The 131,574-nt window shown below is 37.9% G+C and overlaps 5 protein-coding genes across 6 annotated transcripts; 3 read left to right on the top strand and 2 right to left on the bottom strand.

Annotated features, from left to right (window-relative positions):
- The first annotated feature begins 9,030 nt into the window (after positions 1 to 9,030).
- slc46a2 (solute carrier family 46 member 2) lies at positions 9,031 to 29,127 on the top strand. 2 transcript variants are annotated; one of them, XM_088911564.1, is made up of 5 exons: positions 9,031 to 9,142; positions 9,415 to 10,455; positions 18,907 to 18,990; positions 27,006 to 27,162; positions 28,213 to 29,127. In XM_088911564.1, the coding sequence occupies exons 2-5, from the start codon at positions 9,450 to 9,452 to the stop codon at positions 28,265 to 28,267; spliced, it is 1,302 nt and encodes a 433-aa protein (XP_088767690.1). In that variant the 5' UTR covers positions 9,031 to 9,142; positions 9,415 to 9,449; the 3' UTR covers positions 28,268 to 29,127. The 2 variants fall into 2 exon arrangements, with proteins under 2 accessions (XP_088767690.1, XP_088767689.1); XM_088911563.1 differs by lacking the exons at positions 9,031 to 9,142; positions 9,415 to 10,455 and adding an exon at positions 16,196 to 17,270.
- Positions 29,128 to 42,441: 13,314 nt separating this feature from the next.
- snx30 (sorting nexin family member 30) lies at positions 42,442 to 67,129 on the bottom strand. Its single transcript, XM_088911851.1, has 9 exons — positions 66,866 to 67,129; positions 55,511 to 55,699; positions 53,442 to 53,552; positions 51,834 to 51,992; positions 50,549 to 50,744; positions 47,865 to 48,064; positions 46,003 to 46,089; positions 45,602 to 45,754; positions 42,442 to 42,820 (listed from the first exon to the last, which is right to left on the bottom strand). Exons 1-9 carry the CDS (start codon positions 67,001 to 67,003, stop codon positions 42,749 to 42,751), a joined length of 1,305 nt encoding a protein of 434 aa, XP_088767977.1. The 5' UTR covers positions 67,004 to 67,129; the 3' UTR covers positions 42,442 to 42,748.
- Positions 67,130 to 68,413: 1,284 nt separating this feature from the next.
- Positions 68,414 to 82,391, top strand: inip (ints3 and nabp interacting protein). Its single transcript, XM_088911910.1, has 5 exons — positions 68,414 to 68,451; positions 71,749 to 71,793; positions 78,939 to 79,035; positions 79,711 to 79,801; positions 81,136 to 82,391. The coding sequence occupies exons 2-5, from the start codon at positions 71,769 to 71,771 to the stop codon at positions 81,229 to 81,231; spliced, it is 309 nt and encodes a 102-aa protein (XP_088768036.1). The 5' UTR covers positions 68,414 to 68,451; positions 71,749 to 71,768; the 3' UTR covers positions 81,232 to 82,391.
- Positions 82,392 to 84,879: 2,488 nt separating this feature from the next.
- LOC148837430 (uncharacterized) lies at positions 84,880 to 89,067 on the top strand. Its single transcript, XM_088912189.1, has 5 exons — positions 84,880 to 84,984; positions 86,649 to 86,696; positions 87,215 to 87,268; positions 87,991 to 88,068; positions 88,549 to 89,067. The coding sequence occupies exons 1-5, from the start codon at positions 84,933 to 84,935 to the stop codon at positions 88,647 to 88,649; spliced, it is 333 nt and encodes a 110-aa protein (XP_088768315.1). The 5' UTR covers positions 84,880 to 84,932; the 3' UTR covers positions 88,650 to 89,067.
- A 12,026-nt stretch (positions 89,068 to 101,093) lies between these two features.
- Positions 101,094 to 112,032, bottom strand: kiaa1958 (KIAA1958 ortholog). Its single transcript, XM_088910199.1, has 2 exons — positions 110,847 to 112,032; positions 101,094 to 105,936 (listed from the first exon to the last, which is right to left on the bottom strand). Exons 1-2 carry the CDS (start codon positions 112,030 to 112,032, stop codon positions 104,891 to 104,893), a joined length of 2,232 nt encoding a protein of 743 aa, XP_088766325.1. The 3' UTR covers positions 101,094 to 104,890.
- Positions 112,033 to 131,574: the final 19,542 nt, after the last annotated feature.

Here is a 131,574-nt window from a genome sequence, read left to right as displayed (position 1 = left end):
ATTGTGCCAAGCAGAACAGTTCTCGGAAGAGGATGTTCATTTAGCAGGATGCATAGCTATTTCATGTTATGGGGTTTGGGTGGGTTACTCTGAACAGACCACCTTGCTATCACTAGAACATACTAATAATTTGCAGAAAGAGAAACAGCTCAGTACAGAGTGCTCTAACCTAGCAGAATTTCTCACATTGGTAGATTTGATTACACACATGAGAATAAGAAAACATGTTTTTCAGGGATGACAAAAGACAGAAAAATGGCCTAAGACCTTTCAATTATTTTTATTCAGTATCTAAAAATATTACAGCTCAGACATCTGAACTTTGAGCAGGAGACTTGTCATACAGTATTGGAACAATACATCTGAGCACTTGTGCAAAAACATTACTTGCCAATTTATAATGAGTTAACAGTTTTGTGCTACACAATAAACTTGGACTATTATTAATAAATCACATTTTATTCATAAATTATACTCCTAAACAAAAAACAATCAAACTACTTAAAGAATGAAGAATACCAAAATGTTTAGGAATTATTTTGGATAATTATGGCAGGTTTCTCTAAAGTTGTTGTCATATAGCCACATTACCAAGTTAAACTGAAATTAAACACACACAGTATTTTAATGTTGGCCTTGTAATTTCTAAACTGGTGTTATTATGCTGTTTCTTGTAGCGAATTCAGAATCCTTATGTAGATTATTGCAACCAGTATATTACACTTACTTAAGAAACATACAATATGGAAAGCAGTAGGTGAAAATATATCTTAAAGTATTACATTCAATATTGCCTCACTTTGTAAAATGAGAGTTTTGTGGCCTTTAACAAACATCTTGTGATATTCTTTTAAATCTATAAAAGTCTCTTTCAACTCTCCCATATTCATGAAAATGAAGCACTCTTTAAAACTCCAGCATTACAGTTTTGTGTTTACAATGCAATGTACTGTATTTAACTTTCAAGGCAGACCTTGTCTTGTGGATAGGGCTTAGTTTCTCATTTTATGATCGTAAACTACAGCATGTACAGTAGGTTCCCCTCCATAAAATATTTTTCTCACTGACAGGGACAAATATATTATAATTATAAATATTATTGAGTCAATAAATTATGATTTTGTGCATGTTTGTTGAGTACCTGAAATATCAGTTCAGGATCACTCAATCTTTTTACTAATATTTTTGAAAGCTGGAAAATGTTATATCAAATTACTAGATATGAAGTAAAAAATAGATGTGGTAATTGTTGAACTCAATTGATAGGTCCTGTTGAACTCTCAGGACTTATTCATCTTCAAGGAAGCCTCAGAATAAAGAAACCCTTGACCAACAACTGAAGAGTGAGATTATATCAAACTAGGAAGGGTGTCACCTTTCCAAACCCTGCTTTGGATACTATAAAAAGAATGGAATACAACTTAAAGAAAATGGATTACAGTTTCGCACACACTTGTTTTGGGGTTTTCTGTTGTCAGAATGGAAAGTCTGAATTGAGAGTTCTTCGGATACACCGGATTCAAATGAAAAGAAACAAACTGCATTGGATTGATTGCATGACCCACAAGGAGCCCCTGAAGCTGCAATCTCCAATGGCATTTAAAGGAAAATTGTGTTTTTGATTCTTTCTGTTTTTACAGTATGTGCATTTGTGAGCAGCATTCCAAAGGACACTGCTCATTTAAGCAACACAAAGGCAACTTTGATGTAATTGTATTTTCTGGATTAGTAGGGTAAATGCATTTTTATGACTTTTTTGAAAAAAAGTTTTTTTTTTCAATTTGCAGCAAAAAACATAATTTCGAAGTGGACTAAAACGCCATACATTATTGAACATGATTCCAATTACCAAAACAACAACATGAATTAATGGCAAAATCATGTTTTTTAAAGTAAACTGTAAACGCTAATTTCTAGATGAGAAATGGTGATGAATTGGCTTACATGTTTTTTTTGGGGAGAATTTTTCATGTTTCAGAAATTGCATTTATATGGCAAATGATCATTAGATATAGAGTTATTGAGATTCAATGTCATAATCCAGGGGTCTTCAACTATTTCTTTTCAAATATTTATTTTAAACTATTCCCAGTTGAAAAACCTTTTAAAACAAAACCCACTTAAATAAGGACTTTACACAGAAAACTGAAGCCTATAGGTTTGATTAATATTGCTTATACTACAGACAGACAGTGCCGGATTTCCCATTAGGCGCTGTAGGCACAGTGCCTACAGCCTATGAAATTTTTAGGGCCTACGAAGGAGGGAAACACAGTGACTAGCAAAAAACAAGCTGAAACAACATGCTTGCGATCGACTCTAGATGCTCCAAAACAATAATCATGCGCTATCTATCGGCTGTTCTAGAATCTAGAAGTATCGAAGTGATGGTCGCTCGACTCGCTCCATCAATCACATGGTTTAGCATTAGAATAGTTAAAAGTGCATCATGTCAATCGACATAATTCAACTGGCGTTTACCCCTCTTTTTGCACATTTCAAAGTGAAAGTGCCTAGGGCCTACGAACACCAAAATCCAGCCCTGAATACAAAAATTAAAAACCTGTACTACAGGCCATTTGAGCATCTTTCACCATTGTCAGAACAGATCTGCTGTAAGAACGTGTTGATTTTCTGTACAGTAAGGAATGAACACAAAAGTGAAAGGTTTACTTTCTTAAGTCCCTCTGGTCTGTCTCTGATTAACCCTATGGGTCCCAGTACCGCTGCTTGAGAAACCATTTACTTCAATGTTATGTGTTTAAATCATAAGTAAGTCCAGCAGTGCTGCTGAAATGACCATAGCCATTACGCTTAAAATGTATTCTAAATCACTTTACCAGGGAGGTTATAATATTTCTTGTGTTTATTGTAGGCTGTTGCAGAGTGATAAATGTAAAGTAGTGTAATGATGGAATAAGATTTGATTTTGAAGGATTTTTTTAGATATAAAGCTTGATCTTGGTTGTTATAAGGTAAAGAGGTTCAGAAAGTAAAGTGAAACACTTTAAAAAGGATGTATTTCATAATAATGTTTTGGAGCAACGTGATTTTTTCTCTTGGCAAGGATTAGATTTTTTTTTAATATATGCACATTTGAGTTGAAGTATTATTTTGTCATAGAAGCTTTTTTATATGTTATGACACAATACATAGAAACCAAATATAATGTGATATTTCTATTAGTGATACAATAACATTACAATGGCCTTCATAGTCTTATTAAATTTTTGTTGTGTAAAAAGATTAATTTACTGTAAATGGCACAAATATAAAGATATTGCCTGATTGTGTGGTCACTATATATCGTACAGTATGTTTTTAAAATGCAGAAGAATGGTTTTTAGTAGTTGGGTGTGGATTTGATTTTGAACGTATTTTTAATTATAGTAAGGGAAGCTTTGTAGTTCAGAAACAAAATACAGTGTAAAAATGGCACTGGGAACTTTTTTAAAAATGGGGTACAGTTTGGTTTATATGGAAACTAAGATAAACTCCAGTCTAGTTTGTGAAAGCAGTTGTATGTGTTGAACTATTGCAATGGATTTTTTAGTTGTATTTTGTCTGCATTTTCAAAGGGGTTTATGAAGTTGTTTTTTAAAGGAAATCTGCTACCTTTGCAGTATAATATACATTTATAGAGATAATTGGAAATCTGTGTGGTTTATAGCAGTATTAAGTTAAAACTGTTGAATGAATGATTTAAGCAGTGCAGATATTATTTGTCTGAGATTAGCAGCAGTATTTTATATTTCCAATGAAGTGATTATATACAGAAGAACTATAGATTTAGTGTGGTCTGTCCAAGAAACCCAGCTCATTCACAATGCTTAACATTTCTAGAGCTTGTTGCCTAATCCATTAAGAATATTCTCAGTCTTTATTGTTTAAATACCTGTCCTGCTGTCCTGTTATTGTATAATAATAATAGTAATTAAACTGTGTGAAACAATGTATAAACAAAAAAACAAACACTTTTCAGGTGTGTCCGGTCAGAATGAAAAGCTCATGAAAGGACTGCAAAAGTTATTTTTAAGACTAATTTCCAGTGTCTTCCTTTTTGAAAGATTGAATATTTGGAAATAGGAACAGGACTAAAAACTTGAACTAATGACTTTGACTGAATGGTACTGTACTTGGTTTGGGTGTACGGTGACACTGATATTATAATTTACATGCAGTTGCAGAACTTCAGTATATTACAAATATTAATGTCATTATTCTGCTACTTCCCCACTAGAGACAATAATTCGCTGCAGCCACAAATTGCAGATATACCTTTGCACCACATCCGCGGTAATCCAGAAATCACAGGCCACTTTGTCGGTAAATGTAGAGAAAAGCTTCCCCTTAAACAAGACGTCAGTGACCGTGGATTTGGGTCTAGAAATTGACATCATTTGAAGCTGAATGCTCTGTGCCATTCAGTTTTGTAAAAAAAAAACCCATAGTGCTTTCTTGTGTGAATGGCCCTTGCACTAGTTTTGCTAACGCTGAGCTGTGCAGATACTTACCTTTTCAGTACCTCATGTGCATGCTGTAGTGAAAAAACTAGAATATATCAAATGTATACAGTATAAGAGCTACAGAGGGAATTGAAAATAGGAAGATTGTTGCTCACGCAACTTTGTCTCCCATGGAGTAAAAAACCTGTATTCTTTGTTGACTGAATTTTGTGTATGTATTGTAATCAAAAAATAACAAAAAAAACACTATTTGGTGAATTGTTAAGCTTTTTATTTTCATGATAATAATTATAATCATCATAAGCATTACTGTAACTCAGAAGGCACAAGCATTTAAAGTGCCACCATCCCCTGGGTGAGATGTACAGGAGATGCTGTCATGCCACAACAGTAGAAATCATTGGGAGGTAACCAAATGAATTAAACTGAATGCTCTTAGCACTGTGGGGTGGCTGTGAAAAGCAATCAAATTAACGTTAAGCATCCTTAACCACTTATTGTATGTTAATATTCTGCTTCTTTTGTTTTTATAGGAAATGTAAGGCTCGCAATTACACAAGTATATAATTATTTTCTCATTAAAATTGAATTGTGTGTTGTTGTTTTTTTTTGTGTATTTTCTATGTTGCCTATACTGTATCTATGTCTTGTTTTGGATCTCTCAAGCTCCTAAAGTTGGTGGGGTGTGGTAAAGTGAGATAATCTTAGATGAACTGATTATTCTGAGAAAAGTGTGGGAACATGAGTTAGTTTTGTACTCTCTGATCAATACCTCCTTTTCTTTCATTCTTTATGTAAGAATTGATCAAATTCTGAACTTTAATGAATATGGAATATGGAGTATTACTCAAAATGTGTGATAAAATGTGTTTCTAGCACAGGGTTCCAAGAACTTCAGTCGACGTAAATCTTTATACAGAGCTATGAGTAGCTGTTTTTTTTTGTATACTCTCCTAATATCACAGAGGATAAGATTAAAACACCTCAGAATTAAGTTATTTGATCAGAGAAGGAAGAATGCAAAAAAAAATCAGTAATTGCTGCTCAACATTGATTGGATGATGTCTTGATTGGATAGGGACAGTCAACAAGATAAACAAGAATTAGTAGCTGTACTAATGATCTTTTCAGTTTTATTGATGAGGAAATATACTGCCTTTTATCTTTTTCACTCCTTCCACAACCTCCCGATTTTCAAGACCTGTATCATTAAGTAGTTCTCCATGTAATATTTCTCAGGTCTGGTGCTATTACATTTCAATGCTCATTAATGTGTTAAATGTTAAGTGTTTGGCTCCTCCATTGCCTGTAACCGTTCATAAAATGTTTAAGTGATTGACTTATGCATCAATTGCAAGTTAATAATAATTGCTTACACTCATATAGCACTTTTCTGTACCCTCCACCACCACTAATCCAGCCACACCTGGATGATGGGACAGCAGCCACAGTGCGCCAGAACACTCACTACACACAACTATTAGTGGGGAGGAGAACAGAGTGATGAAGCCAATTCATAGATGGGGATTATTAGGAGGCCATAACTGGTAAAGGCCAGGGGGAAATTTGGCCAGGACTCCAGAGTAACACCCCTACTCTTTTCGAGAAACACTCTGGGATTTTTAATGACCACAGAGAGTCAGGACCTCGGTTTTGCGTATGTCTCATCCAAAGGACAGCACCTTTTTACAGTGTAGTGTCCCCATCACTATACTGGGGCATTAGGACCCACACAGACCACAGGGTGAGTCCCCCCTGCTGGCCCCACTAACACCTCTTCCAGCAGCAACCTTAATTTTTCCCAGGAGGTCTCCCATCCAGATACTGACCAGGTTCACACCTGCTGAGTTTCAGTGGGTTGTTAGTCATGAGTTGCAGGGTGGTACTGCTGCTGCCAAGCTCCAAACCTAGAGCCCGATGGCAACTTTCCATTAGATGGACAAGAAATCTTGGTCAATCAGAGGCTGCTTTTACACGACACATATTGAATTTGCATTCAAACATTTTGTTTTCATCGTAATGACAATATTAATAAACTGTAGAGGGAGATTCAAAATGCACATATTTTGTTTCTGAAATAGTCATGTGGTTACTACTGTACATGTCACTGAAGCAATTTCTCAATTTGGTTTACACCAGGTTAAGACTAAAATCCAGGTAGTGGTAGTACTATTCAAAAAGAGTATAAAGAGTATAAAATATTACACTTGACTGTGACAGACTAAGAAATTAACTTCAACTTAAATTAACTTTAAATATACCAATTTTGGCCTTTGTTGTCAATTAATCAAACTCTACAATAAGAAGTTATAATTGTAATAATGACAATGCTCTTCACTGTGTACAGAGTGCTACTAAAACCAAGTGGTATTGTACTGTATGTCTTTCACCAACAGACAGCAAGTCATTCTACTTCCTGTGATGTGTTCTCCGGGACACACACTGGTGTATAGGAATTACAGAATTACAGAATGCTCTGCGTACAAGAGAAAGAAATAATGCAAGAATTAAACAATTAATATGTTTATTCCATGCTGAAAAGAGAAGAAAGGAAACACAACATTTCAGCTGTGGAGCCTTCTTCAGGTATAAAGGCGGCTCCACAGCCGAAACGTTATGTTTTCTTTCTTCTCTTTTCACCATGGAATAAACCTTTACTTGTTCCTTTGCAGCTGACGCAGCTACCCACCTGAACTATGCAAGAATTAATATTAGTACAGTACATTAGGTGGGTAGCTGCGTCAGCATGCATACAGTAGGCTGCAAGGGAACAAGTACTGTAATAGGTTTATTCCATGCTGAAAAGATAAGAAAGAAAACCCAACGTTTCGTGGAGCCTTCTTCAGGTGTGAGAGTGTGTCAGGTGTGCTCACACCTGAAGAAGGCTCCACAGCCGAAACGTTGTGTTTTCTTTCTTCTCTTTTCAGCATGGAATAATCCTATTACCTGTTCCTTAGTACAGTATATGCCAGTATACTGGTGTATACCACAGTACAGGATACTGCATACATAAAATATTGAGATATTTGCTTTATAAAGCATTTGGCTTTCGTGCAGATACTTCACAGTGCCAAGAAAAGGTCTCAAGCCAAAGAGCACCTGGACAATCTGCAAGACTACTGGAAAAAATGTTCTCTAGGCAGAGAAGTCAAAAACCGAACTCTTGGGCACAATGAGAAATATTTCGTGTGGTGAAAACCAAACACTGCCTTTCAGCAGAAGACTGAGTCTTCTTCAGGATGAATTAGGTTGAAGTGTATTTAAAACGGAGAAGAGGAGGCACTTATTTAACCAGAGGGCTGTAGGAGTACAAAACAAGCTACTAAGTCTCCAGGAGGAGATTGAATTCTGACTCGGAAAAATAATATGTAGTTAGTCACTATGCCCACAAGAGGGGGTAACAACCTACTTATTACAAGAGGTTACAGGAGCAGCACACGGAGAGCTAAACCGCCAGACGGTCAGGTACAATCCCAAAAGGACTCAGTCCCTTCCTAGGGGGGCTAGCAGTCACAATATCTGTCGCCATTCAAAGTAGGGTCACAAAACAACCCAATTTACATTCTACAATAATGAAAATGGAACAGTACAGCAACAATTCAATCCTGTCTGTCTCCAGTCGAGGAACCCGGAATTGAGAAAACATGATTACAGTACTTCTTCATTACACAAGCACTCATAGAAATGTTTGCAGCCAGCAGCAGAGTGGCGCAGCGGAAGCGTGCTGGGCCCATAACCCAGAGGTCGATGGATCGAAACCATCCTCTGCTAAGTGCGTTTCTTTAAATTGCCCCCGGGTATGAATAAAAGTATTATGAATTTTTAAGGCACGGTTCTAAAGGGTTAAGTTTTTACCATAACACGGTACCCTTTAGGATCATTATGAAAACGTTATGAAATGACTACCACCCTTCTGCAGTAAAAGTACAGTAAGTCTCGTTTTACTGTTGCAGATCATCAATCAATGACAACTGCTACTGTACATGTTTACAGAGAGACCCACATTCACTTGGCTTCCGTCTCCTGTTCAACAGATTCAATCTGCTGAAACTGAATTCAGTCTAAAATTAGAAGTTCTGGTTATTAGGACAATGCTGCGTTCGGGAATCCTTTTGGTTTATAGCGGGTCACTAATAGATTTTATCCTACATTTTAGGTTTCTTAATATTTCATGTAATCAATTGAAATGCACGTGCAACGCTACACTCTTTAGTGTGATAGCAGTGTATCGTCAAGCAAAATTTACAGTCCTGTGTATGCCCGTATCATTTATACATGCTTTATTTTATACAGACGAGGACATTGGGGATTAAATAAAAAAGGTTAAATAAACTTCCCCATTCCATTTCACTGTAAATATGTAGCTCTGCCAGTAATTCGCATTTCATCAGATGAACCAGAAGAAAATGCCATGCATCTATTCGTATCCCCTTTTCAAAACAAAAAAAGGAGAAGTATTAGATTAAGAAACCGAAGACTGCTGCCGTACTAAAAAAAAACAAACAGGCTTTAGTTTCGATCCGTGACATCTTTTAAGACCACGGTAACAACAAGCTTCTTCTGATGGGGACCAGGAAGTGTGTCTGAGCTCTGGTCCGAGGACGAATACGAACTCTTGATCACGACATCACCAGCTTCATGTTGTATTGTAGAAGAAAGTAGAGCTACTGGATTGGGTACTGTTTTTTTTAATCATTACGTGGGCGGGTGTCGTCCATTATAAAGGGGGAAAAAGCCATGTGAAAATATTTACGGAAAGAAATGGTAATAGTTTTGAAATAGGTCACTACCAAAAAAAGTAGCTCGCAGCTGCACTGAAAGAACCTGTTTCTCGCTCAGTCCGGTTCTTGATTTTTTGCTTACAGTGAGTGTACTGTTCTTTAACAGTTTTAACTTTTTCTAATTTATAAGTAGAAACTTCTAATTTCAAACATTTCTTTTTTGTCAGCTGAACTGAACTTCTGCAAGGCTGACTGGTTCAAAATGGAATGTGCGGCATTGTTTAGGACATACATTGAACCTGTTGTGCTCGCAGCTCAGCTTGGAAGTGCATTTTATGACACTGGCTTGCAAATTGTGGTGAAGGAAAGCTATAACCGAAAAACGTCAATAAACTCCACAAACCCCGGGGACGATTTGCAAAAAGCAATATCTAATTTTTACATGATCTACAGCATGATATCGAGCTTTGTTCCTTTCCTCCCAGCTTTTTTCCTGGCAAGGCTTGGAGACAAGAGGTGTAGGAAGATACCCATCGGCGTGCCGTTACTGGGTTACTTTCTCTCCAGAGCCCTCCTGCTCCTCGTTGTCCTGGCTGAGTTACCCATTGAGGTGATGTTTGGGGGAGCAGTGCTATATGGACTGTGCGGTGGTTTTTCATCTTACTGGGCTGGCGTCATGGCACTTGCGTCCTCACGCTCAAGCGAAGAACGGCGATCCCTCCAACTGATCAGAATCGAGCTGGTTTATGGAATAGCAGGATTCGTTGGCAGCTTGTGCTCAGGACACATCCTGTCTTTTTCACAAGCAGTCCTGGTGGGAGCAAGTGTGTTCCTCTATTTGTCTTGCATCATATACATTGTATTCGTTCTAAAAGTTACCGCACAACTCGGCTCTCTTGTAGACAGGAACAAGAGCGAAGAAGAGCAGAGTGGACCATTGGAAAGTGCAGGCCTGTGCAGCCTATGCGCCTATGGCAAGACTAACATTGTGCTGCTGTTCGTCAGTGCCCTCCTGTACGATGTGTCGGTTGGCGGTGCAATGGAAATTTTGATCTCGTTTGTAATGAAGGCGCCTTTGGAGTGGGGTGCGAAAGAGGTGGGGTATGGGAATGCCGCCGGCTTTGTCATCTTCATCACCAGCTTTCTGGGAGTCTGGGTTTTCTCCAGGTGTTTAAGGGACACCACCATGATCATCATCGGGATGTTGTCATTTGCCAGCGGAATTTACGTCATGGCCTTTGTGACAAAGACGTACCTGTTCTATATAGGTAAGATTTCTTTACTGTTTTACTATATTATACAAAATTATATGAAAAATAAAAAAATCCTTTCTCTTTCTCCCTGGGCCCTCTATCCTCTGTCTCCACGTATTAATCATTAATTTTGCCTCTTTTACACTACCTTTTTCAACTCCCACTTCCCCTTTGTCACAGCTCTTTTTGACCTCCCTGCCTTTGTCTCTTACATCCCCATACACCTGAAAAAAGCTCCAAAAAGTTGTTTTTATTTTTTTGTTTTCCAGAATTGAGTTAATCTGTTCTTGTTACTGTATTATAAACCTGTGTTGCGGACATTTGCACAACTTTACCGACCCTTTAGTTTGATTCAGTTGTATTATGATTGCTATGAACAGAGTAAAACGTCAAGATCTATACAAAATAGACGGAAAATGGCATGAATTGGCCTGTATTGATGTAGACAAGATAGAGTGAGGTGAGATAACCATGTGAGAACTCCAATCATTTTGCAGAGAGTAGCATACAGGTACCATAGGAAAAATATACATATAAAATGGTACACAGTGAGCTGAAGATTTATCAATCAAACATTTCCAAATGGCCATGAAATGTTCTCATTTGTAACTATTTAATGTTCACTGGGAATAACATGCTTATCGAAAAGGTTTGTTGAGTCTTTTAGTAAATTTGGCTTAACCTACTTGACTGATGGTCAACCTCCTGGCTGTAGCACCCCTATGCAGAGCGAGAAGTGACCAAGTGGTTACTAGAAAGGTGAAGATGGGGTGGAATAGGGATGCAAAAGGACTGGAGACACTGGATTGGAAACTGACTGCAGAGTCAGACGGATTGAATTTAGCCGTTGTCTTTGTTCCTGAACTTTAATTTGAGAATCCATTTCAGGCTGCTTATTTTTCTGACTGCTATTGTGCACATGTGATGTTAACAAAGTTAATGTTAATAAAGCACAACAATACTGTCTGCTAAAGACATTATTTTGCCTTCCTTCTACCAAATGAGTTCCAAGAATAATGGGTCAATCTAAGGGGTCATAATACATTTGCTTTGTATTTCTATGATATTATAAAATCTTTTACAGATATACAGTGTACATCATCTAGAAGAAAATGTTTTTACAATGGGAGATTCTGTAAACAGTATAGTTGGTGTATTAAGTAGTCATTGCATGGAACAAAAAACTATCAATATCAGTATACTTTTTTATTATTAAACTGATACACAAAATACAAAGCCAAGGTCTAATGGATTTAATATAAGATTCTAAACATACAGTGGTGTGAAAAAGTGTTGACAAAATGAAGACTTTGGAGTGGCCTAGTCAAAGTCCTGACCTGAATCTGATTGAGATGTTGTGGCATGACCTTAAAAAAGCGGTTAAGGCTCGAAAAACCCTCCAATGTGGCTGAATTACAACAATTCTGCAAAGATGAGTGGGCCAAAATTCCTCCACAGCGCTGTAAAAGACTCATTGGCAGTTATCACAAACGCTTGATTGCAGTTGTTGCTGCTAAGGGTGGCCCAACCAGTTATTAGGTTTAGGGGGCAATCACTTTTTCACACAGGGCCATGTAGGTTTGGATTTTTTTTTTCCCTTAGTAATAAAAACCTTCATTTAAAAACTGCATTTTGTGTTTACTTGTGTTATCTTTGTCTAATATTTCAATTTGTTTGATGATCTGAAACATTTCAGTGTGACAAACATGCAAAAAAATAAGAAATCAGGAAGGGGGCAAACACTTTTTCACACCACTGTAGATATCCAACAAAAGCACGTAACGTGTGACCAACATACAAAGCATGGAATCAGGTTTTCAGCACAAAATGTGAGACACTATCAAAACCATTACAAAATGAGTATCTGAAATGTACTCCGTGGCCATTAACACAATGTTGACAGCTATGACACCTCTGGATCAGGGGTGTGTGAGCCTGGTCCTGGAGGGCCAGTGTGTCTGCAGATTGTCATTCTCACTCAGCTTGTTAAGAGCTCGTATTCATTATTGGCTTAATGGAACCAATTTAACAGCTTCTCCCAGCTCTTCATGAACATATCTTGAACATATCTTAAAGACCTGCAGACACACTGGTCCAACTGGACCAGATTTACCCTATTCCCTATTTTCTGTTTAATTGCAAAGGTTGGTCATGGCTATCTCATGTTGATGGTGTCACGCCCCACACTCTCCCTCGCAAATGCCGCTCCATTCCTGTCACGCCCCACACTCTCCCTCGCAAACGGCTTTGCATTCCCAAACCCACTGTTTCACAATCTCGTTCCTTATTGAAACCATCACATTTCCACATGTACCAGATTCCACAAATTCTCACTCCTGAACCAATTATCCAACCACATCCCTTTCCTTTCAGTATTTAAAGTTCCCTCACACACCAACCCATGCTCACTATTGAGAAGCCTCCAGTAGAATTCTCTTGTGTGTGTTTCTAAGCCTTTTTGACTGATCTCCTGGTACCAAATCTTTGCTCCTGCCTCTTGACCATGCCTTTTGGATTTTGTTTTTGGATTGTCTTTTGGATTTCTCTTGTTACTGGACTCATTGCCTTCCTACTTGATCTAGCCCCTGGATTTCGTCTTTTGGATTGTCCCTGTGCTACTCTGCATTCTGCGGGATTCATGGTTGTGCATAAGGATCCTCCTATTCTACCAGTTGGTTTCCTGACAGATGGTATTAGTATGTTGGTCCCATGGATGTTCCTGTTAGATTCAGGTCAGGCAAAGAACTTGGGAATAGCAAGGACTTGGCGTTTTTTCTAATTGAACCATTCTAATCCTAGCTTTTAAGTGTGGTTTAGGATTATGGAAAATGATGTAAAATTGAGTCTTTTAGTTTTCAGGAATCTGACAACCGGTTTTCTTAGGGACTTCATCAAAGGATGGTTGAGCAATGAGGTTGCCCCAATCTGCACCAGAGATGTACTTGTTTTTAAGGAGATTCCTCTCCATGTCATGATACTTCCACCACCCCAATGGTTGGCATGAACAATGAGATAGCATAATTCTCACCTTAATGTCTCTACACATTGTCCTCCATCAGGTTTATTAAGGGCAAAATGTCATTGTCTAGTAAATACAACACTTTTCTGCTGCTATCTTAGATGTTCTCCAGCTGTCAGCATGGGTACCCATAAATGACTTTAGAGATTATGTATCATTTTCAAGAAAACAGCAGACAGTATGGATTATTTCTTCCTGGAACTTCTCATGTGGCTGCCATTGCTACAGTGTCTGAAAACAATTGTGCTGATGGATTGGGCTGAAGTAGTGGTCTGTCCCAGGAAACAGAACGGGTTTCCTGGTTTCTCTGGACTAGTCAGTGATTGCTGAACAGTATTCTCATCCTCAAGGCAACTTCTGTCACACACATCTTCAGTTTCCTTATTAATTTTACAAATTGACCAAATAATGAACACCTGGTCTCTTTGTGATCAATTGAGTTTAATGTTTTCTTATTGCAGAGGTCAATAACTCTCAGTCAACAAACCATATCTGCACAATATTTAAATTGTAAACAGTTATATATGTGCTTAATATTGATGTAAAACTGAGGCTAGGTTACTTGCATGTGGTGTTTCATAATAGTTTCTTGTTCTAGGACCCAGTCATGCTTTACCTATTTTCCTGCTTTCCTTTGATTCTTCCTTTCTGAAGTAGGATGTGACCACCATCGTGGCGCCAATAATTGTTTGGCTCCCCCAATCACACAGACAGGTGGCCTTAATTGTGGCAGCAATAGCAGTAGTATTACTGTACACATAAAAAAACATAGCAGAAGTATAACAACAAACACTGTAAACTGACCAAATAAAACCAATAGCAAAATAAAACTATGCATTAAAAGCTGTAGTACAATGACCGGTTTTTAAGAACATTTAAAAAATGTCTGCAAATGTAGATTTTCTTATGGAGCTGGGGAAAATCTCCCAGTTATTCTCCCTGGGGTAGGGTAAGAGAACCTGAATCATCTCAGATTAAGTGTTGGACTATACTCATCCAACAAATCCTTAAGGTAACCACAAGCCATACTGTATCATTCACAGCCTTACAGTATTACTCTAGATTGTATACGAAATCAATGCAGTTTGCAAAGAATAGGATTTATACACGTTTTAGACATCAGTACAAACACTTCAGATTTTTGGATATTCTGAAGTCTGTTTCGTACCTTGGCATATACCCCTGTATACTGTATATGCCATTACACTTATCAAGACCTCCCTACCCCAGAAGGCCAAGCCTTATTTAATTTATTTTTTTATTTCATTATTTAAGCTGCAGTCACCTTATAAAGAAACAGGGAATTTCCTCTTTATTACTTGGTTAAGTACTATGTGTATTTCAAACCAACATCAGGAAGCTCTTCTTTACACAAGTTGATATTGGAGTTCAGACAAAGCTACCTACAGCTGATACCCTGGTTTATTTAAAGAAACGTCTCAATTAACTATTAACTACCAAACAGGCTACTGTATATGGACCGAATGGCTTCCTGTCATCTGTAACATTTGTAATGTTCTTATGTTAACTATTATTATGGTGGTGACAGACTGATACAAGGCTTTACAATGTGAAACGATGTCGCTGTTTGTTGGTGATGTTCTGTAATGCTAAGTAGAATGGTTTGATGAAAGTGTAGGATATACTTTAATATAGACCTAATACAGCCCAGGACGTGAAGCAAAAACCAGTGGCAGATGAAATGTGAATAATAAGGTGAAGGTTCATAATAATGTACACTTGAAACTCATGATATTATAGTTTTCAAATAAAATATTCTAGCATTTCCCTACCAGGGTCCCACCTTGCAGTTTACTGTACAGGTGGAAGGCAGAGAAAAAGATCTCGGGATGTACTGCACAGGTACAGTGTGAATAGATGGTTTTCGAGGAGGTAACAGAATGTGGCCAGAGAGAAGATAGTTTAGAGATATGAATGGCTGGTGACAGGAAGGTTTATTAAGCCCAAAGACAGAAGGGTAAACTACAGTAGCTATTTAACACAGCCATAAGTAAAACACAAGTGTATAACACATGTATACACTTGAATTAAATAGATTATAAGACCATAAATGCATAGGCAATGCGTTGTAGATTTCAAGTATTATTACATTTGTTTCTGAAACTTATAAGAAGTTAAAAATTGAACAAGGATTTTTACAATAGCACAACTGAACTAACCCTTACAATAGATTTAAGTACAGCACAGTACCAAAGACATTATTATCAGGTAAGAGGTATGAGTCATGATAAAAAAAAAGATGGAGTACAAAACATCTGGTTTCTTTTAAAACTGCCTTCGTATTTCCTGTATTTTTTTTTTTTGCTGAGTTTTAAAGTTGTATTCATGTTTCCTGGATTTTGAACTGTTAAACTTTGGAATTTGTGATTCTCTACTCTGAAGACAAAGGAGCACCGAATAACAACGGAGAACGTAATAGTTTAAAAAACGACCTCCTGATAATTCGTGATTACTAGTCCTTAGTGGAAAATGTTCCTTTCTTAAAGCGGCAAACGTTGTTTTTGTGAAGTATACTGTTATATCGGCACAGAGAAATAATGTGGTTACAGTACATTTTTTGCATGCTGCAGCCTGTGCCATTTTTTGTGTAACGTTTTCTGTGAAAGCATGCTTTCATTCTTCAAACTAGTCTGTGTTTGTGGTATTGAATTTTAAATTCAAATTTTAAAACCCCTTTCAAAGTTCGTAAATTACCAATTGAAAAGCACAGAAAAAATGCAGTGGTCCATTATCCGTGAATTCCTTGAGCCCGTTATTATCGCTGCTCAGGTTGCCAGTTCGTTCTTCGACACCGGTTTACTGATGGTAGTGAAAGAACATTACAACGTGTCGAACAGCAGTACCTCTCTGTTTGCCGAACATTATAAAAACCCCGATGACGATCAGCAAAGGGCAGTAACCAATTTCTACATGATCTACAACATTATTACGGGATTTACACCTTTTCTCCCAGCTCTTTTTCTGGCTAGGCTTGGTGATAAATGGAGCCAAAAGATTCCCATCTGCGTGTCTTTGCTAGGATATGTGATCTCCAGAGCTCTCTCTCTCCTCATTGTCCTGCTTGAGCTGCCCATCGAAGTGATGTTTGGGGCAGCTGTTGTTTATAACTTGTGTGGAGGCTTTTCTGCATACTGGGGTGGACTCATGGCTCTTGCATCAGCACATTCCACTGAAGAAAAAAGGTCCGTCTACTTTGGAAGAATTGAAATGGCTTATGGAATTTCTGGGCTTTTTGGCAGCATGGCCTCTGGCCACCTCTTCCAAAATTTGGCCTTTGCACAAAAGAAGGGGGCTTTGTTGTTTGAGCTGAGTGTTTCCCTTTACTTATTTAGCTTCATCTACAGTTTTTTTGTGTTAAAAGTCCCATCTGTTGAGAGGAGACAGTCACCTTTGACTGCTGAACAAACTTCCATCAATCACAGCGTTCCTAGTAGACATGGTGAAGAAAACAGTTGTGAGACAGAAGTCACTGAAGTGGTGAACCAAAACTCTTTTGATAAGATTAACATTGGACTTCTGTTTACTGCCGGAATATTGTACGATATGTGTTCCTGGGGCATCACAGATATTTTGAACTCCTTTGTCCTCAAGGAGCCCTTAAACTGGGATGCCACACAGGTTGGTTATGGGAATGCTGCCTACTCTGCTGTTTTCATCACCAGTTTCCTGGGAGTCCTGCTTTTCTCGAGGTGCTTAAGTGATACCACCATTATAATCATAGGGATGGTGTCATTTGCCACTGGTATACTGGTCATGGCATTTGTGACAAAAACATTCATGTTCTATATAGGTAAGATAATTTAATGTGTTAACCCGATATGTGTACTTCTCTGTAGTGTGATTCTGTCGGGAAGAGGATAAATCACATTTAGGAGATAAAAAATGTGATTTATGCTTCAGGGATGCTCAAGCTCCCATAACCATGTATCAGATCTCTGTTATACTGATTGTAGTAATGGGAAATACAGCAGGTGCAATGTGGAACATAAAAAGACAACAGCAGGCTGATTATGAGAATTTGGTCCAAAAAATCTTCAAGCAGATCTGCAAATCCATAGCAAAGAAGGGAATATTTTTTTTAAAGGACACAAATGAGTTTCTTTTCTTCTGTCTTAGGGTGTTCTGTTGTTCATTTAGTTTAAACATTTTTGTGTTATTTAATTGTAAGGAGCACAGTCCTGAATATGAATATGAATATGATATAATTATTTGTTTTGTTTTTTTTTTGTTGATTGAAGTATGGTCCAAGTATAGAACAAATTTAACAAAAATGCAAGAAGAGGTGTGTGCAAGAGATATATTTAGTGAAAGTAAGTTATGGTTGCAATTTTAAATGGCTGGGTGAAATTGGCTTTATCTGTTGTAATCCTTCCCAACTTCAGATGAGAACTTTCTTATTTTTTCTGACTCCGTTGTATTTTTTTAAAAATGGGAAAAGGCATGTATTCTGTTCAGTGTTGCATAATTCAGTGGTCTCTTATGACAAAATGTGTTTGAATTAATGTTTGCTTTTCTGTGGTTTCTGAGTTCTTGAAAATCTGCTATTAAAATTCTCCCAATGTCTAGACTTTCAAAAAAAGCATCTTTTAAATAGAATCCTAAAAGACAGCAAGGAAATTATGTAGATACAGTATAGCTTTGCGTCTCATTTCAGTACTCAGAGCCATTCGTTATGCTTTAACATCTGTTAATGTTTGCTTTATTTTACTAGCTCTGAGCAGCATGGCAACACAGTGCCTAGCATTAGCATTAACCTTCCAGCATGTCTTTGGACTGTGGGAGGAAACTAGAGCTCCCATCCAAAACCCAAGCAAACATGAGCAAAACATGCAAACTCCACACAGATAGCACCCCAGGTCCAGAATTGAACCTCAGCCCCCAGCACTGTGAAACAGCAATGCAAACCACTGTGCCACGTTGCTCCCATGAACTGAATGCACTTGCATTCTTAGTTTCCCTGCCTGGCTTTTCATTGATCTTTTCTTTCACGTTTTTCTTACATTTGTAATGCACTTTAACACATCTTCCAGTTGATTTCTCTGCAACTGCTACTGATTGGCCAGTGATTCTAATATAAAAAGCAGGTTTCTGCTCTTTATTTTCTGTGTTTTTTGCTAGTCAACCTCCCGTTAGCTCTGAAATTAAACAGATTACATTGTAGGTTTAGTGATTTATTCTATTTAGACAGTAATTGATTATTTTTAAGTTGACTTCGGATTTCTTGCTATTTATAAATATGTTTAATATGTATTTCACAGAAACATTTGGTGAACAATGTTTTAAAATTGTGAGGGCGCACAGGTGAATTCTTTGGAATGATCAGAAAGAAAGGTTCATTGAATGAAGTATTTGGGTCAATGCATTTTACAGCATGGCAAGGGAACTCTTCTGGCATTTACAGTCTGTGTTCTTTTTATTTATTACAGCTCGTGCTTTGAATCTGTTTGCTTTGATTCCAATGCCCACCATCCGCTCATTGCTGTCAAAGCAAGTCCCAGGATCCTCATATGGTAAGACTCCTTCACTAGGATTTGGGTACCACATGGAAAGTGGATATACAGTAGTCAGAGGAACAAGTAATAGGTTTATTCCATGCTGAAAAAAAGAAGAAAGAGAACACAACGTTTCGGCCGTGGAGCCTTCTTCAGGTGTGAGAGAGACAGGGCAGTAGGCAAAGGTAAAGTAGCGGGAGAACAAAGGTTGGGAGGGAGGAGGAGTGAGAGGCGGGAGCAGGGGACAGAAAGAGAGGCCAATCAAGAGGTGTGAAGTCAGAATGGGTGCAGAGAGGTGTGAAATGAAACTTCCAATGAATGGAGAAAATTTAAAAGAACAGTAGTCTGTCGTTAAGGGAAGGGAGAAGGTGTGATCCTAGCTGCAGAATAATTTTAGTTTCGGTGGTCTTTCTGATGTATGAGTTTGGAAAACCGTCTTTGAGAACACAGACGGAGAGATTAGAGTGGTCGTGGCCGTCAGAGGTGAAATGAGAAACAATGGGCTTGGAGAGATCTTTAATCTTTACAGCCCTGACGTGTTCTCTGAAACGGTCTCCGAGTCTCCTTCCTGTTTCTCCAATGTAGATGGCTGGGCATTTACTGCAAGAGATACAGTAAACAAGGTTGCTGGAGGTACAAGATGCTGTCTGGGTGATCCGGAATTGTCCTGAGGGGCCTTGAATGAGTGTGGTGGTGGCTGTGTATTTGCAGGTGATACAGCGAGCTCTGTTGCAAGGGAAAGTGCCTGGTGTGGATGGTTGTTGAGGGCGGTCAAGGGAGCTGTGAACAAGGAGGTTACGCAGATTAGGTGGTCGGCGATATGAGATAATAGGGCGATCAGAAAAGAGGGCCCCAATGGAGGGATCATCCTGTAGGATGGAAAAGTTGTGGTTAATGGTCCTGGGGATAGGAAGTGTGTTAGGGTGGTAAGGAAGCACCAGAGGAATGCGGTTGTTACGGCGGGAGTTCCTGATCGGGTTGATGGTCCGGGGGGTGTTTTTGGCTCGGGCAAGGGCCCTGTCAATCACACTGCTGGGGTATCCTCTGTTGATGAAAAATGAGTACATTTCGAGGGCTTGGTTCTCGAAGTCGATGTCGTCGCTGCATAATCGTCGTAACCTAAGGAACTGTGAAAAAGGAAGAGAGTTTTTAGTGTGGTTGGGGTGAAATGAGCTGTACAGGAGGTAGCTGTGTGAATCCGTGGGTTTGTAATAAACTGAAGTGGACAGTCGGGGGTAGTTGATAGACAAGTGGATGTCTAGAAACGGAAGAGTAGTGGAAGATATGTTAATCGTATATTTGAGGGACGGGTGGAAGTTGGTGAAATGGTGCAGGAAGAACTCAAGCTGATCGTTGGAGCATGTGGCGGCACCGACGCAGTCATCAGTATATCGTTTGTAGAGGTCAGGGACATAGCCAGTGTAGGCAGCGAAGAAGCGTTCTTCTACCCAGCCGACAAAAATGTTGGCATAGCTGGGTCTCATTCTGGTGCCCATGGCAACTCCACTGACCTGTTGGTAAAAAAGATTATTGAAAGAGAATGCGTTCAATGTGAGGACCAATTCTGCAAGGCGTACCAGGGTGTGGGTGGGTGGATCAAGCACTGTGCGTTTGTCCAGCATGTGCTTGAGTGCTGTAAGGCCTGTAAGGAGTGCTGTAAGGCCGCAGATTAGGTGGTCGTCATATCGCCGACCACCTAATCTGCGTAACCTCCTTGTTCACAGCTCCCTTGACCGCCCTCAACAACCATCCACACCAGGCACTTTCCCTTGCAACAGAGCTCGCTGTATCACCTGCAAATACACAGCCACCACCACACTCATTCAAGGCCCCTCAGGACAATTCCGGATCACCCAGACAGCATCTTGTACCTCCAGCAACCTTGTTTACTGTATCTCTTGCAGTAAATGCCCAGCCATCTACATTGGAGAAACAGGAAGGAGACTCGGAGACCGTTTCAGAGAACACGTCAGGGCTGTAAAGATTAAAGATCTCTCCAAGCCCATTGTTTCTCATTTCACCTCTGACGGCCACGACCACTCTAATCTCTCCGTCTGTGTTCTCAAAGACGGTTTTCCAAACTCATACATCAGAAAGACCACCGAAACTAAAATTATTCTGCAGCTAGGATCACACCTTCTCCCTTCCCTTAACGACAGACTACTGTTCTTTTAAATTTTCTCCATTCATTGGAAGTTTCATTTCACACCTCTCTGCACCCATTCTGACTTCACACCTCTTGATTGGCCTCTCTTTCTGTCCCCTGCTCCCGCCTCTCACTCCTCCTCCCTCCCAACCTTTGTTCTCCCGCTACTTTACCTTTGCCTACTGCCCTGTCTCTCTCACACCTGAAGAAGGCTCCACGGCCGAAACGTTGTGTTCTCTTTCTTCTTTTTTTCAGCATGGAATAAACCTATTACTTGTTCCTTTGCAGCCTACGCATGCTGACGCAGCTACCCACCTGAACTACTACCACAGTAGTCAGATACTACTATGACAGAAGGCTTGAGATACAGACCTTAAATCTGAAATTGTCATAAGAAATTATAACTAAAAATGTTTTGGGTAGTGCATGAATGATGATTTAACCTCTGTGCATAATACCTTTTCAGGCTGTATTGACAAACAGCATTACAGTGAGGAAGCTTAATAAATTACTGCATGTGTTGTTTGCACGCCATATTAAAGCACTGGGGAAGAACTAAGCACAAAATTAAAATTTGATACTAATTAAAACCATTCTTTCTAGACCTTTGAAATTGTTTAATTGTCAATATTCTAAAAGCTTTAGAAAATAACACATACTGTATTTATATGAAACCCACATAAAATTAGTTGTATGATGCACGTCTGACTGGGTTCCATAGGCAGACAATTTTTAAAAATGTAGCATTTGCCTTTATGCATTTCATCAGTTTCTTAAAATATTTCTTTCTTTATGGAAAGTAATTTTTAAATTTAAATGTGATAAGTTCTTGGTTTGTTTGTTTCCTTGTTTTGTGATTAAACCGTGTTAGACTGTAAAATGTTTTGAAATTCCAAGGGTTAATAAAGTTGATGTCTTTTACTTCCTAGCCAACTATATCTGGAGAAGTGTCAGTAATAAATGTGGGTCATTGTTGAGCTGTGCCTGGGAAAGACTGTAGTTCTGTTCTATTCTATCATTCCTGCTCTTCCAGGATAATGGCTCTTTTAGTACTGGGGCTTTCCCTTTGATGTCATCCATTGGCATACTCGGAAAAAAATCCAAAATTGTGAAAGACAGGCAGTATTATTATTATTATGATTCAGGAACTTCAGGAACATTTTATTTGGATGCTGCTGCATAATGGCTTCATAATTTCTTCATAACTGCTAAACAAGATGTCATAATGAGATACACAATGCTTTATGGGGGCATGCACAAATAACATAATCTGTGTCATGACATTTGAATTAACATCACATCATACCGAGCGCTGTACTATAACAGATCCATTATGCAGCAGCATTCAAATCGAAAGTTACCGCAACTTCATAGAAAAGTAGCATTATATGGTTTAAATAAACACAATGCGTTAAATTTCTGTAACTGATTCCCCTTACAGGCTCCTCTTTCTTGAATACCATAAGACAAGCAACAATCTGAACTACACTGATTTCATAAAGAGTGAGTACAGGCAGTTGCACCTGTTCAAACAGAGCAAGTCTTAGAACAATCGCTATTTAAAATCAGTGAAGAAATGTATTGTCGTCAGGTGCTATTTCCATAAACATGAACAAAATCACAGATTCCAAAATATAAAAAAAACACTTCAATGATATGCATACAGGTGTAGACATCAAGTCTAGTGCATATAAAGACTGCACCTGCACAACAATCATGTCATTAGTTTTTTTTATTTCTTTTAATCGTTAGTTACATAGCCAGATTCCTAAAGAGCAAGGAGTCAAACACTGATAATGTCCTTAGGAAATGCATAATCATGCAACCATTCTGTGAAGACAAATTAAAACAAAATTGCATTCAGGTACCTTAAACATAAGAGGAGCTTTTATAGCTTTCTATCTATAAAGCATATTTTTTTCTGAACAATACTTTTATTGGTTTTATTTTAATCTGTCGCACTAAATTTCCCAATTCTTATGAAAATATTTTTAAGACTTGAATCTGTGACAGATGAGATCGAGCATGCTGGGAATGATCTGTCTATAGGCTGGTACTCACATTCCTTTATGGGTTTCATTTGTACTGTTAATCTCATTTAATATAACCCTTATGGTTCCTTGCAGTTGTTTTTTACATACTGTATTCCCACAGACATTCAGCTGCATTTGGTGCTACTATGTAATGCATGGTACACACCACTATCTTGTTTTAAAAAAAACTTCAGAGAACATTGAATTTTAAACAACCGAGAGCTTGTTGTTTATATGGAACTCTAATACTGAGCCGCCATAAACCCTAGCTCATGATGCTTGCATTTCAAAATTGACTAGTCTTTCAATAAACAGTGAGAATTGATCAGCATAAGGAATTGTGATATAACACCCTTTAAAACATGGGGTTTTGTGTGACATTATTCCATATCTTCACACTGGTCAGTAATTTTTAGCATTTCTTTTTATCAGGTCAAAGCATCTTGGCACATTGCTCGGATGGTAAAAATGTTGTTTTTCTGCTTGTGCATTCCTCTTTTTTGGGCTGGTCTCCAACTCCTTCCCATACTTAAGTTCTCTCAACTTACTGTAGTCTGCTTCTAAGAATTCAGTACAAAGAAGTGAGTTCACTTGCTTACTGCAGTTGACTACCCAGAACTCAGGTATGTTAGAAATTCTGTCATGGGCTGGAACACAATTCCCTGCACGCAGTTTTCTCTCCTTCAGTCTTTTCCGGTAAGCTGATTGTGCAATTGAAGCATCTGACCTGTTTTTCAGCTGCAAAAAAGGAGAGTCCCCAGGAGGAGAGAAACTGGATGTGTGTTCTTCCCCTCCGGGGAGTGCCTTAGTTTTGGCTTTGGCATGCTGATTCTACTTTTATGCTTCCTGAAAGCAAAAAATGAAAAAGTTAGGCCAGTGAGACTGTATGTGGGTTTTTAAAATGGTCAAAATATTGTCTTTGCCCCTTCAAACAAGTAGAGCCTCAGACTTCATATGATTAATTTTCCTGGAAGGAATGCCTAAGCTTAAAATTTAATAATATCATATCACTATTTGGAAATAAGTATACACAATTCAATGAGATAGCTGTTTAATTTGTAGATGGTCAGTTTTCTGAATTTTAGTGAGGTTAGTTTGCCTTCCTAAAATTTGCCTGATGCATTTTTTTAATCAAGTTCCTGATACAGGTTTTTTAAGCATTAATTTTATTTGCAAGGGAAGAGACTCTAAAACGTATAATCTCAATGTTAATTTTAAAAAGAAACGTCTAATTTACCTTTAGATGATGAGCACATTAATATAAACACTATAATTAGTGTTGTACTTTGTGTACTAGTAATATTTCTTGTTTAAACACCAAAAACTTGGAGCAGTAAATACAAAGGAGCAATAAAAAGTTCTTATTTATTGCATTTGTAACTCAGTGTCAAAATCAAATCAAAATCTCCCATAACACCAGTTTAATGTTTTTTTCGTCCATTTAATACATTAAACCTTTGCATTTCATTTACTGTTATCTGTGTTTTAGTGACTAAAATCACCAGGGAAGTCTGTTTGTTACGGATGTTTAGATGATTATCTCAGTCTGCATTTTGATCAGCTCAAATCAGGAAAGTTCTTAATACTATGAATATAACTGGAATTTCACAATATTGTTGGTGGGAACAGAATGACATTAGTTCCTGTAGTCAGCCATTTTGAACTGAATAAGTCACATATCAAATGTGAGTATGGTATGCACAAAGGTTTTTTATTTTATACAGTACCTCTGTCCTTTAATGCCAAACCTTTTTTTACAAAGACTACAGAATTGTAACTGCTTAGATATCAAGTTAAAAATAATGATAGTACAGAGAGAAACCATATCCATTGTTCTGTTGTTTCTAAGTACAACTTATACTTTAAAAAAAATAGGGAGGGAAAATAAAATTCACTTTTTCTTTAGACAGAAGACCATTTTGTCCAATCAAGCACATCATATTTGTTTTCCAGAATAGTTTTTAGTAGGAAACAATGAGACATCTGGTAGGTACAGGTTCTCTGCACTCAGTTGTTGAATGCTTATATGAGTGAAACCTGTTGAGTTCTTTAAAAAACATAGAAATCAGAGCTTAAAAATTCAATTGTCCCATTCAGTAAAGAGAAATTTTACACAATGGAATCGTATATATTGTTTTTGTAACTGAGTTCCTGAATGTGCCTTATCAAAAGAAAGATACAGTATATTCCTTATTCCATCCTCATCTCATTGCACTGTGCTCTCTCATTGCAGTATCACAGCACACCCTGCTGGGAGAATGTGGTCGGGACTGGGCATAGAGTATCAGCAAACTGATGTTATATCTCTGTGACCTTGTATTAACCCTTCTAATCTGACCTCAGGCTCCCAGTTGAGCTGTTTTCCACACTCCTTGTTGAGGTTTCCTTGAGTGACCCTTCAGAACACAAGAAAGCAGGCAACCTCATTATTAAATATATTAATGTAAAGTTCCCATCAGTATTCTACAGTGAGTTGCAATTCTATTCCATTTTTCTTTTGACCATTTTTCTTAAATACAGATCACTCATTCTATTTTGTCATTTTCCTCCAGTGAGAAAAAAGAGTGCTAAACACTGTTGTATCTTATATACAACATTGTATATACTTTATACATTCACGAAGACCTGGTCTATAACACCGAAAAGAAATGTTTTTGTAAATAAAAAGAAAACACAGACCTAAATTTCTAAGGGAGTTTTCCTTTTACATGTAAGTATTGTTCCATGACATATGTTATAATTTTAAAGCACTAAAAGGACGTCCAAACCAAGTGTCAGAGTACCATGGTTTTGTTTTTGCAGGTTTGACTAAAACATTTTTGAGCTGGGAAGCGTTTGCAACGTTTGCCTGGTATGGCAGTTTGAATCTAGGTCAAGCACACACTGTAAGCTTCGCTTACATAGTGTCATGAAGCGTCTTTCAGGACCCTTTGCAGACAGCACAATCCGGAAGGGAGTGAGAAAACACGGGGAAAAGGGACCAGGATAGGGGCTGGAAGAATAACGGGGCGTGTCCAAGGTGTGCTGGTGCTCGGGGGGGTGTGTGCCCAGGGCAAACAAGTCCAAGGGTGTCCGTTAGAATATCCTGGGAAAGCCAATGTCCAAAACCGGGTGATCCATTTTGACACAGACGAACGAAGTTAAAAGCCGGAGTGGGATCCGGCGAAGGGTTGGGGGAAATAAAAGGGGGGTTATGGGGCCAGGCGCTCCTAGTTCCGGAACCAGATGGTCAGGATGCCGTTGTGAAGCCTATGCCGTCGGGTCGCTACTGGAGTTGTGGGTAGGCGGGCTTCAAGGCGCCCATCTTCTAAAGCTGAGCCCAGATTGGCAGGAATGTCTGGATTTTATAGGATGGGGGCAGGAACTGGAGGCAGATGCAGGAGATGGAGAAATAACGAGGAAAGGCTGGAGCGTCCTTAAGAGGAGGGGTTTACGATCGTGACATTTAGAGAATTTCAAAAGAACAAATTCTTATTTTATATCTCGTTATATCTTTTGTTACATAAAAACAAGAAAGGTTTATGAGACTCCTAGTATAGCCCAGTAACATCTGAGCTCACATTACAGTTTTGAAGTATGGTTTTTGAAATTCTTCTAAATGAATTTTTAGAAGCATGCACTGTAAAAGTAGCACCCTGACTCAAAAAGTTGTCTAAATATATTTTATATATATATTTTTTTTAATGTAGAAGCCATCAAAAAAGGCAGTGCAATAGGAAGCCAGTGGAAAAACTAGGTGACAGTGTAAAACTCAAAACAAGATGTTCAGGTTAGATCATTGACTTGAAAGCTATGCTTTTGGAGAATACGTTAGGAATGTCTGTTAATGTAGCTATACCTTCTTTTTTCCAAAGGCAAAATTATGATCTTGCTGCAGCTGTCATTCACCCTTGCTGGTGTGGCCTACTCACCTATTTTTACGAAGATTTACCAAGCTACCCTGGACTGGTTTGCTGGATTTGTCTTCACCTTGTCCAGTATTCTCACCTGCCTGGCCATTATCCCCATATGGTAAGAAGGGTCTCTGCTCTTATAAGGGTGTGGAATTTACTGCCAGAATAAATTCTACAAGAACAACTGTTCATGTAATGAAGAAACTATTATGTTCAGATTTTACTAATGGCATGAGATTTGAATTAAGAATGTAGACTACAATGCTCCTTAAATTGAAGCTCCATTACTAAAATACAGTGCCTTGAGAAAGTATTCACGCCCTCCTTCCCGAACGATATTGTTGTGTTATGACCAGAATTAGAATTGTTAATGTATTAAAATGATTTTCCCCTTGATTCACACAATATATGCGACAATTTAAAGGGGCAAATATTTTTATTGAGCAGTACATATTTATGGAAAATGAAAAACAGAAATATCTGATTTACAGAAGTAATCGCCTCTCTGAGTCAATACTTTGTAGAAGCACCTTTTGCAGCAATTACAGCTTTGTGTCATCTTGGATATGTCTGTATCAGCTTTGCACATCTGGATGTGGGGATTTTTCCATTGATTGAGGCTAAACACATACAGTAAATTCAGGTGGGTAGCTGCGTCAGCATGCGTAGGCTGCAAAGGAACAAGTAATAGGTTTATTCCATGCTGAAAAGAGAAGAGAGAAAACACAACGTTTCGGCTGTCTGAAGGCTGAAGGTGTCCACCAGGTGTCAGTAGGTGTCTACCAGGTGTCGTCCTGGTAGACCTTCTGCTGTGACATGCACTGATGGACCTTATGTGGACAGGTGCAATTCTTCTGAAATAATTGTACTGACTGGACTGTTCAGGAGTAATTACACAAGGAACGTAGGTGCACCTGGGCTCAATTTGGAGTGTCACAGTCAAGAAAAGGTTTCCAGAACTCTCATTCCACTTTCACATTATATATTTATTTGTATAGCTCGGCACCTTGATTTCTTATGTTTGTTTTACAACATAGAGTATATTTTCACAACGTAAAGTTAACCAACTCATTCCATCCTGGAAAAAAAAGCATTTTCAGAATCGAAACTTTCAGACATGTTATTATCATTCTTCTGTTTCATGTCGACATTTTTTTCTTTTTTGTAGCATCGTAGGATGGAGGACCACCAGGCAGGAAGGATATGAAAGGATACCAAGTTAATGAAGGAATGAAACCTCACCCTTCATTAGATTGAGTTACTTCTTCTAGGCCTTTTTATATTACTGTCTTCAGTGGTTGTGTGCTGGAATGTTCACTATTTACATTTTACCTCACTGAGCTTATTCTTATAACCTGTCTCAGTGTATCTCTCCATAGTAACAGCCTGAATTCTCTTCAGGCTTTATTAATGAAACACTAGTTTTAAGGAACGTTCTCAGTATAATTGTAGAATCTTTTTATCAAAGTTCACTTTTCATGGAGAAAAAGTTTTTGGCAAAACTGGTAATACCTGTAATGCTGCCAGTATTGGCAGAAGTTTAGTATTCAAGTATATAACACAGAAAAAAAAAAACATAGGGTAACAGATCTCAGAAGCTTCTGATTTCTCTCTGCACTTTTACTGATGTCTTACATAAGTTGTATTAAACTTTTGACTTAGCAGTGTCTTCACAAGAAGGTCTTCTTAGTAAAATAAGCAAAACAAAATATACCATTATTTTGACTTTTCAAACTTGAAAACTTGAAACTTGCTCAACCTTGGCAGGGTTAATAAAAATACAATAATACAATAACAATAATTTTATTGTTAATACATACATCTATTTTCTTATTATTTATTGAATTGGTTACATTATGGGCTGTTCTATTTTTATTAAATACTATAATGAATTCAAATATATTCAAAGAGGATCAACCTCATCGCAGGGTCTAAATGACATACATTTTGGTTAGTTGGGTAATGTAAATGTGTCTGTAGATAAAACAGGTTTTTTGACTTTAGAAAAAGAAGTGCATAGGGCTCATATGTCTCTGTTTTTTCTTGTCTATATTAGCTAATTAAAAGTGGAGGGATTCCGGGATTTGCGCTGCCTGGTTGTTTCATTGGACTCAGATTAACACTAAGAGCTTAATCGCTGTTTTCCCAAAGTAAAAGCCTGTGTTCCCATGACAAGGTGTGTTAAAAGGTAATTTGGAGAATACATTAGGGTCTTGACATTCGCGAAGGTTCAGTACAGAGTACCATGACGAATAACCAAATACACACATACAATAACCAAGTCCACTACTACACCATTGTGCAATGTACTGCGATAACAGTGTATACAGTATAATATGTACCGTATGGTTAAAACACTTCTAACTGACATCTAACACAAAGTAACTGACCCTTGATAATTAAAGACCAAATGAGTAGACCGGTGGGAGTGGCAATTTACAGTACTAGACTCCCATAGTGAAGGATTGTTTTAGTCCAGTTGATCACATTTCAGCTATAAGACCTAAATGAGGGCAGTTCTGAAACGTACTATATAGTACACGATTGATACAAATTACAATCCCCACTGAGATTTAAGAGCTGAAACAAATTTCAAAATATTTCTTTGTCTATAAACCTCTCTACAGCAAAAACCAGAAATCAAAAGGGACCTTAAGGACAGGGACTGAGGATCATTGCTCTGAATGTTCTACACAATAGTGCAAAAAATGTGGGAGGGAGGCAAAAAACAGAACTTGCTAAACAAAAGTAAACAATGGTAATCACACTACCACCCTAAACAGTATACAGTATCTGTTTATGATTAGTTATGAACATTTTTCCCCATTAGTACTGCAGAAAGTTGTACAGCAACAAAAAAAAGACTTCAATAAAACTGATGAGACAAGTCAGACCTTAATAACATAAATCAACTGGGCCAAGGAACAAGTAATGGCACAGCAAGACTTCAAAGTTGCCACCATTTTATATCTACACAAAGGTAAGGGTGATTTAATTATTGTGATTAAAAAGAGAAGTGCTCTCGGCAGAGCACTATGTCACATATTTGAAACACCACAGCCAGCAGTAAGGATTCACATCAATCTACCAAGCCCATTCCCATAACAACATGATCAGGCAGACAATCTATCCCACCAGCATGTAATTAAACTACCACTTACCTCGTTACCTTGTTGACAGTACTTCCCTTCTGTGTCTTAGCGATTCGTTCCTAAGTCCTGGTGATCCTTTCCTAGTGCTTACTTTGCTTCCCTGGCATTGTTTACCATCTGTATTGTTAACCATGTCTTTGGATCCCCCTTGTGCTTTGTTTATGTGTCCTCGTGTTTGACCCGGACTGTCACGACCTTGTCTAGATTCTCTTGCGTGCTAAAAACTACTCATTTCGCCTGGCTTCACTCCTGAATTTCTCTTCGTGTCCTATGCCTTGTCTTTCGAACTTGAAACCCTGTTCGCGCAACTACAGCTTTGAACTTTGCTACACTGGCTTTTGTCTTTCATTGACCTGCTTGCACTCAACAGCCTGCTTGTTTGTCTGCCTGCATTTGGATTCAGCCTCAGAATGCTGTGCTCCATCAGTTCAGTGCTGCAATATCTGCACCTGTATTGCATATGAATTTGACAAGAGCCTCACACGCGAAAGCACTTTTAGTGAATAACAGCTTGCGGTGAAAATGCAGCCATATTAAACATGACTGTGCAGAATTTCACATTTGTGATCTCCAGTGATTTCCTGCATGGCTCTGTGAAACCATGAAGGACTATACATTGACAATGAGGGCTGTAGCAGCTTTTCATTTTCTCATTCCACATTAACTTAAAAGGATATTCATTCTAATTATTCCCATTGAAGAATATCTCATGTCCTCTAATTGGTAGAGTATAGCATGTGAATTTATTTAATGTCATGTTAAAAATGAATTAAGCACTTATCAATGCATATAACAAAGTATGCTATACAGTACTAGGTCCTAGTCAGCAGTGGTCCTAATCAGAATACATTGCTGGGATCACTGCTTCTCTTAATTTATATAAATTTATACAGTTAACAGACTAGTAATTTTTGAAGATGATCAAAATTAACAAATATTTTGATACAATTCAACATATATGAAAGATGTAGTGTAATGTAGAAAAGTATAGGATGTTGCACACAAATAGTAAAACCAAATTCAAATTAGATTTAGATTAGGCATGGATTGGGTCTTCTTTTGGCTGCGATTTTGAAAATATAGGTGCTGAAATCCCTGTTGCTTGCAATGGAATTTAAATAGTTTCACTATAGGGCCCATTAAAAATAAATCAGTAAACATACTGATAAGTTTTCAAAATGTGCAAAAAAAAAGGGACACATGTAGGAAGACCACACACACACGAGCATAATAAATACACAGATTTTAAATACATTCATTTTTTATTGGTCCAATATTTAAAATCGATTGAGGTAAATGTAATTGCATCAAAAATATCAAAACAACATCAATTTACAAGCTATTTCTCAAACTAGCAGAATCAACACCAATAAAGTGTTCAGAATCTGAATTTCATAGTAAACAATACATAATGCAAACAATGTAAAGGTGAAAAAAAAGAAAAAATAGCATTAGGTTTGGCTTTATACTGTATTTATTTCATATGTAAATAAAACATAGGCTTTTTAGAATTTAGTTAAGGCCAGTCCTTCAGGAGCATATCCAATGTGATACTTTCAGAAGTCCAAATGCTGGTGTGAGTAAAAAAAGAACTGGAGTCTTCTACTGAACAAAAAATCTTCAAGGACATTTGACAACTGCCCTTAATAACTCAGTATTATCCACTGTGTAGGAGTGTAGTGAATAAATTTGCTTTCTTGAGCACAAATTCAAAACTAAATTTTAACACATGAAAAATAGTTAAAAGGCTAAATATGTGCACAAGATGTTTTCCACAGGTGCATCTGACCCAGAGAATGAAGAGAAAACATTTATATTGAGAATCATTAAACTAAAGAAATTCTTAAATCATGTTGCGTTTCTGCAGTATTGGCTGGGAAGGAAACCTATTATTTCTTAGATCCACTTCTCCATCATAGGACTAGCCTGTTAAAATGGAATTTAAAATCTCCCCTTGACTGATCAGGTAATCAAATGGCTAAATGAAAGCTCCCAAAATACACTTGATGGCAGCCCTATACAACACCTGATGCAGATGCAGGAATGCTGTACTGTCCTGTAACTCACAAACTGCAACCTTATAACGCTTTAGTGAAATCACCAGAGGTCACTGCCTTGTATGGCGATTTTTAGTAAGCAAAACTTTAGTATTTTCAATATCTTATTTTCACATAAATTACTACAAAAGACATTTATTGTATCTTACAGGTACTTCATTAAGTTCATTCCAATATATTTAAAACATGCTACAAAATCTTTAGAAATGCAAAGTAATTCTAAATATAGGATGAACTGTAAAAAAAATAAACATTTGTAGCTGCCTGAATTACATCCAGTACTTACATATTCATGGAAAAATCTGAGGCTACACTGTCTTTAATGGGTGACACATGTCTGGTGTTGCTCCAGGCTATAATGGGACTGTACAACTAACTCTAAAATACTTTTAGAAAAGCAATGGAGTGATAAAAAAACAACAGTATAACACTATACTTAAAAAGTATGAATTTTCTTGATGTGAAAATGGGCACATCACATATTACATTGTAAATACTAAGGACAAATAAAGTTACTTACAATACAAGATGAAGTTACATTTTTATACAGTAATACATGAAACCTGTAAATCATATTTGTTAACAATTGAATTGATCATGATCACTTTCAGCCCACCGTAATATAGGCATGCAGATAAATCAATCGTGAGAGCTATAATTGTGACCCTTTAGTATCAGTCTTCTTTGAGTCAGGATCACGTTACTTTAAAGGGTAGCAGAAAACCACAAAATAAACAGATTCTAGCCAAGATGACCACTAGGAAGAGAGCAGCAGTTTATGGCAGCCTTTAACTTACAAGAGATGTATTTTTTCTATCCAAAGGAACCTGCCATTAAGAAACAATTTTGTCATTTGTGATGTGGCTAAATTTTAGTTTAATATATTAAAATACAGAATTCTCTTAAAACCAGGAGGGATCCAAACACCAGAATAAGACAGAAACAGGCTCTTCAGTTGTTTTATAGAATGAACTCAGGCTAGTCTGGTTCTTATTTCCAAGCACACTGCAGCAAAACGAACATCTCCAGCTCTTCAACTGCAAATTGAACAACGAGAACCAAGCTTGTGAACATGCTCGATATACAGTCATGACTCGATCATTTCATGCTGTATGTGTGGATAGGATGTATATTCCAACAAGTAGAGATATAGCTGTGACCAAAACATATTCATTCCATTATGTAGCCTGCTTCACCTTTATCTTGCAATATGTTGACAGATGATTTTGTTTTTAACTCATGAAATCAATTTATGCATGACTTAATTTAGAACAAATGCCCTCTTATTAGAATGTTAATTAAGTCTACATCTGAATAGTACTCAACACTTTTATTACTAAAACAGTCACACAAGAGTTTTGTCACTTTAATTTGAAACTGCTCATACTATTACAGTGTAACCATCTGGAAAGAAAAACAAAATCCTTTTAAATATGTTCCTGGATGTCAACATAATATAAGCATAATCCGATGGCACAAAAAAAAGTTAGGAGAATGACAGTACATTCTTCATTTAGACTTTGCCTTGACTAGCACTAAGAAGCCAAAGAATACACTATTTTAAAAAGAATTTAAACAATTGTTGATTCCAAAAATTCTGGTTTATCTTATCTCATAATTGTTTGACATTTCTATTCCCTAATACTACAACATTTACCTGATGCACACACCATAACTGGATCTGATTTTTAATGACCTATAAAATGCTCCCTTCTTTAGAATATAGGCTGATCTCATTAGTGCATCCCAGTAGTGTAGATGTTTGAGCAACGTCATAAAGGAGATCAAATTTTTCCTTAAGATTCTGTCTTTCATGTGTGCACTTAAAGCCATAACAGCTTAAAATATGTGGTTTAGAACTCTAAGAAATTCATGAGTAAAGCAACACAAAGTGAAACAAATTGCTCATGACTAAAATATTACTTAAAGTGCATTTAGTTTTAATTCCATAGGAAATTATATGTTACCTCAGATTAACTAGGTAATGTAGCATTCTTCACTACTTGGTAATAGAAAAGAAGAGATCAGATGGCCACTGCAATTAAAACTGTTACATTGAAATTGTGAATATATATTGTAAAGTGTTAGTACCATTACAGCTTATGCAGAAGGAAAGGCTTTAGGAGACTAACACATTGAAGAAACAGTATTAACTACATTGGCCGTCTGCTCTTTTTCAAAATCTCTACTGCCAAGAGACAAAGAATGTTACCTAGTTAATATCCAAATAAAAATAACTGTAAATCAAAAACAGACGTCCCCATAAGTTTTTTAATCCATGAATTGTACTTTTTGTACTATATGTTCACTTGTTCACTGAAGACATTTTGGGAGCGTGTGTACTCAATTTTTTTGGCATTAGCTGAAAAACCTTTAAGGAAAAAATCTCAAATTGCCCTGGACAGAGGGTTGAGTTCTATACTGTAAAAAGTCTTTACAGCTTGTTTTATATCTCTTGGGCACCAGAACTAGTAATGCTCAAGATATCGATGAACGTGAAAAAACATTAGTTATATAGCTGCAGCAGACATTTTATGTTGCCCTTTTTAATATACAACAGATGTACAGCACACCCTACTTCTGAACAACACAAGCTCACATGGTTTATTGTGAAATTCCCTCTGAAAGGTCCCTGAAAACCAGTAGTGAAAGTCGCTGCATAAGCACATTTCACAGGATGCAAAAATAGGGAAGATCTTCACAAGTATGCAGCTACAAAAAAACATGAATACACCAGGGCTCTGAAACAGCAATTAGATAGGAGAAATATCAGTATTCTGTAGTGTTAATTTTAACACTAAATTAATCTTTAGCTATGTAGGCTCAAACATAAAATCAATATCTATGTTCTTGTATTGAAGAGTGTCTTAAGTATTTAACATCTGGGAAAAGGTATTGTTTACAACCAAGTTGAAAACTACACCATTTATCTACATTTTTAAATGGGAAGAAAAAACATTTAACGATTCACAATTGAACAAGCCATAAGAAGACGAAGAAACAACACCAGAAACAACAAACACAAATATGTTACAATTTGACACTTGAGCACATTCAGCTTGTTTTGTGTTAAACCTACAGATTCATGAAACAAGAATTTGGCAGCAACTTTTATACTCCAGTAAACCCCAAAAAATATTTGTAAGATGCCGAGGCTTATAAAAACTCCTTCTAACAGAAGAAGGTCCTAAAAAAGCAGTGGCAGACAAAAAAAGAAACCTTACATAGTTCTCAATGTGGGCCATGTGCAGTACACTGAGAAAATAAAATATAAAATTATAAAATATAAAATTGCTGATATTTATTGCAATTCTGGCAACATTACCAAAGGTCGTAGTCTTTTCAAATGTAACAGCAAATAAATCATCAATTTATTAATCAGTTTCCCTTCGGGATCAATAAAGTCTTATCCAACTAACATTTTTTGCCCTAATAAACATGCATGTACTGAAATGTACTGAAGCATAAAGTAAAACTGTGGGTCACATAAGTACCCTTATGTAATTTTTTCCTTACCATTGTTAAGCCTGTTATATTCAACAAATAATGTTGAAAAAAAAAACAGCCAGCAAAACGAATTTACTGCAGTGCTGTCCTTTACTGGACGCTGGATACTAATCAAAGATAATTGAATGCTTTCCATTCGCCATCTGTCAGACCACAATGACAAACAACAATGCAAAGTTATCTGCTTTACCCCGACAGCCTAAGAGGTATTTTGATCAAGGAAACCTCTTTCTGATGACCATACTTTCGAAATATGTCTAGTACGGAGATATAATAAAAGAGGGAACTTTATTCATTGTTTCACTGGACAATGACAGAGGTGTTCAGTAATATATACATACCACTGGAGTTCATTCAGTTAGCACAGAGTAAAAGCCTTCCCATTAACCTGAGGTAGTTCAAATGGTAGCTCACAGCTTACGGTGACATTCAGTAACTGTAAAACGTAAACTGACATTAAACCTCTCTGGCTGATCAACTAAACCAGTTTCCATTTGCAGGAGGATGCTAGTTCCCCAAGTGCAGGGGTGTTTAGAGCATTTTGACAATGCAAACTTAAAGAGAAGTGCAAGAAAATTACAATGTATTATAAAAAAAATAATTAAATCAGACGTTTGTTAAGGCTTGCTCTTCCTTTATATTTCATCAAAATTACTTGTAGAAGGTTGAAGAACACAAATTGGAGCAAATTAAGATATTTGTTGTCCTTGAGGTTTTTATTAACTGGGTTATAACTCTGCTAATGACAACAAAGTGTAAAATGTGGCATAAAAATAAAATAAAACCAAATCATATGGAAAGGTTTTAGGAGAGATTTTATTTACCTCACTTTCTCTTATCTTTCTCTTCAATGTACACAGTTAAATAAAACTCTTACACAAGTGTTATAAAACAGCTCCTCATTTGACAGACGACAAAGAGCTTGAAGCAAAATAAGGTATTCATAAAACAATGCATTTCTCAGAGAATCCAGAAGACAGGATTCCTTCACTTTTAAGAATTGTTGTGTTTTTCTATGAGGGGGTGCTCAAAATCCAGAGAAACTTAATTACTTGACATTAGAAGCCTGGATTTCACTGTAGACATTCATACATAGCAAAACTCATTTCAGTTTGTACAGGCCTCTTAAGAGCAAGTTAGGCGTTTTCCTAATGGTGAGTCTTGACAGTTATGCAGTGTCTTTCTTGTACCTTTTAACCAAAGTGAATTCTCAAATGAGATAGCACAGTTTTTTTGTCCTTCAATGAAAACAGCAAGTGCTGTTTTTATTCCTCCTCAGGTAGTGTCTTTGTCTTCTTTGAACAAACATCAAAACCTATCTTGTTGAACAGTCTTTATCATCAAAGACATTTGTATAAAAATGAGAATAATTAAAAATATCAAAAAGAAATAATAAGTGTTTCAGGCCTTTGTCACTGCAGATAATTTTCATAGTGCTCTTACCTACTTTTTTCCTCTCCTTGTTCACAGTTAAAGTTAAGAGAGTTTGTTGTTTTATATGACCGAGACCCCTGACATTAACAAATTAAATCACTAGCTAGCAAACTTACAAAGGTAGTTCAACACCGTAACACCACAAATGACCAAGTTGAAGTTTTAGTGGAAGGCAGTGTAGAATTTAAGAGAGGCTCAAATATAGTTAATGCCTATGATCAAGAATTTTAAAAATAATTAAGCTTTATTGTTTGATATCATAAATTAGAATAAATGTAAATAGAAATGTAGCTTTGAGGCAGTAGGCAATATTTTCATGGTGTGATATATGTAAACAACACTGCATAGTTACAGTAAGATTTTTAACAAAGCACAAGTCTCCTCAAATATAAGGAGCAGTTTTTTTTTTACCCAGCCATTACCTTTATGATTTAAATCCACTGTTTGTTTGACAAGCTCTGGCCCAATGAACCATTCTGTTTGGTGCTCAAGGAATTCCCTACCTAGTAATTCACAGATAAACTCCTCCTCCTAATCATCATCCCTTCATATGGAGTGTGCCAGAGATGGAACTGGAAATATAAAAAACAGATGTCTGCCAACTTGTCATATGAGTTCAGAGAACAATAGCACAGCTCCCACATGGGAAAAGACGTAGCATCATGCAGCCTGACACACAACTGTCTTTTTTTCTTTCCTGGTCAATCACTAAAACCCACAGGTGATGAAAGGTTTTGCTAGCCCTTAAATCCTTAAATGTTGTGCAGTATTCAGAGATTATTCAAAATGCACAATTTTCACACAGCAGAATGAGCTAGCGTGGAAAATGCATTCTTTGATAATTGTGATTTACAATGTCAATCTAAGCTGAATGGCTATTCTGAGCCTTATTTTGGCAATATTTCTCTTAGTATTTTAATGTGATCATGAGTTTGTGCCGAGAACAATGAAACAAGTGTTTGCAGAGTCTTAATGTTCATGGTTAACAATTCCAAACCGTTTTCAGGGAGTTTAATTCACTATTTTATGTCACCTCTTTACAGACAGGGGAGTAAAGGAGGGGTGATACACTTTTCTGACAGTGGGAATGTACAACCTGAGAGAACTACTGTTTTTTACTGCCAATATAGCGAACTTTCCTCCACTACCCACTGGAAAGGCAATATGCAGTTCAGGAACAGGAAATTAAAAGGCAAAAGCCAGCTCTTTAGTGAATTTTGTCCTAGGCCAACATTAAGAATACCAGCTGAGTAAGTACTTAGTAAAAGAGCTGTAAACCCGTCTCATACATGAAGAAAGCACAGGGCAGGCATAGTACCATTCAAGATTTTAAAGCCATAAAAGTATACTGGATTGTCATGCTTTCTATAACTATACAGAGGACAAAAGCAAGAGCAAAATCATAGATTAAACTATACTTCTTTTCCCATCACTCATTCGAATATAATTCTAGTTTAAAACTGTTTAATTGTGAAAAAATGTCAGTACAGTTTTTTTATACATAGTACTAGCAAATTCTTGTAATTTGTATCTGGACTTTAAGTACAGACATGTTTTCACATAACCAACACTTAGACTTAACATTAAAAAAAACAAAAAGCCAGACAGGACCCACTATACCAGGGGAAAATGCAATCCTTATATCTGACTAATTAAACAATACATGAATGAATTTAAAACCTGTTCTTTCCAATATAACCTTCTACAGTATAAAGGAAGAGATAATGAATTTAGGCTCACACATCTTTTAAAAATACAGACTTCAACTGTGAATTTCTGTAACACTGATTTGTCCCAATTAAATGAAAAAACAATCCTTCTCAGACAAATTATGCATCCATCTGGCTCTTCTCTATTTAAAGTTATGAATTAGTCCAATACATAAGGTAGGTCCAAGACAGGCATACAACCATTCAGGATATTGGTGGACAAAATTTAATTTGCTACAAAATACTTCACATCATTCCACAGAAAAAGATACAGGGGCAACAACGACAACCGCACATTTTAAGCTTTGATTTTCCGGTGGTTAAATAGGGTTTAAGTAGCCTGGGAAAGACAACTGTAATCAAAGACAGACTCAAAAAAGAAAACTAAGCACATTTTAAAAAACTAGAGTTTACAGTTGTACTAGTGCCTGTATACTACCCCAATTTAACTGGAGTAGGTTTTAGGACTGGGAAAAAGCTAATGTATCCGATTTTCACTTTAAAGTACAGAACAGAGGGTACTATTTTTAACAGAACTAATTATCATTTGAATACGATTTCTAACAACTGACAATGTTATTCTGAAGTGTAAAAGATGCAAAATGTGCCAATATATAATTTTCTCACCTATTTAATTAGTATTCTGATACAAGATCCAACACTGTTGTGCCTCCAATGGCCTACAAATTATGCATAAATTATATTATTGGAAAATATGAATGACAGTAAAAGAAAACAAAGGTTTTTCCCCACTGCCTTTATCAAGTAAGAGAATATAATCTTTCAAGCTCAAATCTGTAACAAAACCCTACACACCTCAGTTTAAAACAAGTTTTATAAAATTGCAAGTACATTAGTGTCAGCTACCAGATTAAAATGTCACAACACCACCACTGATCTACTGATGTCAACTTCTCCACTAACATGCTAGTGTTGTACACCCAATCATTAATCCAATGCAAAAACTCCCAAGCTAATGTATAATGTAGTCTCAATAATGAAAATAAACAATGACAGAAGTATTAATGCAAACAAACAGTATTCACTCTATACACTGAAGTAATATAAACAGCGTAGCTACAATAAAAAAGTTCCTCAAAAGTGCAGAATTTAGCCAAGACTCATTATCAATATTATTAGTAGTATTACAAATTTATTTTGAGTGTGGAGATCATGGCCAGTGACATCCCCAGATCAGTGGTGGGCTGCACCTTTGTGGCTCGCGTGTTGAGATGAAAGCACTTGAATTATTAATCATTTAAATAGTTTTCTCTATTGTAAAATGTTCTTACGGAGGATATCAATGAGTCATCAGATCTATACATCATCTAACTAATGGTATTTCAGATTTTGTTTCTAAATGAACTGAGACTTAATGGTTTCTAATAAAAAACATTTTAGGGCATTTACGCTGGTTTTATTAGATTATATTAAAGAAAGCCAAAGTAATCACACACTTCATTTTATGTCGTGCCATGCAAACTACACTAACCTGTACCTTCACTGCACCCTAAGAGACAATAGAAGTACTGTAATGTTTCTCAATGTTTTTCTAAAGCATCAAATTAGTTCACACATCTTATGGAAAGCTGGGTACAAAGTGCTTTACCGCAGTGCTGCAAAACAGATTAATGCAAAAGTCTGGACAAAATCAAAATTCTTATAAATACTAGAAGTTCCCTTTTTGGTTCTGCAAATCACATTGCATTGGCATATATATAACATTCTATTCCGCCAAGAGAAAAACAGAGCAAACTAGTGTTTCTCTAACTCTCCCTTTCCAGTGTTTTCTTGCAAAAAAACCACTTATGAAAGGAACACGTCTTGACTCTTGACTATAGAAGAACAGACTGGAATACACATATAACATACAGGGCCACCAAGAAAGGAAATAACATTTTTAAGTCACTGCTAAACAAACGTACGAAAAATAAAAAGGATAATGAAAGATACATGCTTAAGAGGTTCCTACTTCCCATCTTCCCCAATATGGGCACCTTTCACTTTCGAGAACTTGCGCTTTGAAATTCACAAGTCCTTGTGTAAAACCATGGCAAACTTTGCGGTTTCGGTCTTCAGATCTTCAGGTGCCTGTGGGTAATTTGTGCATACTTTTGTCTATAAGGATCCTCCACAAAAAAGTCAAAAGGGAACTATTTGGAGAATATGGAGGCCAAGACCAAACTTTACCACAAGACCCTGTGTATCAGTTTGTACAGTCCTGAAAACTGTAATTTAACTAGTTGTTCTATGAAATTATACGATATCATTCCTTTTGACAGTAAGATTCTGTATTATAATTACCTTGATAATGGGACTTAAAGGAGGTATGATCAGTCAAAGAGCCTTTCCTTTATATTGGATCGCTAAATATAACTTATACCTTGAAGGAGAGTTCACTTTTAGAACAGGTACAGGAAATGAATAAAGCATTTTACCCCTAAAGCAAAGCAAGAAAAACAAGGCTTTCAAAATTCAGGAAATACATGAACTCTCGTTTTTTACCCGCAAATATTGTGCACATTTTATCTGCTGCTCTGAGTATCTTGCCCCCGAAGCAGAATAAACTTAAACACAATCATTTAATTATTAAATAGCCTAAACTAGTTTACACCATAGATTGTAAGTTTCACTTTGGAATTTCTTGGTCATTTATAAAAACTAAAGCCTTTTGTATGCTGTTAGAACAGAGAATTTTGTTGGAGAATTTTGCAAAAAATATCATCAAGGAAAATGTTCAAACAAGAGATTTAAGATGACGGAAGTCACATTTTAACCTTATGCTCTCATAAGTAGTTTGTACTTATTGTATTTAACCTTAAATGAATTCTTCATTCAGACTAGGAGCGGACTCCAAGCCATCACTGGAGATGATTACAAAAGGCACTCATATCTTAATCACAGAAATTCTTTAAAATGCACCGAACTCTGCAATGTGTCTCACATATCTTAAGAAGAAGGTTTCTCATTTTGTAATCAAAGAAGTGGCACACTCTTTAATCTCTCACCATAATGGCAACGCAAAAAGAAACTTATGCTTTAAGAAACAAAATAACTTTTTCAGTTCTTCACTGCTCCAGGCAAGCCCAGCAGACCAATGTCCAGTATGTTTTTGCTGGCACTATTGTTAAGCATTTTTAATGAGAACTCTGAGTATTCAAACAAAGGCCTTATTTCTTCAACATAATCAGGAGACTAAGTCCTCAGTGTCTTTGGCCAGAAGAGATGGCACATTTCTTAGGCTGACACAGAACACTAGACTAAAATGCGAAGTTGCACTTGAAAAATAGTAATCTTTTGCAATTAAAGGCCCTGCAGATTTGAGTAAAACAATTTGTGGCCTCTCAACTATTTGCTTTTAAAAATGATCAGTCCAGTAGCATACTAGTGTTATTGAATATCGAGAACTTTTTTTGTTGTTATAGTTTCATTTTCCTTTTCAATCCTTTGAATGACTGGATCCAAAACATCTACTCACCCAGAATTACCAGTCAGTGGATGGCTGGGTTAGTGAATAAACCCTGTGAGTGAGCTGAAGGACAGGGAAAAAGTTCCTTTATTACAAATAAGAGTAAGAAGAGTAAATCCACGTCACACGACCACATGGTAGGATGGCGGGCAGGTTGGGTTTAAGAAATATAAACACTTTCTTTTCAGAGAGAAAAAAAAAGTCTTGGAACAAGTCTCTGTAAAGTTCCCCTATCTTCACTCATGGATCTTCCACAAGAACACGTGACCAGAAAGAAACTAGTCAGTTCTGTGGGGCTCAGAGGCTGGGCCAAGAGACAGGGAAGGGGTAGACAGCAGCACCGGGGGGGGGTGTGTGTGGGGGGAGGGGGGCACAGTCAGTTCGTCTCTCCTTTGGCATCTTGTTTATCCTGTAGCAAAGGAACGATGGACTCCCAGGCTGCAAGGCACTACAAAGCAAAAAATAAAAGTGTTTGAGCCTAGCCCAAAACCTATGGAGAGTAATCCTTTTCAAGTGAATTGTCATATTTATAAAGCAGATTACGAACTTGCTACATCACCACATCGCCTCCTAATTTTTTTCATTGTAGGCATGAGACTACTGTAACTGGCAGATAGTGACTGTCATTGAACAGGACAACTTCTAAATAGGGAACTAATTTATTTTAAAAAGTAACCCAATACACCACCTCTCTAATTATCTACATCCATATAAATGTTCTAGTCATTTATAGTTTGCCTATCAACTAAAATTATGGTATTATTTCTTCATTGGAACATAAGAGTGGTTCTGTTTTCACATGCAGGCCTTAATACAGTTTTTATTGTAATGCTGTCAAAAGATAAAGAATGTTGGTTTCAACACTTGGAATCTCAATTCATTGTTTTTTTTGTCTATGGACAGTTTCCATTTAGAAAAAAAAACACTAGAGTTCTTTTTAGCTCCGTCAGCATTTTAAGAATAAGCTCTTCATATAACCTTTGGCAAAGAAAACATCTATTAGCTGCTTAAGAAATTCTACAGCAGTTTCCAGTTGTGAACGCATTTTTCCTACATGTGCCAATATACTGCAGCCTGTAACCATTTCACTAACAGGGCTGTCTTCAGACTGGAGAGGGTACAGTATTAACAGTATAAGCAGAGTGAGTCTTTATTGTAAATTCTAATAAGATAAGATCACTTTATTAGCCATATACAATTTGTTGCATTAGGAATTTATCTTTTTCGCATACCCCAACTTGCTCTCCATGAGACACACAGAGGGCAGGGTCAGCCATTGTACAGCGCCCCTGGAGCAGTTGGGGTTAAGGGCCTTGCTCAGGGGCCCAACGGATAAGAATTCCTCTGCCGGCTGCGGGATTTGAACCGGCAACCTTCCAGCCACAGGCGCAGATCCTGAGCCACAGAGCCACTCTGCCCAATATATTGTTACAGCCTTAGGTGACTTAGAAGTGTCTTAGATTTTAGATAACATTTGTGACACTGGGAAGAGTAAACATTTCTAACTTCAAAGCAGAGAAGGTGTTTGCTGAGGTCTGGGGTCCCTTGAGCAGAAATAATAGTAAAGTTTATCTTGGTATGCCTAGGCAAGTTGTGGATTAATGATTGCAAAGGAGCAGGGCAGAAAGACACAGTATAAGTTGACCTTAAAAAACAAGAGGAGGGAGGACCAGGAGGAAGAGGAGACCCAAGGAGAAGAGAGAGAAGTCCAGAGGAGTTGGGACGTGAAGCTTGTGCCAGGCGACAGCCCCCACTTCATGATCATCCAAACAAAACCTGACTGGAGCTATGTATTTGAACCTTGTTAGAGAGAGTGTGCTTTTCTGTGTCTTAGGGAACTTGGGTTTCCCGGGTAAAAGAGACCTCAGTTAGAAACGTCTTTCCCAATTAGGGTGCATTTTCTGGATATAGGCTCCCATTTATTTTGTGGCATCCAGGGTGCAGAGAGAGAGATTTAACTGCAGGTTACTTTGTATTTAGTTTGAAGGCAGCTCATCTCTTGTGTGGCCTCTGTAGGCATATTAAGAGTTTAGATCTTAGTAGCAGTCTGGGGTTTTCTGTTTGACCAGAAAGTTAGGCCTCTGAAACACCTTGTCTGTAAATACTGTATATAAGTAACATGTTTTGTTGTGTGTTGTGTCATTGTTTTAAAATATCTGTCCAGCCTCACTTGTAACAATATCATGTAAGTTGGTGCGTTGTATGTTTTGTGTCTTGTGTAGTTTATTGTAATAGATACTTGTTTTAGCCAAGTGTGCCTGATTATTACTTCTCTCAACAAAGCTGTTGAGAATTCATGTGCCTCTGATTATACAAGTCGCTTAGGTATAGAAATCACTTACAAGTCAGGGGTTATGAATAATTATTTCACCGATTGACTAAACCGCTTGGTCAATTCCTGATTTTGACCAGTTTCGTAACCCCCCATTTTACAATATTATATCATTTTGCCATTTCATGTCAACAGATTTAAAACCTACAACTGTTCTCCTGACATGTATTAAATGGTAAGAAGGAGTGCACAGAATGGCTCTGCTACATTTTTTGAGGGGAGAAGAGATAACATTTTTTAAATTACATACACATGCAATCTGAAGTCATTAATTGGGTGTTTACATATTGGGTCACAACCCAAAAGGAGAGAATGAACATATGTACTGTACATATGAACAGGCTCCTCCAAACGTTTTTTTAATTATTTTTTTAAATTATTTTTTTCCAAGAAAATTTTCTTGATGTTGCAATACAAATTCAAAAGACTTTCCAGTTTTATTTGAATCCTGCATTAAGCCATTTATTGATACGCTACAAATTCCACGGCAATTTATTCTCCAGCACTGACTGGAGGATAGATGCGTCCCCTACGGACATCACTGCAAGCCTGCAGGGGGCCTGGACAGTCGCAATTTTACCAGGGGCCAAGAGAGCCCTAAATGACCAAATCCCAATCTTCTCTCAGAGGCTGAGACAGAGCTAGTCACACGACCCAAACTTGAACTCATGGTGTCCATCTAGATCCCAGAGCTCAGCCTACACTCAGAACGAACCCCTCTACACGCTCAGCCACTGGGGAGATCTGGTGAGAACACTGCCTTGTGGCCTAAACAGCATTTTAAACCCAGGTCTTTGGTCCAGGGAGTCTCCACAAAGATCCGGAGACTATTCAAAATCCATATTAAAATTTCAAGGGCCATTTCCATGACGTCTATGCAGACCACTTGTCTCCCACCTTTTCGTAACACTGGATGTTTTTGTCAGCCATCCCTGTGAGCAGCTGCCTGAAATCCTGCCTCTTGTTGTTCTGCCAACGGTCCCAGTCCGCCTTCAGGTCGGCATTGAAGCACTCCACTCGGTCCTGGCATTTCTCAACGTCTGTAGGAACCTGAGGAAGACAGCAATCCAAACAGACAGTCAACCTGCTACTTTGATTGTCCTTAGAGAACTAGTTTCAAGATGGGTTAGTAGCATTTCTTTGTGTGCTGCTAAATCCTGTTTTGACATTGTTACATTTCCTGAGCATCACTTCCCCAGCAGTAAAAAGCAACCCCATTTAATATGGATTTTGCAATGTTGAATAATAAATTCAGCAAATCATGACAACCTGTGTAAATGTGAACTTGAGGCACTTACCCCTGTTCGCTCTTCTTTTCGGAATGCAACAGCCTCTAGCTTGGCCTCATATTCTGCCTGAACCTGATCCCTTTTCTTCAGAACGTTCTGAAAAATACCAAAGCAGGTTAGGGTACAGACGCATTTTAGCAATATGATAGTATATTAGGTGCAGAAGCTAGAATAACTTTTGATTTCTATGCTGCTCCTGTAGGCGAAACCTGGGATAGTTTGTAATCATGGCTATTCACCAGTTTAAAGCAAAGGACATTTCATCCAAAATGGAATTAAACCAGAAATTCAGCCCATTTCAGAATTCACCATTCGGAAATAACACACTGTACCAGGTACCTAATTGTTGGTTTTTGTGTTACACACTCTTCTTTCTTCCAACCAAGGGAAACCCACTATCAAATCAAAGTTTTCTAACTGGTCATTAGCAGATAGATCACACTTCTTAATTAAATCAGGCCATTGACGGCTCAGATTTAGTTAGGCTACATTTGTCTTTCGACCACTGTAAATGCGCTATAAGGGTAAAGCCATACAGCAATGATGCAGCATGAAAGTATAGAAGTAATATTTTTTCTAAATGGAACGGTGGAAAGTGAACATTTTCACTATTGAAAATTGCTATTTCACTATTGCTCCTTCCAAGCTATTTCGGTTAAATCTGTAAATGGAGAAAAACTCTGAAAAAAGATATATGGTTTTATTAACAATATCTGACCATAAGATCAGACATGATTCAGTAGGATGGAACTTGTCATTCAATCCTCAATGGGAAACCAAACAGCAGCCTTTTCAAGCAAACCAATCAGAACAGTTACTGATTTCAAATTGGAAACATCCTTCACTACGTCATCACATAAGAAAAAGGACGATGTTCATTAATAACTGCAGGTCTCTGACATTTAAGAAAATAAAAACAGTTTTACAAAAACTAAACCTGCTCCTCTTTTCTATTCTTCAAAATGAAAGTTTATTTTAGTTCTGGAAACTATTAACAAACCACAGATTATATAACTTTTTGTGTGTGTCCAAGTTAAATATCACCACAATTCCATCTGCTGATTTTACAAAATTAAAAGACATGCAGGGTTACTTAAAAAGGGTGAATAGAGTGAACTAATAAATACCTGTACAGGGAGACTTTAAATGTAAGACAGAATGGAGAATGGTAAGCAGAATTATTTGTGACTGAAGGTTTTCCTTTAGTGGAAACTTTTTGGAGCTTCTCTCAGTAGATGCCAATTGTCAAGAAGCCAGAAAGAATGGCTCATTGTATGGAAAAAGAATTATTCCAGGTTATTCAATTTTATATTTTTAGCCATTTACTGTCAAAACGCTACTAAGGAACACTTAAGATCATCAAATTAACCACACCCAGAATTAGAAACTGAGCTGCCGGAGCTAGAAACACTCTATAAGTGAGTCGCTTAAACCTCTGGTTACTGTTTGTTGTGTATTGCCATTCCAGATAGCCATTATGAAGCTAATGTCACTATATCATATATGTTACTTTATCACAACAAATGTTATATGTTTTATAATGTATAACATTAACTCAGATGGTACCTGCGGCTCAGAAAGGGAAAATACACAAAGTAATTCCCACATTTATCCCAGTTTTTAATACAGTATAACGTTCATTGTATGAGTGTATGCTCAGTATTTCCTGCTATAGCAAAGCAGCTGCTTCTGCTTGGAAGTTTTACATTTTCCCTAACGTTTACAGATAAAGCCCATTTACACTGCCAGGAAGTGAATATGATGGTCTTCTACTTTTACTGGACTTCCAAAAGGCGTCCAAACCCCCCCCCCCAAACTAAAAAGACTGCGAGGTGCCCATGCCGATTCACGAGAAAACTCAGCTGCCGTACCTTCATGGACTCGACATAGAGGACGTACTCGCGCAACACGGGCAGGAAGTCCTCGCTCATGTCCTCGGTGAGCTCCTCCAGGGCGGTGCAGCAGTTGGCCACGCAGCCTGACACCCCCTCCAGGGGCTCCTGCAGCTCAGTCTCTGCGGCGGCCCACGTAGAATACACTGGGCCGTACTCTCGCAGCTCCACCAGGTATTCTGGCAACGCAGAAAGGCGACGCAGCGATTCAACACACAAGCCCATAGCCTGTACACCACAGAACCCCCGGGAGCAGGCAGGATTGTCGCTTGTAGCACAAGCCTAGGCACAGCTTCACCCTACAGGTCCACAGTCTGTGTGAACGAGTACTCCACCGAACATTTTGCCACGTTTTCAAGAAGCGAATCTGTGGCCTTGGTAAAAGTTTCAGTCACTTGCATGACAGTCTGCAAATGGGCCTGCACAATGCACAATGCACAAGACAGCCTATCAGCCTGCCGTGTTTGAGCCAGCTTCATTTTCTGCTCTGCACTGTGGCAGACCTGTGCTATTTCTGTGCTGTGGCTGGTAATTATCATACAGAAGAACTTGGCAACTCAGCACACCCCTGCTGAATCCAGTATGGCTCATCTGTTTTGCCCCTATGGACAGCACACTGTTTTTGTCAAGGACAGAAGTGCCACACATTTTTTTGTTTCAGCAATACAACACTGAACTAGGTAAGAGTGAAGTCAAGACTATTTTTTTAAAAAAATATTGCACATATGCCTTTAATAACTTTGTCAAATAAAAACTGAAGCAATGGTAAATGTGCTTTTTAGGACTGCAGATTATGCTTTAGTTCTACGTAGGAGTAACATGTGCAAGCCATTTCTGAAGACAGAAAAGCAGTTTGAAGTTCTGGTTATTGACGGTGACTGTGGCATGTTGTGACCAACAGGTACTGTATATTCTTGTTTGCATGCTGTGGAAAACGTTTTGGCCTTGCAATCATACTGGGCGTGGCTACACGAGGGTTCATGTGCTGGTGCTGAAATTTATGTTTTAATAGTTTGTTAAAAGAAACTAACCCCAAATCATACAGTCTATACTACTTTGGATATGTGAGATTTAGAGTTGCAAATAATATTTAATTTTTATTCTTACACATAAAATTGTAAGGCATCACACACTTTAATTTAAGTCAGTACTTTGTGTAGCTTAGCTGATATATGGAATTTTGAAAAGTTTTTTTTCCTTTGTTATTTATTTTTGACTAAATTAACTACATTCAAATGCTTACCTCTGAAAGATTTGAGATTATTCTTGACTAAATTATTGAATAAAAAATTATTCTTCAGGCCAAATCCAAAAAGATTTATGATTTCCGTAACACAGAGCAGCCAAAACAAGTAATAATAACAGATAGGCATTTAGGAATGGTGGAAGAGCCCAGAATAAAGAGTGGTGATATTTGAATTCTACAATGGAGAGTGTAGAAAGCCAGAAAATGATTCATGAAAAAAACTAAATGCTTGGTTTCATTTTTCTGACTTGTTTAAATAAAAAAGAAAGAATAAAAAAATAAAAAAATAAAAGAGTTTAAATAAAAAAAGAAAGAATATATTCAATATAACCCGTAATTATTTTAACTGAAGTGTGAAACCTGGAGGAACAAAAAGTTTGTTTCAAGCAAATAATTCTACTGGAGAAACAGATCTGTTGTTTTTTTTAGTGCAATATGGACAAATAAAGCGGTTAGCAGTCTTCTGAAATCCAGCCACTGAGGCTGTGATTTGTAAGAGATTGGAACATTCAAGAATCAAAAGGAAAAATTCAATAAGCATGATAGTCAATTTTCATATATTCGCAAATCTAACTTCAGATCCATGAACCATTCGTATGTCTACTATTAATTATTCATAACCAAGCACCTCTTTTAATACACTAATTGAAATATATCACAGCATCTATAATTAACTATAAAAAGAATCTATCAACATGCAAAATGGAAATTAAACCTGTCAGACATCACACACAACTAATATGAACTTTAAGGTGCTCTGCAATATACATTTTATTAAGAAGACATTCTTAACACATGGATTTGGTTAATAATTTATCCAGCACAGAATTTTCAAAAATAAGAAGAAATCAATCATCCAATCCATCAATTTTCTAACTGCTTCTTCCAATTCAGGGTCAAGGGTGAGCTGGAGCCTATCCCAGCAAGCAATGGGTGCAAGGCAGGGTACACCCCAGACAGGACACCAGTCCATTACAGTACACACCTACACAAACACACACTCCCAACAGGGCCAATTTTCCCAGAAGCCAATTAACCTACCAGTGTATTCTTGAACTGTGGGGGGAAACTCAAGCAAACACAAGGTGATCAAACTGCACTCAGACAGCACTCCAGGTCTGGAATTGAACCCAGGGCCCTGGCACTGCGAGCCTGCAATGCTAACCAGTGCACCACTTTGCTGCCCTAGAAATAAAGCAATATCTGTGAAAAATATAATAAATCCAGAAGCAGAAACCTTTACTGACATCTTAACATTGTCAGTGAGCATTTAGTAAGCTATAGCAGCGAGCATGCATACTGTAGAGGTTTAAGATAATTCACAGAATTGCAATAGGTTCATAGCAATGCTTTACATCGTCAAGACAACTTTGTTTCACGCCACCAAACCCCAACAACCTCCATCTGAGAGCCCTACCTGATTGCTCTTTGATGATCCTCTGAGCTATTCTGTCAATGGTGCCCAGCTTCTGTGTGAACATGTCCAGGTAATCCCCCATCGCAGCAAACTCCAGGGGTCTCCCTCTCAGCTTGTAGCCCCCCGTGACGTACTTCACCGACTCGCCCATTTTCGTCAACAAGGCCATGCCCTGCTTCTTGTACGAATTGAGATCCTTGAGAAAAACAATATTATTATAAACAACAACAACAACAACAATTCCTTTATAATAATTTATATAGAACTCTTCATCCCAAGCACCTCCAAAGTGCTTTTACATATGGGAAGGCAGACCCACCTGGCAGCCCCACTAGAAAGAAAATCAAGTAGAAAAGTAAGACTCTGCTTCACCAGTTGAATGAGGGAGGACTGACAGCTCAAGCCCACAGTGGGTTTTAACACCCCTGTTCTTGCAGTCATGGGATCTTTAATGACCAGCTATTCAAGTCCCAAGTCTAACATCTAATCTAAAGGAAGGCACCTCCCCAAACACAGTGACCGCAGTCACCATACAAGACTTGTGGGAATGGTGGCACCCACTGGTCTACCAATTCCACTTACAGCAGTACCCTGGCTATCCCTGGGTGTCTTCCCTTCCAGTTCTAACTTCTAACTTTGTCGTCTAACTTCTGAGCTCTGACCGATCAGGCGGAAGGATCAGCAGCCATCAGAGGCACATGGTAATCCTCCCGACTGTGCGATTACTATGTTAACCATTACTGATACTTTCTCCAAATGTTCTCCCGTCGGGGGACAGTGGTTGTGAAAAGGGGAGAATGATATGATTCTGTGTACAGTACTGGGTTATAATGGTAGATCAACATTCTTCTTTATATCCAGTAATGCTCATGCTCATTAGTAGACTACTATCTATTCCAACACTGGATTAAAGAAATATTAATCTTCAACTTTCTAAAGCAAATGTTGAAGATTTCTATACAAATACCATATCTAGATCTTGTATTCTTTATTACCAATGTTTCCTACCTATTGTCCCGTTACACTGTTATCTATATTGGAGTTGGACCTGACAGTATTGCTATCTTTTTTGTTATGAATACTGTGTGCTCTTTCTGGTAAATACTTTTCCCATTAAAAAACTAATTATAGAGTAAAGCAGTCTTATTCTACTTCTCTTTATTGATAATCTACAATTACTTAAATATTGCTTTACAGAACTATAATCAATCAAATCTCCTCATCCAAAGTGATGCACACATTTTAAAAGAGATCTTTTAAGTTAACCAGCTGTACTGCCACTTACCTTTGCTGACAGAAACACATTGAAGTGTTCATTAAAGGACAGGACAGGATGATCTGCTATCCTCCTCAGAAATTTGTCAAGGGCCCTCCGTCTTGTTTCCACAAACTCTTCTGAAAACCTGTCCACAACTCCTTTCATCACAAACTTCTCAGGGAGAGGCTAAGAAGGCAGAAATGTTCAAGTTCAAGTTCAAATGGGACAGGAGTGACAAAGTGAAAGAATCAAAAGGCAAAGGCAAAGACCTAAACGCTCTATTAATATTTTTTAGAGCAAACAAAAAGAGCATAGAAAAAAACTAATTAGTTCAGCCTTGTCCATCCATCCACTTTCTAACCACTTTATCTAATACAGAGTCTATCCTGGCAATCAATGGGCACAGAGCAGGACACACCCTGATCAGTCCATCACAAGGCCCACACACACACGGACACAAATAGGCACACACTCACACTAAGGGCCAATTAACACATCAGTTTGTTTTTGGACTCTGGGAAGAAACCGGAGCACCTGAAGGAAACCCATGCTAACACAAGGAGGACATACAAATTGTACACGGACAGCACCCCAGGTCCAGTAGTCAACTCTAGACCCCAGTACTGACCACTGTGCCACTGTGCCAGCCATTCAGCCTTGTGATGTAGGCCAATCCAGACACCGTTAACAAGTGCAAATGGACTGCCCTTACCTACTTAACTCATATATTTTGTTTAAATGTTCCAAAGAGGGAGGCACGGTAGCACAGTAGTTAGCATAGCTGCGTTGGAGCGCTGGAGACCAGGGTTCAACATTACAAACATTCCTTTGTGATGTTGATAGACTGTCAGAGACGTACTGTAGCATACGGTTAATGTCTACTAAGCCAGATCAGTAATAACTATCAATTCAGTATGATTACAGCAGAACAGGAAAAATATAATTAAACCACAGAAGCTTTGTTTGGACTTTCAGCCTTCTTTTCCCTTATCTTCATAATTTGCATCCTTAGATGCAAAAAGCACTAGTTACTGAAAAGACTGAAGTATTCCTGAATTTTGTTGTAGGTACTTGACTCACGGGAATTTATTCCAATACAGAAAAATGCCAGTAAGCACGCTACAGCATTGGTTGCCTTTCTTCTGAAATTTAAAGCAGGTCTTACATTCTAACCCTGTATCAAACAGCAAAACTCATCTGTCTCATTCTCTAAATTTACAAATAAATGATTGGTGCATACTGCAAATTTTCAACCTTTCCATACCGTCCTAGGTAGTGAGCCCACTGAAATTTTAATGTCAGCTTATTTTTTTTGCTCCGTTACACGCAGGCGTGCTTTTTTCTACTTTACAGACACCTATGGAGGTGCTCAAAAGGGAAATCCAACAAATACAAATCCAGGAAATAAAAAAAAAAGTGAGACTCAGACACAAAGTTCATCCTACTTCTTTTAACACTTTTTAATTTGAGAAAATATGAAGAGAGGAGCACTTGAGTCATCCTCAGGGGTGCACACTGTAAATTACGCCATTGACTACAGTGAATTGGAACTTGTTGCTATCTGCTGCGAATACTGCCCAGCGACAACAGAAGAAGAGCACCGTCACTGGAATCAGCTATGTTTCTACTACCTACAGGAATAAGATGCGTTGGCTGACTCTCTTCCAGCTTGTTTCTGAGCCAGTCGAAGTCTTGATACCTTCGGCGCACCGAATACTCTGGCAAGTCAAACTCTGTCCTGGTGGTCTAGACACAAAAGCAAAGAAGACCTATACAGTATATATACATAATATATAACACTATAGATATAGTAAGAGCATAGGTAGTTCAAATAATATGGCAGCCTTGTCTGAAACACAACACCAGTTGTGGTCAGATTAGAATTTAAAAACCAGGAAGCAGAGAAGTAACTTTGGATCATGTGTGGTACTTCTCCATTTCTGTGTACTTCTCACAGTTTGTGTTGGTGGCCCGTGCTCCGATTTAAGAAAAACTTTCCCCTCTCATACAAATGATACTGTCATTGCAGAGTCTCTTAACACAATAGTTAAAACAGCTGCATGGAGTATGGGCATAAATATATTTGTTCATATCACAATGAATTTCAAATCAAGCATAAAATATTACTCCCATTTTTTTCCAGCGCAGTGAGTGGCAAACAACCTGCACAGAAACACAATACAATACAAATCTGGTTATGATATGTTTTAGAAATCTCAAATTTTACATGTCTAAATATGAAGATGTTTAGGTGAAATCAACAGTATCATATGCAGTAATTACTGCATGTCCAGATTATTCAAAAAGTATATGAAAAGGTTTGCCCACAATATTCAGTTTCTAAGGACATCTTTGTTTTATCAGTTTTATTACTTAGGAAGTATTAAATATCATATTTAGATTATTTAAAGTGTAACAGAACCAAAGATTTTATTTAAATAATCCACCATAAAGAATGATGATTAATCAGGAAACTGCTGTTTGGAAATAAATCACAAGTTTGCCCATGACTGCAATTTTACTTGAAGAGACCATGATGAATCGTTAATCAAGAGGGAACAAGGCTGTTGCCGAGATACCGTTTGAATAAGACTGGGAGCTCAGCTCATCCTGAGTCATACGTTTTATATATTATACCCAGAATTCTGTTCTGCTGGTTCTAATGCAAATACACATCCCAGTTTCAGAGAGTCCTTTCAGCACTTTGCAGGTAGCTAGATCCCAAAACCTAAATTTGATGCACTCTTTTGTCAAGACAGTATTAGAGTCTATGTTTACCAAAATCTGCTCAGCTGTGCAAATGCTGGAAATATTTTTTCTTTTTTCAGCTTCTTCAATACTAACAAATTGAGCATTGCACACTGCAAAGGGAAGTGCTTGTTGGAAATTGGCTGCAATGAAATAAGTCACTTGGATAACCGTGCAATCCAAATCCATAATGAAGTATCCATCATGCACTTCATTCCTCAACTTTGTATCTCACACAAAACATCAGGATGGGGTTCATTTAGGATTTTCCACACAGAGAAACCTCTGAAGTCTTAGAGGCGACTCAGACCACATTAATGAAGGTAATTCCTTCCTACAACCTCTTATACCTTACGACCCAATTTATACTTCCACAATACCCAATACCATTAGGCTGCTTGACATTCCAGAAAGGTGACAGCAAATCCTCCAGTATTCTACTTGCAGTTCTAATTAATATCACAGGGCACTGCTGTTCACACATTGGAGCTCCCTTTTAATCTTTGTCTGCTTCCACACTGTTAAGAGATTTCACAGGTTCAGATTTATCAGATATTTTTCTCCTTGTAAAGAAAGATATTTTAATTCTATACAGTAACACAAGTGACTCAGCTAACATTCAAGAAACTCAGTTCATCTTTGCATCAGACTGTTTACCTCCATTCTATTCAGTATATTAATACAGAAAAGTAGAGAATACCATCACATGAAGTTAATGCTACACTTCATAAACTTGTAATTAGGCTCTCTAGTCCACGGAGCCCTCTACTATTGATAAAAGTCTGTCATGCAACATGGTGGTGCTGACCCTGGTGATCATATTTACCCTAAACTACAGAATATCTAAGGAGGCTTTAACATTTCCCAGAAACAGCACAGCACATTAATAATTGACAGAACACCAATTTAATCAACTTCTGTACCATTTAATCTCAAATGTCACCCAGTTTCCTCACCTTAGTGGTGACTCTGTAGGTAATATACGTCTCCATGGTAGAGACATGCTTTTTTGGATCGTCAACAGCGACAAAGAGGTCCCTGGTCTCTCCATCCAAGTCATCGTCAAGCTGTAGTCTGTTAAGTAAAGAGGACGATGATGCTGGGCTGGATGTATCTACTGGTGTGCCGTTGGGTAAACTCAAATCCTGAGCAAGAAAGAAAGATAAATTTATTTCCTGAGCTTTTTTCTTCAGAGGATAGCAATCTGAAGTCATACAAATAAACACACTGATCGAGAATCATGCCAGTGTCAATAATAATAATGCCACTCAATCATCACAAGCAATGATCCCCAAAAGAATAAGTTCCTTTAACAAGAGTACAAACCTATGTAAACAAATATTTTAAATGCAGTGTTCATTATCTCCCATAATGGAATTACCTGGAAATTGTATTTACATTACAATTCAGATCACGATTCGTATTACAAAGAGACATTCCATTTCTTCTTTGCCCAGAGGGCAAAGGGAAAAAATACCGTCCTGAGCCATCTCACTAATTGAAGGAAGACAACAAAAACAAGGAAACCGAGGCTTTCAGTCGATCAACTGCTGCCATCTGCAAAAAGAGCAGACCCCCTGTTATGTTCTGCAGCGCAGTGAGACTGGATCAAGGATATCATAGCGATAAGCCCTTGGCTACACTGCTTTGCATTTCTGAAGAGTTTTTGGAAGGAAGCTATCTTACAAACAGATTAGCAGTCTGACTCTACTGATAGAAGGATGACCAAAGAATTTAAGGTAGGGGTGTTGTAATTTCTGTTTTGGAATTTTTATTGCACTATAAATAAAAAAACACTTTTTACCTTTTTTTTTTCCATGACCTACATATTTAAAGATATCCGTTATGTCACCCTGCCCCTGGGTATGCCATAGTATGTAACAAGTGGCCTCCAAATAATTGAAAGGCAAAGAATGTGACCTTCCTACGCTACCACAAGGGGACGCATTGGCAATGGCATCATACTTGACACACAACAACAAACTGGTGGCTTGGCATTTGGAAAGCATTGGAAAAGGACGTACTGTACTTTTTTACATGAAAGCATTATTTCCCCAAGTATTTAAGATGGCTTTTGGCTGCACTTTGTAATATCACACAGTGCCTCAGTGATAGCTTGCACCCCAGCAAATTGATGCACTTCATTAACACAGGACAGCTGCAACAAAACCCCTTCACCTAAGTGACACAGTCTTGCACACAACATGACCTGACCTAATTAAACTGCCACCGTGGTTATACTGCCATGCATCCACAGCCAAAAATAAAAACATACAAGCAGCTATTTTTTTTTTTTACAACCACTTCATCGAAACCATTCAATAAATCCTTTGTTACAGGGTTAAGCTCTCATGAGAAACCCCTGACTCCCCTGGCATGCAGTCCACAAGAGGAGAACCCATTCCTGCAGCAGGCTGAGACAGAATGAGTAGTGATCCGGGCGAAGAAGAGCTCTGGAAGCTCCAAAGCAACTGGGACGTGCAGAATTCAATGCACTGCCAGAGCTCTCCCTACCTATTGTTTATGTGCTTTTTGGCTCAGGCCACTAATCAGTGCAAAAAGGCAAAGAAATATGTCAACGACTCACATCAGTGTCAACCGGCAAAGCCCAGAGTTATTCCTGAGAAGAGCTTGGCATAAATAGCTATGCTGACCATCTGTACAGTATCATAAACTCTTGAAAAACAGTAAGCAGCTTTCAAGGTAATACTGCTTCTCCACATTTTTCAGGACTAATGTGGGTTAATCACAATTCCAAAAAAAGATGGATCCCATAATCAGTTATTTTACTAAACATTCCCTCATTGCATTTTGTTGCTACAGCACCTAGATCTGGAGAATAGTTTTAGACTACAGAGCCCTGCAAAATTTCAGTTCTAGGAGAGTTTTCCAGTTTATCCTCAATCCCTGCGATACAATCGGCCAGTCTTCTTCATAAATATCTGCATCAGTGCACAGACAATGCTGAGTTTCAGTCTGCTCTGCTTACGTCTGTTTATTTCTGTGTGGCACACATGTTTAATAGTGCAATAATGGCAGCTTTTCACCGATGGATCATGGTCTCACATTCGCAACTTCACCTTAGCAGATCCTAAGGACTTCATTACCAAAGCAAGTCCTCACTGGCTGTGTGGACATACTGCGTTTGTTAGTTCTCTCATATCTGGATAGATGGCGTTTTACCAGGACCTGCAGTAAATGTGTTGTGCTTCCACAATAACTCAAATTCTAGTAGTTGTGTTTAATTGCTTTTTTCCTACTGCTGGGAAAAAAAAGAACATAATGGTAAGAAAACACTCTAGTGTGTGCTTGTGGGAGTGGTTAAACTCATTCCATGAATTTCAGTTGTGATTTTTAGCACTGCTAGCACTGTCTCTCCATTATCATAAATCAATTTAATGATATCAACAGTACTTACATAAATCAACTAATCTAATGATCAATATATTGTCATGGCATGTGATTTGCTGTGCCTTAGAAGCAATATTCAAAATTAAATATAAACCAAAAGAAAATCTATAAAATGTGACCAAATTCGGATGCTCCCTATTGAGACCTAGCAATTTTTCCAATCAAAGCAAAAGCACAAATGTAACTAACACTTTAAAAGTAGAATTCATACGTGATGTCTAAAATTATCCATCATTGTTTCTACTTATGCTAACTAATGAAGAAAAAAAAAAAATTTCCTACATGACATATCAAAGCTGGTAGCAGGGAAGCACAAGAGGACAAAAGATTCTTTTTAAAAAAAAAACAGACAACATAACCTTTTTAAGGAAGCCACACCATGAAAATATCATTTTATCTTCAAAACAGCAGTTTCTGGTTCTCTTTATTTCATTGTTTCCTTTAAGAAACTTTTTTCTTGACTCATCAGTTAGCTGAGACAGACATTATTTGCTTTTTTTTTTAGTTTACTTGCAGTTTAACATTTTCCTAATCATCTACAACCAAATAAGTATGATGCCTTCCGACAATTTCCACTCCATTAATGATTATGGATGAAACCAAAAAGAATGACATTGTAAGCAGATATAAAACACAATATAAAAATACTTTAAGAAGGAAGAATATTTTTAACATAAGATACAAAATCTTTTAAACAGCAAATTAAATCTGTTGTTCTAACATTTTCAACAATAGTCAAAATATATTTATATTTTTGTCTTTGAATACACAGAATATGTACAGTAACAGCCTAAAATACAAAAAAAGAACTTTCCCGTTTCTCATGTGTGAAGAAGAATTACTTCTGTGCTGAGGGAGAAGAAGACTTAACACTAAAACTCTTCACTTAGGATTTAAAATTGATCATGATAAAAAGTAATAAAAACTACCATACCACAGACACAAGATCCTTCTGTACTGCTTCTGTGAACTTAACTTACCATGTTGAATCCCGGCTCCCACCCATGACCCTGCATTGGATGAAGTAGTTAGAGAAAGGATGGATGGAACTAAGAAGGTATCTAATCCGAAGCTAGTCTTCAATACCTGAGAAGGAAGCATTCTTAAATCTACAAATTAGGAGAAAAATCAAATCTTCTATGAGGAGAAAAAAGTCACACTAGTAACCAGAGAACTAGTATAATAAAGGGTTATTCACATTATACTGTAGCTCTCTGTGCTGTTTTTATATCTCTCAAGAAAAGAGACTGAACATTACTTTTTCCCACAAGTATATGCACTGGGAAAAAAAACGTTTTTGCTATAAAATAAAAATCAACTGAGCTTGATACCTGGACAAACAATTCCATGATAAATCAGTCCTCATTTTGGAAACTGCTTTGATAGACCTGAAAGTGTAGATCGATCTACTTGATGTTTACGGTGAAGAAGAAAGCAGAAGCAAAGAACACTATATCAAGACTGTTACTCCAGACATGATTCATGAACCCCTCCTTAATTAATTCCAAAAACAACAAACCCATCAATTAGCTTGGTAATCCCCCCAAAATAAATGTTTTAAATCTGAAGTCAAACTCTAGGAGCACTGTACCCCACCCACCATCCCCTGAGCAGCACTACAGACACAGAAGTAGATGAGCACGTGATCAAAGGTGAAAAACAAAATTAAGAATCCTTATTCGTGTGATTCTGTCCCTCACCACAGATTCCAACAGTAGAAGTTTACACACTGCTTTCAAAACAAACATTTCTATGGCAACAGCCCTTTTTCGGGAAATGGAAACTGGGAAAAGGTCCTGGATTCTTACATCGTCTTTTTGTGTATTTAATATGTTCTAATGCGGCAGCTCATGTGAAAAAGCACCACTTCAGTCTTGGCCACTGTAAAAATGGAAACGTCAGTTTCCAAGTGGCTCAATCAGGCAGGTTCAGCTAAACAACCAAATGCTGCTGCTGAACTGACAGGATCCAACCTCATTCAGTTGTTCACAGATCTCACAGACAGGGCTTAAACCCAGTTAGGCTTCCATGATTGGACAAGTGAAGTCAGCCAAAGGTTCTTCTGTCACCCTTGGTAGACCAGCTCCTGAGATTTGCAAAGCAGAACTGTGCTACATTCACTGGGTGAACTAAACACCATTGTTTTAGCTCAAGGTTGCTTTGTGGAAAAAAAACAACCACTCTTGGTCTCACAGGATTTGTTGTAAAAGGGTCAAATAAGTGCTCATTCTTTACAGGATGAAAACAGATGTGTTTTAGCCTTCTGTAGATATTTATCATTGCCTGACAAAATCGTGTCAGTCCTTCTTTTTCATTAAAACTTCAATGTCCACAAAGTGGTATTCTAAATGGATTTTTGACAGAAGTTATGATAGTTCTGATTATGTTTGAGAATAATAAGAACCTTGTCTTTATTGCACCTTTCATAACGCACCATCTCAAGATGTGTAATGTCTCACGGATAAAGATAAAATGTAGCTTTTAAACTCCTGGAAGTGTTTTTTTTATTGTGTTAAATGGAGGAACTCTTGGTGAAACTGCAGTGCTAAAAAATGCACTGAGCTACACAGAACTGCATGAAGCATTTTTAGAGGCATGTCTGTTCAATAAAAAAAAAAGATATCACTCTTCATTCACTCAAGGGGAAAAACTACCTTAAACAGATGGCGTGGTGTACTTGGTATATCCTGAATAACAGTAACAAAGCCTGCAATGTTCAAAAAAAAATAATTTCATAAGTATCTTCAATAGGCATTTTGCCATTGTCTGGCAAAAAAGAAACTAAATTAATGGTTTATGAATTGATATATGTCTAAAAGTCTATCTTCTCATCTTTCAAGCATGTTTCTATGTCTAAAAAAGATTTTTCTTCACCAATCAAAATGAAAGGAACCATTATCTACTCTACCTTGCAAGGTAACTATGTTTCAAAGAGGAAAAAGAATAACAAAAAGATGCCATCTGCTGGCACTCAAACCAAGAAAGGCAGGTTTTATTTGCTAAACTGTGTTTATATACCAGTAATCGTGTAAATAAGAAATGAATGGAAGCAACTTGTGAGGGTCTTTTTCTTATTGCTATCGAACACCAGGCTAAATTTGCTAGCACATAAACACAACTTTCCTTATGTAAACAAACCATCATTTTTTAAACTACCCACAGGGTAAATTTGCACTCCCAAACACCCGTGTGAGATTTAACTTTATATCAGGGGATCTCAGTAGTGTCTAATTTGTTTTCAGCAGTTAAATGCTTATGTAGTCCTTGAACTTTCTGAGAAGCAATAATTTGTTAGTAAATTCATGAAAACAATTCATGAGATTATTCCCATTCCAGGTGTATTATGTGCCACTATTTCTCAATGACGGTACAGTGGAGCCACAGATGTGCTCCAAATAAGGACAACCATCCTGAAGGTTTTATAGATCTGTTTGCATGATCTACTGCTAAAGATTTGGTAACTATGTGCAATTATTTAAGAATAATAGAAAACTAAGATGGATATCAGTAGTAAACATCCAATGGTGAAATTGTGTGCAATAATTACATTAAACATTTTTCTTCATTCTCTCATCCGGATGTTTCTGGAGCTATAAAAAACATTTAAAACATCCTTAAGCAACCCAACAGCAGGATACTACTATAAGGCAACAATTACAAGTATGAAAAAAGAAAGGTTAAACAACAAAAGGCAAACAATGTGGTACCAAGGAATGAAAAAAATCCCAAGCAGGTGCAATCCAGAAAAGTACGATTCACACCCACATACTGGGTCTTGCTCAAGTGCATAACACAAAAAAGCACTGTATATAATAAGCTCTGAAGTCACATAGAGCACTATAATGTCACTTACACAACAAAGCACTATTATCATTTACAAAGGGAGTGGGAGGTAACAGAGCTAGCTTCCAAACAGCAGCATGAATAGCATTAGTTTGCAAACCGACGCACACTCACAGTGCATAACTTTACGAGATTCCTTTTCCACGTTGTTTACACACCAAGAAGCCTCTCGTGAGTCACCGGGCTAAAGCATCCCTGCTGGACTTCCCCCAAAGTGTGCTCACACTAATGGGCCTCAATGCTACACCGCCGTCAGCTTTACATGTTTGCAAACTTTAGGACAGCCCCGAAAAGAATGAATCAAAATTGAAACAGTGGGATTTTTCACTGCGTGAACATGGGAATATAAGGTTTACAAAGGAGAAGGCCGTTCGGCCCATGAGGATAGAATTTCCATCATTTCAGCTGGCCACAGTGCAAAAAACAGCTGTTACAACCAGTGGCAACTGGACACCACTGCTGGCATGTTGCTTGCACAAATCAGCTTTTTTTTAAAAAGAATAAAGATATAAATTTCTCTACACGGATATGCATTTCAGAACCCTTACAACTTCTCTTTATTTTGTACTGGGTTGCGATACGTTATCTGTGTTTTAAGGATGTATCAGCAATCCAACTAATTTTGCAATTGTTTTGCAAGAATGTCAAAGGGGGCGGATGGAGAATTCTTGCTAGTAGCCCTGCTTCACTCACCCACACAGGCTTCTGGTATTGCACACCTCAAAGGTTATCAAGCATGGTAGCCTTCTTCTGTGCTGGAATTACATTGTAATACTGCACCACAGAGAACATGACACTTTGTAAAAGAAAAATAACCAGATCGGATTAATTTGGATTGCAGCCATGTGGCCAGGTGGGCATCCAGGTTGTAACAGCGTTACATAGCAGTAATCCCTCATCTGCTTGAGGAAAAAGCCTAAAGCCACCATTATTTGGAACTGCCATCTCTCTCATGAATAGGGCCTTTCTTATGGCATTTTGTTAAGAGGCAGGCCCCGATTGTCACTAAAACAAGAAAACGTCTTTGTAACAGCAAAAGACATATTTAATGGCTTGGCTGAGGACATAATAGCTTCTAAAGGATTATTGGAAACGCTCTCTGAACTGGAACAAAATTTCCTGTGATGCACATACTGTAAGAGGCATAGATCGAGTCCAGCTGATGGACACACTGATAAAGCACTTGATAGATGAAGCAGCTAATGCAAGTACAACAAGCAGAATCACTTACAATGGATCACAAGGACTGTGAAATATGTTATGCAGGTCCCATAATGCTAATTCCAGTTCCACAAAATCTGTTCAGCCAATTAACCAAACTAAATAGGTATCACTCTGTGACATTGCAATCATAGTACTTTGAAACAGAGATGCTACTTAAACTAGGATAGCCACCTGACAGCCATTTTGTTCTTTAGGAAGATGCGCATCCTGTCCTGCCAACCTAGGTGATTTCCAGACCACCATACATTTCTCAAATTCCAAACTACTGCTGTATCAGAATGTCTACAATGATTTAACTTAATGTCGACCTCTTTCATCACACCGAAATCTGCTTCAAACCTGCACTTCACATGATGCTATAACACTTTCTACACCCACAATGGGTTGCCACCTGCATAGCAAATCTCACCCTATATTGTCAGCTGCTGCCCTTCTTCAAAAGGCCAATTTGATTTGACAAATAAGGTACACATTAGGTAATAATCATTCTTAATTACTCTTAGATCAGCACACCTTTAAACTGCTTGCTGTTTTCTAGTTAGGCCATTTCAATTATGTTTTGCCAAATAATGCAACTGTGACACTTACTTCACATTAGAAAAAGAATACTGTCTGATTTTGAGCAGACTGGTAAAAGGGCGATACATTTTTGTTAGTTTTAAAATATTTAACTGATCAGAGTTTAAAGAATACATTGTTCTCTCGACAAACTCTCCATCCTACCAAGTATTATAGAATCTAATCTGTATCCAGAATGCAGCACTGCTCACACTAGTCACTACTGAATTGCCTGAGACTTGATTTCTTCAGAATATATTAATGGATCCTTCAGTACACATGGAAGCACTAATCATGAGGACACTCTACCAGGACCCAAAAGCTATGAACCATGCAATGTGAAGAAAGGAAGCTGTTATTGTAGGTGGTAAAAACTGTAGAAGAATAAGGGGTCCTTAAACCCTTTATTCCTCAGGCAGAAGTCACAGAGCTAGGGTGAAGTCTCAGTTTGGCACTGAAAACTGAGAGGACTAACCCAGCAAAACCACATCTGATGTTAAAGGACAAAAAACAAAACAAAGCACAAAGCACAAGTCTTATTTACTTCAAAACTGTGAAACTTTCCCCTAAGCTATTTTTCCACAAAGCACCCCAGGAGCAGTTTGATTAATAATGGCTTTTTTTTTTTTACCAGTTCCATCCTACACTCCTTTTCTTTAAACACATACAACAGTGGAAAACACTTCTTCACATCTTCCCTATTCATGCAAACTTAAATACAACCGACAGATGTATCCTGTAGACAGTGCAATGCTAAAACCACTGTCATTCTGTTTTAGATATCTCTTTACAAGGTGATATTCCCATTTTTCTCACACCTTTCTCGATACACAGATTCTTTGTTTGTAACAATGTACTTTTTACCAGTTTCAGTAATTAGGCTCCTTTTAACCGATGTAAGAATGTGCATATCCTAACGACATAAAAACAAAGGTGATTTTAGATTAGGATACAACAAGTAAAGCACAACTTTGACTCTCCATTTTAAGCTTCTCGAGATTCTTGATTGCAGAGAAACTGATCATTGTTTTTAAGGAACATTTCACAACAGAAAATCAAAGCTCCATTGTCTTTGGAAAGTATTCACCCCACTGAACAACTGCAAACGTTGTCCTACAATCCCAATTTTAATGCATTGAATTTTTTGGCTACTCAAGGACATTCATCTTATTCAAAAGCCACGCCAGTGTCAATTTGGCTGTATGAGTGGGGTTGTCCTTCTGGAATGAGACTCTTTGCTCCAGTCGAAGGTCTGTTGCTGACTAAAGCAGGTTTTTCTCAAGGATCTGCCTGTATTTGGCTCCATTTACCATTTTAAGCTTTTTTAATTTAATAGATTTTTTCTTAACAAAAGGTTACAGAAAAAGGATAAAAGAGCCCTATTGCAGTTACCTGTATGCCACACTTAACTGAATACACATAACATATAAGTATAAAACAGAGAAAAACAAAAGTATGTAATTTCAGTAATCTGAGATCCAGACGTATAATAACCTGCATATTATGTTGGCTGATGGTACATTTGAAATGCGACAATGAATGCTTTATACTGATATACTTTTGTGAGAGACAACTTCATGGTACATGGCATATGCTTTCACTTTCAAATGCAACTCATTGTGAAGTCAAGAGTCACAGATAAGACTCAAATGCTTTCCGTGCATGAAACACAGCAGTACAAGATGAACAGTTCTGAAGTCCCATCTTTACCACTTTGACACAGATCTGCTCATGCAAAAATCACCCACCAAAGGCCTTTTCATAAGAATGTTCCTAAGTGGAAATCAATAAATACCCCAGCTAATTCCAAGTAGTGCTGAAAACTACTAAGATTTTTTTTTTTAGAATTTTAATTAAATCTGGAAGACAAATATATCTCAGGGGATTTACAAGGGACTTACCTTTATTTAACAGTAATGTTTCAAAACTTAATAAGAGAAAAGGTTCTCTGTCAAATATCAATTTTAAAGAAACTAAAAAAAACAACTTGTCTAAGACTCAGCTTTTCGTTACCACTAAAATAGCATTGTGTTGTTGGTATTGTTTAATTTTTTCTACATATTTAATTTCTTCAATAATTATTAAATCTTTTTGCCTGACTAAGAAAAATGCTTGTGTCCACCATAGCACTAAGTACCATTCCGTGACCGCAAAACTGGGTCCGTTCAAATAAAAAAAAACAACAATGGTGCTTTAGCGTGTTCTTGCATTCCTTTTTGGCAGGAAGAATAAACACACTCCCTGAACAAAACTGCAAGTGCAATGAACAGGAGGCAAGGTTTGACAAAACGTAAAATGTTGCAAGACACCGATGACAGTATCCAAAAGCACTAATCAGATTACATAAACTGGGGACAGACCATCCTGATGGAATAGGAATTCCTTGCACTTTTGTTTAACCTACAATTCAGACTACTGCACGTTTGTTCGGATTGCAGGACCACTGTGGCAGATCTTATATGGGACAGTGCGCAGTGCACAGAGTTATCAACCAAAGACAGACTGATGGTCTGCAATAAGTGTCCGCTATTGCAGGACGGACACTTGTCACGTGATCATATCATCTCTCAGCCTCCCCCGATAATGTTTGAACACGCACTGTTGCTAAATCGGGGGCTGTCACACTAACCCTATAGACTTGTGGGTTATGGTAATCAGTTCAGGCAAAACTCACACGCCCTAAGCCTCAAAGGACGTGCGTATCAAATCAATGATGCCAAAACTAAATCTGATTCATGTGTTTCTGTTTTATAATAAAGTATCGCCTCCTAAATAATGGAATAAGTAAAGGAAATTATTCATTAAAAAAAAAAACCTCAGATACCAAAGATCCTTACGGATGCAGAGTCCAATACAAACAGTAAAACAGTTTTCCGTGTTCACCTGATGAACACTTGAGTCAGTTAATACATTCGAATTATAAGTTTTCCACGATATTATTGACATACTCATTCATTTCTGGGAGCTATGCTAACAGTTTTCATGAGCGCTTTTCAGCAGAGCACTCCGGCTCGATCCAGCAATCCGTCATGCTTGGCTTTCTACTAGATAAGATGTGCAGATACTGTAACTAGGTAACCGCACATAATAAAGTATAAGGTGCAATAGCAACAGTAGCTATTCTGCATCCACTAAAATTACTGCGTCCAAACGCCGTAGGTACAGAGTTAAATACTATCAGTAAGTTGTCAATGCTGGGTTTTCTTCCCGAGAATAGCTTTGTTAACGTATGGAGTCCTTCTTTTTACTCCCCAAGCAAAAGGATAACTACTTACCTTTTCTCCGATGCTACTGGTGTTCGGTAGATCTGGACTGGGTGTGAGAATTGTATCCTCCGACGAGAGAGGATGGCTGATATCATGAATGGATTTCTGCCCCGAAGACGGTAGCGATTTAGGGGTGCCAGCACTCATTGTGCAAGCGGATTTTCGGCAGATGTTCAGATCCTTCTCTGGTGGTAGTTTTTTTTTTGTGTGTGTGATTATTCCAGTACAACCGCACAATCCCTCAACCTCTAAGAGTCTGTCAGCTGACTCGCAGTGCGCAATTCAGGAAGTACAAGCGCTCATATACAGGAAACACCACAGATACAACACAACAAACCTCGCTATGTTGATCTCCGTGACCACTGGGCGGCGCTTGAGCCTTTTAGTTTATATCTCTGAATGGAGTTTTTGTTTTTCTTTGTAATTCGGCAATTCTTCACACCTGACTCCTGCCAGTTAAAAATTCTGAACTGTGATAGGCTGCCCTTAATTGGAACATGTTGTCATCAATTTTAAAACAACAATTATTTTCTAACGGATCGGCTTCATTACCCAGATCGTGAATTATTAATCCTTTAAATGAGGATTTCTATTTCTACGGTAAAAGAATTAACAAATGACATGTAAGTCAGAAAGCGGGTAACTTGTTTAGTATGTCTAAGCATAGTTTTGATAAGAGTGCAGGGTTAGTACAGATTTCTACCAAAGTGATAAGTTAATGCTTGCATATACTTCAGTAATATCACGAACTCCAGTGTTGAATCTTTAACATAAAACATACCCAAAGGAAGGTTACAAATACAGTTAATGAGGCTATGTTGCCAGTAATTTAATAGCAGATCTTGTTGGAGGACTGTTTCACTAGATATCCCCTGATATCGTATTTAGCAATGTGGACGGGTAAATTTGCTTTGGACAAAGCAACTCTCCGTGTCAGTATGAGCCTTTTGTTTCCAATCCTATATACTGCGAAATTTAATTTCGCCAAATGACCATTTCCTTTCAGGTTTTGAATATCTAAATCTAGTGCTCACTACTCTTCTTTCAGCCTCAGAGATTCAATTCCCTTAATAATATAACTCGGAATTTCATTTCGGACCAGTAGCTAGTCTGGCTTTTATTGTAGTACAGTATCTCAAGCAGCAAAAGCTCTCTTATGGTATGTAGTTGTTTGATCAAGACATTCAGAGTGATTCAACTTCTGATATCTAAACGATCAAAAACAAACTCATATAAAACAAAATATAAAATTAAAAAGGTCACAACCTAGCGGAGGCCATTAGGCCCATCTAACCCATTTGGTACTGTAGTTATTAGGTAATTTAGCCAATTTAATCAAATTATAACCACAGTACATTGTTGGTTTTCAAGCAGCTTAGTAGATATACTGGGTAGTTGGTTAATTTGATTAATAAACAATTTGTTTGGGTTTTTTTCTCACTGTCGCAAAATTATTCTGTTCTTTCTTCTAAATCGCGTTGTATTTTGATAGACGCTTGTTTTTCATTTTATACGGTAATACCACAGCTACGCCTTCAATTCGTCATTATAATGCGCCACTGAAAAGGTATCAAGATCCAGCCTAAGTATATAAGGTAAAATCACATTTGGTTTAATTCCAGCCACGGTTTAGGAACATTTTTATTTTGGTTTTGTCTGTCGTACAGCTGCTGTAGAACGGATAACTCTCCAGAACACGTTAGACATATAGTTTTAGTAGATAATAGGATTGAATGACCTGCTCAACGAAAATTTCAGCTTCTGTGGTAGTGTAGTTCTTCCCATAAAGAAGAAACGGAAATTATGAATGATTGTACATTTACTAATGCAACTGTTAAATGCCACGGCTTTTTTTTTTTGCCTTCTATAACCTGTCTGTTTAGGAACAGACCAGTGTTTCTAATAAACGATTCTGCGGTTGTTTCATTCCGCGCTATTCTGAATGTGTTAGTGTTCGAAGGTAATGCTTTGGGGGCATTTGTGCAGATAGCAGTTTTGTAAGTTTGGAGGTATTTAATTTTCATTATGGAACTTTTAATTTTAGAAATCTACAGACAGAGGTTTACCCTAAAAGGTAACAACTAGAATTTAAACTTGGACAGGGTCAGAAACTCGTTCTAGTATTCCAGTTCAGTCCAGTATTCTTGTGTACTATTATCTCGTTTAGAACGACACTTTTCAATAATCATGAATGAAGTACACCAGTGCATCTGTCTCAGCAGTCCGATATCTGATACTGTGATAAACACGCAAACTCTCCTCTGTATTATTAATAGCCTTTGAGTAATTTATTTTATAATTTAAAATAATGTATTTATTTTAATTTATTGTAATTTAATTAATTTATGTATATGACTTTTATAACCAAGGTAACTTACATTTATGCAGCTGGACAGTGCATTGAAGCGGTTTTAGAGAACTACCATGGCCCAAAGGTACAACAACTGTACCTGACCCAGGATGTTTTGTTCTTGATGTTATTGGCATTAATAGTAAAGGCATGATAACTCTTGGTATTCTTTGCATTCCTGGTTTCCTGAAGAGAAAAAAAGGGAGCTGTCACCAATAAGAAAGATGTACTACATCACTTAATTTTTTTGAAGTATAGTAGTATAACAAATAAGTCTAACCCAACCTTAGCCTCAGTCATCAGTCTGGTCAGGAATACAGTCTGGAATACCCAAGCCCTCCTGAACATGTGGCAGACATCAAGGTCCAGTGGAAGGAGCAGAGTTTTTGGATTCAAAGCAACCCAGAGTCCCATTATACCCAAATACAAACCAACAGGGGCGAAGTAGCCAGCACATTGAAGCCTAGAGCACATATAGTTGACATGCAGGTATCATCTAGGGATGGCCTGTGAGAGAGAGTCCCATTAGCGGCCTGTGCCTAGTTGGAAAATACCCATGTGGTGAGAGGTAAGAGACTAGATACCTCATACCCCAGTTGGGTGGTATCCATAATCCAGTGGCTGGTTTGTGTTTGGAAAGGGTTAAGCCCAACGCCTCTACCCAAAGACGTGGCAAAACTGTCACTCTGCCATTCGTAGGGGAACTGTAGGGTGAACATAAACATCCAAAGTCTCGACTGGGAATAACAAATATAGCAAAAGATCTGTCAGTGGCTTAAGGCAGGGGCTGAAAATCAAGCAGCACAAGATGGAGGGCCAGGGAAATTTTAGGTAGGAAATTGGGATTGGGTTCCAGCAAGATTCAGAAAAGGTCTGATCAAATGCAAAATGAAGAGGTGCTTGAAGCTCCCTTCCTCTGTCAGCAGAGATGATGGCCAACCAGTACCTGGTGATGCCTTTAAGCACCAGGAGTTGCAGAGCTGTTCTGACCAACAAGATTTACAGGCCACAAGCCCAGTATAGGCTACAGAGAAATATCCTTTTGCAGAATAAACCCACTTGTTCCAAATACAAGGATGAACTACACTAGGTATGGATTATACCAGTTTGCGCAAGAGAGGTCATCTTCTGTCGCAGTGTGGCAGCTCAGAGTTGATCCCAGAAGGTACTGGAGATGGGGAATGGGCCACTGTGGAGCTGATGTATGATGTCTAGCAGTTTGGGATTGGCAGTGTTATTGTGTGAGGGGCAGCAGCAGAGGACAGTTGCTGAGGCTGGCTGTGTTGATGGAGTGGGGAGTGGTATTTGGGTATTTAGCTCTGAGGTCCAGATGTCTCTTGGACAGGGTGTTGTAACGGAGGTCCCTGTGGTATAGCAGCAAGAAGTGGAAGGTGACCAGGTTTTATGCTGAAAGAGCCTGATATCCCAGGGCCCTGACCTTAGCAGTGGTGAAACAAGTCATCATACCAGGGCAGACTGCTGCAGTGATGGCTTTGTCTCTTTAAGAGCGAGTGACAGGCTCATCAAACTCAAGATCAAAAATATGACCCAGTCTGATAACACTCTTGTAAATATCTGGAAGTTTGCACTGATGCGTAAAGATAAAGATGCTAGATTGCCATCAAACTGTGTCCTGTAGCCTGACTTATATCTTGGACTTGTTGCAGGCACTGCAATATCTAGATATCAGGTCTCACACCGGATGAGTTGAGACATCTCGTCTTCACTGCTGGATGTGTGAGATATATAGTCCTGCTCATGAGAGGTAGAATTATAAGAATTCCAATGTTGTCTTGACCGAGCACAAAACCTTTTGCTATGTGTTTGCAGTATCACTTAGGTTCTTTGTTGCAAACCCCATGTGAGATTTGTGAAGGGTTTTTTCAGTTCCAAACAAAGCCACTTTGTGAAGTTACCAGTATATTATTGACCCATGTACAATTTCTACCAGTGAGCTCTGTATCCCATTCAAAGTCGCAAAGGTACAGCCTGATCTCATCAGTGTCTTTGTGCCTTTCATTTCCTAATGAGTGTCTTCACCATGGTCAAAGAGATCTTAAGGGTCTTAGAAATGTTTTTATACCCTTCTGCTGATTTATGCCTTTGTACAGTTTTATCCCTGAGTTGTTTTGTAAGCTCCTTGGTCTTCATGATTGAACATTCACTAGAAATACACTACCTGACAAAGAGATCTTGCAGAGATAGATGTGTTTGTTCTGAAATCATGTGAACCCCTATAAATGCACAGATATGGAAGCCACTCAACTAACTTTGTGGTTTGTTAGGGTAATTTTGTGCACCTAAAATAGTTTGCCACAGGAAATAATTTGAGTTCTTATACGATCATGACTTTTCCAATTGTCTTTCATATTAACCTTTTACTCCTTTCTTATTTATGCTTTGAATATTGTGCATATAACAAATATTATTTGCTACTTCAAAGTGTCATGACAGGAAGCTTTAAAGCAACAAAATCTGAAAAACTGTGCAAGGGTTTGATTTCAAGGCACTGTATATCTGTTTCCTTTTTGTTTTCTCACAGACAGCCACCTTTCCTGGGCAATGGCGTCAAATCCACCTGGACAGGGTAAGAAACCACTCCTGAATTTTTAAAGTCTTTCTTCTCTATGCTTGGGGCTGGCGTCTTTTCTACTAGGAAAAAAATGCTTTTAATTGACAGGACAATTTTCTTATTCTCCTCACTCCTTCTGTTCTTATTCATCTGTTGTGCCATAACCCACTGTGTGGGTAGCTGTTGACCTACTTTGAAACTCTGTTAAAAACACCTAGAGATACAAGTGTTTTAATGTAGTTAGAATGAAAAAGTATATACATTTATAATAACTATCACATTGATCATTTGATATCTTGTATAACATTCTCTGCTTTAGAGAAAGCGCTTCATGTTTTTGCTTTATTAAGACTGATAATTTTAAGCACTTTTTGTGAAGAATTTTGTATTCTTTAAGAGGTAAATTTGGAACTAGATAAAATTGAATATTTTTACAAAGGTGCCTTTTGTGAGGAAGCCAAAGACACAAGGCAAATTAAGGCCTGATAAGGAGTAGTGGAAATTCATCAGAACCAACACCACTACCATTCAGTCCTACTGAGCGTTCAAACACATTCTTTGCAGTTATGAAAGTGCTAAAAAGTCAAATTGTCATGTGCGGTAAACAGAAGTGAAGATGTTTCACAACCCTGAGGAAATTGCAAGCACAAGCATTTGGTGTTTTTGCATGTGTGCATTTTTTTAGATGTCCATTATCTGTAACATCTGAAGTATCAATGTTTTTGCATTTAGCAAGATAAGCCATACCCGACTGCCATTGTTTCTGAAAAATTCAAACTGAGAACGCCGACTGAATTGAAATTGTGCTGGTTTAGTTAACAATGTGGTCCTTAACACAAACTGGACCTGCTGCGTAAACTGTACAGTGTACTGTATAGTGGCAAATTACTTCTTCACCGATCTTAGTATTTTATTTTTTACTTGCAAACTATTCTATCAGCCATTCTATGCAATTCCTAGGCATTGGGTAGAATACCTAATAGCATCAGGAAAAGTGTGAAATGAAACATTTACTTAGGTATTGTATGGTTTGATATGTGTTTTAAAGGAATCATTCTAAATTTGGTTAAGTCTTTACATTCTGAAGAAGAGAGACAGACATCTGTTGTGTGGAAATGTTGGTGGAATGGGATTGTGACAATACACCGTGTCAAGAATACTGTTTTCATATGTATAGTTATCTCTTCGTTGGGTCTAAATATAGACTTGTGTGTTTTTTCCTAAACGTGACATTATTAGTCATTCAGAAGGATGTTCAGAGGTATTATAAACTGCTTGGAAATGCTTGTATTCAGAGCACAGCAGGAGACCATGCATTTGTATCCCTGTGTTTTTGCTTCCCAGCCTGGCCTGTACATTTAGTAAATTCATTTCAAAACTTCAGTGAGCTGCACTGTGCCTTCATGCATTTCAATGTAACACTGGACAGTTACTGTCAGTGACACAGAGATACTGTCAGTGTGTTAAAGAACTTCAAACAAGCCTGTACTACTTCTTACTTGTTTTGTCTGCCTACGATCAGTTTCATTTTCAGAATGGCAGCAAAGGCAGTTACTGATCATGTAGAAGTTGCAACATCAGTTTTATCTAGAATTAAACACAAATGAAGTGTTTCAGTGAAGAACGGTGTTTTTCTGATGGATCAGTGTGAAATGATGAAAAGTATTTTGCGCTTGGAGCAAAGCCATCTACGTGACTACTGGTTTCTGAAAATGTAATATGATGATAGTGCAACTTAAAAACAAGCTTATGCTCTCAGTGGGAATTGAAAGCAGTGTGGTTTTCTGCTGTCTGCAACACATATTTTGATTGATCATCAGGTCTTGTCCACCATGACCAATAAATATTCAAACAGGTACAGGAATATTACTTGTTGTGATATAAAAACATTTTTTTCCAATAATTTGAACCTTGTCAGCAAAAACAGAGAAGGTCTGAAAAGGATGCTGTTATTAAGCCATTCATTTTCTCTCATTTTAATTCACTTTGTCAGGACATCATACTAGACTTTCAGTCTTATCCAGATGGGGAATCTTGTATACCAAGATCATCTCACAAACCCTTCAGATGAAGTGAGCAGAAGAGGTAGCCTACAACTTAATTGACATATGTACTTTAGGCGCATGTCAATTAATCTGTTTTAGATTCTGGGAACAGTTGGGAAATTAGTAAATATTGCTTTCAGTCTGAAAAGTTATGGGCCTAAATTTAAAATTGCAAAAGAAACTGTGGCACAGTCAAGGAAGTGTTTATATCCAGGACTAACCAGGATATAGAGAACATGTTGGCAATAATGCCTGATGAAGAAAATCAACAGCGAAGTCTTAAGCTTTGTTTAACGATGAAGTACAGAGCTTTTAATGCTAGTCTTAAAAGTTCCCACTTTTTGGTTTCAAGATTAAGGTTCGGTTAAGCACATCAAACTTACCTCATGTTTTAGAGAATATTCAACAAGGCGAATGGAAATTGGGGGAATTTATTTTTTCAATTGATGATTATGAAACTGATGACTGCAAAAATGTTTATTGCATTGATCAGAAAGAACAACACCCAATGAAATGTTGTGCTTAAAGGAAAGCAGTGGAGCTTCTTAGTGTCTGGACTGTCTGGAATATGAAGTTTATATGAAGAAAATGGAAGGATATGATGCACTGGTTGTACATTATGTCTCATAAAAACAAAATGCAATTGAAAAAAAAACCTAAGCTAACAATGGTCTAACTAAACATGCAAAAAGACTGAAACAGTCATCTTATGACATTTTCCTGACAGTAGAACAAAGATCTGCATTTCGAATACCTGTTCCTGATGTTGATAGAGACTGAGGAGGTGCCCCAGTCATTAAACAAGTGACAGATTTTATTGCTTATGACCTAGAGATGGCATTGTAAAGCAGTTGTTCTCCAGATCCGTTTTGTGTGTGAAAATATGACTTAAGAGTGTAATCAAGTAACATTGTATTTTGTATAATATCTGAATTTAGGAAACATTGGATTGTGATGTTTTCCCTGGTTCCTTCCTGGGTTATTTAATGATAAAATATCATACATGAGTAAGGCCGCAGTAGTTGTTCCATATAACAAATAATATTCAACATTTTACACAAACACTTACTCTAAAATTGAAAATGACATCTAGTGTGATTAAAAACAAAAACAGCACAAGCCCATTTATCATAAGTGATAATGTCAACAAGAGTTAAACACTGTAATTTTGAATTCAGGAAATAAATGCAAAAATGAATGCCAGGAGTGGTTCATGAATCTAAAAACATATTCCATTAATGCAGGAGATAGTGACTAATTTTGTTTTTGTATCCTGAAAGACACTCAGTAAATTGAAGATTATTCTTGACTTTAAATTCTTTCCAAACTGAATTGTGTGGATTTTATTAAAATAAGATAAGAGAGAGATTGGTAAAATAATGTGTTGGCTCTTAAAATAATTAGCTTTGTTGGATGGTCATGATCTGACAGGAACCTGCATCATCACAGGCTTAATTCTACAGTATTTTTTCTACAAAGATTCACACTGAAATCCAGTTTTTTTAACCCTGCTTCTCATCCTGCGTCAATCACAGCTTGTTTTTTATATTATCATTGTTAAAATAGAATAGCATTAAAGAACAAACCTTTTTGATGAAATGCTATTAAAGATATTTTAATGAAGGTTAGCATTCACATTAACCTTGTGATTTGTCTTTCACTGGATGTATCAGATGTATTCAAAGCACAATAAACAGAAAAATGATAACCCTTGTTACTACCGGTGCTTTTATTAATTTTTCTAATTAAGGAGAATAATAGGTGCCACAACCATCACTTCCGTTATTTAATGGACTGGAGTTTTCAGCTGTGGGTGGGTTATCTGCTTTTCATACGGATAATGTTAGTAAAGACCTTTTAAAATATTTTTTAGGAGTGCATTTTTGTATATTAGGATTTTCCTGCTCCCATTGGAAAGATTGAAATAGTTCATTTTCTGTATGTCATTTTTGAGGTTCATGTGGACATTGAGGTGTTCGAGGCCATACTAGATAGCATTTTAAACTTTCCTTTTCTCAGTGGCTGGAGAGTCTGTAAACCATGCACCAACCTCACTCAAAACGAGAAGCTGGCATGGTGTGATATCTTACTGTGCTTTGTACAACTTGCCCATAGTTAAGATTTGATGGATATAGTTTGGAATGCATGCTTCCAAACATTTTTAAAAACGTAAGAATACCACTAAACACGTTGCTCAGCTGAAGTTACATCCTTCAGCAGTGTTCTTGCGTGCTCCTGACAGGGTCCTGTATTGATTGCTTGTACAGTATGTAGTGTTGTCAATAGTATAAAAAGGTCACAATGCATTATATTAACAGCTGCACCCTACAGTTAAATCACTCTGGCTCTTTGCAGTGCCTTTCTTAGAGTAGTTTCATCTAATGGCACTCGGTGACATGTCACTGGGCCTGGTGTAAAGAATGGCACCTGTCAGTGTCAGAGCTGTAGGTTCAAAGGCTTAGCTTCTAGTTGGCGGCATACCAATGCAATCCTATTGTTTAAAACAAAAAGGCTCAAAATGTTGTGCAATTTTGTAGGAAGATGGTAACAAAACATTATTATTATTAATAATTTTAATATTATAAACTCTTCTGGCACAATATGACGCTAGAATAAACATGATTGCATAACTGTGTTATTCCCTTCCTTAGGGAGAGCCCTACTTTCATCATCTTCCAGATGACACAGTTATAAATATAACCACATCCTTTAGTCTACATTTGGTCCATTCAGATGACCTGCACTACATTGAAAACCTCTATTTAGATTACTTAGTTTACCCATTCTCATGGCAGTATAAAACAAAGGACAGGTCATGTATTACTATCAGTATCTCAGTTCTTCATAAAATATGCTATAGAGCACTGATGCCCAAGAAGAAGAAAATACATTTTTGTCAGCCGCTAACATGAATACTAAAAGCAGGAAGCAGTCCTCTCCTATATGTTTGCTATTAAGAAAGCATTAGCCTTTAAGAGGACTACTAACCTCTTAGTTTCTTAAGATGACTGTATAAAACCTACACTGAAAACTGTACTTTTACCCTTCCTGCACTTAAAAACAATCATCCTTCAAAACAAGCATCCATTAGCAAGCAATGCTTTTGTATCTAAATGACAAAGGAAAAAAAAGGGGTTTTTTTGCATTTTTTCTACATTATTACGCAGTTATACCTACAGTATTCTTATTGACCTAGTCATACATATCCTTAAGTGCGACACTGAAAACAACAGAATTACATCCATCTGATGTGCATCAGTACTTGAATGTTTTCCAAGGAGATGATGAGGGAACTTGATACAAGTATTCAAAATCTTGAAAGGTATCGATGTGTTCAATCCGCTGAGCTGCTTCAGGCTCTCCAGTGAAACAAGGACTGTAAGAAATTCGAAAAGTGCAGTATGGACTAAAAATAAAAGGTTTGTAGGTTATCTGGTACAAACTACTTATCCACGGTGTTACCAGTAACCCCATTGGATCTTTCAACAAATAGGTAAATTCTCAGATCAACAGTTGCTCACAACCAAATCAACAGAATGGGCAAGACATCATCATTTGTAGTCGTATTTGTGCGGTTAACTTTTTTAACATAAAATTTGATTTAAAATTGCTTTGGAGACAGCATTCAAAACAGCCATTTTGAGAAATGTTTTAAAATGTGTTTCCGAAGGCCCACGCTCAGCCAGAAGTTCTCTGTAAAAGAAAAAAAAGGGTTAGTGCATCGCTAATCATTCTTGGCAAAGGAATTAAGCATGTTTCTAGCATGAAATGACTGTGCTACATTTTGGAAATTCATAATAAAGTATGAATGAACAGTCCTGCAGGTCAGCTTGACTGGTTTAAGACCTGCCTTCAGTAATCTAGAAATGAATGCTAATTGAAAACCACAGTACCCTTCTTCCCTACAGTGAATAATATTTAATCTAATTACGGTATATTGGAGTTACCCACAAATAAAACTTTTGTACAGTACATTTGATAATATTTTAGAAAATAACATACTCTTTGTTCTACACATTTCAAGAGACCCAATAATTATAAAGTATGATGAAACAATGTGTAACTTTCTGTTGCAGGTGGTAAGAGCATAAGACGTCACCAAACGCTTTGTGTAGTTATTTGAGGTGCTTTGCCAATCCTTTGCTTCAGCCTCTTGATTTTTGCCTGTTCTTGGTGTATTCTGACTTCGGTGTTTTCTACATCATGTAAAATGCATGTTTAATTGGATTGACATCAGCGGATTAATTTGGCCAGTCTAAAAATTGACAAAGGCAATGTTAGTGCCTGGGCTCACATTAAGTGAACATTTCAACCTTGCTTAATTACTGTTGTTGCTTGATTACTGTACTTGGAGGCCATATTACAGTACAGTAAAGATTAACTAGGTTTCCCACCTGCATTTTAATCATATAGTCATTAGAAACAAGTTCTGAAATATTTTCATTTCAGACAAACCACCTAATGAAGTAGTTTGTTACAGTATAATTATTGTTCAGAAAATGCTGTTTGCTACTGTTGAACTGTGTGAACATCTGATAAGTATTATTTAATATTTTAACATAACAGGAGTAGAATATGTAAAATATTGGTATAACTAGTAATAAAAATAGAAATGCCCCAGGTGCATGTTTTATTCCATTAAACAACTTTAGCAGAACACCTTTTAAAGCTTATCCACTCTCTGAATTTTCCAGGGGATTGTGCAGCTAGATTTGAATTAAAAACTAATGAAATTGGAAACAACTGGTGTTGCTGGATATTCATTTTTCTTTGGACTATTTCAGTTTTGTGTGAACAGAAACATTAATACAGCAAAGTTTTAAACTATACTATTTAAATTGATCCTGGTTTTCCTATACTGAATAACATTGTACAGTAGAAGAGTGTGTTGTGTTTTTTTGTCAATTTAAACATTAAGTGCCATTGTATGTTACCCTTATAGTGAAAAAGAATAACTGGAATTATGTTTCTATTGAAATGTAGTGATTGTACTGTATATACTTCATATTGAGTATTAATTGATTTTCACCCCTAAGACAATTAATATGCAATTCCGCAGAAATTTCACAGTGATATCATTCGAGGTGTTGATCTAGACCTTTTCTCATTTGACAGGATTTCAGAATAAAAATCGAGTTGCCATCCTTGCAGAGCTGGACAAGGAAAAGAGAAGACTGATACAGAACCAGTCCCTGAATAATCCTGGAGCCAGGTACTGAGAGTCTGCTCTCACAATGTTCTTGAGTCACATGCCTTCAATTTTAACATGTTTGGATAAAAGGACCTCTTTATAACAAGACAATAAAGATTAGGGATAATAGTAATGCATTAGCATGGCAAGAACAACAAGAGCCTGTTATATCACCATTGTAAGTAACTGAGTCAGGTTCCAGGGTAGACATGGCTGCTAGTAATATGCTGTTTATTCAGAGGGAAAGTTCTGTGCACAAACACAAAAACTAAAGTAAGGCGGGGGGACTCAGTGTAAAGCACTTCCAAGTTATTCTTTGCAGGTGATTTCTTGCATTGACATTGTTACTCTGTTAGGTAATCAGGGATTGTCTGCCAATTCAATTTCCCTTTTGTCGAGTAGCATCAGGCAAGAAGGTTTAACTGCTTCTTCAGGGAGGCGTTTGAGAATGCCTGATGCCAAGGACAATATATAGGACTATTGTATTGTCTAATATTATTTATTGTCCAAGCCGTAATATAATAAGTGTTCTGTCCTTAAAAAAGCAATGACCTTAAAAGTGAAGCTTTGTGTCATTCAGCAAGTGATCACTCCCTCTCGACTTCTGCTCACTGAATTCATTATAATGGATGCAATCTGAAGTGTAGTTGAACTGTATTTTGTGCTGATGAGTTGTGTATTAAAAACTGATTTCAGCATTCCCCTGTCAAGACCCGCCCTGAACAAGGACTTCCGTGACCATGCCGAACAGCAGCACATAGCAGCACAACAGAAGGCAGCTCTGCAGGTCAGCCACCGAAGAGAGAGAGAAAATATATGATGATATGATAAATATTTCTGATTTAACAAGGAAAAATCTGACCCAAACTCAGATTTCAGCTTTATAAAAACACAGAATTTGATTTTCAGCATCTTAAACGGGCAGCTTTGTCAGATTTTCCTGTCATTTCTTGGATAATTCCAATCTTGTGAGCACACCAAAGATAAGAAAAAAAAAATTCAAAATATTTTTCCATTTACACTTTTTTCCATTTACACCATTTACACAACAAACACCAGTGTCTGTTGATATAAAGACAATCAAATTACCTATGATTTTAAAAAGCTAGCATTTTATATTGTAATGGTTTTAAACTACCTGCGAGAAAACTAGTTACTGTAAAAAAGTATACACTCTTTCTGTGTGCCAAGAATCTAACTTCATTCTTGATTATTTTCTCAATTTAGATAAGAGATTTCTGGATGTGTGCTCATATGTTTAAAAATTGGTGTGAAACATTAAATTTTTAAAAGCAAGAAGTGCATATAGCCTGTTAAACCTTTAGAATCCCAGCATCAGTTCCTAAATCTATCGGAAATTAGAAACATTTCTAAAACGTTTTCTAAAAGATTTTATGAGCCAAACTACATATAAAGTTTGAGCAAATTGATTTCAGTTGATTGAAATTAGTTGTTTAATAAAGAAGTTTGTAAATTACCTTTCCTTCTTAATGGCCTTGTCATGCAAATGTGCTTTTATCCTGACCTTTTCAATGGAGAATCTTTTGAACTTTTAGACTTTTAAACGTTTAAAAAAGTTTGCTAAACAATGCTGTTTTAGGACAAATAATAAGAGTGAATCCAGTATAGAAACATTTCAACATTGAATAACTTAACAAATCAGTTTTAGCTTGATTGATGTAGAATTTCTGCATAGAGAAAGGGGTGATTTTAGAAATCAGAATTTCTTAGCGGAGATCATTAAAAATATAAGATCTCTAGTCAGTGATTTTGTTTTTATACGTGAAAGGATTTAGAGGCTTGTAGGTTTCTGTATGTTGAATTGACAAATGTTGGGTATCATCAAGTGTAGGTGTAGTGTGAAGCATGCTAGGAGCACCATAATGGTGAGAGCAGACACTCAAGAAAAGCATGCTCTTATTTTTTTGACGCGTAACAGCCTTAATAAACACTGAAGAGCACTGCCAGAGGTTACACATTCACCAGTAAGGTGCATAACAAGCAAACAACTTTCAAAAAACATTATTAACAGTTTGGTGTCAAACTATTTTTTTAAAGTGAATCCGTGGAACTGACCAATATCTCCGTTCTCCCTGTGCTGATTCTCAATTTCTGTTTCAGCACGCGCATGCACACTCCTCTGGGTTCTTCATAACGCAGGATTCTTCATTTGGAAACCTCATCCTTCCTGTCCTGCCTCGGCTCGATCCAGAATAATGCAGCACGAAGATTTCCACTGCACAGGGTCCGAGACTGTGACTTTGATTACAAGCTTGGGAACAGGCTGGTGTCTTGACTTACACCACTGAAATGACTTACATGGACGGAACTGTAAATTCTGTGTCTATTTAAAACAAATCATTAATTTGTGGTCTTCAGCACCAAGTCTGCTTTGTTAGCCAAGCAGGAGAAAGAGCATTTCCGTATTATCAGTGCATAGACCTGAAGATTCCTGTAGAGCAGTTTTGGACTTTAAATTTTCAACCGAGAAAATTGTCAGCATTTACGTTTTCAGCTATAGAAGACATTTAACAACACCTTTTATTTCTGCATTTCTGGTGTTTTGATTTCTGGAAAATTTGAAGCAATTTTCATTTTTTAATAAAACGTTTAACTTTTTTCATGGATGGAACTGTTCCAAATCTGTCTTAATTTGAATAAATACAAAATATGTACATGTGAATGTTATAAAGAACTTACGTACGGATACAAAGACCATATAGAAAGTGATTTAGTATAGTACCATATATATAGTACCATATAGTAAGTTTTTGCTTAAGGAAGATTTTCATACACCAGTAAGTTCTTTTACCCTGGTTATACTGGTAATGGAAATCTGCTTTTTTATCAAGTTTCCAAATACTGTACTTCTGCGAGTCTCTGAATTCTAAGTTGGACCTCACAATGAAATATATAATCAGATGGTTATTTTGGTACTTCTTCATCTGCAGTCTCTCTCTCACTGGCCCTGACTGCACGTGGGCCTTGTTGTGTTTTTACATTGTGAAATCAGTGTTTCCATAGAAAACAGAATCCAGACTACAACATCCCTCGTTTTGTACGATACAATGTGCATGTTTTCTGAATGTTATAGTTGACAAATGACATTAATATGTCTGCCTGACTTCCAATCCTGAAGCTGAACCGAAGTGCAGGTTCTGGAAAATCGTCACTCGAATTCAGGACCGTCTCCAAAGACAGAGAGTGCCTCATATTTAATTACAGCTTGTCTTTGTTGTTTGTTCTGTGATTTAAATATCGATTTATGCTGTGTGCCATTATCTGCGTATGACACACACACATATATATATTGCAGGCACCTAGTTTTATATTTAGAAATGAATAGAATTGTGGAAGCAAAAAGCCGATTCTGAGAATTCACCACATAGAAAAATGTTTTGTTACTAATATAAAGTGCTTGAAAAGCTTGTGGAATGAATAAGTAAAATGGTACAATGTTCTGTATGGACTTAGTGTGGAAACTCCTTTTTAGTTCTATAACAGTTGATTCTGTCAGGGATCAAAAGAATCCCTCGCCAGTTACAGTTCTGGGCAGTGTATAATATGTGCACACGTATGAGTTTGCATAAAATACCAAATCCTGCCACCTCCCATTACTGCACTTGTCAGGATTTCACACATACAGTATCTGCCTCCTGCAGGGCCATCAGATCAGATCCTTTTCAACATAAAGGGATGTTGTGGTCTCTTTTTTTTGTGTTGGGTCACAGGTTGCGATTAATATAGTTAATTTGGCAGCCTTCCTTTAAGCAGTCACTTAAGGAACACTCACAGGAGGACATCTGTTAGGCTAATTTCAGCTACATTTTTTTCAAAATGCAAAAATACCTTGACAACTACTGAAAAGAATAAATGACCTGAATGGTTTCTTATTCGTAACTGTGCCTAAGTTCTTTGTCAGAATGGTGTCACAGCTATTTTCGGTTGGTTTCTAACAGCCATTTCTGATAATAGATTAATGAGATTGGGTGCACAGCCCCTTTCTTCACAGAGTGGCCAGTTAATTTACAGGCACGTCTTTGGGTCTTGAGACGATACGAGTACTTGGAGAAATGTGAACACAGGGAGAACAACACATTTCAGTGAAAGGTGTTAAAGCCTGGAATCAAATCTTGGACCTTAGATCTTAGTTCTTTTGACTGCTTTCAATAGTGTACAGTAATTCCAGTCACTATTAATTTTAAGTACCACTGCTTTTGACAAAAGGTAATCCAGAAAACATGGTTTCAATATAATAATCAGATCACTTATAGACAAATAACCCAACCTGGACTTAAGTGTAGCTGCTCAAAAACTATACAGGTTATTTTAAATTGTAATGCATTTATAAATTTATCATTTTTATGTGATGGTCTTCATGTTAATTCCTAAATGTGCCTCAACCTTGTAGCCCTGAAGAGAGCATTACATTAGATTTACATTACATTTAGACGTACATCAGTCACCAGACGTGAGCTTTCAACCATAGTGGACTAAAATCCTCTGTACCCCTTTTTGAAGGGCCAGAGTCCTTCTCTCTTATTGTTCCCTCTTCTCCCTCAGCTACTCCATTATAGGGAGGACAGACTTCTTCAACAAGACATGGATCTGAAACTCTTCCCAAAATAGTCTTGCTTCCAAAAGTCAGTCTCTGAAAATTTTCCAAACTTATGTTTCAAGTCCATGGACTAGTCATTTAGATACAGAAAACGCAGTTTTAGTTAACACGAGACTAGCATGAGGAAGTCCATGGACTGCTGGAGTAATGAAGATAACTTATTGTGGATGCTTTCATCATGGTTGGCCTGTCTATGAAAGATGTTCTACTTTAGCAAACAGAAGATTAGTCCAAAGAAACCAGGGAACCAGCTTTGCAAGGGCACAGGCCACACTCTGGAAAGCAGAAAGTCACCAAACCAGTTCAGGGCTTGATCACATCTGTTTAATTATGTGACAGCGCTGGAGACCTAATAGACACTGACCTAAAAGAACACAATGAGTGGAGATGGCTATATGAGCATTGCTGTGTTCAAGCCACTTACAACTGACCGAGCTTTCATTAAAAAGTGTCCCTACTCTTTTCTCTCTCCACTCTTCCTCCCACTGGTGCTCATGCGTTCACCCATGCCTGTAACCTGACTTAGTCAAATCTCAGAAGCTATGCAAGTCTGGTCCTGTCTAGCTCCCTCCCTGTTCCTCCTCTTCCACCGGAATTATATTATTTCTCTCTGCTTTCCCATTTCCAGATCCCTTCGTACTGCACCCTTGCTCCTCGGTAGAGCAAACTGCTCACAGAAAGCCAAACTACTACAACCTGGGTTGTTTTATTTCTGTTTTTGTTAATATTTTCTGTGATTTTGTTTAAAGCGTCTGCATTTTAAATATTTAACTAAATCTATTATGCAGTAGTGTACAAGAGGGATGTGTTTTTCTGTTGCCAAAGCAAGACTTTATCTTATCAGCTAAAAACCTTTTAAATGCGTACTTAATCAATTACTAATTTATTTGGTTGGTCTTTATCCAAGCCACAGACGACTGAATTACAGAAAGTACATAATGTGAAAGTTACAGTACATAGCTTGTCAGACATTAGCAGACTGAGCTCGCAACACAAATGAAGGATTTTCCCCATGTTTTTACACTTGCTTCTGTTTCTTCACTGTATCTGTTTCACCTTCTGATGGTCCTGTCCTGCTGTTCACCCTTTACAATACAACTTCACATCTCCAACAGTAAACACACCACTCTACGCAACCACACTCCCGATGGTTCTATTTTTACCAACAAGTCAGTACCATCACTGGGCTTAGCCAATCAGAGTTGCAGCGGCAGCAGTATAAGAGCACTGTTATGAGCAGTTTCAGTATCTGTGAGGTGAACACTAAGAAACGATAGGAACACTAGTTGGAGGCCAAAAGATGAAAACTTTTTTACCTGTGACAGTGTTGCTCCTCTTAACTTCAGCAAATGGTAAGTCCAATATGGATAGATTTTTATGATTGGCTTCTGGTATTATTCTGTCCTTGGTTGTTGTTAATGCAAATTTACTTCAGAACACAGAAATGCTACTGTAATTGTCTTGTGCAGGTGTTCAGAGAATTCATAATAATGCCTTAAGAATCCTCATTTCATAAAAACAATTAAGGCAAGGTTAAATTAACCTGAACAGCCCTTGCTTCATAAGGCAAATTAAAGGAATGATACACATATTACTCAATTTTAAAAATAATCTTAAATTATTACACTACAATAAGCTCTAACTTAAGCAGTTTCATAATGTACATGTGACAATCTGCCACAATTCAGACAAAAATCTTTACCAATCAGTAGTAGTTAAACTTTATCAGTTAGGTTGGTCAAAAATTTGGCATAACATAAGGTATCGTTAATTGTTTCCCATATGTGTGATGGACTGAGGATTTGTTTTCCCCCAGTTATTGCTACATTGAAAAAAGTAATTTTTCAACGTTTCACCACTGACACCTGGACTTTTCTTTTTTTTACTACGTACCCACATGATCATCACATCTCTATGCCAAATACCAACTTTCCAGTTGTCTTGTACAGGTAGAAGTAGTTGGTTATTCATATTGATTGTAATATATTTAACCACTGGCTTTTTAATGTTTTTTTACAATATTTGCTGTACATATTGTACTCTGCCCTGGTTACACATAACCATTTAATTAGAATTGTGTTTCGTCCAAACTGAAAGACTCAGGACTAATTTGAAAAGTTTACTAGTAATGTTTAAAAACTACTTAAACAAACCTAAACACAGAATACGTCTTGCTTATAAAACATGATGCATGAGTGGGATACCAAAATCTTTAATTCAGACATAATAAAGACTGTAGGTTTTTAACATGCTTAAATCAGTGTTTTTTTAAAAATATAAGCAATAGCGCCATACAAATGATTCATCTTACAGTTCTGCGTGAGTCTTTTGTTTAGATTACGATGAGTGAATAATTTGGAATAATCCCTTCCAAAACTTCAGAGGAGATTTGTCTCCACTGAAAAAAACAACAACCTCACTTAATGGAAAGAAAACTTTAAATCTGTTACTTCAATCTTATTTGTGTTGAAATGCTCTGGCAAAAGAGTAAAATCGCAAATCATCTATTATTCACTGAATTTGTAAACAAAAAAAGTAAAAAGTTTCAAGGACAGTTAATTATTTTAAATATGGTAAAAGAGGCCTGTGGTACTTTTGGAACTCATGGTACTGTTATGTAATTTAAAAAATTACATGATTAACATATTTATTACAATAATTATCAATTAGAATAGCATTTGATTCTCACACAGAATGTAATCTTTATATAGACCTACAGCTTTAGACACTGCTCAGACATTTGGTAACTTTCAAGAAATATTTTCCTGCATTTGAAATGGCAGGCTTTGAAAAAGATTTTTTTCTCTATAGTTATGAAAACCTGATAACTGGTCAACTGGGGGAAAAGGAAGAACAGAAAATTGCATAAATGCTTGTAACTAGATAAGATTAGTTACTCAAAATATGTAAAATGTTTTTAGTGGTCTGTAGTTTGGAAGAAAACTAATAACTCAGTAATAGCAAGGATTTGAGTAATAATATTTCAGCCAAATGTTCAAACTATTATTTTTTTCAGATCCAGCTGACAGTCTTAAACATGATTTGAGATCCAGGATAAGAAGAGGTATTTCAGTTTTTGTTGTGAATGTAGGTAGTTTAAACCACACATACACTAGTGAAGTAGTATACTTCATTTTTAAATGAATCAAATATAAACAATTTCAAAATCAGTTGTATTCCTTTGCTTACTACAAATTTTATTTCAGTGTTTCAAAAGGATTTGTTAGAAATTTCTTCTGAAATACTCTAATAAGATAAACAAATCTTCAAAGTGAAATGGTGTTGTAGATTGTATGCAACAACAACATTAAAGCACAATGGACCAATAACTGTAGGGCTAAGAGCCTTTACTTAGCAAAACCCTTCTCAGTTACAAATGCATAACAAACAACACCAACCCCTGTGAAGTCTTTTATATCTCAAACAGACTTAATACCATCTATGTGCAAATGTGGCATTTTTAAGCCTTCAACAATTATCACATTACTTGTCCTCTAGTGGCAGGTCAACCATAACTACAATCCTTACTACAGCTGACCAGTTGCACATTGGAATAATCTTATCTGGGCTTTTCTGTTCAAGCGTTTTTTTCTAAGAAGACAGTCACAGGTTCAAATGAGGAGGACAGCAAATACAGTGAGTAAAGCATTTTCTAAAACAAAATGTAAAGAAAGGCTTCTACATTTGGGACTGAAACAAAGTTTCTACAGCAAATTTCAGTTTCCTCCTACATCAGTTTATATGGAGGCCTTAAAGCTTTCTGCTATCCCATCAGTAATGATAATATCCACAGCTGAGTCCTCTGTCAAATCCCATTCTGTCGCATACTGAAAAGTATAAACATCTATTTTACTGTACTAATCTAGTCAAAAAAGCATCTTTTTGTTTTCAAACTCTGTGTACCAGAAACAGTATTATTAACCTGGCGATTCATTATTCTCCAAAAATTTTATTGTTCAAATAAGCATGCTCTTCACTCACCTTTTCATTCATTTTGTTTCTTTCACAATTAATCTTTGTGTATGTCACTTATTTTATTGACTGAACTTTATTTTAACAGAATGAAATGTACTTGTCATTATTACCCTGCACATGAACAGATGGTCATAATATTCTTCTTGGTTAAAGAAGCTTTTAAATCAATAACTTATTTTTGTATTGTTTAGAAAATATTATATTTCTGTTTCCAATTATTTCAGAGAAAGATATCGATAAGTGATCATGTTCTCCTAGTCTGTTAAAAAAACAAGAATGATTTCTATTAAGTTGTGTGTTATTGCTTTCAATACTGTTTTTATAATCCATGAATTCTTTGTGGACAGCATCACTGACTGTCTGCTCTGTCTGTGTTTCTCCAGACTGTGTGGCTGAGAAGTGTTTCTTAGAAATGATGAAATGCACACGCCCAAAGGCCAGCGTCAAATATCAAATCTCAGGTATGCCTCTTGTGCATAGATTTGTCTTCTTCTAAAAATGTAGGCAAAGACATCCAGAGAGAAACACAAATTGTGCAATTGCGTTACTAAAAAACCTAAAGATTAAAAAGTTTCAGGTGTAGACTAATTTAAGCTGTATCCACATTTCCAAGAAAGGAGATGTAAGTATGACTTGTTTCAAGGTTTGCTCAGTTTGAGACAAATCTGAGACATATTTTGGAAAGTTTTTATAATTACATTCATTTTTGTTAGATAAAAGATTAATTTAGTATTATTTTATTACTGATCCAACTTTCCAGACTCATTCTTCTGTGAATCTTCAGACTCGAACTTCTGTGAATAAGGAAATATTATTAAGGAAATACGAAATAATATGTCCTCTTCCAACCTGAAGCTTCCAAATCAGGCAAACACTGTGTTATCTTCTTACATGACATTTGTAACAAGTCTGTTTTTAAAATCCAGTTTCGTATTTTTCAGACGGAGAGCAGAAGCAGCTGATCCAAGTCCACTGTGTAATTGAATTTGGTGTCTGCACAACCAACTGTTTCAATGCACAAGCAAATTTTAGTAGTGCTTGACCCCTGTAATGTACATGTATATAGAATTTTTAAATTATAAAGTAAATGAGCACTTGCAGAAACGGAGGAATTGGCCCTTTTTTCCACTATCCATTTAGGGCCCAGCATAATGAAGCTTTGCCCTGCAACTGGATGTCTGTTCAAGGTTTACTTGTGTTGCAGTTGTACAATGCCCAATGACCTTTGCATATTTAGATACAGTTGGGCTCCATGTATAAATAGTGTTGCACACTTTCCGTGTTTATTTTATAACAACACACATTAAGTCTTTTCTAAATTCTAAATGTTGTGAAATTGAACCTTGGGCTTGGTATGTTTTATTATTATTAGCCATAATTATTTGACATCTCATAATTCTCAATGTTGTTCACCACATACATTGCTGTTCAGATGGAAAATAAATGCGCTACTTTATGCACGTACTGTATATCAATTTGTATCATAGCACAATTACTGTAGTAAACTATAGGACTGAAATGTGAGTTAACACACTCTAGAATTAGTCATCAGTTTAGTAAACAATTCAAATCTGCTTCCCATGTGTATAAAACATAAATTCCTGAATATTAAATTACATATGATATGATGAAGATGTCAGACAAAAAGAAATACCAATGTTTTTTTTCCAGTTGCTTAAAGCTGTTATAATTTCCCTAGGCCAGTTAAGAAAACACTAATTACATTCTATATGGCCATTATATGGCCAGCAGCCATATCACTCTGCAACTCACAACTGGCAACCCACTGAAGCCCAGCAGGTGTGAGCCTGGTCAGTACCTGGATGGGAGACCTCGCAGCTGCTGCTGGAAGAGGTGTTAGTGGGGCCAGCAGAGGGCGCTCACCCTGTGGTCCATGTGGGTCCTAATGCCCCAGTGTAGTGACGGGGACACTATACTGTAAGCAGGTGCCGTCCTTCGGATGAGACGTAAACCAAGGGCCTGACTCTCTGTGGTCACTAAAAATCCCAGGGCGTTTCTCGTAAAGAGTAGAGATGTAACCCCGGCATCCTGGCCAAACTTCCCATTGGCCTTTACCAATCATGGCCTCCTAATAATCCCCCTCTATGAATTGGCTACATTACTCTGCTCTCCTCCCCACTGATAGCTGATGTGTGGTGAGCGTTCTGACGCACTATGGCTGCCATCGCATCATCCAGGTGGGGCTGCACATTGGTGGTGGTGGAGGGGAGTCCCCATTACCTGTAAAGCGCTTTGAGTGGAGTGTCCAGAATAGCACTATGTAAGTGTAAGCAATTATTATTATTATGACATTTTTAATGTATAACAACAACAAAAAACATTGGAAAAGGTGCAATATTTCAGACTTGCAAATCATGACAATTGAAGAATTTGTGCTATCCTTTTTAAATAACAGAATTACTTCTACTCTGTAGCATCTTGCAAAAATACTTAGCCCTATCTGATGATATCCCATTTTACCGAATTACAAATAACGTGTTGCACACCCATTTTTTAAAGTGAATTTTTTAATGGAAATTTGAATGCTCAGACTGAAACCTTTTCTAAGTGAAAATTCAACTGTCAACAAAAACTTCAAAAGAAAATGAAAAACTAAAACGTGTTGATTGCATAAGTATAACTGCAATGTACTTACGTTTGCTATTTTAATTCTAAAAAACAAGCCCCCTGTACAAGCGTGAATGTGGTTTATATATACAAATATTTAACATGTGTTAAAAATTCTTCTTATTATATTTTGTTTGGTCTCTTTACACTACGAATTAGGTCTGGCAGATTCAGAACAGCTGGATAAACCTACGACGGCTTGAAAACAGTTACGAGAGTCCCTCTAGTGGTACACTAGGGAACAGCAGGTGCTCTGATCCTGCCAAATAAAGCAACTTCTTATCAAGGTAGTCGTTTTCAATCTGAAGCAATGTCCTCCTAGTACAGTCAGAGTTAAACTCATTTTTTTTTAAATATAAAACAACAGTTCTGTTACGTATTATGTAAATTAATCTGTAAAGTGAACAATTGCATTAACAGTCATCCTTCTAAGCAATATCACCCTGCAGCCTAGCAATGGCAACCCACTGAAGCTAAGCAGATGTGAGCCTGGTCAGTACCTAAATGGGAGGCCTCCTGGGAAAAACTAAGGTTGCAGCTGGAAGAGGTGTTAATGGGACGGGTACAGAGCGCTCATCCTGCTGTTTGTGTGGGTCCTAATGCTCCAATATAGTGATATGGACACTATACTGTAAAAAAGGCACCGTCCTTCAGATGAGATGTCATTAAAAATTCCAGAGTGGGACATGAAAAGAGTAGGGGTGTTAACCCAACATCCTGGACAAATTTCCTATGGGCCTTTACCAATCACGGCCTCCTTATAAACCCCATCTCTGATTTGGCTTCATCACTCTGTTCTCCTCCCCACTGATAGCAGCTGTGTGGTGAGCGTACTCACATTATCCAGGTGGGGCTACAGTTTGGGGGTGGTGGAAGGCAGTCCTATTACCTACAGTATGACAAGCTTTGAGTGGAGTGACCAGAATTATTATTACTATGATGTTATAGATGCATAAAATAAATATACAATTAAATATGCCTGCATATTGATAATGTTAATTCACTATGCATGAGACAGAATTCCAAACATATATCAGAATAGTGATAATTTGCAGGTATTGCTCCCAACTACACCACCCGTTTTAAAAGAGCTCAGACCCTTCTCCCCGGACAGGCTGTCGGAAACCCTAGAGCCATCTGTGCACCTGCAGACCAGCACAAGACAGACAGATTACATAACTGCAGGTTTTTATTCTACTGCAGTGTGTGCAACTTGTAATCACAACAAAGTATCACTGTACATATACAAAAAAAACTAATTAACCACGTAGTTTCATGCAACCAAGAAGAAGAAAAAAATCCCAAATAGCACTCTGCTGGCTGCACAGTCCTGTCTCTGTTACGTTGTGAACAAAAAAACAATTACCCATAAGCACCCCCTTCCCAGATCAGCTCATTGCAGTCACCCAAGCGAGTCTGCCCCCACCACACCGAAGAAGAAAAATAACTCAACGAAAAACACTTCCGTTGCATCGCTACTGTCGCTACCCTCCCAACAGCCCTGAACTGTACATTCCCATCATACCTCCTGTACCCTTGTGTCTGAAACAAGAAGCAGGGCGAGGGGAGGAAGAGAGATCCCCAGCCCTTAATCTCCATGGCCAGGGTTAGATAATTATCGTTGGGTTCTTATTTTATCATCATCCCATTGGCTGGAACTCCAGGACTTGAGTGAGGGGCAGGAATGTCCAGAACAAATTGCGCTGACTTAGAGAAGTGATCGGTCACTACCGTGATTATAGTATTACCTTGACTATTTGGAAGATCTGTTATGAAATCAGCCACTATGTGGGACCAAGGACAGTAGGGGACAGGAAGGGGGTGAAGGAGACCAGCTTTCCTAGCGCGTGGGGTCTTAGTTCTGGCACAAATTGGACATGCCCAAACATGATCTGCGACGCCAGATCGCATGGAGGGCCACCAGAATTCCCTGGTCAAAAGATCCAAAGTGCGTCTGATGCCTGGGTGGCCAGCGAACCAGGAATCACGGCCCCACTGCAAAACTGCCAGAGTTGCTGGAGTGAGCCGTGAAGCTGGGTAAGGGCTTGGGAGTGCTGACTGAGGAGGGAGCAAACAGATTGAACATCTGTGGGATCCATAATATTGGCTTGGTATTCTGTTACGAATCCATGTCAGAATGTAGAAGGATCCTAAGCAGATGAGAGAGAGAGTCAAGGTAACAGTAAAGAACACTGGAGTCTAATCCGAATCGTCAGGCGAGATCGTGGTCAAAGAACGGAAAAACAAGGTCCAAATCCAAAGAAGTCGTTAACAAGGGGTTTCCAGAAAAAAGGCGAGGTAGGAGCTCTCGAGATGGGGAACTAATACCGAGCGTCGAGCAGACAGTAATGAGGGTTTAAGCTGCGACTAAGAGGTGAGTGGAGCAGGAGGTGATACTGTAGTTAACGTGTGGCTGAACCCTGTTAACTCGTTTGCTGGTGGTCGTGACAACTGTTTTGGGTACTCTGTACCAGCTCATTTTAGTTCATACACAAAATATCTTCAGAACTGGCCTTTGTATTAAAATATAAAACTGTGATATATGTTTGCTTTGTGTGTTTGTGTTTTTGGTCTAGGTCAACCGAAATGCACTGCCCTGTCCTATATACTGTACATACTTTAATAAAATATTTATAGCAATATAGCAATAGCAAATTGCAATTAGCAATATTTAATTAAAAAAAAAACTTGTTCTCATTATTTTTCATAAACCTTTCATATCCTTGTGACAAGTTACAATATGCATAATTCCATACAGTAGGAACAAGTAATAGGTTTATTCCATGCTGAAAAGAGAAGAAAGAAAACACAACGTTTTGGCCATGGAGCCTTCTTCAGATTCATGTAACAAAACCTACTGTATGGAACAGTTCAGATTAAATCAGCAAAATAAAATAGACCAGTTATGAATCTTATTCTGAACAAGTCACACTCCACAATTTCAGAAACTGGGACTTAAACACATTTACTGTTTCAAAAACCAATGTGCACATTTCATATATGGACCACATTTGATAGTTCTCTTATCAGTCTTTCAAATTAAATCTAGAACAGTAATTATCAAAGTTCAGTGCAAAACTATCAGCTACAATTAATCCCTTGATAACACAGCATTTCACTATGAATTTCTCTAATCTGGATCGTTGAAAACACGTTGTACCACACAACCCATTAAATGTTTCTTGTTCAGAAATGACAGGCCTTATGAAACAAAATACTGAAATACGTGGTGTACACATACTGTAAGGGCAGTGTGTTCTGTCCTTTTGTGTTGCTTTATTTTTGGCAGAGATAATCTATTTATTTTATTATTTGGATTGCAGCCCACCAGCCTTAGACAGCCCATATTTTTATCATACAGGCTACAAAAGCATGTAGCACCCTAAAATGAACAGTAATTAAAATATGACTGATCAAGAGCTTTAGTAATGTCCTAGTAATTAAATTCTTAGTAATACAGTCCTTCATTTCTTTAGTCACACTCCACTGCCTCTAAACTTTCAGGGTACTTTTATATTGTTGCCACTAACAGCAGTAAAAGCACAAGCTCGTTGCTTAAAGTGAACAAAGGGATTTACTGCCTTTTTTGATGTATACTATAGACATAAGTCACACAAGGCTTTTCGTTCCACCTTTCACAGGTGGTCCTTAGATCAAAATTAATGAGAAGCATTTAACAGATGTACCCACTGAAATCCTTTTCATCCACATGTGATACAACAAATGCTCGTTACTGGGCTAGCAAAGTCTTTCATCCACTATAGAACAAGTTAGACTTTCAAATTGCACTTACAGTAGCTCAGACCCTGTGTTTACCAACATGCACATATCAAATTACAGTCTACAAGTGTATAAATTAATGTTTAATTTCCTAAACTATTCTACTTCCTAAATTCATCTATATCATGAGTATTATGTAATACCATGGTTGGATACAGCTGTGTAGGAGGTAATTTGTCAGAACCCAAGTGCAAGAGACTGGAGAGTGAAAAGTGAAAGGTGAAAATGAGATAATGAATTACCGACCGGCGAGGCTTAATCAGCCAAGGCCGGTCAGTAATGGGGAGGAACAACGATCCCAGGAAAAACCGGACAAACTGCATCTCTGGTGGAAAGAAAGACTGTAAAACAACAGACTGCTGGAAAGGAGTCTCAGGTATGGAAGGAACCCAAATAGCGAGACCCCTGAAAGGAACCAAACTGGCTCTGAAGGGCAGCCCTCAGGAGTGTCAGTGGTGTAGGTCTTCAAACTCGAGGGTTGACGAGGTGAGCAGTGAAAAGGATAAGTGTGGAAAGAAGTGCTGGCTAGAATCGGAGACAGTTGTGTCAGAGCAAATCCGCCAGTTGGAAAACAGGGAGTCTTCTGTATAGGAGAAACCGAGTTGCAAACTTCCTGTGAAGGGAGCCGGACGGCTTAGAAGGGCAGACTTATGGCCACAGAGTGCTGTGCAGAGTGAAGGCTGGCTGTGTGCGCCGGGTGACACTGGAACTACCGCCGTGCAGAGCAAGGGCTGGTTCAGTGCGCCGGGCAATGCTAGAGCTGAGGGAAAAAGACTAACTGCAAAGCCCATGGATCAGAAAAAATAAAAGAAGGCTCGGGATTGGAGAAAACCCGAATTGCCAGTGTCCTGAAAAAAATACAGGGAGGCTCAGGTACAGAGAAAGTGAATAGCGAGTATTTCTGAAAAAAAAAAAGAGAAAAAGATCAAGGGAGCCTTAGGTATAGAGAAGCCTAATCCAAAACGCTAAAAAAAAAAGGACCAAACAGGTTTCAGGGCAGTCTTGAGACTGCAATGTATGGGCAGGGTAAAGCTCGGCAAAAAAAAAATCTGGAGAGTGAGACAGAAGTGCAAGTGAAAATCAGAGTGCTGCGAAAAAATGACGAAGTGCCGTCAAAGCGGCATCTCATCTTAATACTGTATAGAGATGCAGGAATTGAATAATAAGCTAATTAACACAGATCACAAAAGGGTGATACAGTCGGAGTAGCAAAACCCTGGGAAACTGTGAGCCTGCGTGAGAATGTGTTTCCTTGCTAGCCGAGGAACAACGTATTGACAGAATATGTCTTTACATTTTTTATCACGGCCCAAGTGAAAAGTGGGTCAAAACATGATGCACATCAGCTTGAAATGGTTATTAAGACAGTATCTATGTTCATAAGCTACAATCTACCGTCTGTCACCACATACTAGACTGAACGACCAACAGGAAGGCAATAAATATATTTATTGCTGCAGATCAGTCTCACCCCACCTGCCACGTTTCAGTTCCTCCTATCTGTCAGATACTATAAAAACATAAGAAATAGTTACGTTTAGGATGGCAAATAAGAAGAAGCTATTTGGCTCATTTAGCTAGTTTAGCTATTTGTTTGCTAGTAACTTTAGGCTTCTACTTCTGTTCTCTGTTTTGTGCTTTGCTGCTGATTCTGAAGACATCCATTGGATTGACATTGAGGATTTTAAATAGCTAAATCCCCCACAGTCTGTTCAAGACTAGACAGATTAAGTGCTTTAGAGTAGGAGATACATTTAGGTCCTGGGTTCGATTCCTCCCTGCTGTGCCTTCTGTGTGGGGGTCTCCTTTTTCTCCCTCTGACTGTGTGGATTTTCTCTGGGTACCCTAGTTTTCTCAAACAGCAATGAAGAGGTGCCTTTGGAGTTCATTTGCATCTCCAAATTGTCCCGTTTGACTTCCTGGTGATGGGCTGGCATCATGTCCAGGACGCATCCAGTCTTTTCTGCTGGGGTAAGCTCTATCTCACTGCAACCCTGAGTTGTGAATGATATGTATTGAATGGTTGTCTGTAACATTGGAACAAATTCTTTAGATACGTTGTATTGTTGGTGACTCAAAAGTTAGAATTGCTCCCTCACCCTGACATTGTTTCCTCCCCCAGTCTAAAGGCATAGTGGTAGGTTGATTGGCTGAGAAAACTGGCCCTGGTGCGAGTGTTCCCTGCGGTGGACTGGGATCCTGTCCAGGGTGTAACCTGCTTTGTGCCTGCGGCTTGCCAGCTAAAGTTCCAGCTCCTCCTCAACCCTGTATTGGATAAAGTGGTTAGTTAATGGATGGGTGGATGTTGTGACACTTGGGAAATAAGTATCTTTATTTGTTTTTATTGTTCAGGTTTTACCTATGGATAATAAATTTCAGGTGATGGTATAATCCTGCAGTAATATACCTGTTTCAAACTGGAGACTGGGATATCCCTGAACTATGCTCAGTTGCATTTATCTGCTGAAATTGTTTTTATATAAAGAAGCTCAGCTAGACAACCTCTTCTTGATGCCAAAAACGTAACAGTGTGGTCATTTGGTTTCTCATTCCGTAGATGTTATGAGTTCCCATATCTGTGTGTTTTTTAAGTGTTGCATTTTATTGATTGCTTTGTTTAAAAATCAGTCGATGAACACTGCATGATTAACATAAAATGAATTGTTGATATAAATCATTCATATGATGTCAAAACATTGCGAGTTTATATTTTTATTAGAGGCTCTGACCTTAAAAGCGGTGCCCTTTGATCATCCATACCATAAATCATTATAGACAGGGTTGATGCTGTCCACAGACAACTACTGGGCTGTTGCTGAGAAACCACATTGTAAATGGGAAATACAATTAGTATTCATTTGTATGCCACACATGATATATTGTGGATGTAAAAAAAGATCACTGCAGAGAATTATTGCCAGGAAACGAAAACCTGAAACCTGATAACTGTGTGGCCAAAAAAGAATTTATGAGTGTCCTGATTTTAAAAATAATTGCTATAACAGCTTTGATGGTACACTTAAAAATGCAAATATTTACGTCAAACTAGATTTAATGCTGTCCGTTTTACTCAGTATTTTATTGAAATACTCGTTCAACTTGGTTAAAACAAACAAAAATTTAACGCGAGTAAACATCATAGAATTTCGTAAATACAGAAAAGTGTTATATCATTAGATGTTTCTCAGCATTAAAACCAGTTATCATATCTTGCAGAGCCTAATGTTTATTCACTTCTTTCTTTTCTAAACAGTTGTTTCACTGAAGCTGTAACAGTAAACAAGTTGGAATGCAGTTGAGGTCATTTGCAGGGCAGAAGTATTTAGATCCTTTGCTGTCCCATTTTGTGAAATTAAAAAATGATGCTTTTATATTATTCAAAGCCTGAATTTGTGTTTACTGACACACTCTTTCGGGAATTGCACTTCTATAGTAACAAACAGACTACTCAAACAGAAGATAAGACAGGCTACAGTAAATGTCAGCAGAAACTACAGAAAAATGTTGTTGATTGCATAAGTATTCATACCCACGAGCTCAATATTTGTTAGAAGCATCTTTGTCTGTTCAGTTCTGGCTTAGTGCAATATTTGCTATTCTTCTTGGCAGAATTGTTCAAGCCTACTCAAGTTACTTGGGAATTGCTTATGGGCATCAGTTTTCACATCTTTCCACAGATTCCCAATAGGGATTTTCAATGGCACACTCCAGGACATTCAGTTTTTTCTTTGTAAGCCATTCCAGTGCAACTCTGGATCATGGTCCTACTGAAAGGTGATTTTTTTGCCCCAGTCTTTAGCAGATTGAAACACGTTCCTATAGTATTTGCTTGTGCTTTGCACTATTTTTCTTTCAAACTAAACAAGCTTTCATTGTTACACAAGCTTTTCGCTGTTAAGGAGAAGCATCCTCATAACATAATGCCAACTCTGCCCTTCCTGACTGGTAGAGATGGTTTTGAGTTTGAACCAAATATACCAAAAACATCCACTACCTTTTGTCACATTTTTGCAGGATCATTCAGATACTTTTTTCAAAATGCCATGCAGGTTTTGAGACGGCTTATTTTCAGTAATGCCATCCTTCTTGTCGCCCTGCCTCACAGGCTAGTTTTGCGAATACCCTTTAATTACAGTACAATAAAAGTTACATAAGAATAACTTTTATTTACAGTACAAAGTGCCCTTCCAAAACCCAAGGACGCACTACATGTACAACAATCAGACAATCAGACATACGTACTGTAGGAGAGATTAGGATCTACCCTTCCACCCGAATTTCTATTATAACTTGTTAGAATTCCATTTTCTGCTTCAAAGTTTCACTACTATATTCTTTAAAGTAAAAAACTGTGAAAACTGTGCAGGGGTCTGAATACGTTTACAAGGTACAGCATGTGTCTTATATCTTAAGACTCTATTGTAAAAAAGCAGCAAAAATTTGGTTTTCTTGTTAAGCAAGCTCCAACTAGACTCAGTTCTGATATGAGCAGACCACAAAATATTTTTTAGAGCCTTTGACCTGACAAACCCTACAAGCCCTAACTGAGATCCTGTCTAAGTATGGCCTGGTTATGAAATACACTCAGACCTCTAGGTTGCACCTTACATAGAAGACTACTGTCTTATGGTAAAAAAGAGGACGCTTCTCATGTAAAACCTTTTATCTCCATAAAGATCAGAAAATAGGCTTATAAAATCAATTTATTTCAAAATAATGTCATAGTCCTTAATAAAGAATTTCTGAAAGACTGAATCTAATTTTGAACTGAGGCAAACAATTCAATCCTGAGAATTAACCTCAAGACAAGAAATGGCACAGCACAGATCAAATCAAGCTCTTAATTTAGGAAAAAAATGAACATGCTAGTTCTAGTCATTGTTGAGTGCTTGAAAATTGCCTTGTACTACTTGCTTTTCACCATTGCATTTCAGTGTCAGTCATGACTTGTGAAAGAATATAATTTGCAGTCTCCTTGCGATCTTTACTGTAAACGAATGGTAGGAGAAGGGAGAGCTCTGTCAATGCAGCACAAGCTGAAATTCAAGTCTCCAGCTCAATCTCAATGCTACCTGTAGATGCACATGTGCCTGCTTTTGATAAAGCCCAACACAATCTGACAGCAGAAAAATGAAACATTATGTTTTCTTAGACTCTCACAGAATCAATAGTTTTGAAACAAAAAAGCACATGTTCAAGGAGCTTAAGTCACTGTAGCCGCAAAGTTTATTGAATGGATTCTACATTGGATGCTACATACACAACCCACATTCAATCCACAGCACACACAAATATATTGTAGAGGAACAGCCAATACAAAGGTAATGAAAGGAGTTTTTCATTCTTATATCTTAAACACATGTCTGTGCATACTTTTGTTGTAAATAAAGGCAGAAGCTTGGATAATGTTTTTTGGCGATATACTGTATCCATAATAGTATATAGCAATATTTAGTACAGTATATTTAATATGAAGCAATCATAATTGAGTTTTGAGAAATACATTTATACATTGAAAAATAATTACAAATCCTTTTCCTATGTTTAAAGTTATCTAAGGAGAAAAGCATTTCCAGTGCATGCCAGTAGGTGTGTTTTTTAATTGAAACGTGTTTTACCCCTGGTAACAGAATAATTGCAGCTCCCTAAATAACTCATTTGTACTATTCATAGAGATCAGATTATGAGTGTTATTTTTCTAATTCTAACATATAACATCTTCAATTTTTTTGACAATTTCCAATTGTTTTCTGCTTGTACGTCTTTGATAGATTGGAACAATTAGGATAGTAAAATTAATTAAACTTGTAAGGAAGAATGGAAAAAAAGCATCAAACTTTCAAAAATATTGATGGATATCAGCAAAAAAAGGAATGTATTTAAGAACCCTGTGTAAATTGTGTTGTGTTAATGTATAGTACTTAATTACTACATAAAGACAAAATAATATTTGGTGTCATTTTGAAATTAATAGTAGTTTTTTTTCCTTTTCCAAATTTTAAAATCATGTGAGTTTCCCAAAATGAAAAGTCCTTACATTCTTACACCTGAAAGTTAACATACAGAGGAATCACAATATTTCATATTTTTATATTTGTTCAAATTACCTTGTGTGAATATGAAGTATAAAGTTAAGCAGGGCTTTTCATTTACCAATACCTACTGATTTCTAGAGTGCAGAAGTAAGGTCACCTTGTTAACAGCTGGAATTGGTGAACTTACCAGACTAAATACATCATTTTTACAGCACTGGACCAAAAGGATTTTCCATTTAATTTTATTTTAACCTATTAACAATGCTGTGCAGCTGTGGTGCTCTGAGAGGTGTTCTCAGGGAAGAATCTCCAGGTTTCCATGATGTTCTTTAGAGTCAATTATAATCACATCTGTCATCAGAAAAGTATATGAAACAGTTTGCTGAAACCTGGCTAGATTAAGTTGATAGAAAGACACCACTATAACAATATTTTCCTCATTTATTATTTATTCCACAGCTGCTTTTATCGGCTTTTGACAGGCATTTTTTCAGGTAGGCAGTAGTTAATACTTCGCAGGATGTGCCTGCTCTTCAAATATGCTGCAGTTTAAAATGCAAATGTATCAATTAAATTAAATAATTCTCCTTTAAGCCATTTCAAATAAAGACTACCAACAACCAAACATGAATCCAAGGAAACTCTCTACTTACTGTAATTCTAAATATCCACAAAAATTTCTTTACATGGTTTTCCATACTTGAAAGTGGGATTCATGATAGGATTCAGGAGTTTTTTCAGGTTTTTCTATTACCATGGAAAGGAATGACATACACTAGGCATTTCCTATCCCGAAAAACACACAGAAAAAGATGAACTAATGGCACCTAAACAATTAGGCCTTTTCTTGACACCCATCATGCATTCGTAACTCACACTTTGTTAAATAAACAATAAATAAATATCATCCATCCATTTTCTAACCCTTTCATCAAGTTAAGGTTACAGGGGAGCTGGAGCCTATCCCAGCAAGCAATGGGCACAAGGCCAGGGTGCCAGTCTGTAACAAGGCAAGCACATAGACAAAAAAAGTAATATTATACTTAAAATTGCATTTATTTCTAAAAATTAAAACAAATCAAGTTTGTGTAATACAATAATCAGTATTATAATCAATGAATTTGACATACAGTAGACATAGTAAGATATGACTAAAACAGCATTATGTGTTTTTCTGCTTGTAAAGGAACACAAATTTAGCACTGCAAGATGAGTCAGGAAATCATGACAAATAATTTTAACGCAAAGGAACTGACTGTTTTGTTGTTTTATTTTGCATTTGTCAGTGTTGATGTAACGTTCAATCACAAGCTGATCATAAAAAGAATAACATTAAAATGCAGTTAAGCTGTGAAGAATCACATTAGCATGAATTTCACAAAACAAGAGCCCAAAGGCATTGAGATTGTTTCATAATGGCTTAAATTCTATATATACAATACAAATAAAATGCGTATTTAAACAAACAAAAAGGATCATTTTCAGGCAGCTAGAGGCTCTTCTCTGTCATATATTGATTTAAACAAAGGAATATAATTGAAACTTCCAGCCACATAAAAGTATTATTCTTGTGAAGCTTCAAACCTTTTTCATTAGTCACAACCCAGTTCTCTCACCTTACAGTGTGTAGTTTGATTGAGAACAATGTGAAGTCTTGGCATTGTGGAAAGTAATTTTCACAAGATATTGTTTTTTTAAAGTGCAGAACATAAAACTGGAGGAATATAACAATTCTGTTGGGACACAAATACATGGATACAATTGTTTACACTCAGAAAAAAGAGACACTGCATTCTCCTTCCTTCCCATTTCTCCTGACTTAGCTAGCTTCTGAATCACAAATTCATTTTCTGTGGTTCCAGGGATGTAGCAGAGCTCGTTTCAAACATGTCCAATGTCATTTGTAGGCAATATGTGTGCTCCAAATCAATATTCAATTATTAACAGCTCGCACTTCACATCAAATTTCAAATACATACACAATAACGTTTCAATCGAGGTTAGATGTACATTTTCATTACACCTTACAAGACAGTGAATATTAGATATGCCATATTAATATTAGTGCTCACTGTTTCTCCTGATTTTTCATTATTCTTAATTGAGACATGTCTAATACAGCAGAAACAGTAATAAACAAAGTAATAAATGACGAGCTTTAAAAAGAAGACTAAATATCTGCATCTATTCAATGGGTAATAAATGCTTTTACATAAAATTACTGTATTTTATTTTATTTTAGTGCAGGCATATTGTGAAACAATGATACTGTACATAGGTGGGCTTCCTATTTTGTTATGCAAGATGAGTTTTGTCATTTCAAAAACAATAATTAGCTACTTTAATAAATTAAAAATGTGTGCAAATTACAAATACTGAAGGCATTCTAAAATTGTATATATTTCCTATGATTTATACACATGTGCATTTTACGTGCAATATACAAATACCCAAAGACAGTTTCATAGGTAGCCAGTATGGATGGGTGCCTTTAGGACAATCTTTATTGGAAAATCAAATATGGTGAGATAAAGCCTACACTTTTATTATAATCTGTCATCTTCAATTCACAGAAATGCTCTTCAGTGTGACAGTATGTCTTGGTAAAATTATTAACACTAATGGTCAAAATCACAGGTTCTTAAACACCTCTATTGAAAGAGCAGTTCACAGCCCATCTTCCCTGGCGATGGCTGGTGGGGTACTGGGCTGTTTCTAAAGGGGACACTCGGCCAGCGTGTTTTAACAAACCTAGGTCTAAAATAGGATAACAGTTTTCGACAGTAGGAGAATTAAACACTGATTTTATTATATATTTCCAGAACCGCTGCAATCTGTTCAAATACTGTATTTCAGTCAGGACTGTTGACATAACCTTTAAAACGTGTTATAACATTTCCATCCTTAAACAGTGCTGCCACATACAGTATTTTAAATGTGAAGGACTGTTAACCGTAACCTTTGTTGTTCAGGGTCCAAAAGTGCTCAATTTTAATATCTCCAAAAGTTTGAAGCTCACTTGCATTTGACATTTATAATAGTTGAAAAAAACAGAAATAACAGAAATCACACAGAAGAAGTAGAGCAGCACTGGGGCTCAATGAAATGTTTCACATTTGATGTTTACCCAAGGACGGACCATAACAGTTATATCATCAAAGATATAAAAATATTCCAAACTTTGTGACAATAGTAGACAATAAGATAATTGAAAAAACAGAAAAAGAATATATGTTTTAGCATTATCACTAGTAATAACTACTCTGCTTAATTAATACTGTTACAGCCCTGCACTAGTCTCAGAGGCTCTTGTGTCGCTGTACACTGGGCCCCTAATGCCATGCAAACTGCCTGCTTCCAGTAATAAGTAGGCCTGATGGTATGTATACCTACAGTCCAGCTATGTAGTGGATAATCCTGCGACACATTAAAATTAAAGTCATTGTTTAATATTCCTAGCTTTCCCTGTTTAAGCCATTCCTTTCATATTTCCTCTGCTGGTTGCTGCACTTCCAGTCAAGGCCTTGTGAAGTACAGTAATAAGAAATGACAGAATGCAATAAATGTGTATACTGTGTTCCCTGGTTCATTTCCAAAAAAATGAATAAATAAAGTCCCCTAGACAGATGGAAGCATATTGGTTTGCAGAGGGCATTACTGAAACAGTGTCTCTTTTTTTTTAAATGGAAATTCTTTTTAAAGTTCATTATTCAAAAACATAAACAATGGGGCAGATCCAACCTCTTTACAAGTGTGTTTGTGTACAACAGACGCGCTTGAGCACTGGAGGATGGATAGTCATATTTTGACAACTTTGACTGAGGTGATTCATCCATTCATTGATCAAGGGCTCCTCTCCAAACATCCAAACGAAATATGGTTTTAATATTTTAAAGTTAACCTTTTAGCTTTAAAAAGTAAAAGCCATTAGCTGTAACACAGTGTTCTTTCAATTTTACTTCTACTTTATCTTTCTATTTCAAAGGCAGGAAGGATGTGGAAGATTTATACAACACAGAGTGTATTTTGTACAGAAATATCTGCTCTGCGTGGCTTGGCGCACAGTGGTTAGCATTGTTACCTTGCCATGCTAGGGTCCTGAGTTCAACTCTGGGCCTGGGGTGCTCTCTGCGTTGTGTTTGTACAGTATGTTCTTCCCATGTTTGCAAGGGTTTTCGCCAAGTTCTCCAGTTTCCTCCTGAAGTCCACAGACATACTGGTTAAACTGGACATTCTGGGAATACTGGCCCTGGTGTGAGTGTGTGTACAGTATGTGTGTTTGTGTCTGTGTGTGTCCTGCAATGGACTTGTGTCCCATCTAGAATGTATCCCACTGTGCACCCTCTGCTTGCTGGGATAAGCTCTGGCTCTCCCGCAACTCTGTTGGATAAAGAGGTTAGAAAATGGATGGGTATCTCCTCCTTTATAAATAGGTTTTTTTCTGAGAAGACAGGTCAAAGCACACACAGGAATACAGAGAACAACAGAGTTCTGGTACTACATTTATCACTCAGATTTCTTCACACTGTTCTCAAAGAAACATACATGACAAGATGTGTCACCATTGGATTGTCAACCAACAAAGCAGACCACAGCACCTTATACAAAACAAGAAATGTAAAAAAACAAATTTTAATACTACACAACGTAAACATCTCTATCAGGCACTCGAAACATATACAAGATTTTCTTTTCAAAGGATGTTTTAATTATTGAAACTTACTGTTTTAAGAACTAAGGAAGAAAGAAAAATGCAGTATGGAACATTCACTTGATGCACACACACTTCCGAATCTGGAATGCCAAGGTTAAGTCTTATGTCCTTCCCCACAGGTCAAACTCACGTGGTGTCAGAAGAGGAGTCAAAGGAGCCAGCTATGACAAAGTTAGTGCCACTAGAGGTGGTGGTCATGGACTGAGAGGCCTGCTGGCTGAGGTTGTTGCAGATCAGCACCAGCTGATTGCTCTGAGCCTCGGAGAGGGTGCTGCAGCTCTGGTAGACGCTAAAATTGGTCTTCCGACCAGGGATGTTTCCCTTCTCACACATGGTCTTCACCATCTTGGCCAGCTTATTCTTCCCCAGAGCCTGGCAGTTGTACCAGTGCAGAGCAGCCAGATTGACCACGGGCTTGATGGACAAATAAAATGGGGCGTCCTCATAGCGCATAGCTGGAGGCCTCCTCTGGGCATATTCCTTGTAGTCCTGAACAGGACAGGTCTGAGGCGCGTGGGGTGTGGCATAGATCCGACACTCGGTCCCGGCCCTCTTGGTCTTGGCATTGGCGTCCGATGACTCCTGGTAAGTCCACTCCAGACACTCCAGGCCTGTCTCAGTAGAGCGCAGCCTTATGTCACCCCACCTCAGTGTGGAGCCGTGGAAACCTGTGCAGTGGCCAAAAGCCTTAGTGTTGTTCAGCCACACAAGGTTCAGAAGCCCCTCTGGGTTGAAGCGACTGAGGAGGCCCCTTTTCCTCAGGATCAGCTCGTCAGCAAAGGTGAGTTTCATAGATTTGTGAGGCTTGTTGCCCTTCCCCTTGAACTTGAGCTCTAGCTGCTTCTGCTTAAGGGCCTCTTGGGAGCGTCTGAATTCTTTATCCCTGGTGATGCTATACCCGTACCGATGTTCTTTTAGGTATCTCTCCAGGCCACACTGATAGTTGGCCAGGCTGTTAGGTTCATACTCTGAGCCATCTTTTTGTCTGGCATCCACAAAGAAGGAAGCCAAATAGGAATCCAGCTCATTACATGGAATCACGTATATCTCCCGGGTTTCAGAGGGGTACTTGGAAATCAGGAACTCTCTGAAGTTTCTAAGTGCGGTCTGAGTGCTCCGGATGGTCTTCTCATTCTGTTCCCTGTTAGCCTCAGCTTGCTTTTCGTCGAGCTCTATTTAATAAAAAGAAAGAATTGAAACAAAAAAAAAAGAAGAAAAAATGTCAGCCCTCAGGTGGTATAATTTCTGGTAAAAAAAATGGTTGAAGCTGGTGGATAAAGGGTACCACATACCCGTCTTTTGTTTGTAAAAGCTAGCTCCAGTTTCACAAATGATGTACCAAAAATCAAACCAAAAAAAATTAGGGCCAAAAATCAAAGTGAGATCCTCAAGCCCAGCTGTGTTAGGGCATAGAAGTCAGCAGGAAGAAAAATGGAAATGAAAACCACCACCGACGTTAAAGAAGAAACATCTGGAATCATATTTTAGACTTTGATTTTTGGCAGCACAATTTTTTTGCTGTTGCTGGTTATGCTGGTTACTCATTTGTGAAACCAGAGGTTCAGAGATTGCACTGGTTCCAAATAATCTTTCTAATGTGAACATTTATAAAAGGGCATATTTTATTCAATCACTCATTCTGGAATCCTAATTTAATTGTTGCATATGGCTTTATGCAACAATTAAATTGCAGATTACTCCATGCACAAAAGCAGGCATTGATGAGGCAACCATCTTTATTGTAAGAAAACAATTATTAAAGAGCAATGCCAATAACAGTCATGTATTGTAAAGCAAGTTCCTAATGAAAGAATCCTGTACTCTCAACCACCCCTGAGGGCCTACAGCTGTAGTGCAGTGGGTCTTCACATAAATGAGTCAGTAATAAAGGCCAACAGTTGCTTAGAATTAAAGCTTAACTGGTTTAAAATGTTTGAATTTATTAAATTCAAACAAATTTAAATAAATTAAATTGAATTTAAGGTGAATTTTTAACTGCCTTAAACATCTAAATTATGAGGTAAATGAATAAATGCTATCATGTTACTATTAAAATGTAGTGCAAATGGTAATATAAATATTGTACAAAAAAGGAAAAAAAAACATACCAGCTCTTTGTTGCACTGTCTGCATTTCGTGGAAAAACACAGGCAGATTCCAAGTGTCAGTGTGTGCATACACTAGATCATGTGTTTACACAGCAAAAGTCTCCATGACATAAAAATATAAATATAACAGACATACAACAAAAAAAATGAACTACACAGTCTGCTTACTTAGCAGTATGTGTATTTCAAATGCCATTTATACTTGGAAACAAAAATGACAACGGCCGATATTTTTTAGCCCAATTTACTATTTTTGGCATGTTTTGTTGTGATGTCCTGCCAATAAATGCCAGGGCAAGAGCAGTTACTCTTTTGAACAGAATTATTATGTAATACAGTATGTAACTGCTAAGTATTTGAGTTAATAATTAAATTCCTTGCCGCATAAAACAACAAAAGAAGTAATCAACAGGCCTTGCCACAGGTATTTCAAAATGAACTCCGACACTGTGGAGTCAACAAAATACAATTTGGGTGGGTTTTTTTTTCTGTGGCACCCGTTTTTAAGGTCATCAAAATGTACTATACAGTATATTGAAAAGATGTTTTACAAATTAATACTTACATGTCATACTGTGTATCTGTAAAAAGTCTCCATATTACAATGCACCTAATATAATGTAAGCCAGATATTTTTTAGTTTAATATTATATAACCATTTTTGTTTGTTGAACATCAATTTTCTTTTGATTTCTTTTTCTTTTTTCTGATTTTTCTTTTTTTCTACAAATAAAGTCAGGAATTCTTAACATGAGTAGATGATACTACAGTAAAGACTAGTCTTAAAGAGTTAAATGCTACAAAGTGAAAAAAAATACTTTGATACACCCACTGCATGTTCTTAAATCAAATTTACTACCTGTCTGTTTCTCAACTGAGCTGCAAGACACCCATAGAAAAGTAATTAAAAGAATAAATCACAGTGAAAAGTCTCCAGCAAAGCTATCAAACCTTAATTTATATGAAACAGAACACAAGGCAGAGAGGTATCACATTGAGATTTTGCTATTAAGTTGATGTATATTGTAGTGTATACTGTACAATTCAAAAACGAGAGCACTGTGCAGCATGATTCGGGGTACATCCCTACAAAATACTATGTTTTTCGCCAGTATACATCTGTATTCTAGTGCCAGAATAACGTGAAGCACAGAAAGCAATCACGGTCAATTTACCCTGCGCTATTCATGTGCTGTAAACCAGCACATCACATTAGTGCAAATTGTGCTGTTTCCCAGTCTGAAGGTCAGGCTCTGTGGAATTTATGAGCAAAATAACACAGAAACTCAAACAGCTAGCTACACCACACCAAGCAACCAATCGTGTGACTCCTTCATAAAGCTGCTGTATTCATCCCATATACATCTCTATCATAAACCATAACTGATGGCTTCCCAGCAGACTCCTTGGGTGTTCTCAAGTTTTGCTGATATTTATTTGCGCATTTGCTGTTTAAATGGAGACATTGTGTGTGCATGGCTAGGAATTCAAAAGTAAACCTTTATAATGCATGGAATTTATTGACCATAGGGGTGATAAAGCTGTATATCTGAGATACTACCCTGGTTTGTGAGAACTACTGCTATAGCAAAATGTATATCTCCCTCAGCTTTTGGAGACTTTTATGAAATGGTCATTTTGAGAATATTAGGTATTTTCCTATGTAATATAATAATATTATAATAATATATTTCCTACTAATATAAAGTGAATCTACAGGATTGTAACAATGCTCTGAAATGGTTATTTCTGTCTTTATGTTAGAATTGACCTTATTTACTTATTAATCTGTCAACTGATCCACCAGATCATTTGACTAGCTCCCTCAAAAGATCCTCAGCTCACGTAATGTGGTCCAGCAGCACAAGAATTAAGACAAGTCAGTGGCTTAAAGTGATCCAACATCTGAAACTTTAAATCTAACAATGACTGTATGTGTCCCTTTTGCAAAAGTGCCAGTCAGGGTTAAACTTGTGGCTCTTTCACATTCCTGATAAGACTCCCTTGATAAATATCAAGTTGTCAAATGACCTGACAAATGATTCCTATTCTACATTCTACAGAATGTCACTTGGAAAAACTGCCTTGACTAGACATATTTTCAAGTGCTGCTTCTGCTTTACTGAGAAAGGAACCTTATAAATCACCCAAGAGAAGTGTGGAATCAGCGGTTTTGCTCTGAACACTCAGGCATTGCCATATTTTACAATTCTAAAATCAGAAAGGTGTGAAGACTTCTACTGATAGATTGCTCAGCTTGTCATTTCAAACTGGTAGAGGGCAGAAAGCTGGGGATTTGAGATGTAAGAGATGGTAATATTGCATGGGTAGCTTTTATTTTTAACAAACCTGTTCTCCCTTCATTGCTTTAACAGACCATTTCTGGGGTCCACCTTTCTTAATAAATTATCTACATCCTGATTCAAAAATATACTGTTTTTTCCATCATCATTCAAGCAGGTTCAGTCACTGTAGGAAAAGAAAGGACCTACCACAGAATGCTTTAGTGTTACAGTGGTATTTGGACACACCCTCAAAGTACATTAAGACACAGAAAACAGAGCATGTTTCTTTGACCTAAAAATAGCCACATTCAACAGCCACATGCTATTGATAGATAACTAAATTATGCAAGTAGCTGTGCATGCCAACACCAGTCAAGCAGGAATTAACTTTTGAATAATATGTAGTTTTTAGCTGTGGTCAGTTTAAAAAACACAAATTAATCCACACAAGAATGTAATATCTAGTATAAGAGAGATTACAGAATTAACAGAATTGTGCACATCACAATATCAGAAAAAAACAAATGGAATGTAGTATTATACTGTTCATCCACATTTCTGGTACTATAATAGTGTAATAATTTTGTAGCAGTGTAATAAGACATAATATTAAAAATAGACAAATATTTCAAAATAGTGTAGAAGTGCATACTGTACTACAATCACATTAGGAAATTAATTTTGACTGGCTTTATCTTGGAAGTGATGTAGTGTTATTTCTACAACATTTTTGTAACAGTTAACATTTTGGTGACCAGCTGAAAACTTTGTAATGTAAAACATCTTGATGCAAACTCTGATGGAGCTCTCCCATTACAGTGACCACAGGCAAAATAAACACTACCTACAGTACATGTACAGTATGTAGCACTGTTTACGTCATGTTTTCCAAGCTAAAGAAAAACACAGTCCACACAAAACCTTAAAAAGGGACTTAATATACCTGCAATGGAATGTACTGAGTCTGCTTCATCTTCATTTTATCATGTATTACATTCAACAAAAATGACCCTCAAATCTCAGCAGGAAACAGGTTTTGATAATGGCACGTTTAAGCCTAGAGGATTAAGACAGCCAAAAACAGGGATTGAATACAGGGACTGGCACTCAATATAACTATAGTTTTATACAGGGTTAGTTTTATAACACCTGTATAACAGTATAAAACTGTAAAACTATAGTTTTATACTGTTGTTTGTGAAAGCTGTAATGCCAATACCAAAAACATCAAAGTTTTGTGAAGACTTTCATGCTGGCATTATTCATTGAGAACTTTGTGCATGTACAGTATGGTTAGCTGTCATGTCACCTTGAAAGCAAATCTCAGAAGTTAAGCAAGGTTGGGTCTGGTCAGAGTTTACATTTATGGGTGTGTCCTCGAGGTAAACTGTAAATCGTAACAAATTCTCAAGCATACTGACAGTTAAGAGAGGCTATCAATGAGATGAGACATTAACACACTTTATTGAGTATCAGCACAAACCCTGGTGTCAGCTCATGTCATGCAAATTCACTTTAGGAAAATTCTGTCTGCCTTAATTCCTCCTAAAATGGTTTAAAGCGTCACACCTCACCTTCCCTAGTTCTCTACTTCCTTCCTATGGTCTTAAAACACTATTGCGCTATCTTCGGGACCTTAGAGCACACTCAAGAGAAGTGATCACAGAGTGCGTTGATCAAGTACTTTACCTGATGCTTCAGCTTTGGCTTCAGCACTGGAGACATGAGATGTGCTTTGCTGCTGGCTGGAGCTGACCTCTGGCTCTGTGTTAATGGTAGCAGGAGAGGCAGCCATGTCGCTGGGGGGAACAGACATAGCGGCGGGTTTCACATGGTCTTCATTGGGAAGGGGCTGCTCATCCTGGCCTGGAAACTGCAGGGCAGACAAGGGAATGTTGATGTGCTGGCTGGCACCAGACGTACTGACAGGACCCTGGAGGGCGACGGGCTGGTGGGGTGGGTGCACGTTCATCACCAGCCTGCCGTGCCCAGCTGAAGGAGGGGCGCATAGCTGCTGCTGCTTAGCAACAGCTGCCCGGGAAGTGTTGTTGCTTGGGGGAGATCCCACTGGATTCCCATCCACAGGGATGGAGGAAGATGTCAGGACAGCAGGCTTTAGAGGCACAACAAGTGAAGGCAAAGTACCAGAAGGATGATCTTGGGATTTCTGCTTCGGGGACTGGGTGAGTGACAAAGCAGGGCCATCAATACCTCCTGTAAGTTCAGCATTGGCTACAATATAATAGTCCTCAGGCATCTCCTGCTTGATTTTCTTTACTGTCATGTCACCAACTCTGTTTTCTGAGCTCTGGCAAGAAGAAGACAGCTGGGTAGGCAGCAGGCCTGGATTGAGTCTCTTTCTAATGGCTGTTTGAAGCCTTTGTGAATGAGGTTCAAAGATGCTGTCTTCGTCCGTGACAGAGGATTCACACACGATATCAAACAGGGCACTGTCCCCTTCGTATTCCTCAACATTGTCGTCCGCTTCTGAAGGCTCGCTACAGTAGGAAAAGTCGCAGGAGTCCCGTGTCTGGACCGAGTCCGCCTTGCCTTTGCCTTGTCTCCCCAGGAACCTCTCCTCGGGGCTGTGCTGTGTATCAGAGGTGGTCCCCAGGAGGCCGGGGCTACCTGAGCCGAAGTTGCGGTTGTCTGGGCAACATGCACGCTCCTGGGATCCGGCCCGGCAGGTCGAAGTCAGCGGCCAGTGGTAAGCGTGACCAGCACTGCAGCCCCACATGGCCGTCAGGTTGCCATGGGAGCCCTCGGAGAGCAGGTGCTTTAGGCTGGGGATGAGGTTACAGATGGTGCCATGGCTATGGGCCCAGCTCACCAGTTTGGAGAGGTTCTCAGAAGATGTGTGCAAGCAGTCCTCCATGCTGTCTGGACTCACTTACCTGACAAAGAAAGAGGAAGAACAAAGGTTTATTACATCCCCACAAAACTCTCCAGCTGCAATATAATGTCTATGCTATAAAATAATACAAAGGTATTTAAAACCAAACACAAATAAACCATACTAGACATGGATACTATGTTTTCCGGTATTTGCCAAAATAATGGAAAATAATGGAATATGCAGTTTGAGTTAGGCCAAATACCTCATTCCAAAATAAGACAAATGCATTACACCTCTCCTATTTGTGAACAATTTCTGTGGCTGTCACAGCAGGTGTAAGAGCAGCTTCAGTGGCAGCTCATTACTAAGATGAGCTTTGCATTGACATCTTATTAAATTGGGTTTACAGTGTTGTACATCAAGATGTGGAATGCTCAGAAATTGCAAATGAGATCTGAATCTAGGTCAAGTATGGTGTTATCTGGATTCTTGTTAGTTGGTATGGTTAGGACTGGAAATTGTTTCATACATCATTTTCAGACTTGTTTTTGCTCCAAGGTGATCTGATCACGCCATAAATAATAATATTTTAATTTTACTATTTTTTTAATAAATTGCAATGTGTGCTTTTATTCTTAAGTATTTTTAGTGTAAAACTAAATGAAATGCAATGCACCATAAATAAACAAATGTTAACTTAAGGTGCCCACAAAGCCGATACGCACCACAAAACGACTAATCAAATTTCGAAAACAGGCTTTTCAAATGTTGAAGAAAAATAAAACAGGGTTAAACCATTGTTTCCAATCCAATGAGGTAAACAGCAATTGAACCTTTGAAAAAAAAAACAACAATCTACTAAAAATACAACAATAAATGTGAAGTACAATAATACAAAAAATGTTGATTTTTTTAAATAAAAGGATTCTACACCAACTGAAAATTCCGTGTATGCTTTAAGTGTAAAATTGCAGGTGACATCCTGTATTTCTGTACAGTATGTCTGTGGCACAGAATCCATTTTAGACAATGCCAATTCTCCACTCTAAATGATTAAAATAGTCAATGATACTACATGTATTGCAAAAACCATGAAAGTAGTCAATTTTTGTCAATTCAATAAACCACAAATATCAGAGTAAAGTACATGAAGTATGATATGCATCGGATATAAAGTACTGTAAATAAAGAGCAGGAAAACAATGAAATACAGGAAATTAATTTTATAAACAGAAGAAATACAAAGAAAGAATGACACATTTGAGTTCTTTTTTCTACAACTCCAGTGGAGTCTTGCAGCACAGACTTCCCTTAATGCACATAAGACAATGTGTACTGTACATGGTGTATTTTGGCATTCATTGGTGATTTGATGTACGTTTTCTTTCCATTTCTTCTTGACTTCAGAGCTTGCTGACCTCAGAATTATGACATCAGCCCTTCTTCGACTGGGAAACTGGGCTTCTGTCAGGCTGGTTGTAAAAGTGGACTTACATATTGTGCGACTGGCTTCTTCTATTTCTCTTCTCATTCTAGATGAATATCCCAGTGACAAGAGCTACTTCAGCTAGCCATGCATAATGACCTAATGCAGCAGTGTAGGATGAAGGTGTCGGTGAAATAAAAATTAAATCAGAAGACGAGAAGGATCATCTATAATTGTGCACATGTACAATGTACAGTATAGATATTGTCACGATCATCATCCCTCCTCTTAAGGGCGCACCCATCCAGGAGAGACCCAACAGCATAGGCTTCATCACGGCGTCCTGACCATCTGAGTCCGGGGCACAGAGCGCCTGGCCTCGTTATCCTGGTTTTTATTCCCTGTTCCTGTTCAGAATCCCATTCCGGATTTTAACTGTGCTTGTTTCGTCTTGGATGGATCCCCTGGTTTTGGATTCCCCGGACCGGCTTCTGTTACAGATATGGCCCAGAGTGCACTAAAACCAGGATGATGAGTGCATAGAATCAGCTTTGACATAAAACGCCATACAATATAAACTAAACAATTACCCAAGAAACTCTTATTTCGCGAGAATTAATGTGTTTGAGAACGTTGATTGGGATTTAGGCACTTCGCTTAACTTGTCTGACTTAGGTCCAACCCCCCTAGATGTAGGATAAGGGGGCTCAGACCCCCATACTGAATGAAGAGTTACCCAAGGGGTAATTGTAAAGGCAAAAAAGGCAAATGTAAGACTAAGAGAAAGAGAGGTTTATGGTATAACCAGTTTCAGTAAATGACATCTGGGATGACTGCAAGTTAGGGCAGCTTAAATGAAAGAGAACTTGGTTGCTCTCACACTCCCAAACTTTCATTCCAAACTCCATATAGAGCAGAAATCAAAAATAAAAAAAAATCGTATTATTTCTTAGCTTATTGTAGGGAAACCGCACAATGTATGCACAATGTTTGCAGGTCCATACAGTGTTTTTACAGAATATCCACACAGACCCTCATCAGACCTCATTGTCTTGTATCTTATGTCCTGTGTCTCATGAAGAAACACTGTAAAGCCTCTATACTATTAAGAAAATACTATTAGAGCAGGAGAAATTATCCATGATTAGGTCTTGCCATTTATTACATGGGCACAGAGCACTATGTTATACTGTATACTGGAAGAAATATGATGTTACTGAGATGTTTTATCTCTGTCATTTTAGCAGGCATTAAACACATACAGTAAATTGATGTTTATGAAAAAAATGGTATTAATTCCAGCAGTTGCTTCTGTTAATTGAATTATTATTCAAGACTGAGAAGAGTTCAAAATTGATAGCACAGCAACTTATAGAATTAAAAAAATATCTTTTGCTGTAAGCTTTTCACCAATTCCACAGAAATGTACCCAACCAGTGGGCAAACTGGCTAGCCAAGATCTCCCCAAGAGTTGCTGATACAGTACTTCAAAGTAGGCAACCCCCAAACGAAAAAAAAAACGAAACAATTATTTTTATCATGGGACTCATTTATTTGGTATTTTAAATATTTCACATTCCTCATAAATTTCAATGATTGCATTTTCAATGTAAATGACATTGCTACATAACATATAACAACAAAATAGACTAAATAAACTTGAATAGTCTGAATGAATGTTCGTTGATCTTTTCTTGTTGTGGAATCTTTATTTAGGAAATAATAATAAACCACATACTGTAACACCCTCTAAGCTATTTTTGCAGAAATAATGTTTAACCTGAGTGTGATAAAATGATCAGAAGATTCATCTGACTTACTGATTTGTTCAAATCACATATCAGAATCATGCAGTTGTGACTTATCATGTTTTAAAATGAATAACTTTGATTTATTATTGGCAACCAGAATATTTAAATTCAGAAAAGGGTATCCATATCTATTCAAGTCAGCTGGAGTGTAAAAACAAGTGTTCATGAACAAAACATTAATGACTTTCAAACAGAAATGTTCTACTTCTGGAAATACTACACCAATTTCTCTTTTCAACTGACTGAAAACAATTGCATTTCCTAAATACTTAATTGGATTCATATGTCTTCCCCAATCTGCCCTTCCTCCCACAAAAACAATATTATGAGCAGCAAGTAAAAACACTTGTTACACTATTGTTCATTCAAAAAACAACCTTATATCTCCCAAGGAGACTACAAATTAAGTACAAACTGCAGATAAACAGCTGCTTCTACGGAAAAATAATGAGACTTTAATCAGAGATACTGTGCTGTACTGGTACTATCAAGCATCCTAATATTACATATAATAAACAGAACCAGTACACCAAAAACTGCACATAAAGCCTTCTGAATTTAGATTATCCTGTACTCTCACTATTTAATTAAATTAACTGTTTATATATCTGTATCTTATTTATTTTTTATAGTTCTAAAGCAGCTCTAAAACAGCAACCCCCAGATAATTCCATTTATCATTTCATTTCTGTAAAAGCAAGGTCATTCGGTGTCAAAATGTTTTAGATTTTACTGTTTATTATGAAATGTTTGATATGATATGAGGTCCAAAAAAAACTGGAATACCCAGTAAAAGACAAAAAACGAAAAGTGGTGGTGCTCATAAAGGGAGAGGCTTTTATACAGTATCTGATTCTGAGGACAATGCAGAAAGTTTAAGCCAGTCCAATAACAATGTCCTTGTTTTTTAGACTAGGGGTTTGCAGCATGGATCCAATCCCACAGCAGAGATCCGGAAAACACGTGCATGTGCACTGTCAAAGCAAAGAACTAGTTCATCCATCCATTTTCTATTCGCTCTGTTCAACAAAGGGTCGCAGGGGAGTTGAAACTTATCCTGGCAGCCAACGGGCATAAAGTTGGGTACACCACAGAAAGAATTTGCACAAGAGCCAATTAACCTACCAGTACATCTTTGGACTGTGGGAGTAAACCAGAGCACTCAGAGGAAAGACTATATAAACACACAGAGAATATACAAACTCCAACCATATATAACCCAATGAATTGAACCTAGGGCCCCAGCACTATTTGGCAGCAGTGCTAACAACTGTGCCACTGAACTAGTTGTAATGAGACAAAGTGAAGATTCCCCAGATAAACAACAGATTCCCCAGAACATAAAGACCTCTGCTTTGGCCTCACCAGTATGGAACAGACACCTTTTGTAATCAAGAGGGATCTGATGCAACGCATTAACAGTTAAGTCAGCATGTTAAAATTACAAAAAAGATCACACTTCACATTACCAATATGCAATAAAGCAGATGTAAATAATGAATCTCAAAAAGTAAATGAAGCTTTCTCTTATCATTCCTATCAGAAACGTGATTGAAAATAAAGATATTCAAATATATTGTGGACTCATGAACATGTTTGTAGCTATGAGAAAATAAAATATGCCTTTTTATTATTGAAAATAAATAAATGAAATGAAAATAAATATCTAGAAAAAAAATATGTCAGACATCTAGCTGAATGTGCACTAAATTTACATGCTACACAGGCAAACAAGACCTGGTGTAATTTCAGAGAATATTAGTCTTTTCCAAGTTAATTACACAAACTATATTATTGGAACTATTTAATTATGCTTTTGCATGCATCTTTGTTATTAGAAATCAATGAGGCAAATTAAAATATATTACAGACAACAGTGGAACGCCAAGTAATTACTATTCAGGGATATGAACATGCCATGTTCATTAATTTATTAAGAAAATGTATTTTCTTAGTAAAGACATGCCAGCAAGAACTCACCTACATTCAATTATAACAGAAGCACCTTTGAATTGTCAGAGAGATCTTTAATCAAAAATACATCTTAGATCCTATGGAGCATCCTCAATGAAAACAAAAGGCAGTAGACATTACAGTAATACTGAAAAATCAAGCTGACTACTTGTATACGGTACGTTCAGCATTAGTTTGTTCTGTTGTTCATATGTTATTAACATTTTACAAATTACAACGTCATACTACTTTATTTCAATACATTAAAGTTTTGAACTGGTTATTTTTTTGTGTTAACTTCACTTGAGTAATTGCTAACATAAAAATGGTCCACAGTCTGTCAAATTTTTACAGGCTTACAGTCATTACAAAAAATAGTGCAGGAGTACAAATCCTTCAAATAATACAGCACAAGACTATTATTTACTGAACATGTGATATTTTGTTCATCACTTTTTAATGCATTTTTAACTACGCCCTATGATAAACATCACCAAATCCCAAACCATTAAATCTTTATGTATTTTTTTCTTCTTGTAAAAGAATCTGGTAAATAAAAAATATTTTAAGTGCAGGGAGTCAAAATCTAACAGAAGAAACAAGCATCTTTTCTGTTTCACTGAGCTGGATAAAATTAACACCACATTTTCCCAGTGCTATAACAGAAAAAGAACAGTGCAGAAATAGCATATCGTAAGATATGGGACATGGGTGCACAACGGTGCTTGCAAAGCTTAACTATGGGAAGACTGGAAATGGGTTTTCTGAAAATTACTCCAAAGCAGAATGACATATAAAGTGCTAAGACACTACTGATGAAGATGGAGCAAAGAATGGTAGGATGGCTCAAGGAACAGCCAAGATCAACTTGGCATTAAAGAGCATTATCTGTGAGTTAAACTTAGAGGAAGAGAAAAGAAGAGGCCTAAGGGCAGCAGTGATCAAGGTTGTGAACTTTAACTGAAAGGCTGTGGTTTCAAATCCCATTTGAGACACTGCTGTTGTAACCCTGAACAAGGTACATTACTTGAAATGCTCTATTAAAATACCCGTCTGTATACGGAACTTCTTTGGATAAGAACTGTTACATTTCTTGTATAGAAATGCACTGAAGAAGTCCCTCCAAATACATGGTCTACAACCATAGACCATGGTTTTTTGCTGTCTTATTTAAGCATCCACCCTGAAAAAGGTCTCAAAGAGAAGGTTAGTCAGTTCACACAGCCCATTTGGCAGTTAGTGTATTAGCTACAGTGTATTAGATCACATACATCATTTCTTGAAGGATGAAGAAGGATTTTGAATACTTCAAGAAAGTCCCCTTATAATCTATTTATAGTTTTTAAGTCAAAAGGTTTAGTTCTCTTACACAATATTATAAAGGAAGTCCAATGGCTTTAACAATTTTAACACAACACCTTTACATTTAAATGTTATGCTTTTTACTGTCTTAACATTCTGTTTGCCTTTTGTTGCTTTCTTACATCGTTAAGGTAAGTAAATGATGTGTCAATATAACACCCAGGACTTTTCTGTTAGTAGTCTATTGACGTTCTGCATTTCCTATTGTTTTTATACTTTTGTTTTTACTGCATGTCCATATTAAATGACGTCTCAAAAGCTTATCACTTTGTAAATTTAAAATGAATCATCTATTTGGAACTTTATCAAAAACCTGCTGCTTGTTCAAAGAACAGGTTTAGACCTACCTTTCTAAATCAATGCTGACTGTCCTCTAGGTTCCAGCTATTATGCTGGTGATCCATCCATCCATTTTCTAACTGCATTATCCCATACAGAGTCGTGGGTTGAGCCAGAGCCTAACCTGGCAAGCAGCGGGCGCAAGGCAGGGTACAACACGGATGGGACACCTGTCCATCGCAGAGCAGATTTTCCTAAGAACCAATTAGCCCACCAGCATGTCTTTGGACTGTGAGAGGACACTGGAGTACCCAGAGGAAACCCACACAAACTCCACACAGACCACACCCCAGGAATTAAACCTAGGGGTAAGAGCTGTGAGGCATGATTATGCCGAACATGTACTGTAGATGAACATCTAGCTTGATTCAAAAGATAATTTCCATAATCTTGTAACACACATCAGCCTTAGTGATCTCTAATTATTTGGGTCAGTTTTTTCACTCTTTATGGATGGGCACTACATCAGCAATTCTCCAATACATGGCTTTTCGTCTTTTCGATCAACTGCTGTATCAAGAGATGAGTTAGAGGCTTACAAATAACATCTCGTTTCTTTAAGTTCAATAAGTAGGATATGATCAGGCCCTGAAGATTCATGAATGTTGAGTGATTCTAGTGCTCCAAACAATTTTTGTCTCTTTTATGTTAATATTATTCAACAGAGAACTTTACTCTTTCACTGCCTGAGGGATGTTGTTGACTTTAGTCCTTGGTGAAAACCTGAGTGAAATACTCATTTACTACCACGGTCATTTCTCCTTCATTGTCCTGAGGTTTCCCATTATTTTGCTGCATCATTTTGCTGCTGTAATACAGAAAGAGCCTTGTGTTATTGGTTTAAGTCTCCACTGCAATATTCTTTTCTCTCTCTGTCTAATATTCTTTTTTACCCGATCAAGCATTTCATTACACTCTTTTTCTTTCACTGCATCCTGTTTTTCTAAAATAGTTTTATAAACCATTTTCCTGTATTGTTTTTCTGACTGATTAGTTAGACCACTTGGGATACTCATTCTCAGGATAAACCTGTTTTATTTAAAGCACAATCTCTACAGAATAAACATGATTCCAGCATTACTGCCATCCATTGTCCATTAATTCCATATCTACAGTATACTATTCATTTCTATGTATTATAGGAGCTGTCTCATTCCTTAAAAGTCTGCTTTCCTGAAATTGTTAACTTTTGATTTGGACTCTACCTGTACAGTTTCAAAGAACACTTAAAAGCACTACATTAGCAGTTCTCTATATTACAGTATGTTCACTAGTGGTTCTCTCACTTCTGTTTAACTCACTCTGTCTTGATTGTTTAAAAGCACAAAATCAATACAAGCCTTTTCTTTTGTACAGTACATGCTCTGCAGTCATTAACCGTATCTCCCATTTCAGTTTCTGCTGCAGACATTCCTACAGGTGTTTCCCAGTCTATGTGGGGAATGTTGAAGGTCCCACCTCCCTCATGTAACAATATACAAAGCATGAACGAAAGAAAAAAAAATGATTTGAGTGGATTTTCACCGACGAACATGTTTCAGTTTGAAGAAGAACCCTACACCATTATGAACAAGCTCATCATAACAAAGACTAAATCTTTATAGGTTCCATTATGGGACTTAATTTGTAACTACATAAATAGAGTCAGTGCCTAACACTGCAGCAGTAGTAAAGAAACTGGTTAGTTCTTGTCAACTACATACTATTTTATGTAATATACATGTACTGTACCCTGCAAATAGGGGCTGCTGAACTCGAAGAAGCAACCCATGAAAAGGATTTAGGTGTTTATTCTCATGAACCAATGCCCTCATTTAGAAATGGCAGGGAATAACCAAAATAGTTCAGAAGAATGTTTGAATATATAGTGAAAAGTGTAGGATAATAATGGACAGATGTTTCTGTCATTAAAACTGTACAGCACACTAATAAGACCTATTTTATAATACGTTTGTCACCACATTATAAAGAATACTGCCTACACTAAACATTTCAAAGGGAGACCAGAAACACTGGTCACAAAAATGTATGTGACATACAGTCAGACTAAAGAAAGTGGATGTCTTTCATTCTAAGCAAAGCAGGTTGAAAGGGAGTTTGATTCAAATACATAAAAACATCAAGGAAACAGCTCAAATTAAACCCAGAGACAGCTTCAAGCATAATGTCAAATCAGGGAAGCGAGGTGACAGTGGATAATTAAGAAGAGATCTATTTAGGAGTAAAAACGTATTTTTTTCAAAGAGTAATGAATGTCTGACACAAACTGTCCTTCCATGTTGTTGAAGTGAACACTCTAGGTCTCTTTAAGAAACTGGCAAATGGGATTTTGGATTTTGGGATTGATCAGCTATCAAAAACTGACCAAGCATGATGGGCCAAATGGGCTTTTCTCATTTTTGAATTTTGACTCACATTCACAGAAAAGCAGCATCTCTTGGGGCTTTCTAGTATATTATCAATGAAATGAGCCCAGCAGTAAAAGTCACAGGTGTCAGTTCCACCCTTAACAGCAGCAGTGATTTACCAAAACTCAAAAGTCCAAACTTGTGAAAAAAAAAGACAAAGGCAGGACAATAAAAGAAAGGGTGCTAAAATGTTATGACCAAATGCGCTTCGAAAATAATAAAATAATACAGAAAACCTATTTATGGGAAGCAGAATACAATAATGCTGTTGGGTGCTTGGCAACACATCTCCAGAAGCTGCTCATTAAGATTTATATTGTGTGACAAGAGTCAAGATCAGCAGAGAGAGCATTAAATATTTAATGAAGCTCTGAAAACACCTACACTGAAAAATGACCTGCACAGTCTAAGCCAGAAAAGCTCTCTTCACTTTTGTTCATTTTTCATCTTTATTTAGCTCAGTATAACTTGAGACAGTATTAAATTATTTGGCAAACACTTATGTATATGCAAAGCAACGTACAGAAATGAGTTGCCTTTTTTACATGCATATGTTGATGCAAATTCATCGAGCTGATCTTGATGCAGCCATTGGGCTAAAGTTTTTCATATTTAAAGATACAGCAACATTACTCCCAGCTGGGATTTGACCCTACACCTGCTATCGCGTAAGAACTCAAGAGCCTTGACCACTATTCCACACCGCCACCCAATGCAGTTATCTGTGTACAGCAACCTGTTCAGGAGAGTCCTGAGAAAGTGCTTGTGTTGGAAACACTAGCTTTTTATTTAAAGAATAACATTTTGGGGGGATTTATAATAATATATTTGCATTCTAACATACTGTACATTCTACAACTTGTAAGGTTAACCGGTGTCAACTGTACCTTTTTGTCTCAAGTACCTGCAATCTCAGGTACCTAATTTGTGGGTAACATATGACAAAAAAGATAAAGGAAGACGAACAAGAAAAATGGAGTTGACTACAGTCATTTTTAAGATAACAGATTGCATTCACAGTAAATGGCATTTTGTTGTTTGAATCAGGCGATTATTTAGTAAAACTAGATATTACACTAATCTACAATAGGTTGAATCACAGTTCTCTCAAGATTTCACAGTGCATCTGTTCCATCAGTCCTGATAGACCAAGATAAAAGTCTTTAGATGGTTGGGCAAGATGTCAGTGTAACTTGACTGTTAGAGCTACTTATATCTATGCTAGTGACACTGTGGGTTACCAATATCTGGACATCTTATCAGAAAAAAACAAACACAATGAAATGGCAAAGAGCTAGTACTGTTGTATCTTAATGAAATCCATTTATATTTTAAATAAGGCTAAAATATCTTCCACATATATTTACTAAATGCTAAAGTAAAACAAATTTGAAAAGAAGTCCAAGGTGCTGTAGAAATACAACTTTATATTGCAGCATATAATAAAAAGGAGCAGTCAAATCTATGTCATTAGCCAAGTTTAATTGTGCTTCCCCAAGCTGCTGCCAGAGCTACAGAATCTGAAAGACTCAAACTTTTCCTTAGTGTGCCATGCTGTATCACCAAATGAGTCAGCTGACACCCAACAGTTTCCCTCACAAAAACTGATAAATCCCATCTGGGGAACACTGACACCCCCTTGATAATGTAGATGCCAGTTTCACATGAAAATATTCAGGTGCTCGAGTGCCACAACTAAAGACACAATAAGTCACATGTGAATTACACAAAACATGCCTGCAGTTAAATTTAAGTTTGCGGAATAATTCACCAAATTGATAAAGGTGGTATCCCCCTTCCTCAGTATGTTTTCAGAAAATTTCTTTTACTGCTGGCAAATTGTGATTAGTTATCAATGTTGTGCAATGAATTACTGTATGTTGCAGTAAAGTTGTACATTGTGAAACCCATGTATTTCCTTATAAACATTAAATCAGTGTAAAAGTTTTATGTCTCAAAGAAGTAATATACAACTGCAAGAACTGTTGACAAGTTTATTTCCATTATTTTATTTGTTATGAGGATTAGTAATTTTAGCTTAATTTTAATGTTTTGATTTGTCATAGTGTACAATTGCATTTTTGTAATGTTTGAGATTGCTTAGGTGTAAAAATAAACTTTAAAAATAAAAGTTTTTGCATTTCAAAATTCCATATTACAATTCTTTATCTCTTCATTTACAAAATATATAACAAATACTTCATACTTTTAAAGAGGCTTTTGCAATATCTTTAATCATTTATGAGGCATTTGTTGTTGCTTAAGCACCAATGAAACTATTCAATTTAATTTCCAAACATCAACTTCACTGAAAACGTCAGGTAAGTTTTCAATTTAAGATCTATTGGGAATTACAGTATAAGAAATAACCACTGTTTACATTTATCAAACATTTTTTTTTATTTTTCACATCATTTATATAATGGTTTATTCTTACATTATCTAATTGTTTAACCATCTATCGAAAACTGTCATTATTCAATAAGAGCATTCTGGTAAGGAAGTCCATATTTTCCAACAGAAATTTTGAGACAAATCCACAGTTCAATCAAGCTTCTCCATTTTGTTCTATGTCCTGTTGTCCTGTAACAATCTGCCAGGCAGACACATGTTTACAATGGTTTTCATCCAAACAAACTGAAATGCTTGACTATTCACCACTAATCTGTACAGCTGTAAGACCTTCTCTTCTGCAGGAAGGAAATTGTATACACGTGTTCTTGCAGGTGTAGAGCCAAGATTAGCAAGTGAGCCCTATAATGGGGTTTTTAATGAAAGTTCGGGAGGAATGAAGGCAGCCGCGCTCATTCGACACAGTTGCCGCAATTCTCACTAATCCTGACGTAAGCAACCGGTCTCCATAAATATCCAATGCCACTCTCTCCTCTTCCTCGTTCGTTTTCTGCATGGTTTGTCTTCGCCTAGCTCGAATCCGTGCTCCCTTCTCATGGATCTACAAATCCGCCGCTCCGATGAAGACCTTTTTGCAGCGCAGGAGACTCTCCTACCCTTCTCGTCCAGTCCACCCCCCACAGCTCCCCTCACCTCCGTCTCATCGCCTCCTTCAGCCGCCGTGCCACATCAGCGCCGCTCATCTTCCAGCCAGTCCTCACAAGATCCAACTCCTCGCCGAAGACTGCGTTCCGCCGTCGTAGTCCCTCTCTCATTACAAACCCAGCCTCCCCGTTCCTCCACGGCAAAATCTCCAAATAACCCCCGCTTCTCTCGAGGATGTCCCTGCCGCCGCGCTTCACGCACATCGGTTCCCCCTTCTCCTGGATCATCCCTCGCGACTTCCAACCGGACCGTAGCAAGCCTCCAGAGGATACCTCGAAAACACGGCGTCCATTTTAAAAGAAACGCTTCCAAAAAAAAAAAAAAGCTTGTTTTCCCTGTACTTAACCGCAGTCTACACAAGGAAACATCAACTCCCCAGCTTCCCCCGGCGCCCTCTGATGACATCACCCGCGCTGCCGCCACTCATCCCAACGTGAGGACCCCGAGGCTGCCCGCGCCTCTGCCTGTCGCATCTTCTGTCTTGTCTTGTCTTGTCCTGATATGTCCGTGTCTGTCTCTTCCCCCAAGCAATCCATCCCTCTGCTGAACAACTGCACCCAGCCTCCTGCCCTAATCTCCTTGCTGCCGAGTCTAAGGCCCCAGGCTCACGCCCCCCCCCCCTTCTCCGCTTAATCTAATTTCTGCACTCTCCTCTGTCTCTACCTCCGGCGTCCAACACGGCTCAAGCTCCGCCAGCTTGGTGCCTTCGGCCCCGGTTTCTTTTCTTTCGGCCCCCGCTGCTGTCTCCACGGCCCGAAGGCCAGCTAGTAAACGACCCCCAGCTCAGCCAGCAGGCGGCCCTTACCCTCCCCCACCCCCTGGCGTCCAAGACGACTCGGCAGCCTCCTCAGTCCTTAACGCAGCCTTCGCCCCTGCTTCATTTCCTCAACAGTCTTCAGCTTCCATATCCCAAGCCACCGAGCTTCAGGCCCCAGATCCGTCAAACCCCTCCTACCACAATCTGCTTTCCGCTCTTCTTCCCTCTTCATCTTCTCCCTTCCCCGGCGTCCAACACGGCATCCGTCATCCCATGCCTTCGTCCCTGGATTCCAATCTCCCCTTTACTAAGGACTTTCCTCTCCGAACAGCCGTTCCTCTCCCAGCTCCTCCTAACGCACTAAAGTTTAGTCCTCCTCCCATCCCCTTTTCACTCCGGCAGCAAATTCTGAGGCGGACGCCAATCTAGCTCACCTTCTCTCTTCCTCCACTTGCAACTCCGATCCTAGAACAGCTGACCGCGGCTCGATTTCCGTTACTCTCAAATCTTCTGACCCTCACTCTGCTTCAGTCCTTCGAATTTTCTACTTCTGCTTGGCTTTCAGCATTTTCCACGACATCACGTGCTCCGCCTTTCCCCAACGTCGTCAGGAACTCGACGATTACATGCACAGCATCCCCGATCTATCTGTCCTCTTCGAGGGCTCCCTGTTCTACGATTACCATAAGCAGTTCTTGGCCGAGGCCGCTGCCCGCCTACTCCAATGGAACCAGCACACCTACCGGGGAGCCCTCGACATTGAGCTTTACTGCCGCACTTTCACCGGTGTCCAAGCTCTTTCCTGCGACTTCTGTTCCTCTTGGACACATTCATCAAATCTTTGCCCAGATACTGTCCGCAAGCCCAACCCTGACTCCGCCCCTTCTCCCCCACAGCATCTATTCTCCCGCCAGGTTCTTCAAACCTTCCCGGTCCAAAGATGTTCGCGGTCGCCCCATCGTGATGATCAGAGGCCAACAAATTTCCAACATCTTCAATTCCTCTACACGTACCTCCCCCCTTCGTCGCTTCCTTCACATTTCCAGCTTCTGCAGCGAAGCTAATGCTCGCTCTGCCTGCCCCCGCCGGCCCTTCCATGCTCGCTCCACCTTCAGCGTTCCCAAATGACTACTGGCTTTTCCGTCTGCCCCAATCGACATCCCCGCTCTTGCTTTCGGCCTGCTCCGTCACCCCGACCCCTCTTCCACCCACATCTTACTCGACGGCCTTTCCTTCGGATTCTCACCAGGCCCGTGCACACTTCCTTCTTCCTTCGTCTTTGCAAAAAATTTGCAATCTGCCACCGCCGATCCCCACTCCATTGATTCCTTGCTAGCATCCAAAGTCGAGAATGGTTTCACGATTGGCCCACTTGACTCTTCCCCATTCCCTGCATACCACATCAATCCCATTGGTATAGCGGTCCGTCTGGGCGCCTGGCTCGCCAAGGCCAACATCTCCAGTGCCGTTAAAGTTATGCCTCCTGACCCAGACCTCTGGCACCTCTTCGGAGTTCATCGGCGGTTCATTCTTCTCAGTCCGCCTTACCTTCGGACGTAGGAGTAGCCCAAAACATTTTCGGTACCTTAGCCGAAGCTCTCGGCTGGATCCCCTCGAATAACTATGAGCTTCCTTTTCTCGTCCACCTTCTCAACAATTTCCTTACCATAGACTTTCCTCACACCCCACCTGCAAGAGCCTCCACCACACTTCTTTCCGTTTTTAGGAAACTAGGGGTACCCCTTGCCATGGACAAAACAACTGGCCCCTCTCATAATCCAATTCCTCGGGATCACCCTCAATTCCATCAATTTCTCCGCTTCCCTGCCTCGCGACAAAATCGACAAGATCCAGATGTATATCTCTATCTATTCTTCCGCCAAATTTCGCACAAAGAGGGAACTTCTCTCTCCGCTCGGCCACCTCAATTACGCCATGCGTATCATTCCTCAAGGACGGTCTACCTTCTCGACCTCGCCTCTTCCGTGCCCTCTCTTTACCACCACGTAAGCCCTTCAGCCAACTGCAAATCCGAGCTCAGGCTTTGGCAGCTTCTCTTGGCCAACTTGAATGGCATCTCTTTCCTACGATGACCTCCTCTCTGACACTGAGGATATCCAGCTTTTCACAGACGCAGCCCCCTCAGTCGGTTTCGGAGGCTATCACAAAGGCCAATGGTTTGCGGCCCCTTGGCCTCCTGATTTCTCTCCAATCCCTCTCACCAACCAGTCATCGGCCTTGTTAGAAATATTTCCAATTGTCGTTGCTGCTTCTCTTTGGGGCCACAATTGGAAACAAAAACCGTCCTCATCCATTCGGCCATCCATGCAGTAGTTCATATAATCAACAAAGGAAGGTCTTCACCCCAATCCATCATGAAATTCCTCTGCCGCCTTAAATGGATTTCTCTCACACATCAATTCATCCGCGTAGCTGCTCACATTCCAGGCCACCTTAACGAGATAGCTGACTCTCTCTCTCTCGCTTTCAATTCAGGAACTTGGCACCAGATGCAAGACTGAACTCGTGCACAGTACCTCCCTATTCGGAACTCGCGTTCCTCTGAATCATCCTTTCCATCGCTATCTCCAGCTGGCCCAGCAAACTATCCTCTTAGGGATCGCCCCTCGAACTCTCAATTCTTACTGCACTGCCTGGAAGGGCTTTCAATCCTTCCACCTCTCCGCGAACAAGATTCCGTTCTTTCGACATTCTCACCGTATCGTCCTTCGTTCGCTATCGTAGAACCTCACTCAAGGTACGAGCATCCACCGCCAAAGTATACCCGTGCGGCATCCACTCCTTTTCGGCACGATCTGTCCATCCCTTATCCACCCTCAAATTACTCTCCTTAAAGGCTTTCAGTGGCTTGAAAAACCACTTCCGAACCTACGTGCACCACTTACCTCAGACATCCTTGAATCCTGCATCTACGTTGTCAGGTCAGGTTACCACTCGCCCTGGGTCGACCGCCCTCTTGAATCTTTATTCTCGTTAGCCTTCTTTATCTTCCTAAGGTGCTCCGAAATTACCGCTAATTCCACATCCTTCGATCCTTCTTCTCAATCCTGCTTATCCAACATCTCCATCTTATCTTCCGAGACGCTGACCTTCTATCTCAAGAAAAGCAAAACCAACCAACTCGGATCCGCCACTCTCATCTATAATTTCAAACTCTGTTCCTACATAAGCCCTTTCGAGCCTCTATCCCATTACGCACATCTTCGCACCTCCGCCGGAGCTTCGCCTACTGTCCCTCTGTTCGCAAACGAGACGGGCCGTATCATGATACCCTCCTAAACAATTCTCCGGATCAGGGACCGCATCCTCTGCCGCTCGCTAAGGCATACCCGAGTATCTCATCAAGCAACTCGGCCGTCGATCCTCTGAGGCTTACCATGCACACATTAAAACTAACCCCGGTATCCTCAAGCAGGCACTTTCTCTCCTCAGCTGAATTGGGCCCAATAATCTTTTGTTTTTGTTTTTCTGCACTGGTGACTGGGGGTCCCGCTTGGTTCTTTTGGGGGGTCCTATCCTCCCCGTCCGACGGCCGGGAGGTTGGCCCTCAGCCAAGCGGGTTACGCCAAATCTCCACATCACAATAAACGATTCTAATTTCTCCCAAGCTTTCGGCTGCTGTCATTCCTCGTGAAATGGAGTTTTTAATGAAAGTTCGGGAGGAATGAAGGCAGCCGCGCTCATTCGACACAGCTGCCGCAATTCTCACTAATCCTGACGTAAGCAACCGGTCTCCATAAATATCCAATGCCACTCTCTCCTCTTCCTCGTTCGTTTTCTGCATCCCTCCTCCACCCCCTCTCCACCTTTGCAGCTACCCCATTGGTCGCATGGGGGTCCTATCCTCCCCGTCCGACGGCCGGGAGGTTGGCCCTCAGCCAAGCGGGTTACGCCAAATCTCCACATCACAATAAACGATTCTAATTTCTCCCAAGCTTTCGGCTGCTGTCATTCCTCGTGAAATCAGTTCACCTCTTTATGACATAGAACCTGTAAGTTTGCAGCCCTGATTTTCTGAAACTGTAAAACTGTTTTCATGGGAAAACAACATTTTGTTTTTATTTAAAAAAACGGTAGACATTTATACAGAATTTGTCTGTAGTTCATTAACTCTAAATATAAACTTTAGATATACTAATAAATACTACTGTTTTACTAATGGCTAATGTTGGTGTTTAAACCACACACTGGAGTAAATTCTGTAGTACATTCACTGTAGTATATGCTAAAATGTAGTAAACAGCAAATGTGACCTGTTTTTGACCACTGCTATCCTTTCCTATGATGCTTTTTACAACTACAGAATATTGGGCCCCTAATGTATTGAAAACCTACTACACATAGGGTCATAAAGGTAGGTGAATTGATTCTATTACTTTTAAACAGTATTTTTGAAAGAGTTTATCATTCTAAAATCTTCACAGCCTTTGTATTTATATGTTTTAAGGCATTTATTTTCCTTTATTTTGTAGATACTGTACCCTCAAGATGCGAGTCCCATGAATTCGTAAAAAGGTCTTCAGCTCCCTGATATATGTGACAACACAGCATTTTTTTATTCACAATCATCTTTCTAGTTTATTTCATCAATCAGCTCACAGCATTGATTTTTCCAGTGAATCACGGTGTATGCATTGTTGTGCTTTTTTGTGCACCTTGGGTTAAGATTCAAATGTTGGCCATTTTTTCCTAGAAAAAAAATCTCTGCTTCGCTCAGAAGCTTTACCACTGGACAACAGGGCTCCGAGCAGGACAAACAATTATTTTCAGCTGTTGCATATAACATATCCCCCAAAATATCCAAATTAATTTACATCTGTGAATTACATTACAAATGAAAGAAAGAATGGACGCTGTGGTCAATGTAAGCATTCAAGTCACAATCCGGGTGGACAATAAACATGCAAACATTTGCTGTACACCTGAATAACATGTCAATTTGAGGGTTCCAAAAATAAGTGAGTTGCACCAACAGTGTGTAAGGGACTCTAAAATAAATGTACAGTAGGTCTCATTCTGTCATGGATCTAACCATACACACTTTGTATGATTAGAAAGTATTGACTATCTTAACATAACAGTTAAACACACAATCACTACGGGGATATCAACAGTAATAAATTGATAAATACATTTACCACTATAAATACATGTACTACTTTAAAATAAAACTGACCACAATGGCCGAATGTCCTTCTTCTGTGGCTACAGTGCTGATGTTCACAATGTTGATGGACGATGACCTCCTTCGGTCAGAATCTCACAAAAGCACTGAAACATCCAGGAAGAGGAGAGAAGCCAGGCTGTCATACACGAATGTGTGTTGTCAGCCTTTCTGCCGGTGCCATGGAGTGCTGAAAGGGGCTGTGCATGCAGCAGCAGTGGTTAGGTACTTTTTGCCATTTTTACCACAAATTTAAAGAGTTCTTCTCCTGTCTTCACCATGCACCTTCAAAGCTCCAAATTCCTCAACAGAATCATGGATAGGCTTTTCAAGAAGTGTGGAAAAAATTCTTATTTCATTTACAATATTTGTAATAACCATTTTTGTGATCAAAGGCAAAAAAGTATGTTTCCAGTGGTTTTGGCAGGTCTGAATCTGGGAGACACTTTGAAGAATTATCAATGAGTAATTGACAGCCATTAAGAACACATCTAAACTGTAATTCTAGATATGGTTTCTTATGGGAAAAATTGATTGGGTACACACCGATCCATTAAATGTTGCACTTTTCATACCTAATGTATGACAGCATACAACAGTATTAGCCTGATAAAACAGTAGGTCCTGCTGCTGTACAGCTTTGAAGATTCATGAGCAATTGATAGACATTAAGAACAGAGATCTAGACCGTAACCAATCAAGTTCTTATTAGGAACAGTTTATTGTCATCCCTGGATTACAAACTCCCAGTTTAATTTTTTTTTGCTACAATGAAGCCCGTAAATACATTGTTATTTTTCTACAATGAAAAAAAAACACTTCATCGAAAGCAAACTTTCAGGATGAAGAATAAATGTGGAGGCTGTGAAATAGTTAATAAATTGAGGGATGACTGTAGTTCATTTGGCAGATTTCTGGCAGATTTTTAATGGAAAAAGAATAAATGGGCAATCTTGACTCGTGGGGGATTTAATTGTCACAGGTATAGCATTTGTCTTAGGATTTCGGTTGAAAATATTTACCTCCTTACGACAGTATGATCACTGAATAATAGCTGTTTTGTTTATGAAGCCTAAAGATTATCTGAATGAAGGGAAAAGGGAAAAAACATAAACAATCCAGTTTAATAAATACAAAAAAGGCATGCATTTCTTACAATTCTTACAATTTCCTAATGGTGGGAGTTGAGTTTTCTAAAAAAATACCACATGATAGCATCAATTTTTAATTAAATAGAAATAAAGGAGACCATCACGTTAAAAGCTGCTATAAGTCAACTAAGT

The sequence above is a fragment of the Atractosteus spatula genome, chromosome 3 (genome assembly GCF_055471065.1).
Source record: "Atractosteus spatula isolate fAtrSpa1 chromosome 3, fAtrSpa1.hap1, whole genome shotgun sequence".
NCBI classification, from domain to species: Eukaryota; Metazoa; Chordata; class Actinopteri; order Semionotiformes; family Lepisosteidae; genus Atractosteus; species Atractosteus spatula.
This window is presented reverse-complemented; position numbering and strand designations above follow the sequence as displayed.

What these genes read in the sequence shown, in the direction of transcription:
- slc46a2 (XM_088911563.1), top strand. Translation starts at nt 16,196, where the DNA reads ATGCAGTGGTCCATTATCCGTGAATTCCTTGAGCCCGTTATTATCGCT. An exon ending in AACATTCATGTTCTATATAG is followed by an intron (nt 17,271 to 18,906) that starts GTAAGATAATTT and finishes TATTTATTACAG; the next exon opens with CTCGTGCTTTGAATCTGTTT. An exon ending in AGTCCCAGGATCCTCATATG is followed by an intron (nt 18,991 to 27,005) that starts GTAAGACTCCTT and finishes TTTTTTCCAAAG; the next exon opens with GCAAAATTATGATCTTGCTG.
- snx30 (XM_088911851.1), bottom strand. Translation starts at nt 67,003, where the DNA reads ATGAGTGCTGGCACCCCTAAATCGCTACCGTCTTCGGGGCAGAAATCC. An exon ending in CCTACAGAGTCACCACTAAG is followed by an intron (nt 53,553 to 55,510) that starts GTGAGGAAACTG and finishes TTTTGTGTCTAG; the next exon opens with ACCACCAGGACAGAGTTTGA. An exon ending in TCTATGTCGAGTCCATGAAG is followed by an intron (nt 46,090 to 47,864) that starts GTACGGCAGCTG and finishes GGTATTTTTCAG; the next exon opens with AACGTTCTGAAGAAAAGGGA.
- inip (XM_088911910.1), top strand. Translation starts at nt 71,769, where the DNA reads ATGGCGTCAAATCCACCTGGACAGG. An exon ending in GTCAAATCCACCTGGACAGG is followed by an intron (nt 71,794 to 78,938) that starts GTAAGAAACCAC and finishes CTCATTTGACAG; the next exon opens with GATTTCAGAATAAAAATCGA. An exon ending in AACAGAAGGCAGCTCTGCAG is followed by an intron (nt 79,802 to 81,135) that starts GTCAGCCACCGA and finishes TTTCTGTTTCAG; the next exon opens with CACGCGCATGCACACTCCTC.
- LOC148837430 (XM_088912189.1), top strand. Translation starts at nt 84,933, where the DNA reads ATGAAAACTTTTTTACCTGTGACAGTGTTGCTCCTCTTAACTTCAGCA. An exon ending in GAGATCCAGGATAAGAAGAG is followed by an intron (nt 86,697 to 87,214) that starts GTATTTCAGTTT and finishes TTTCTGTTCAAG; the next exon opens with CGTTTTTTTCTAAGAAGACA. An exon ending in TGAGGAGGACAGCAAATACA is followed by an intron (nt 87,269 to 87,990) that starts GTGAGTAAAGCA and finishes GTGTTTCTCCAG; the next exon opens with ACTGTGTGGCTGAGAAGTGT.
- kiaa1958 (XM_088910199.1), bottom strand. Translation starts at nt 112,032, where the DNA reads ATGGAGGACTGCTTGCACACATCTTCTGAGAACCTCTCCAAACTGGTG. An exon ending in AGCCAAAGCTGAAGCATCAG is followed by an intron (nt 105,937 to 110,846) that starts GTAAAGTACTTG and finishes TTTATTAAATAG; the next exon opens with AGCTCGACGAAAAGCAAGCT.